The 137,663-nt window shown below is 55.5% G+C and overlaps 4 protein-coding genes across 7 annotated transcripts; 3 read left to right on the top strand and 1 right to left on the bottom strand.

Moving 5' to 3' along the window:
* Positions 1–13,515: 13,515 nt before the first annotated feature.
* Positions 13,516–32,643, bottom strand: SH3TC2 (SH3 domain and tetratricopeptide repeats 2). Of its 3 annotated transcripts, XM_086759180.1 has the most exons (19): positions 32,505–32,643; positions 30,827–31,055; positions 28,516–28,635; positions 27,251–27,355; positions 26,853–26,980; positions 26,142–26,247; positions 25,647–25,790; positions 25,319–25,520; positions 24,609–24,682; positions 23,614–23,809; positions 22,463–22,599; positions 21,446–21,487; positions 19,639–21,342; positions 19,344–19,524; positions 17,687–17,837; positions 16,058–16,180; positions 15,364–15,514; positions 14,537–14,733; positions 13,516–14,176 (listed from the first exon to the last, which is right to left on the bottom strand). In XM_086759180.1, the coding sequence occupies exons 3-19, from the start codon at positions 28,523–28,525 to the stop codon at positions 13,985–13,987; spliced, it is 3,843 nt and encodes a 1,280-aa protein (XP_086615306.1). In that variant the 5' UTR covers positions 28,526–28,635; positions 30,827–31,055; positions 32,505–32,643; the 3' UTR covers positions 13,516–13,984. The 3 variants fall into 3 exon arrangements, with proteins under 3 accessions (XP_086615306.1, XP_086615305.1, XP_086615304.1); XM_086759179.1 differs by lacking the exon at positions 30,827–31,055; XM_086759178.1 differs by lacking the exons at positions 30,827–31,055; positions 32,505–32,643 and adding an exon at positions 29,608–29,718.
* Positions 32,644–43,512: 10,869 nt separating this feature from the next.
* ABLIM3 (actin binding LIM protein family member 3) lies at positions 43,513–96,390 on the top strand. Its single transcript, XM_086758911.1, has 23 exons — positions 43,513–43,997; positions 73,874–74,014; positions 76,483–76,666; positions 77,067–77,179; positions 79,605–79,731; positions 79,870–79,963; positions 84,345–84,432; positions 85,570–85,628; positions 86,201–86,272; positions 86,667–86,822; positions 87,909–87,938; positions 88,510–88,639; positions 89,494–89,592; positions 90,964–91,014; positions 92,104–92,238; positions 92,479–92,543; positions 92,898–93,045; positions 93,732–93,761; positions 94,214–94,272; positions 94,788–94,848; positions 95,076–95,083; positions 95,613–95,693; positions 96,137–96,390. Exons 1-23 carry the CDS (start codon positions 43,985–43,987, stop codon positions 96,248–96,250), a joined length of 2,058 nt encoding a protein of 685 aa, XP_086615037.1. The 5' UTR covers positions 43,513–43,984; the 3' UTR covers positions 96,251–96,390.
* A 3,103-nt stretch (positions 96,391–99,493) lies between these two features.
* AFAP1L1 (actin filament associated protein 1 like 1) lies at positions 99,494–121,239 on the top strand. Of its 2 annotated transcripts, none has more exons than XM_086758671.1 (19): positions 99,494–99,564; positions 113,003–113,131; positions 113,673–113,756; positions 114,133–114,230; positions 114,384–114,495; positions 114,872–114,967; positions 115,602–115,813; positions 116,002–116,181; positions 116,891–116,977; positions 117,161–117,254; positions 117,397–117,549; positions 118,007–118,218; positions 118,636–118,781; positions 119,126–119,204; positions 119,338–119,452; positions 119,666–119,830; positions 120,066–120,244; positions 120,521–120,649; positions 121,058–121,239. In XM_086758671.1, exons 1-19 carry the CDS (start codon positions 99,549–99,551, stop codon positions 121,079–121,081), a joined length of 2,310 nt encoding a protein of 769 aa, XP_086614797.1. In that variant the 5' UTR covers positions 99,494–99,548; the 3' UTR covers positions 121,082–121,239. The 2 variants fall into 2 exon arrangements, with proteins under 2 accessions (XP_086614797.1, XP_086614796.1); XM_086758670.1 differs by lacking the exon at positions 99,494–99,564 and adding an exon at positions 109,910–110,022.
* An 82-nt stretch (positions 121,240–121,321) lies between these two features.
* On the top strand, positions 121,322–136,132 carry GRPEL2 (GrpE like 2, mitochondrial). The gene is made up of 4 exons (XM_086758963.1): positions 121,322–123,479; positions 128,791–128,959; positions 129,833–129,914; positions 131,631–136,132. The coding sequence occupies exons 1-4, from the start codon at positions 123,421–123,423 to the stop codon at positions 131,984–131,986; spliced, it is 666 nt and encodes a 221-aa protein (XP_086615089.1). The 5' UTR covers positions 121,322–123,420; the 3' UTR covers positions 131,987–136,132.
* The last annotated feature ends 1,531 nt before the right edge of the window (positions 136,133–137,663 follow it).

Genomic DNA, 137,663 nt, shown 5'->3' with positions numbered 1-137,663 from the left:
CTGGTAAGCAATCAGGCACGAGAAGGGGATGGAGAGAATGAGCACGGAGAATAGGGATGTATGCGGTGGGGAGAAGGAGCAGGGAGCCTGAGTGACCTCCCAGAGATGAGGGACCAAGCCCACTTCCAGTTTTTTTCTGATTTCCCTTGGTTTCTCATCAACCACCCACTCCCACCCTCTCCAGCGTCTTGCACACCCAGAGAGGTGCCAGGGCTGGGAAGCACAAGGGCATCTCTGGCAACGAGCACCCAGGGAGCTGGGGCTGCCAGTCTGGGGGAGGCCAGCGGTGCCCAAAAGCCTCTCGCCTGCACACAGCAGACAGCAGATAAGCAGGATACTGCATTCAGTAGGTCCTGCCTGAAGATCAAGTGCTTGTTAGTTTGCACTGTAATCTGCCCCTTGTTTCGAGGCTGGTCTGACCGCTGGTCTGACCGCCCTGTTCCTGCTGCCCTCCCTTGCTATACTTGCTGGTTAAATAAATGTCTGTTTTTGTGCTCAGCTTCTGCTTGTTGACCATGTACTTGCAGGAAAGTGAAGAGCTGTGTTTATACAAAATGGGTTTATTGAAGTATCAGAAAGCACAAATCAATTTACAAACGAAATTATGTGGTACCCCAGGAATCAAAACTGACGAACACAGAGATTTGCTATTAAATTAATAGGAAGCCAAGATAAAAGGCAATGCAGACCATAAAATTAGTCAGGTACAATATACTCCCTAAAATTTAGAGCTTACAGGCACAGTGCTCCATTTTAGAACCTAATAACCAGAGAAGAGTTTTAAAAATCAATATTGCAGGCAAAGCAAATTCCAAAAGCACTGTATGCATTTTGCAATGGAGGACTTACTCCTGCCTTCCCAAGTCCCCCATGAGCCTGGGACAGCGCTGGCATCCGCACTGCCCATGGCATGCTCTGCAGAAGGAGAGCACTGGAAGAACTTCTGCAGCAAGATCTTTCACTTTTCAAATTGATTTGGGCAGAGGCAAATTCAGCGCTGCCTGCTCTGCCTCATGGTCAGAGGCTGAGGACCTCCTCGTGTCCTCTTCTGGCGCTGGTGGGACCAAGAGTTGGTGCTTCTCTGGCTGGTTGTGGTACTGGGCTGAGAGCATGCATTGCTGCAGCACTGGGGAAATGATGTTTGTTCAGTAAATAAATTAAGAGAAGAGATCAGGCTGGCAGAGAGGGCTCAGCGAAACAGGAGCAGAGCAGTCATCACCAACCGTATGACTAACAGGCATCCCAGCTTCCCCAGGGCAGTGTAACCCAGCTCCAGTGCCATGAAAATGATGCAATGCTGGAAGCCACCCTCAAAAGCCAGAGGATAGCCCCCGGGCAGAGCAAGTGTTACCAGCATGGGCGCCTCTCTGGAGATGCCCCCTTCGCCCTGCTCTGCAGTGAGGGTGGTCCCTGCTGAAAGCCAGGGCTATGGCACGCTGCTGATGGTCACCCTCGGGCAGGAGGTGCCCTCTGGGCACGGTGCAGCAGTGAGGTGCTGAGCTAAGTGTGTTTTTCCGCTAATAGAGCTGTCCTGGCACGGCACAAGCATCCGCCTGCGGTCCGTGTTCATCCTGAACGACAGGAACAAGATGCCCAAAGTGTGGCTTTCACAAAGGGCAGCACCTTGGGCTTTGCTTGCTGAGCTCATTTGACATTTTCACACATGTTTTGTAGGGCTTCTCTGATTCCTGCTGCTTGCTATTCTGTCCTCTAATTAGCTAACGAGACATAGGATGAAGCCATGATGTGCACAAGAAATGACAGGGCCACCGAGCGCTTCGGTGTAGCATTCCCCTCGGGCACGCTGCGAAGCAGCAGGCGTGGGGCAAGCTTTCTAAGATAATCTGCTAATATACATGGAAATATGAGCACTTTTAAAAGTGAGAGTAATGTGTGCCTCGTTAAAGACTCAAGGCACTCGGACCCCGGGTGTCCCACCTCCCTGAGCACCCAGCGCTGCAGACGTCGGCAGGAGGGGTGGGAGAGGCAGGGTGATACATACTTTGTCAAAGCCACCGAAGAGCTATCATAAGCGCTTATATCTCGGGGATGTGGGCTAAAACTCTCCTGGAATGTTCCAGGCTTTGAGCTAATAAAGCTATTATACGGAAATTAAGTTATAGGTATCTAATGTTAATCTCTCTGGTTTTCATTGCCTTTTGTTTATGAAACTAAATACAATGATGCATAATGATAATTAAAGATTGGCTGATGAGTAGGAAATCAATCCACGTCTCCTGGGCAGTCACTGAATATCAGTAATTTTTAAAAAGTCTGGGTTTTTTTACAAACATGCAATTACTGTCGTACTAAAATTGAATTAGCCAAGTTCAGCTGATGTATGCCTGTATGTAAAGCACCTCTGGTGAATGGCGATGATTTCTACAGGCACTGGCCTGGGTTTCTCTCTGGAAGAGGTCCAGGGTGCCCCAGCATGGCCCTGCTTTGGAGCAGCCGCTGCTCCTTGCCATGGTAACCCCTTTCTGCCTGGCCACGTGCAGTCTTTCCACCTGCCAGCGTCGGCTCGTGTTTTTCTCAGGCAGCCTCTGAGTTTTAGACGCTGTCCCTCACAATCCCACCCTCTGGGCCAACCCACTGGCTGCAGACCCCAGTCTTCCTGTGACAGCCTGCCATCACCCTAAAAAATTTCAGAAAATGCAGAATAGTGTCTTCAGAGCAAAGCTTTCTGTACTAATCCCGCAGAAGAGAAGAAATTAAGCAGAGGGTTATCCCAAGAGCTACCTGTCCAAAATGTTTAGTTTCACGATGAGCTAAGTGAGCCAATGCCCCAGTATTGGTCTCACTGCCCCCCCAGCCCTCGTCCAGCGCGGCGAGAAGCAGCTCCGGGCAGAGGTGACTCTGGCACGAACACCCCGGCACAGCTCTGACGGCAGACGGACTGGCTGAAAGGCTGTGGGAAATCTTCTCCTGCAGGCTCGAACTTCCCAGGTTGGGTTTAAAATCTCTTTCATGCTTTCTTTGGCAGTCTCAAACCGCTGAGAGCTGACGAATGTGTGGGGGCGGGAGGTAGAGTCGTGGCCAGGCTCGTTCACGGGTCACTGCGCGATGATAACGAGTTTGTGGCTCCCCATGGCATGGCCCCGGGAGCTGCGGTCGCAGCCCTGCGAGCCTGGTGTGGCCAATCTGTCACAGAACAACAGCCAAGTAACTGGTGTCCGGACTGTCCTTCGCTCTCTGAAACCATTGCTGTGCACATCCCCATCAGCAATTCTCTCTCCGTTCCTCCTCCGCTGCCACCCCCGTACTCCCAGCCCGCCAGCCTCGGCCCGCTCTCCCCAGCACACCCAGCAGCTCTCCTACCCACGGGGCGCAGCTGAAGGGGATGCTGGCCGCCCGCCCTGAGAGACCCAGGCTGGACTCCCACACAGCCACAGTTGGATGCTCAGATTCACCCTCTGCGCCCAGACTTGTGCTGCTCCTTGGCTCCTGAATGTGCTGGGGCTGGTGCCTCCCTTGTGTCAGCACTTATTTCTGTTCTTCCGAAAACACGGAATGGCTTTAATCATCTTTGCGAGCACAAAGCAGGCGTTTGCACCCAGGAATCTATCTCGTTGCTTCGCCTGGTGCTCTTTCATCTGCCCTTGTAGATGACTTCCCTTGTTGTACCTTGTCTTACAAGAGATTATAAAAGCTTCAAGACAGAGGCAGAGTTTTGCAGTACAAACACATCATCTGGCCTAAATAAAGGCAGTTGGAAAAGGGTCGTGTTTATTAACCCATGGAACTGAACATTAAACACACTTCTTCAGAGATGGGAACAGTATCAAAACTGGTGTGATGCCAATCTGAACTGCAAAATGCAGCCAGTTTTGGAGAGAACCTCCAAAAAGCTCCTGCAGCATATATATGACACCTACAACTCTTGCTGCGGTGCACTCTATGCGTAAGAAAATATAAAATGTCCGGCAACTTGGACTTGCGGTGACAGATTAAAGAAATTAAAAAACTTTGAAAATGAGAAGGCAGATGGGTAACTTGATTACAGACTGTATACGCCAGCTTGGAAAAAGCTTTGTGATGATGAGGTCTTCAACTGAGTAGCGGAAGGCACAGGCAGATCCAGAGCCTGGAAATCGAAATTAGACAAATTCAGATTAGGAAGCAGAGTGAGTAATTAAACAGCAGAACGGCATGCTCGGGGATGGAGTGATCGACTATTACTTGCAGGCTTTGAGAAGCAGGAGTAGATGTCTTTCTAAAAGGCAACTCTGGCTAAACGAGGGGATCCAGGGCCAATAGGGGAAAATCTGCTAGTGTTCTGGGGAGCCCAGAATGATAACTGTGAGAATTAATGTTGATATAAACTTGAACAATGAGGAAAGACCCGGGATTTTAAAAGACAATACAGGGAAAATAGCTAGACTGTAATCCAGGGGCACGGACAGAAGTGTCCAGGCACGATGGGAGTGGAGGAGCTCCCTGAGCCTGGCCAGATGAGCTTTTTGAGGTCCAGAAGGGTAATTTAAGTGTTTACAAAATCTCAGTGTCAGAACCTGATAATGATTATCATTTATTGCAGCCTAATTGTACGAGAAGCAATGCATAAACAGTTGCCCTGGACATGTCTTGACTCGAGGTGTCCTTAGCTGAGTAAATCCAGCTTAATTAATGCTTCTCAGAAGAGAAAGGGACAAGGCTGGCTGCCTGCCACGTTCCCAAGCAATTTGAGTGCTAGCCCATCTCCACATCTACAGGCCACTCTGGGCTGAGATCAGCCGATTTGCCTCATTACAAGAAGCCCAGGGTGATGAGGTGGTCACCTACAGCTCTGTCCCCTGTCATTTACCCTGCTGCCTCTCGTAGGGGTGACACTGGGTGACACTGGGTGGCAGGGTGACACGGAGGGCAGTTACCGGCAGCCTTCTGGAAGAAGCTTGTGCTGCATCTTTTCTCCACTGAAGCACCACTGGAGAGCTGATCAAGGGATCCTCCACCCCAAAGGAGGGCTGCAAAGCATCTCCCCACTAAAGATGTTCCGTCTTGCTTGCACTTGATTTTGGGCCAGCATCTCTCTCCGTGTGCCACCCCTTCCTCCTCTTCCGCCGCTTATGAGCAAGATGGGACAGAGCAGTGATATCACCTGCTCCAAAGCACCGTGCAAATGGGACACCAGTGAGCAGAGCAGCTCAGTGTCTGCCTCCCAGGCAGCTCCCTGTGACAACAGGTACGGGTGTGCTTTGCTCCCAGGCCTGGGGAGTGGGAAGTCCAGGAAGGGCTGTGGTGGCAGACGGATGGACGCCAGAGCAATACTTCAAATCCCTACAGCTCCCAGAAGTGAAGAGTGACGCCAGTCGCCCTTCTCTGCTGCCTTCATCCTCTTCCTCTTGCACAGATACTGGACAGCACTAGTCTGCACATCAGCCCAACTGTGAGCTTTTCGGAAAATGACACCCAAAAGAAGGCAGGGAAGCCAGCTGCAGGGAGAAGAGCCAGGCTAGCAGGGTCTGGAGGAGACCTCCAGGAAAGCCTGGTGTCTGGGGAGGGGAGGAAAGGCACTGTTTACAACAGCAGCTGGCCCAGCGACTCGCCTTTGTCCTGATCATGGTTCATGTTTATTTTTTGCATCAGCCAAGGCCTTTCACCCTTGTTTGAAGGCAAGGGAAAGGAAAGGGCTTGTTTCCCTCAATCACACAGGAATGGCAGCTGTGGTTTGGCAGTGGATGGGTTCAGGATGCCTGTGAGAGCGGAACTGTGTCTGTGAGGCTGCTTGAGGTAATGGCCTTTAGCCTAGAGAGCAGGAAATATTAATGAGCTGTGAATTATTCCTCAGCTCTCATATGCACCACCTGCACACATACACTCACAGGCGGATGGGTGAGGGGGTGTTAGCAACATCTCAGCTATGCAAAAATGTATGTTTCTCTGCTGTTTTCTTTCTCCCCTGTGGTCCAAATCTCCCAGACCCACTTCCCATCATTTCCCACATGTTCACCTGCCATCTGAGCATCTTCATCTCCTTGTTCTCTGCAGACAAGCTATGAATGCTTCCATTTCCCTGTAGTTCAGGCAGTGCAATTCCCTTGGAGAAACACCATGTCCAGGGAATGGGTATTTACACAGAGCCCTTTGCTTTGGACACTTGTTCCAAAATGCCAGGAGGCTGGTGCGGAGCCAGGGCAGGGCTACCCAGCTCAGGCAGTCCTTCACTCTGCTCTTGGCTGAGGACATCCAGCACCATAACCTGCAAGCCTCCTGTGGCCCTGGGAAAACTCAGATATTGGCTGTTTCAGATTGCCAAACCAAGCAAATTCAGGCCTTTGCAGTAGCATACCCATGGTAGATATGTGACTGCGGAATAGGAAACAGCACCTGCAGCTTCCTCGGTGCTGTGCCTTGGACCGAGCACTGAAGCTTGCCAAAGGTGTGCTAACAGCTACACCATGGTCCATCAGGATGCTCATGCAATAAAGGCAAAGCCTGGGACTGTAGAGACTGCCAGGGACTCATACGAGAAGGGAAATGTTTAGCAATTGGGCATTCTTCAGAGTACAATGAGGAGAGAGCCGAACTGCAGCAAGGTGGACTGGGAGAAGGTCACAAAGCCAGAGCAGCAGGGTTCCAAGCAGGAACGGGCAAAGGCTGCATGTGCCTATGCTTCTAGCAGCTCTGGAAAGGCCCTGCAGCATCCCACCTGCAGAAGTGGCAGGTAGGCATGGGAAGGGCTTCGTGTCTGCTAGAAATCAGCATCAGTGAGCAGCATCAACAGTTGTGATCCAGGAAAACAGCATCCAGTTGTGAGCCTGGAAAACAACAGATTTGTTTATGGCTGAAGTTCACCAAGCACCTGACCTGTAAGACAATCCAGCCTTCAGAGCGGTGTTTGTTCACTGCAGAATGGGAAGAGGGAGCTTGTCTGAGAAAGCGCACCGAGAGGCAGGCTCGCTGGGGGACTGGAACAGGCTGAGCAATACTCCACAGGCTGGCAGAGGAAATGAGAGAGAAAAAAGCAAAACACATCCAGGAGAATATGCAGAGATGAAAGGCAGAAGAGAAAGATAACTGCAAAGAAAGGTCTGGGGGTGGTGCTGAGAAAAACATGGCAATGGGAAATGATATGCATATGGTTTCTGTACAGTCACCATGACAAGAGAAATCGTTATCCTAAAGCTTGCAGAGCAGAAAAGCAAGGGAAAGAGCCACCCTGTCAAAGCCATGACTGAGGGTTTCAGATTATGCCCATGGGTGACACTGCAAGTAGTGCAAATTTGCAGAGAAATGAGTGTCCAGACCAGCTCGGTGGAAGCAAGGCAGGTGCGTGTAGATCAACCTCAAACTCGATGTCAAAGTGGTACCAGGTCATCAGAGGATCTGTGAGCAAACAAGAACAGGACAGCCAGCAGCAAGCCAGGCTGATGGGACAGTGTCACAGTCAATGGCATTCTGGGGTAAGGCACTGAAACGCCACCATCACAGCCCTGCCTTAGGTCTCCAAGGAATGCAGGAGCAGGTTTCATCTTGAACAAAAGCAAGATGAAACTTTCAGCAATGGTGGCACCCTCAAAGGGACACTTGCTGACCTCCAAAGGCAACGACCTTCCTGCCAAAAAGCAAACGCAAATTACCAGACGTCCTTTCAGAGACTGTTAGGATTTGTAAAGTATCTAGCAGACCCTCTTGCCTAAGTGTCTCTATCCATTGTATCCTGCATGAAAATACAACAGGTAAACAAAATCAAGAGATTTCCAATCTGAGATGAATACTGAGAGCACAGACGGACATGGCATCAAAAAAGTAGTTACTTGCCAGTTTCCAAGGCAGGTTTGGAAAGAATCTGAGAACAAACCATACTGCTCATGCTCATGTCTACTCATTTATCAGGACAGCATCAAGAAGATTTAAGAAGAATGTCATAAAGATGTCAATACCAGACAATGGTGCATTAAGGAGGAGTTCAGCAGGACACAGAAGGAAAGGACTGACAGAAGCCAGAACCAACTCACAAACCCTACTCTGCAGAAGAAGCCAGGTACAAAGCAGGTCCAGTCATTCCCAAAGACTGGAGCTTCTGGAGTATCAAGTAGCTTCCAAAATAGACATAAGATGATGCAGACTCAGAGGACAGAGAGAGAACTCAGAAGAGTTATCCTACTTTTTTTAACCTGCTTAATATTGTATTAATACTTTGGGATCAAGCATGGCTTAAATCTTGGACAGCGGAAAGAAAAAGTCATGCTGCAATTCAAAAACCAGCTGCAGGGAACTGAAGGTGTCCCAGGCAGAATTAAACCTTAGAGTCAGGACATAAATGCTGCAGCCGTTGTTCCCTATGCATCGATCTATGTTTATGCATTCTTGTGTGGCCCCAACACCACTGTCAGAGCAGGTGCAAAAGAAAGAAAAAGCCAAAACAAAATAGCAAAATAAAACAACCACCCCATGAGCAGTGCACAAAGGGAATTTGGTTATGTAAGAATTTATTCTTCCTTTCTCAAAAACTGTCTGGTGCTCCAGGGCTCATTTCATTGTATTCATCCCAATTCCTGGACTGTGTCCCGACAGCCTTCATGACAGCCAAATACAGAGCCTTTTTAAAATTTTTTTCCCTCTCCAGTAGTGTAACAGGAATTGCTGGCACTCGTGCTGTTTCCTACACTTGTCTCCAGTGCTGCCCTGGGAGGAGCCTCTGGCTGCCAGGTTTCCTGCCTCTGTTTCCCTCTCAGAGGAGCAGTAGCTGTTGGGACAGCAGGCAAGGGGGCTGGGGAGCCAGAAGAAGCTTAGCTGAGACCCTTGGTGTGCACTGGCACCATCGTGTCTGCCTGCAGAGCTGGGACAAGACAGGAACACAGAGCTCTTTGCCCATCAACTGGTACCCAGGAGAGCCAGTTGCCCTTCCCTGTGTGCCTGTCACTAGCACACGATTTCTACCAGCTGTATGCTTGGAAGGGACAATGTTTTCTGCACCACATTTACCAGTTCACTCTCTCTGCCCTCTCCAGACCCAGAGAGATGTTTTCACTGGCAAATCCCAGCACAGCATCCAGCCCTGCTCTCCCATCAGCCCTACTGAATGCGAATTGCCCAGGAGAGCAGAAAGCAACTCTGCAGATGAGTGCTGGTGAGTCCTGGTGACACCTGGGTGCCCTGTGGCCGGTGACAGCAGGTATGACAGCTCCAGGGCTGACCCATGCTTGATACCATCTCAGCACAAGAACTATTTAATTTCGGCTGGGAATTCTTTTACATCTGGCCTCACTATTCCCTGGCCACAGTCAGTGGCCACTTGCCAGCTGCCATGTCCTTCCTCTCTTCTTGATTTTGCTTCTCCCCTCTTCCAGGGCCATGGCAAGCTCCCAGCGCAGGGACACCAGCGGTGCAGACATAGCCCCCCCATCTCAGCCCACCCAGACCGGTTGCACTGCACTGCTGCCCACCTCACCACAGCGCAGGGAAGGTTTATTTCAGCACATGCGGCTACAGTCAGTGACTCTTGGCTGTTGCTCAGCCTCCCAGCATCAACCTCTGATATGCCTCCTGGCATACATATTTATGATCCCAATTATCACTAAACAAAAACCCAAGTTGCTGTGAAAATAAATGATTTTTAATCTAAATTGCCCAGTTTACATACTTCACCCTCTTCTGCTTAGCAGAACAGCTGGTGTTTACCAACTTCTCATTACTGTTCCAAGCAACACAGGAAGATGCTGGCTGGAGAGGACCAGCCACCTCCGAGAGAAAACGAGCTCAGGTTTACCTCCGCCTCAGACTCTCTGCTCCTCCACATCACCGATGAGCCTCCAGCAAAGGCAGGCTGGGCCACAGGCCAGCCCCTTCTGCCAAAGTCCAAGGTTGACGGAGATGGAGAAATGATGTAACATCCATGGACAACATCTCCAGCTATAAAACCTAGGCACCAACCTCCGGAACAGCTCTGCACAGCCACGGTGTGCTTTCAGCAGGGGCGGTGCAGCAGCACCAGCTGGGGTTGGTTACTCTGGTTAAGGAGAGGCCAGGTTCAGGTCCTTTGGGTGGGAGAGGCAGCTCACACCCACATCCTGGATCTGCACAGCACACCAACATTCAGACTTCCCTTCCAAGCAGCACGCGCTTTCCCTGCCCAACTGCCAGGCTTTGACAGTACTCAGAGAGGGTTTCTAGCCCTCATTTAACCCGCAGGATCTGAGGCATGGGGTGGAAAAAGGCTGGGTCGGAGCTGAATGGTACAGATGGGAATAGGAAGGTCTCTCCATCCAGCCCAGCTTCCACCCAGCACAGGTCCAGTGAACATTTGCAGCACTGTACAGTGAAGGAATGATGAAAGATGTCCGATGATGACAATTATTATTGTTGGATGTTGTATTTCTGCAGGAAAGAGTAGTTTCCGTGTAAACCCAAATAAATATAGCTATCTGTACACTTCTGTCCATATCTGTGTTTACAGTTATCAGCACTTCCTTTTTCCTAACACCTCGAGAGGCTCACACCGGAGCTAAGATGATCCAAGAATTATTCTTGTCACGGTATTTCCACTGTCCAAGAATGAGCATATGTTAAAGAAATCCAGTTCCTTTTTATTCCAGGCCTTAAGTGGCCCCCTGAGGGATTAAACAAAAATGGGGTCAGAGTGAGTGCCAGTGTTGGCTCTTAGGTGGGCTTATGTCAGGACTGGTAGCACTGGTGCCCAGAAGGTTGCACTGGTGAAGACCAATTGGCACGAGGTCCAGACACCAGTGTGCAGAAGCACCAAAGCCAAAGCAAGGAGGTTCCTACAGCACCCTTTACCCTTTGGAAGTGCTGGAAAGGAAGGTGCTGCTTTTAGCAGCCGTGTGAAGGCACGTGCTGCCACACGTGTTCCCGGTCAATGTTATTGCCAGCTCGGCCAGCTGAGGGGACTGAAGGAAGGAAAACTCCTGAGACTGGGCATGGAGCAGTCACATGCAGCTCAGAAATAAGTCACAAGCCACAGCAAGATAATGACACCTGGTGTAAGAGGAGACTTGATCCACCCTTTCCCTTTCCCCTATTTCTTTTTCTGTTTGGGCTGACACTAGTGCTGGTGAGAGATGGATGGACATTGGTGGCCATTGCCTACCATAGGATAAATACCTCAAGGACTTGGAGAAACATCACAGCTCTGGCCAGGTTCTGCACCCTGCAGCACCCCTTACATGATCCCTGTGCTCCCTCCCTGTGTATACACATGAGTGCTCCCTGCTGTGTCTAAAAGACAGACAGCTCCCAGTCACCATGCCCTGGGAATGATGGACAATTTCCCAGGAAGGGGTGGAGGTTGATAAACCCTGGTCTGACTGCCCCAGGACCTGAGCCATTACCTGGTGACCTCCTTTGGTCATAGTCCCCAAAGCATGTTTCTCAGCCCACAAAACTGCACTGGTGGCTGGAGGGATGTGGTACCCTCACCCTCCCTCAGGCATAGGCCCAGGAGCTGGTATGACTGACGACTCAAAGTTTCACTCTACTTCCAAGTATTATTATGGAGTTCAATGGGCCCAGTTTTGTCACAGTGCGTGGGAGTGTGCAGGCGGACCAGGGAGAGGGGAAATGATGTTTTATGGAGCCTTCCCAATGAGTAAATCTCTTTTTTTTCCTCCAGGCACCACAAATTTGTCTGCTGTGATTTAAAGAGGACATATTTGGCTAAACACCATGGGCCAGATCCACAGTCCCCGCAAATCAGAACATCTCTGTTTGACTTCATGGAGCTTAGCTGATTTAGACCAGCTCAGACGCTGACCCTCTATGTTTAAACAAAGCCCATTTTTTCTCACTGCTGCTAGGCAGAATGGCCTCAGGTTTTGGCTCTGGAAGGGATATTTTAGCATGGATGGTCTTTGCATGATTCATCCTCCACTGGGCTGAACTTTGACAAGAACAACAGCCACTGGCCACTGGTATGGATCTGGGGGCCCTGTCACAGATAGAGGCACAGCCATCCACATCCCGGTCCCCAAGTGCAGAACTTGGCCAGCAGCGCAGCACCGGCCACTATGACCACTGTTAACAAAATCCTCACTGGGATGCCTGGGAACAGGCCTCTTGTAACCTCAGGCTTCATCTCAGGGACCCAAAGGGCACTGCTGGGGACCAGACAGTCTGGGTGCAGGCAAGCTACCATGGGGCTGGGCAGCATCCCCCGTGGATGGCAGGAGATATGAGTGGAGATCTTGATGCCAGGGCAGGGCACTTCTTCACCACGTGGACCCTCAGGTCTTCCAGAGCCGTCAAAGCTTCCCTCTCCCCCCTCCCCTTGATAGCCTGTTGTCCAATTGTCAGCCTGCCTTCTGGTACGAAGATCTGGGGCTGTTCTTTTCCCTGTTTATGGAAAGAAAAAGAGGAATTGACCTGAAAACAGCTAAAAAGATCCTGCCCGAGCAGGGTGACCACCGGCTACCTGAACCAAGCATCCCCGTGCAGGAATGGGAAGCTGATGGAGCGAGACAGGAAGGTTTTGGGGACGGACTCCCCTCTGAGCCTGCTGTATTTCAAATGGGATGAAGATTTACTTCCTCTGAGCGCAGGGCTGAGGCTCCCTAAATGGCATTGCAGACATGCTTGGTAAACAAGCAGTAAACTATTCGCTGCCCCAATGATGGATGCCACGCAGGGATTAGAAGAGGAAAAGGAACTCAGTGTTTGCAAAGAGCTGTGAGGAAATAAACGTCCTGCCTTTAGCATTTCCGAGCAGTGGAGCACCTAAAGGAGGTGGAAGGACTTGGACCAGGGTCTCCCTGTGAAGCCCCAGTTGGGTGTCCGGCCTCTGGTTGTCAGAGCAGAGAGATAAACCAGAAAAACTGCTCGTTCCTCGCTCTGCACCAGTGCAGACGGAAAACCCCGGTCGGTGACAGCCGGGAAGCAGCACTCGCCTGGTGCAGCGGCAAACGTGGGCGCTCATTGCTCTCTGGCGGTGAGTGGGGCCCCGTGCTGCTCCGCCACCTCTCCGAGTGTCTCCCGCTCCCCAGCTCGCTCAGCGGAGGAGTTTTTCCTTCTCCAGCCCACGCAGCTGGGGGCACTTGGTGGCTTCTCCTCCGGCTGCCCAGGCAAAGGCAGCATAGCCGCCTCTCCCTGCCAAAAGACCCCCTGCCCCCTGCCAGCACCCTGAGTTGTGCCACATCCAGCGTGTGCCCAGCCACGGCATCCACGCCCCCGCTCTCCTGCATCCTGCAGGATCTGCAGGAGAAGAGAAGCTGGGGTTGGGTGCTGGGCTGCAAAGCCTGGGCCAGGGTGGGACTGACAGACCTACAGCCTGTTCAGGCTTTAGGTGCTGAAAGCACACGTGTGCCAGGCCGCCCCGGCAGCTGCAGGGCCCAAGCAGAGGCTGAAGGAGCAGGGCTGGGGTGCGGGTGGGCTCTGCCTCCCCCTCCAGCAGCTGTCCACCTGCATACTGGGCTCGTCCGGCCACTTTCATTTCTCCTCCTTTCCCTAATTCTGCCTCTCACTGCCAAAAGCTTTGGTGGTGCTTTGTACCAAAGAGGCCCCGGGCTCTACAGAGGTGTGGGTCGCAGACCCCGCAGAGCAGACAGGACAGACACCAGATAGGAATAAATAAAGGAGTTGCTATTCAAGTTAAAACACATTTGGATCAGGTTGTGCTGTGCCATGGGACCTGAGGTGTGAGGAGCAGCTGGGGGTCACAGGCAGGCACATGGCAGCACTCTCCTGGCCCTGTCCCAGGCATGGCAGCTGCACTGCCAAAATGCCATCAGCCCCACTGCACCACACACCCCAGCACTGCCACCGGGGCCTCATCCTGCACGGATGCCCAGCCTTGCTGTGCCACCTTGGCCATGGTGCACAGCCCTGCTCCAGAAAAATGAGGGCAGGGTCCTAAGTGCTTGGTCCCTTGCCTGTTGGTGACAAGAAGAACAAACACTGCCAGCTCCTTAGGACACGGCGCAAGACCTCTCCTGGGCTGGCTGTTCTGGAGAGCACGTGGATCCGTGCCAGCAGTGTGGTATGACGCTGTTTGATGGTTCGCACTGGAGTCCCTGGGGTGGTGGGTCGGTCAGACGACGTGGCCGCCTTCGCTCAGCCACCTGGGCCGGTACGCGGCACAGCCCGGCGTGCCCTCGGGCTCCCGCGGAGCACTGGGAATGTCACTCAGCTTGGCACGAATGAGGCCTTGCAGGTCCTGGTCTCCCAGCTCGGTCGCTGCGGCGAGGGCCAGGAGGAAGTAGACTGCTGCATCCTGTTCATCCTAACCGTAAAGGACAGGGCAGACATTAGGAAGTGGTTTAATTGAAGGTCACAGGGCATAAGGAACCTGGAGCAGAGCCCAGTGGTTCCAGGCAGAACCCAGTGACGCCTGACTTCGTTGAAATGCGTCGACTTAGTTGCTGCTAAGTGCCAGCGCTTCTTTCCAAATTGCCTTTCCCCCTTCAAAACCTGGTTGTGCCAGCATTGTGCACATTTATTCTAAAGCTGCAGACAGGATGGACAGTCACAGGATGCAGCCATCTACGTGTGTGGCTGCTCTGCCAGTAGATGTGATATGCCACCTCCGTATCTCCATCAAGACCATAACGCTCAACGCAGCATCATGGCAAGAGGTTCCTACCTTCAGTTTGTGCAGGGTCAGGTTGCCAAGGTGGCAATACACCTTGCAGTAGTACAGGGCCTCTCCAGAGCACTGCAGCAAGGGGGGACGCAAGGCAAGCGTCTTTAGGTAGCAATCTTCTGCCATCTCATACATGTGCAGAAAATAGTAGACAGCAGCCAGGCGGTGGAATGCAACCAGCTCTTGCAATTGATCTCCTAGAAAAGAGTTGCTCATACAGTCAGCCTGCAGCGTGCTCGCAATACATCCCCAGCCCGGCATGCTGAGGTGCTCAGGGATGCATTTACTCAATAGCCTGGGGGCACGGATATCTTCATAATGAGACACAATAAATAGAGCCATGGGCAGGGTTGCTGATACCAAGGTTGGACAGATTGCTCAGGGAGTATGTCCTTCAACCAGGGGACTTCTTGGGTGCTGGAAAGGGCCATTACAAGACTGGTTCCATCTCAGACATTTATGCTGGTATTTTGCCCATTCAAACTATTTCTGTAATGGGAAGGGATGAGTTTATCAGAAGCACCAGGGCCAAGAGGAACTGTTCAGTCCTGTGCCTTCATCAGATTTCCTGTACTTTGGTGTAGCAACAACCCTCTGCTCAGCTGGTCCCACCACCGCTGCAGCAGAGCACTGCCATGTGGCTGTCACATAGCTTAAAAAGGGAAGCAGCCTTAAAAAAAACGTTACCCCTTAGGATAAAAAAAGGTCCAGAGGTCTTATGAAAGCAGGAGATCCCCCCTTCATGTGCATGCTGTGCTCATCGGGAAAGGTAACTCCTTCCAGAGAAGCCAGGAACTCCCCATACCCCGTGGGTGTGCATCACTCACCAACCCTGATGCTCAGCCTGGCTGCCAGCGTGGCAAACTCCAGCGCCTTCTCATAGCCCTGCAGCCCAATCTGCAGCTCTGTCAGCTTATTGAACAGCCGTAGCTCTGTCTTACTGGCCTTTAGTTTCCTGGCCAAGGGCACAGCACCTCCCTGAGGAGAGAGAACAGTGAGTCCAGGCTGTTGCTGGAGGAACTGGTACAGCACTGCCCACGGAGGGGTGACAGAGAAGGAGGTATTGCAGGCATTGCAAGCAGACGATGGGGTGGCTGAGTGCTGTGAGTTCAGGTTCTAGCCTCTTCTTTCCCTCAAAAAATGACTTTCATATCCCAGAAATCCTGTGGTTCTCAAAACCTGAGCCTCATGTCTCCATCCTTCCTTGGGTGCCTGAAATCCTAGCTCTGAGCATGTCCCCAGGAGCGACCAACTCACACCTAACACTGCCAGGATTTGTAATGTCAGGACCCTGTTCCCACCTCCCAAATGAGCTGCAGCCATTGCAAAATATGTCTGTGCTCCAGGCTCCCCCTCTGCAGCAGTGTTTGCACTCTGGCACTCTCAGAACCACCCCATCCCTTTCCACCCTCCATCCCTCCAGCCTGGCCACGCAGTGCTGCAGCCAGCCCTGGGGCAAAGCTCCCCGCAGCCATCACCTTGTGGAGACACAAGGTCAGAAATGCTCAGAGGGATCAGTACCCTGTAAAACTCCACGGCTCGATCTCTGCTTCGGCTGCCATTAAAAAAGGTATCACCTGCTTTTTCATAAAGATCCATGGCCAAGGGGAAGTTCTCGGATTTCAGAGCAGTCTGAATGGCGGCCTAGAAGGAAAAGGAACTGGAGTGAGACTTGGAAAGAGACATTTGCACATAGACGGTGGTGTGATTCAACAAACTCAAATCACCGCAAACACGAGCCCCAGTGCTCCAAACAGCACGGACACAGGTTGGCCAGCAGATGCCTGGGGCTGTTGTGCAGCAAGTGATGGGAGTAAGGACAGAGCCAGGAACCAGAGAAGCCATCCCTGTGCAGGGTCAGTGCACTGCACTGGTCAGCTGGGATATCCAATGGTATAAGGATTTAGAGTTAAGACGGTGCAGCCAGCAGCTGCCATGACCCTGGTCTGTCATTATGGTGCGATGCAGCCAACGTGAAGATTGACAAGAGGAATGGACAACTCAGAGGAAGGGCAGAGCCAGCAGGAGGGAGGGCAGGTATGCTAACTTCTGGGAAGATCAACTATTTATGCCAATTACTTCCTTGACCCTGGTGCCACCTTCCAGCCAGAACACGTTATTCCTTACACCATTACAGTTTATCATTGCCAGTGCCCTTGCCTGGGAAGGGGCCCTTCAAAGACTTAGACATGCCTTGCTGAGATCCAGCATTGACTCGCCCTTCTTAACGGGAAGTCACCCCTCCTTTAGCCCCTGCGTCCCTGCCGAAACCATGAGCGAGGGAGGTAGTAATGGCTCTTCGTTATGGGCCTCAGATCTCCCTTGTGAGCACTAAGAAACAGGATGATGCCAAAGCCACCTATTCATTTCACCCAGGTCACTGAGCAGCCACCCCATACCCTGCCTCTACCACCCTGATTTAGGGGCAGGCTGGTGTGGCTGATGGGGAAGGCTCCTCTCCTTGTTCCCACCACCGTGTACCTCGGTCACCCAGCCCCACCAGTTCAGAAGTCCTTCTGGGTAACAGGGTGAGGACTAAAACATCCTTTACGTGTGTACAGGCTGGTGCTTTGCTGAATACCCCAGCTCAGTGCAATCCCAGCAGACACAACCAATCTTCTGCTCTGTTTACTCTGGACACGTGCAAGGATTTTCCATCTTTTAACAGAAGCTGCTCCCTGAATGAGGGAGTTCTAAAGTTTTATCAGCTGCTCTTCCTCTCTGCAACTCAGCTGATAAAATAATGCTAGAGGTGGAAAGAAGCCAGTAAGCTTCTACTCCAAGAGGTCTCCAAGCACTTCCCTGGCACCTTACCCCTTATCTATGTGTATTTCAATGGGAGCTGGTCATCTGGCACCTCCAGCTTCTTTTGGCACTCCTACATCACTTTCTTATTCAATAAATTCACTTACTTTGACAATAGAATCCTCTAAACCCTGTGTATGGAAGGAAAGATAGGAAATTTAGTGCCAGATAGTGCACGAGTGTAAGGCAACAGCTCCTCCTTCCAGCAGCAGGTGTACACTGCTCATAAGAACTTTCCCTTCCAGATCTTCCAGCCTCAAAAGGCTCCTACCAAGCTGCACAGCTGTGATGCGAATGCAGCTAGCCAGGATGAGAATGGGACTGGTCCAGCCACCTCCTCCATACCTGAAAGTACATTTCCACCAGCTCATCTTCCTGCATAAGATAGTAGAGCCTTCCTGCCTGCAGCCAGGCCTCTGCTGCTTTCACAGTCTCCTTAAGGTCAATGAAGATCCTCAGACTCTGTTTGGTGCAGTCCAGGGACTGTCTCAAAGCCCTGTGATGGTAACAGGTAAAAAGCCATTACAGGGAAATCACAGGACACCCCAGCAATCAGCCACAAAGCTACCACAACACTTCCCTGTTGGCAATCCTGTCGTCTCCTCCTACAATTGCCAAAGGTTAGAGACAAATGGACAGCCACAGCTCTGAGCAATGCGTCCTGGTTAAACTGTGAAAGTCTCCATGCTTTAGTACATGTTTGTGTATCATCTGGCAGCCTTAGACCAGCCCGGGGCCCCAGTGCTCAGCACAGCCCCAAAGCAGCCCGCTCCCAAAGGGGCAGCTCCCCATACCTGCTTGTTTCAGCTGATAAAGAGGGCTTTGTCCAGGTCATCTGCAAACCCTATCTGCCTCCCTACACCAAGCCCCAAAGTCACTCCCATGGGAGCATAGGCAGGGAGTGCTCGCACCTTAATTTTTCAGATACCACCTGGCACCCCAAACCACATCTACTGACAGTTTGTGCCTCAGTGCAGCCAAAGAGGCAGATCTGTGGCCACATGTGCGAGACCTTATAGCCTCTTTTGAAGCCCCTGGTCACTAGAGGACAAAGGGACAAGCAGCAGGACAACCCAGAGGGTTGGACACGATGCCTGCAAAAGGCAGCTGTGGCGAAGGGTGCATGGGACAGTGCCCAGGGCATGTTTGTTTGCTTGGTGTCTCGCCCGCTGGCAATTGGGCTCCAGCTGCCCTTCGAGGCCAGGGAATGGGGTGCTTTGTGATCTTAAATAGCACTGTTCACATGACGGGCATCTGCTTCCTAAATTCCTTCCCTCTGAACTCACTGCAACCTAGCATGGGAAGGTTACCAGCCAAGTCAATGACAGCCTCTGCCCATTTGTCCTTCTGGGACACAGGAGCTACCTCTCCACTGTCTGACACATTTGCCTTCAAAGGCTGAAGAAAGTCTGGGGTCTGTCCAGGTCTCTTTCTCTCCCCTCTCGCCTAATCTAATCAGTCACCTGCATGTATCAAGCAGGAGACTGAAAGGCAAGCTGATATGGGGTCTTAAGTACCTCCCTGGGGAAAATATTCCAGCAGAGATAGGAAGGGCAGACTCGGCAGCTGGAGGCTGAAGCCAGACTTATTCAAATAACAGATAAGGAACCTATTTTTACTGGCGAATGGTGATTAATCACTGGAATAAGCCTCCAAAGTAAGTGATGAATTCCCTCTCACTGGGTCCCCTCTGGTCAAGGCTGGATGTCTCCCTGGAAAATGGTGTTTGGCCAGACACCAGTTCTGTCCCAGCTAACAGCCTGGTGTTTGCCCGGCTGCCATGGCACTCTGGTTGACATTGAACTCTTCCCCTCTTCAGCACGCAGCGACAGCTCGCAGATCTCCGCAGCGCACTAACCAGCAGCCTGCCTGTGCGGCAGCTAGAGCTACCACACATCTTCCCCACCTCTTTCTCGGGACACCCCAGCAAAGCCACTGCTCTTGCTTTGGGTGAGCAGAGACCCCACTCTAACAGCATCCAACAGCCACAGACAGGACTTACTCGGATGTGCCCAAAGCCTGGTAGAGCTGGCTAAGGGTCTGCCGGACATTGCCTTCCATCTCTCTATCCTGGAGCTGCTGTGCCAGTGATACCCAGTGCTCATGGTACGTAATGCAGGCCTGGAGACTGGGGGACACTTTGCTGTAGAAATGGCAGAGAGACTCAGTGATGTGAAGCTGACCTGCATGGTACAGGGAAGTGAAAAGGACAGGTCAGGGGGCTGCAGTAGGGACCTGACAGGGTGCTGCGCAGAGGTGAACGCTGCCTTGGTTCCCACCGGCAAAGTTGTACTCACTCCTCACATTATGCCACTTCAGGGCAAAAACCAATGCCAGTTCATAACAGAGTTTGCCGTCTTCCATCCTCTGCCTGTTCACCATGGCCTGCGCTAGCCACAGCAGCACCCGCACCAACTCCATCTCCAGGTCTTCACTGCCCTGGAGCTCAGCGTAGAGCTGAACCGACTGGAGCAGGTAGAGCTCCGCCAGCTGGCTTGCCCCACGTGAGAGGCTCAGCTGCCCCATGTTAGCCAGGGCGATAGCCTGGTTCCTCTTGTTCCCGGTCTCCTTGGCTTTGTGTAGGGCCCAGAGGTAGTTCTCTGCAGCCTTTTGCACCTGCCCTTCTCCTTTGAGGGCAATGGCCAGGAGATTGTGGACGGCTCCCCTCTGATTGACACTGTCTGTCCTGTGCAGAGAGCGCAAGAGCTGTCGCATGATGTCTGCAGCTGGCCCTGGTTGGCTGTTCAGGAGATACATCCACCCCAAAGAGAGGGAAGACTCAAAAGCCTCCTCCTCACCCATCAGTCTGCTGAGGGTTACGGCTGTGGCTGCGTAACAAACTGCCCCGTCCAACACGCCGTGCTGGAGGTACATCCGGGACAAGATGGCGCACAGCATCCTCTGGGTGGGCACAGCTCTGCTCTGGCAGGAGAAATGCAGTGCTTGCTTGAGATAGAAACAAGCCAGTGCTGGGATGCTGCTCCTCTCCGGTTGGCTTCCCAGGAGTTTGGAAGTATTTTGGAGGATGAAGCCAGCTCTCCAGATGGGTGTTGGTGCCCCCTTAACACCACTGGGAACAAACAACCTGGCAGAAGCTAGGGCGATATTTGGCAAGTACTTCTTGTCATACAGGTAGCTCAGGACGGGGGTGGCATCCAGTGGCACAGAAGTAGTGTCCGGGCTGAGTAAAGTGGTGTAGAGACATTGAAGATGCTCCGTAAAGGGCAGCACTTCATCGGTTTTGCCCAGTTGTAGGAAGAGCTTGACAATAAGGAAGCAGACCCGTGCCTCCAAGGGAGCATTACCCACAGCAATGGCTTCCCTCAGGACATACATCATGACCTCCAGCTCATTCTCAGAGCTGAAAAAATGGCCAGGCAAGCAGACAAGCAAGGCCACCATTTTTCCCAGCAGGGAGCAGAACTTGTGCCTCATGTTCTGTTTCAAGTAGATGGAGGCAAGGTTCACATGCAATGCAGACAGCAGTGGCAGGTCCCCAAAACCCCTGTCCAGGATACTCATTGCTTCCTCAAAGTAGACTCGAGCCTGGGAGAACTTGACCTTTTTCATGCAGAGTTTACCCAAGAGGAAACAGAGCCTGACATGAGCCCAAACTGAATGAGTCCTCTTGGCCCAGTTCCTGGACGTCTCAAGGTACAAGACCAGTTCATCCTCGTCAGAGAAACCATAAAAAGTAGAACAGAGAAAGGAAAAACTGAGATCATACAGGCTTTGAAAACTGGGCACATAGCTGTCTTGGTTAAGGAAGGTCAATATGGGGTCAAAGACATCAGCATCTTCCACGTGTCCAGCATTCAGGTCAATAAAAAACTTGGGATCATCAAAATCATCTGGCTTCTCCAGGAGAAAGTCTTCCAACGTAACAGGGGATGATTCACTCCCTGGGCTAGACAGCTGGGAGGCGCTAGTCGTAGCCAAGCCATTTATTTCCTCCCAAGACTGGAGCAGCTGGATATCTTTACAGCCACGGAGAACAGCCTCTGGAAGGGACAGGTAAACCATAGTGAGATGTTTCCCCATGTCAAAATTCACCCTCAGAATTCATAATTCAAGCATCCCATACTGTCCCTTCCACGTACTCACCTGATGGCATTTTCGGGAACACGGCTGTGGGTTCAAAACCATCTACACAAAGAGATAAACAGAAAATAAAAAGCCCGAAGCCTTGGTCAGTGTTACTGTGCAGACACAGTGCTCAAACCTCACTGAGATGTCCTGCTGCTCTGCTAAACCCCAGACCCATATGTGGGAGAGCTGGGTCACTTCTGGCCACGGACACCGCATGCAGCTGATGTTTCAGCCCCTCTGTCTGCTGGGGCTCGGCTCCATATAAGACCGTGGAGAACAGCTTTTAGCTGATGGAGAGGTGAGCACCGGTAACATTAGAGTTACCTGGGGATAAGCAGGTCTTATTTTTCACAGGTAAGGTTTTATCAGCTCTGTCCCTCTGAAGAGCCACGTCATGTCTATTTGGAGGTTTCAAATATGTGTGTATATCTCAGACAGGGTCTGCCCTGGGCTCATGGCACCTGAGCTGGCTGGTCTGGGAGACCCCGTGAACCCCAGGGGATCCCAGGTTCAGCCCCGCATGGCCACATTGTGCTTCTAGGTAGTGAGAAGGCAAGAAGCAGAGACAGAGAAATTAGTTGAGGTCCAAAAGCCACATAACAAGCATAGAGAAATTGAGAAGAGCACCCAGGAACCCTGACCTCTGAGCTCCTGCTGTGGGCGTGGAGACAATGTCAACAGCCACTTTAGTTGTGCTTCCCCCCGAAATACACCCAAAGATCAGACGGGGACTACAGCCAGGATCAGTTGAGAGGAGCGTCTGCCAGGGTGAACCACAGCTGAGGAGCTGCCCTGGAAGCAGAGAAGACCCATGCAAACTGCACTGTGGCGAGGCTCAGCTCATGAGGGTATCTACAACCTCCTCGACCAGGCTGAGCAGAGGGCCTGGAGGCTGTCTCCACCAGCAGTTATCTCCCCTGCAAAGCCCTGAGCAAGGAGCTCTCTAGACACTGCCCAGCATTGCTCTCCATGGGGAGCCATGGAGACCACGGAAGCCATGGGGCTGGGCACGTGAGGAGAGGGGAAACTCACCCAGCCGGTACACTGAGGTGATGTCAGTGTGTGCCAGGTCACCGAGGAGGGTGGCAAAGTGCTGCTCGCCACCATTGCAGGGGATGCGCAGGAGGGAGGATTTTTCTTCTTCATTCAGAAACACCAAGCCCTTTCCCCTAGGTTGAAGGGGAAAACAGTCAGTGTCTCCCCATCCCTTGACACTACAGCTGTCCTGTGAGATGGAGGTGGGCTTTCACATCCCTCCTCTCCCTCCCACCAGAAAAGCTCTGCTGCAGACGAAAACAAGACTCTGGACACCTTCCCCAGCAGGGCTCTCAGAGCCAGCTTCTCCATGGAGGAACTGATGGGTGCCAGAGAGAGGGACCTATTGGTCTTTTTTTTTTGTCTCCAGAAGCCATTACTGAGGCCAGGGCATCATCTGATCTCTGTTCTCGGTAGTGTCAGAGAAAAGTGCCTAAGACTTATCTCGAGCAAGCCTGATCCAGGAAAGCCCAACAGACCTAGCAACAGGTTAAGACCTCATTCTCCCACACACACTCTTGGAGGAGAAGCCTTTTTGGATAGGTATTGAACTGAAGCTATGTCTTTAAGCCACCAACTAGGACAACTGCCAGGGTCATCAGAGTGGGGTTGTGTCACCTCCCTCCCCAAACAACTCCTGTCTGTGTCCTTGGGAGGGTGTTTAATTCTGCTCAGTGAGGAACTGTGCCAGTTCTGCCTCGACATCCCACAGAAAGTAAAGGGGCAGAAGGAGGCAAAGCAGGACTTTGTTTCTTCTACCCACTCTTGCCAGACTCACAGCCCCTCAGACAACGCTACAATGTCAAGAACATTTTTAGGTGGAACTGTGAAGCCAGACTGTCTGGTACACAGATGTCCTGGGCTGCCTTAGCATAGACAGGTTTAGCCCAGGGCCAGAGCTGTTCCTCTCCAAGAATCACCTGAGGCAAGTGAAATATGACTGCTTTGTCTGGGCAGAGACTCTGGCAGCCAGCTGGCAGCAGAGACTGGCCACGGCTTCTGGACAGACCTCAAATGGATCCTCTATGAAGGCCTTGCAATGCAAATTACCTGCCCTGGACTCTCACATCGCCTTGAGTTGGGACTTGGAATCCTCCCTTAATTTTTTCCTGAGTTTAAATCAAACTAGATGGTAGCAATAAACTTACAGAGGTTTGCAAGCATCGGGATTTATGCATCGGGTTGGGACAAAGCCGATGGTCCCACTGCTGAGGGATTTGCCCACAAACCATGGGAGTCCTGGAATGAGGAAGCCGATGACTTCTACGCTGTCTCCTTTGGAGAAACTCAGTTCATCCCATGCTGCTCCTCTGTGGTCCTCTGTGGCTGTGCACCTGCCTTTGACTGGGAAACCAAGGTAAAGAAGGGCATTTCAGCGTGAAGCTGCAGTTAAAACCTACTCGCTGGAAAAGACTTGGGCACAGAGAGACCATGATTTCAGCTTGAGAAGGCTGCCTCTCTGTCCCCTGTGATTTATTGTGCTCTCAGACTCAGATCTCTGCAGTTCCTTCTTGAGAAGAGGATTATAATAGCAATAGAGGCATGGATAGATGCCATGCAGCCAAAGACTGACATCTCTGAGAGCTGCAGTATGGAAGGTGGCTGGAAACACGGAGCTTCACAGAAGCTGCACCATCTTAACTCTCTGCCAAGAGTGAAACCTTTACGAGTGCAGACGTCCATCACACTACATGCCCAGTTCACAGCTGCAGTGACTTCCCATGTCCAGCGTGCTCTGAACAGTGCCCATGTCCAGGCAGGATCAGCCTGGGATTAATGAGTGAACAGTGGACACAGGTTTGACATGCACACTGGTGGGAGCCAAATTGTTTAAAACTTCAGTGCTGAAAGAACTAAAGGAGAAATAAAATTGCAGGAGAATAGAAAAACTCAGTGGCAGAAGGATGCCACCAGCAGCCCTCTATATTCTCTATACTCTGTGTTCTTCAGATTGCCCTCTAAGTACATGCAATTTGCAAGCCCTGTTCTCCATTCAAGAGAGTCCAAAGATGCAATATTCCCTTAGAGCACCTTGCATTGCCAGAACGAGAGATGGGCTCTTTGCATTTGAGGCCAAACCCAAGTCTGCAAGAGCTGTCCCGTTCCCTGGGAAGGGCAGCTGCGTTACGCAGGTATCACTCACCAATTGGCTGCAAGGTCGTCCCACTGATCTCCTGGGAGATGCCAAAACTCACAGCATAGTTCTTCAGGAACCATCTGCAAGGCAAAAGGGGAACCACACTGGTCCTCTCTGAGCAGTCCTGCCCTCAGGCCACCACCAGGGATGGTCTCACACACGCAGGACAGATGCTCTGGGAGCACCAGCAGAGCCAGTCCAGTAACTCCTTGTAATGGTGTTACTGGGCACAGAGGGCAGTTTGCACCTCACGCCCACAGCCTCACACCACATGGTGTGGTTTTGCACAGCAGGATGATTTTGCCAGCCTGTAAGGAAGATTTCACTGTGTGAGTATAAGAAGAGCTGCGGGTGTCTTTGAGGCTCAGCCAGGTGTCCAACGTGAGGCCACACTTTGACTGGCATTACCTAAGCCTTGGGCTATGCTTTTTCTCCCAGTTACTCACCTGTAAATCACAAATAATCTCATGTATGACCTAAATCAATATCATACAAGATTGATATCTGAAGTATGTCCTTGCTCTGTCCCATTAACAGGATCTGAATGGGTTCTAGTGGTTGTCTTTATCCATAATGTATATCCTCACAAAATTATATAGCTCTTGTCCATTGCCAGAGGCAAAAGCAGTTTCTCACTTCAAGCTTGGTGCTAGCTCATGCATCAGGGTCAGGAAAGAATCTTGGCTTGAGCACTATTAATTGTCCAGTCTACTTACTGGTAAAATGGATGAGGTATTGGCTCTAGAGCTGTCACAGGTATCAGGCGTCGCTGACCCGTCAGTAAGGACATCCCTTCCCACTTGGACTCCTCTCCAATGTTCTTCACATGGATCAACTCGTTCTCACAGAGCTGCAGGCCTTCCTCCCCCTCCTGCTTTGTCTGCCAGACACCGGGCACTGCTCTGGAAAAAAAGTTACCTGCAGATAGAAAGAGTCACGCCCAGGTCAATGGCATCAGTGCAAGACATAGCCCAGCACAGGGCTACAACGCAGTCCTGGTGAGATGCTTCTGAGGAAGTCCCTACACAAGCAGTCCCTTCTCACCTTCCTGGAGTAGCAGACCCATATGTATGGTGGCCAAGCGATCTTCATCCACAGTAACTCTGATCTCTGTGTCCTCCATCAGAGCACAGTTTAGCCAGTACTCCTGGTCAAAGAGAAGCTGCTCCAAGCAGCTGCCCACATACCCTACAAAACCAAGAGGGAAAGCAGTGTTAGCACTTCTGTGCAGGATGAAGTGATCTTTAGATGTCTCCCAGTCTGCCGTCTGCAACCACGCCGTAAGGCAACAGCCTCTAATTCTGTCTCCATCGTCAAAATGCAATAGAGGCATTACCCAAAAGGCATCCTCCTGGGTCTCTTTCACTGATCCAGACAGTGGTTTCATAAATCTGTAGATGGACACCAAGGTCTTCTAATCCGTATTCTTTATCTGCCCACCCTGTTACATCACTGGTTTTTTTGTGTCAAAAATGCTTCTCCAAAAATGCTTCTCATACTGTTTGTTTAGATCTCTCACACCTTGAAAACGTACATTACCTAAAGTCAGATATGTGGAAAACTTCCAGACTTCTTCCAGGGTTTTGAAGGTGAGGAGGAACCGATCCTCCTGTGCTTGCATACAGACCAGCCTGGCTGACAGCTCCTACACACAGAAGACAAAGCAAGATTAAGGGACTGTCCTGGGACTCTGACAGGGGCCTCCTTGAGGCCTGAAAACTGTAGTTGTGCCTGGAGGGAGAAGCTTTCCTTTCACTGTCGCTGGCACTATGTCTGTACCACTCCAGGTCTTCTGCAGGGAAGGAGCGTTCAGACCAGGAAATGTCTCTATTCCTGCAGTGATTCTTCTGTATGAAGCCTAATATTCTGAGAACCCCTGTGCATATCCAGAGACGTCACCTCCACTGGGGACTGAGTCTGGCACACAGCTTTGGTGATCCCAGCCCTGTGAAATGCCAGCAATTCAGACTCACCCCAGGGCTATCTGCATAATCCCTCAGGCAGCTCAGAGACTCCAACATGAGGCTCCTGACATGAGGCTCAGCTTTGCATACACCTCTCACCTGTGACCAGTTCATTTCCCCCATCATTCCAGTCCCCTAGAGAGTCCTCGTGTGCAGAAGCACACGCTACAGCAGCCTTGGAGGAACTTCTCTTTCTCAGCTGGATTTGGTGTCCCGTCACACATCCCATCATGCCAGGAGCCTGCTGGTGCCTGTGTGCTCTGCCCCACCAGACTAGGGCTCCTACCTTGAACAAGGCACAGACGTCTCTATCATCACTCTCCAGGGCCCACAGCTTCCTTCTGGCTGCTTCCTGGAGCTGAGAATTGAGGCACCGGGAGGAGCGGCTCTCAATGGAGAAGAGGAGTGAAATCTCTTGAAAAGGAAATGTGCAGGGTTAAGGGGGAGAAGGAGTTCCATACCACACAGAGCTGCCTCCGCCACACTACCTCACTACAGCCAGCCCCACCAGTGCCTCCAGCCCTTGCCTGGTTGCAATGCTCAAACACAAACCCAGCCTTTCATCCACCTCCAGCAACAAAGATGAGAAACTCAAGGGATCACAGGGGGTCAGTTAGCTGTGGTGCCAGACCTTGCTACATTCAACCGCTGGAAAGCTGGGTGATGCCAAAGGCAGCATCTTACCTGGTGGAAAGCCCTCCCCAACATCCAGCAGCACTGAGGAGGTGTCTGGTGACCCTTCTGCTGCCTCGGTAGCGGGGTCGCTTGGCTCCGATGCCCCAGCCTTACCTAGCAAGGACAGGGAGACACAGAAGAGCTGCTGTCAAGTTTTGTGGCAGAGATCTATGATATTCTGCCTGTGGGTTGCACTGCAGATCTGGCTGAGGAATGTGTGAATCTGGTATCACCCTACAATCACGCTCAAGGGTGGAGGCAAGATCCATGTGTTCTAACTACATGATACCCTCAACGGCTGTCTTCTTTTTGGTGCTGGAGTGGCTTTGATGTGAGGGAACTTTCCCTCCTTGTTCTTGGGACAGACCCTCACTGAGCAGATCTGATGATAGAAGGGGGACCCCACAATACAGAGATTTTTTTGGAGGAGATCTCCGAGAGAGAGCACTTCCTCAGCACAGGAGAGTCAAGGGCTTGCAAAACTCTTTACTCATCAATTTGACAGTCAAAATGAGATTTTCTCCCCTGCCTGCTCTGGTTGGTGTCTGAAATCCAAGCTGCATTCTCTCTGCTTCACACATCGTCAACTATTGCCATAAAGGATTCAGGGAACTGAAACTTTAGCTGGTAATTATGTTAATGAAGGCTGAGGCACATAAAAATCCAGCTTGCTCGTCCACAGCTGCATTAGCTGGGAGGAATAACAAGATTAAAAAACAATTTTTGTCAGTTATCAGATTGGAGTTGTGAGACAAACATGTACCCAGAGATCCGGAGCTGGAACGTGCAGCGGCTTTTGTAAGGCACTTCTGCGACCATAACGATACTCTACAGTTCTTTTTATCAAGCCAGCTTTGCTAGTCAGTCAAATAAACTGCTATTTGCACTCAGAATTACAACCCTTATTTATAGTTAGCAGTAGAAAAGAATGGCCCAAGGCTGGACGTGTAATGAATTCTTTTTTCTTTAAAAGAAAAGGTTCTACATTTCTCAACAGCTGATTTGAACACTCTTCACAAAGGACTCCATCCAGCAACTCCTTCCTCTTCCACACATGGGGGACACGGAGACAGGGAAGTGAAACACGCCAGCAGCAGAGCTAAACCCGAGCTGGCTCCTGCCTGGGCAGGGCTTGCCCGCCAGTTGCTTCACTCCTCCCTCCCTTCCTCTCCTCCCTGCATCCCGGCAGACCCCAGCAGACCCCAGCGAGCTCCATGGGGTTCGGTAGGGTCTGGTGGGCAGGGGTGGGGTCCCCCTTCCCCAGGGACGGGTACCTGATGCCATGGTCTTCTCTCGCCACCATTTTCCCTGGCAGTCAGCTGTGATGCGCTGCGGGCAGTCCCAGCAGGGCAGGAGAACCGGTGAGCGGGGGCAGCAGGAGTCACACTCTTCACCTGGGGATGACGGATGGTGGGGAGAGGTGTTCGGATCCCCGGCAGGATGCTCCCTGCCCAAGAGGTCTCCATATGATGTGCTGAAGGAGGTGGCAAGTCGGACACTGCTTGTGCCACCTCTGCCAGCGACATGACAAAGCATGCTGATGGGGCTCCGCAGAGCTAGGCTGGGGCCAGGGCTCGCTCAGGAGAGAGGAGAAATGGGTTTGCCCCCCGTGACACTTGCCAATTCCGTGTTTATTTTTGTTTGGGCCAGGCTCAGAAAGGGAACTGGAAGCTATTTCAAGAGACCAATTGAAACTGCTGGTGGAGAGTTGTTCCCAGTCATGCCAGTGACTCATTTATTTCACCGGTGCTGAAATATTTTGAAACAGTGGCCCCAGCCCAGAGCTGAGAGCAGATCCCGGTGCTCAGGGCTGCACTCCCGGCAGCCAGGGCTGAGGCGCTCATGGCACCCACTGGCACCGGCTCTCCCAGGGGACACGTGGCCACAGCCGCTGGCCCTGAGCCACCTCCCTCCTCCAGCCCATTAGCACAGCCCTGTTAGCTCATCCAGGCACGCGGGTATGGCAATTGCACCTTGGGGGCTGGCAGCACCCCATCGCAAGTTTTGTGATGCTTGGGGTGCTCCTGGGCAGCAGGGACAGTGAGACAGGGGTGGCAAGGGGGCTCCTGAAAAGCCAATAGCATGGGAATAAACCAACCCTCTAAGTCATCTTCTCCCCTCCCTGCCCAAAATGCCCTGCCTCGTTCCCCATGCATCCAAATCTAAAGACACAACAAGTGTCCAGCAAGAGTTGGGGACACCAGCAGCCATCTCAGGAAGAGCAGGCAAGTAGCCAAAGCAAGCCACTGCTCAGCGCCAGAGACTCCCCAGCAGCGCCGGCAGCGGGGCGAGCTCTGCAGCCACAGGTCTCATAGCCCCACTCAGACAGAACAGGGCCGTGGTATCCATCCCCACAGACAGCTTACCTGGGCACCCCAGGGACAGGTCCTGGTGGCAGGGGGTCTCCAAGCAGCAGCCCATGTGCCCAGCAACACCACCAGCCCCGACCCGGCAGGCTGCTGCTGCGCTGGCAGGGGGGAGCGTGCCGCTCGCTGCCCTGCCGGCACCGCGGCTTGGCCCCAGCCACAATGCACAATGCGCCTTTTGACCGGGCACTGTCTGCCGGCAAGGCGGGGGCGATGGGCACAGAGTCAGAGACCAGTTTGCGTTAGAATCACAGAAACATAGAATCACAGAATGGTTTGGGTTGGAAGGGACCGTTAAAGCCCATCCAGTCCAACCCCCCTGCAAGGAGCAGGGACATCTCCAACCAGATCAGGTTGCTCAGAGCCTCATCCAACCCGGCCTTGAACACGTCCAGGGATGGAGCATCCACAGCTTTTCTGGGCAACCTGTTCCAGTATCTCACCACCCTCGTAGTAAAGAATTTCTTCCTTGTATCTAATCTAAATCTATGCTCTTTCAGTCTAAAACCATTGCCCTTTGTCCGGTCACTAAAAGCCCTAGTAAAAAGTCTCTCTCCATCCTCATAAGCCCTCTTTAGGTATTGAAAGGCTGCAATAAGGTCTCCTCGGAGCCTTCTCTTCTCAGCCTTTCTTCCTAGGAGAGGGGTTCCAGCCCTCCCATAATTTTCATGTCCCTCCTCTGGATCGTTTCTCACAGGTCTGGGGGTCGCAGAGCTGGATGCAGCACTCCGGGGGCTCTTGTCCCACCCTGCGCTGGCCCCACAGTTGCCCCGGGCTCCGCTCTCGCCCTTGCCTTTGTGAGTGTGTCGCCCAGCCCACGTGGCACATTCCTCTCATTCCTCCCACCAGCCACAGCACCAGGAGCCTCACGGTCTGCCGAGCCCACCCGAGCTTCCAGCTGGCTTCTCTGGAGAGCTTCATTGCTGATCTCCCCACACTTCCAAAGGCAACCCTGTTCCTGATGCCCCTGCACACCTGCCTCACCTGCAGGGATGCCCCACTGGGGCTTGTCCAGCGTCCTCCGTTCGGGGCTGGCTGTGCAGCCCTTCCTGGACCATCTTCTCGCCCAGCCAAGCCAGCACTCTGCTCAGTTCACAGCGAGCTGGCAGCACCGCTCACTCCACACTGGCCTCAGCGGAGCAGAGCTACATCCAGGTAAGCCAGAGCAGCAGGTAACCTGCAAGCACAGGTACTGTGGGGCTAGCAGGGCTCATCTCACCTCTGGAATCAGAACTGTCTGAACCTCAGATGTGAACACCAGGAGGGACCAATTTGGTTGCTGTGCGGGATTCCTTGGGCTGCCCAGGATGGAGTCTCATTCCCTCTTCACTCACACGCTCTGACTTCCCCAGCCTCCAGGACCAGGACTCAGGACCGGCTGTGAGGTCTCACTGTGCTACGGGTGGCAGATGTCTGCAGAGCATCTCTGGGGAAGAGCAACACAGCCCCTACAAAATAAAAAGAGTGGGGATTTCTAGTCCTCATCAGGAGAAACCAAATGTCAAAATGTTGGGGTTGCCTGGAGAAGGGACCATCCTCCTCATCCTCCTCGCTGCAGCTGACCCTACCACCTGAGCTCCAGATGTAGGGTGCAAAGCGCAGCGGCTCTCTCCTGGCACGCTAAACTCGGGCTGACGTTTCCCAGGCAAAACTGCGTGGCTGCGGGGACCTGCACGAAGGTGAGCTGCTGGGACAGGCCGGTGCTGCTCTCCCTGTGGCAAGGACACTGTCTGTTCTTGTTGCACACTGGCCCTGGAAAGCTCCGCATTTAGAAAACTCCCCCAGACGATCTAGGGATGCTCTGAAGGTGCGGGAACCAGAGGGGGATTCAGATCCAGGCACGGGTTTCATGCTGCCTGCCTGCGCTCAGAGTACACTTCCTGAGTTTCTGTGATGAAGCCAGGCACATCTTTACACAAAAGATGTTGCTGGTTTGGGCCCACATTGTCAAAGTGGTCAGTGCCCGTACAGGGCAGGTGTTTTCAGACAAAGCTCTTTGCTTCATTCAGAACACTGTTGCTTTTAGCAATACCTGCTCACCAATTGGTGTCAAATTCTTCTACCCAGGGGAAAATAATATTTTTCTTTTTTAAATCAATACAACATTGTTTCATTTTGTGGTTTTGAAATTTCTTTTTGCTTTTAAGTTTACCTAGATAACTTAGTGACCAAACCCACCCCTCTACAAGCAAAGGCATCAACCTCCTGTTTGACCTGAAACATAATTTTCCTTTTGGCCAGCAACCCAAAAACCTCCCCCTCCACTCCCTACCCTGCTGCTTACTACCCCCTGCATCTCCCCTGGAGAGCCCAACTGCAGCAGCTGAAGCCCTCAGCCTGGCCTCCCTGGAAAAGCCTGGCCCTAACAAGCACAGAAGCAATTTCCCGGGGGTCTCAGCCTGCGCTGGCGGGGGGTCTCTGCCCATGCCAGCTTTCCAGAGCCTCTGTTCCCTGTGCAAACCCGGAGCAGCCACGCCAGCCCAGGGGACATAGCCACTGCAGACACTGTCAGTCTCCAGGGCTGTCACGCAGCAGCGCCCTTCTCTGGCACAAAATCCACATTCTTAAAACCAGCGTGTCTGCTGGGATTTCTCCTGTCATTCTCCCACCAGTTCTGGGTGCCAAGGACCCAAACCAAACCTAATCCTTCCCTGCTATGCTCATCGCCACTGCATTTGAGCCTCAAATTCAGCTGGGACCAAAAACGCAAACTCTCTGTCCTGACCTGGATTTACGCAGCCATATCCCTGCGCTGGACGGCTCCAGCCACCTGCAGCCGCTGCGTCCCAGCTGTGTTTGCTCAGCTGGGGACGAAGGGCGCAGGCACCCGACCGGCACCCAGCGAGGGACCCGCAGGGCGGCTGCGAGGGCAGAGTGGTGCCAGCGGCTGTACTGACCTGCTCCTCCACACGCGCCCGCGCGGGGCCCCTCGCTCTGCTCCCCAGCACTGCTTTCCTCCCGAACAACTCTTGGTCACGAAGCTCAGACCTCTCCAAGCCAGTTCCCCCCCGGGAACGCTGCCGGTGTCGGGACGTGGCGCGCACCCGTGCGCGTGCATGGGGCTGTGTACGTGTTTGCAAGGCGGGTGAGCGTGCCCAGCACCGCCACTCCCTCGCACAAGGAAAGGAATTTCTTCCAAGAGTGCCTTATCATCTTGGGAACCTCCGCTTCCCAGCAGAGCTGCCAGCGCGGAGGTCAATGAGTTACCCGGAGTTATACTATAAACAGCCCGGCACACGGGCAGACCGTCGGCTCCCGAGGGGAAGCACGAATGCCCGGGCACCACCTTCGCTCTGCAGTAAACAAGGGCCAGAGAGGCTGCCCACGGGGAGAAGCTGGGGGCTCTGCTCAGCCCAAACGTGGCCGCACCGGCCGCAGCTCCCTCCTGTTGCGAGTGGCTGGTTTGTGTGAGCTGCCTCTCCCGGACTCACCCATCCCCTGCTCGCGGCCCCCGCGCTGCGTCCTTGGGGCTCAGGATTTTCCATCCTTGCTGTGCGCCGACCTCTCTGCTACGGCAAAGCACCAGGGAAAGGCTCTACCCGCGCCACGGTTTGGGCGTCCCGGGGAGGTGGCAGAAGCACTCAGCTCCCAAACCCCCGCTTCCCCGACAAAGTGCAAATACCAACACACAGAACAAGAGATCTGTGGACCCAGCAGTATTTGTGCGCCGTGGCTAAACGCCACGACAGGGCTCGCTGAGGAAAATACAGGGTTTTTTTTTTTTCTTTGGAAAACAATGGAAAAGTTAATATCAAGGTTTTCTAATATTCCTGTTTCCTTCTGGGAGAGCTCAGAAGCTGACCATTCCTTGGCAGGTTAAAAAACGCAGCCTCATTGCTTTTTGCTTTGTTATTAAAAATGAACCTGAAAGAAAAAGGAAGTCAGCCTAAATCTGACTTCAGTGGGGGAAAAAAAGCAAACAAACAAGATGAAACGTTTTGTTTCAGGTCAAACAAACTCCTGTTTCATGGTCTTGCACTTCTCTGTCTGTGCTTTCACCCTCTGCAAATGGGTGCAGAGCAGTGACAAGCACCTGCCCGCAACACGCCCCCCACCGCAACCCTGGACCCTTCAGTGCCCGCCTGCTCGGGTGGGGGGACAGGAGCGTGGGGGAGACGGATCGGCCCCCGTGTACCTCCGTCCACGCCTTTGCGTGCCCAGCATGGGGTGGCCTTAGGACAGCGTCTTTCCCGCTGTGCTGGGGGGCAGCTGGGGAAGGAGGGGTTCACGCACGGCTGCAGGACGTGAGGGAATCGCAATGGTTTTGCAGCAAAACCGGCGTGGCAAGTCACTGAAGTGCAACCACTCAGGCCTGGCTTCAAGATATTTCTTTTCACTGATGGCCTTCACTCAAGATTTTTCTTCCACCCAAGACCTTTCTTACTTTTCTCTGTTCTGTTCAGCACATGGCAATCCAAAGCTGCTGCCTGCGCCAGGAAATCTGCTCCATCCCACACCTAAAGGGTTAAGCGGGCTCTGGGGATGAACTAAGCTGAACTCAGCGCTTAATTTTCAGAAATGCTGAGGCCTGCTCCTCTCACATTGTTTTCAGCCAGAGGCAGAGGAAGTAAGCGCTCTTGGAAAACAGACCGTGTGTGTCGGCCGTGCCGGCGCAGGTCAGGCGGCTGGGACCACCCTTGCCATACGGCGGCCGCTGCGGCACGGGAGGGAGCCATGCAGGGAGCGTCCCGGGCTGCTGCTTTGAGGTCTCCTCCCTGGCACTGGTGTGAACCCCAAGCATCCTCCCTTGCAGCTCTCCGAACGTGACTGCTGCTTCAAAGGCAGCGGCGCAGCGTCACCGCCCAGGGGAGCCTCCAGACTGCATGGAGACAGGGCCAGGGAAGTGGAGGCCACAGATAAGGCATGGGAAGGAAGAAGGAAGGACCACAGCCAGCCAACCGGGCTCCAGGGTTTGAAGATCACTGCAGCTCCTGCCTGGGACTGTGTTGCTGCAAGGAGCCTTTTAGTTCACCCCTGAGCACGGGTTTTTCCAGCTCAGCTTGCAGGAAGGTTGGGAGGTGTCGGGGAAAGCCCCATGATGCTGCTCCATGCGCAGGTGTCTCACAGGCACCGGTTTTGCTGTAAAGCGCTTAATGATAAGATATAGGACAGCAGCAAGGAATGGGAAAGTGTACAGCCCCATGGTGCTGCCTCTTAGAGCCTCTTCAAGCTCTTTTGGTGACTGCATCCCTTCCTCAGCCACCCGCCTGCAGCAGTCACTGCTCTAGGGCACTGCCTTGCTCAGGCAGCCTCGCCCAGGCGTGGGCAGAGCTACAGCACTTTCCAGCACGGCCATCGCTTTGACACCAGTCGCGGGGGGAACAGCCACAACATCACACATCGCAGCAGTTTTTAGGCACAGGGCTGTCAGAGAAAACCTCTTTCTGCCTGTAGAACAGCTTCTTCCAAGGTCAAAGAGGTAGCCTGGACCTCAGGTCCTCTGCAAGATCTGAGCTAACAGCTCCTGAAACCGCTGTGCACCCTGGGGATACTCCTCCCAGATCCCTCTGACTCCTGTCAGGTCTCTCCTGCCTGTGCTATGACAAGGTTGCAGGGACAAGGGGTGGGGTGCCAGGCTCTCCATCCCAGAGCAACTCCATCCTGCACAAGGACACCTGTGTTCCCCAGAGGGCACAGGACATGAGGACATGTGTGTCATGAGCTACTGATATTCCCGGCTTGTCCCACATCCCCAGGCAGCTCCCTCCCAGGCTCCCACTCTGCTGGGATGGAGCAGGGGCTACTCTCTGAGGAAGAGGAGCCCTTCCCACCACCCCTCTAACTGGCATCTCTCCTGGAGCTGTTGTGCCCCCTCTCACCCCCATCACTGCTTCATCAGCTCTCCCATGGCCTTCAAGCCCAGCACTGCCATGCACCCCAAGGACCAGCCCTACTAGGACAGACTCACAGCTGGCAGCCAGCTCCACCTGGTCTTCAGCAGAAGAGGGTCCCCAGGTGATGAAAAGTCTCTCAGACATGGAAAAGCTACTGAAACGAGGTCCCACACCCTTCCTGCTGCCCCATCCAGTCCACAGCTTCTCTCCGTGGCCCCTCACCCCTGCTCTTCTGCCAGGCTGGAAGTAACTCTGCTCAGCACCGGCCAGAACATTAAATGGCCTTAACCCTGTCAATAATGGGGGAGAATTGGTGGCAGGTAGCTGGTAGACAGCTGCCAGCTGGGGAGCTGTTGCCAAGCCCAGAGGCTGTGCTATTCCCGTACAATAAACTGGGAAAACGTGGCACTGCGCCTTTCTTTACAAAGGTGCTCAGAAAGCCATTGCATCGGGGCTACATGTCCAAGAGAGGCGAATCTGAGCTGGTTTCCTGCAAGCTCTGGACTGGTCTGGGAGCCACTGGCGTGCAGCTGCTGCCTGTGAGACAGAAGCCAGGGGCTGCTCTTACACCCGGGGTGCGCGGGGCCCGTGTCACGGCACCACAGCCGGCACTGGGCCACCCTTGTCAGCAGAGTGGAGATATGGGAGCACATGAGGGTTCTGCCATATGGGAGGCGAGGGTTCTGCTGTCCCGGGACACGCAGCACCAGGCACAGCTGGTGTTCGGAGCACAGCCTCTCCCAGGACTCTGCATCGCCCAGCTCCCTGAAGCAAAAGGGGAAATCAACTGAGGGGTGCTGCTGGCATCTCCTGAGGTGAGTTTGGGATGCAGACCTGCAGCATGTAAATCCTGTTGTTTCCATGAGTTTGCAGGCGGCAGGGTGTGATGGTGCGTTCAACCTCCCCCAGGAAGGGATGAGCTGCTGGGACCAGCAAGCTTCACCTCTAAGGATCACATCCTAGGCTTTCAAATAGCAAAGCCCAACTTCTACCTTCCCCTCTGTGCTCAGTGTCACCTTACGGGACGTGACGCTGCTTTTGGGGCTCGGCGTGCCCCCAGCAGCCCCAAGGAGAGCTCATTAGCTACAGCTCCCAGGCTGGCAGAGGTGCACAGTGCAGCCGGGCTCTCCCACTGCCGCATATTAATTGTCAGAGCCATTAGATGGCAGCAACTGCCGTGCCACCACGTCCCACTCCCCGCGCAGTCCGAGCCCTGCAAAAACAATTGTGCAGCCAGGCCCCAGCCCTGCTGCCCACAGCCCCTGGGCACCAGCAGCCTGCACCTGGTCCACAGGACGGACCCTGGGATGGGGAAATAACCCTAGGATGGGGTCCGCTGTGGGACTGTGGAACGGGGCTTGCAAGGAAAAACAAGGGAACACTCCGAAATAGGGGGCTGGCTTCCCAAGCAGCAACGTTGGGCTCAGCAGGGACACGAGTGTGACCAGCCAGGTCTAGAAGACATCTCTGGGGACGATGACTCTCTGGAGCCCGTCTGCAAGGGACTGCAGGGAACAGCCACTTGCTGACTTGCAAAAGCGAGCCTCCGTGCACCGCACTAATGAGCAGGCAGTGAAGCCACGCTGATTTCCAGCGGTGATTTTATTGTCTCTGTGTTAAAGACACTGTGGGTCAGGTAACACGCCAGGCAAACCCTGCCTGGGATGTGCAGCCAAGGTTTGTTCGGGTGTTGCGCTGGATGAAGCTGACCGAAAATCCAAAAGGAAAATTGTTCACAATGTCAGAGTTGTTCTCCTTGGAGAGGTTTCCAAAGGAAATATATTTCATTTAGAAATATATTTAGAAAATCAAACTTTCAAAATATTTCATTTTAAAGTCTCAATTCCCTGTATTTCTCCCTTCCAGTCTCTCTTCCTTTATTATTCGCCTCTGCTTTTACACTGTTGCTGTTTTGCCATTGAAACAGAAATGAACAGGACAAGGAAGGAGAACAAAAAATGACAAAGTGAGTGCAGCCCTCCAGATCTTCAATTTTTCATTTTTCAATTTCACCCACAGTAGGAAAATGGTCACAAAAATACATGTTGTTCATCCTTAGACTACAAGCCTATAAAATCCCAACTTCCATATTGCTTTTCCTTCCAACATCCACAATACGAGTTGCAAGGGGCTGAATAGCCATCTCCTAGCTTTCCACGCCACCAGCCCAGCAAGCGTTGGCACGAGCAGTGCCCATCATGGAGCCTGAGCGCAGACGTATGAACCCCCCCATCTCATTCACACAGCTCAAGCTTAACTATAAAGGGAACATATCTAAAGAAATCTTTTGATAATTTGGAGGAAATCAATATTTTTAGACTTCCCCCTGTAAGAAAAAGAGAAAAACTGGTGAGGATATTAATTGCTTATGCTGATCTAGGGGTTTTTTTGAAGCTCTTAATGATCCAAGCTGCTTGCAAAGGTTTTGGTCTTGATGCCATTTCCTTTTAGAAAGCAACAAAGCAGCTCAGTGAGGCTAAGCATCTTGTTTTGATATTTTCAGGGTGGAACATTTTGATTTTTCAACTTACAAAGCTTTGCTGCGTTAATTTTTTGTACATAAAGCCGAGGCTGAAATCAGAGTGAAAGCTTTCAGTTCAAGCTAATTAATCCAAACACTTTGATTCAAATCCTGTGGTGTTTTCTCAGTTTTGTTCTCCGGGAATTTATTTTAAGTGTCTGCATTCCATTTTTAGATCGGAGAGAAAAAAAAAAAGTGAGATTTCCTAGAAAAGAGATAACCCGCTGCTTACTCAGGGCTGGCCATTCTGCAGTGTTTCATACGCTTAGAAGTGTAAAAATAAATTATCTTTTCTTAGGTACATTGTTTGGTCTCCTACTGAACTGCATGGGCAGCATGGTCCAGAGAGGTGGATGCTCCATCCTGAAAGTCCCCCAAATTCTCCTGGAATCACCCTGATTCTCAGTTTCCCCATGGAACAATATGAGGAACAAAAGGAAAACGAAGTTATTGTGATAACGCCACTCCAGCAATAAGAAAAAAAAAGCAGCATTTGCCAAGCCTAAATGGCTTTTTCTGAGAAGGTGGTGCTCCCCAGGGAGCTCTGGGAAGACGGGAAGTGTGCCAGCCAGCTTCCATGAGCGGAGAGGTCCAAGGGCTGGGCTTCTCATGGGCGGCTCGTGTTGGCCATGGCTGTCCATTAACAACATCTCGGGATCCTGACCCAACGGCCGGTGGGAGGGAGGATGTTTCTTCCATCAGTCCTCGCTGCTTCGGGGCAACTTAAAAGGGAAAACTAAAAATAAAACGCAACTTCCGATGACCTTTAATGAGTTGAAACATAGTTGGCGATGGGAAAGCAGGTCAGGTACCTCAGGGGCCGAAGCTGCAGCTGGTATGAATCTGCCATTGCATCGCTTTGCTGGTGCTGCTCAGCAGGAGCCGCTGGCCAGGCTTTGCGGGACAGCTGTCCCCAGTGGGTCCCCACACGCCCTGCAGCGGGGCCAGGAGCAGGGGCTGCACACACAAACTCAGCTACACATGCAGAGGGGGAAACGGAGCAGCCCCAAGATGCCTGACCTCAGGCAATAACCCCTGATACCGCCCGGGAGCCACAGCCTTGCTGCGTGCCACAAAAACCTGCTCCTTGGCTTTTCTGGCGCTGCTGCAGCAGAGGTCTGTGCAGGGATGTCTCCATCCCAGATGGATGGAGAGAGACAGACTCTTGCTGGTTTTAGGACAAACACTGGTTTCCAGTGCCCTAAAGCCTTTGCCATCGCCCCTCCCTCAGGCAGGTCATGCAGCACCTTTCCTCTCCTGGTGCCCTGATCTTTGAGGAGGGGAGATGAAGGCCCATTGCTCCCAACATGCAGGATGAGTCGCTCTGGAGCGTCTGCAGCACACGTTTTCACTCATCTGCTTTTGATTTGTTGCACTTGACGGAGGGATTCAGCCCCCATGATAATAAGATGAGGACCTGTAGCTCCTCCGGTGCACGTGTAGGCATCCCTTCCTGGCTTTGCAAGGTGGCAACAGGTTACAGATGGGTTTTGGTGCACACCAGCATCGCCGGCAGCAGATCCAGCTCACAACCATTCTCCACTGTCTGGGTATTTTTTTTTTTTTTTGCTGAAACCATTTGCACAGCACTAAAATTAATGACTGAAGATGTGAGTTTGCTTGAAAATAATCTATCATTTGATTATCACTTTAATGCAGGCAGCCTGGGGAACATCTGCCTCTGCCGGTCTGTCTCCTCCTGCCGATACGGGGAATTGCTGGGAAGGGCTGTTGTGCTGCTGTGTAAACTGGAAGAAAGCCAAACCACTGGCGAATGACTTGGTGGTTGCTGTAACTGAGGAAGAGGAGCGGGGTCCTGTGTGGGATGAGGCACCGACTGTACCATCAGGTGGCACCACAGCCTTCCAGGGCCTCCCGTTAAAGTACCCGCTGCCCAATTTACCGCCTCTGGTCCTAGTTGCTGTGTTTTCCAGGGACTCCCAAAGCAAAATGCTGATCTACATAATCTGAAAAGTAATTCTGGCATCACTAGAAGAGCGAGTCTGGCTTTGCACTGGGGCAGCGGGCAGCAGCATCTGACCACTCCTGACTTTACCTCTGCCAGATCCCACCTCACAGAGGAGGCAGGAGACGAGAGAAAAATGGGTGGGGAACTGCCCAGTGCTGCAAAATTTCCTCCATCCCGTGACACAGAGCATGTGCTGTGGTATAATGGGGTTTCCAGACCCCTGAGGCTTCTCTGCTGCCTTTTGGGAACATTACAGCCCTGGACTTACAGGCTTTTTTGGGAAAATGTCACCAGCTTCCGATGAGTCAGAGTCCTGCTTCTCCGCAGCCTGCCCAGTGCTCCACGCGAGGCGTCGGGCTGTGCTGCGCTGGGCTTCCCGCGGGCATCTCGCTGCCGTTGTTTGGACTTAAATATTCTTGCTGAGAAAGGAGAGCCTTTCGCTGTCAGTGCCATCTCTGGCCAAGGCATTCCCACTCCTCGTGCAACTGTGATTCCCAGGGCCCAGCAGTGAAGGTTGTTCACCAAAATGACTACCAGGCGAAAGGGAAAGTAAGTGGGTGGAAAGCCTGGGGCTCCTACAGAGAGATCTCCCAAATCTCTTCCATGTGACTGTATGTGTGTGTGTTTGCAAACGTGTGTACGCACGTGTCTGTATCTAGATGTGCTGAAAGGGGTGCTACGGCTTCCAGTAAAACAGAAACACCAGAGCTAAGGCTGCTGCTGAACCATCCCTCCATGCGCTTTGAGGACAGAGCTGATCTTTCAACTCTCTGACCTCTCCTAACCCTGTCTCTCCTGGCCTTGGGACCTGCTCTCTCCCTTGCATTCCCCTCACCATTCCTCACGTGGCCAAGTCACGCAGGAGTGAGAAGGGATCGCAGGCAGCAGGACGGGGCTGCACCTCCAGCCCCAAGGACCAACGTCCCTTCCCAGGGACAGTGGCTGAGAGCAGCCTCAAACCAAAATGTGCAGGTGATGGCTTCCCAGGTCCTCTGCTGCAGAGGTGGTGAGCCTGCTTTCTTCCAGATCCTGGTGTTGGTATAGCACAAGATACACTTTGAGCCCAGCTCCCAGTGATTCCACATGTAGCCAGCAAATTCCAGTTCTTCCAGTAATTAGCCAGTCAGTGTTTGAGCCAGGCATCGGGAAAGAAGAAACACAATTATCGACCAGGTGGGGAAAGTTTGGTTCAGGTGACACTCTCAGCATCTCACAAGGCCAAGGACGCAGGCATAAGAAACCCAGCATCCAGGGAAGACATCAGTAAAATTAAATGAAATTAGCACCTTTTTTTTTCTTCTGTGCTCTCACCCCCATCACTGCCGTGTCCCTTTTCACTGAGCGATGTAGGGTCCTGCAGGCAGCAGCTTCCTCTGCACAGCCTGAGCTGGGTGGTACATGCTGGGTACTGAAGGAGGCAGGCGCCTTATGGGAAAAATACGCATCTAATAATTGCCGTGAAAGACCGTGTTGCAATGCACAGACACAAAGGGATGAAAGGAGCCTGCGTTAACATCCTGACATTTCCTCATTTCTGACTCCTTGTCTCAGGCATCCCTAACACCCTTTTATGGCAGCTTTTGCAGCCAGTTTCCTGAGTCAAAGAAAAGGAAATGGGATTTCCAAAATACCCTGGGACGAGGCTGATGGTGAGGGGCTCTGACCAGCAGACCCTGCACCACAGACCCCTGTCGCAGCCTGGCTCGGGGCCAGGTCCCTGTGTGGGAGCCACTGGCCAAGGTGGGGGGTGGCGGGGGTTTGAGCTCCCTGCTCTCAGCTCACCAGTGCCAGAAGCTGAAAATCCCATGGTGGGCGCACCCGATGCCCTGCCCACCTGCCCCGCTGTCAGCGCCCACTGCCCCTTCACGTGGAGCAGCTCCTCAGTGCTGGGACCGTTCAGCTGGGAGGGGACAAAGGGGAAGAGGTTCTGTGCTGGTGCCCCCTGAGCTCCACCAAAGCACCCCGTCCTCCTCCGCAGCCCTCTGCAGTCCCAGCCTGTCTGTGCTGGAAATTTCAAGTTGTTCTGAAGGCAGCAAGTTAACAAGATTTGGAAACCAGGTCAGCGGAAGAAGCTTAATTAGCTCACTGAACCATGGGGACTAGCTCACATCGTGTCTGCTTTATTGACCCTCCAAACGGACATTATTGATACCTTAGGTGTGAGCCTCGCTGCGCTGGGGTCCTGTGCTCTTCCTTCGAGGAGGGGACACCCCAGGCACTTGTCAGGCACCGGGAAACTTCACGAAGGGCCTCAAATCAGCACCACGGGACAGCCCGAGCCACCCTGCTGTGCTGTGTCGGCAGCGCTACTTTCCCCTTGCCTGTTGCCCCTTAGCCTGGACCCCCAATCCTGCTGCTGGTTCTGTTCTTCCCACCCACCCGATGCCCCTGGGGAGGGGACAGGGTTGACGGGGACAAGCCGCAGGGCTTGCAGCGAGTTGAGCTGGCTGCGTCACCGGCAGCATGGGTGTAGCTCACACGACCTGCTACCTGTCTTGTCATGTCACCGCAAACATCTGCCGCCGCAAATAAAACAGCATGAGAAAGGGAAAGCAAAAGGCCCTCTCTGGGCGGCACTCCAGCCCCAGGAGCGGGAGAGACGCAATGCCTGTCATGCTGCGTGAAAAACTCCTTTCATTAGAGGCACCATGGTAGCTCGCCCCTTTGAATGGCAGCACAGCTTCTCAGGGGCTCCGCGGGCAGGGTGGGCACAGCCCTGTTTCCGCTCTGGGTAAGGCTTTATTCTGACAGATAGCGTCTCACAAACAAAATAAGGAGCTAATGGCTTCAAAGCCCTTCCAGGAATCCTGACGTGCTGCCGACACAGAAGGCTGCTTTCTGCTTGCAAGGGAAGAGCCTCCTCTCCATCGTGCAGCCAGGTGCTGTGCAGAGACCCACAGCCTGCTCCCCGCTCCCGGCGTGGGACAGACACCCGGGCTGCCTGGCACAGGACTGCCAGGACAGGCCAGCCTGGAGAGCTGCCGGAGGGGAATCTTGGCGCTAGAGAAAATCCAGTTTTTCAGCATAAACTCTGTCCCTCCCCACCATGCCTGTGTCCTGGGACAGCATTCCTCTGCACGCTCAGCCACCACAGGACCAAGCCGGAGAGCAAGTGGTGAGGGATGGGCAGCTGGTGGGAGCCCCGTATGTGCGTGGTTTCTCTGTGGCAAGGAGGGACCAGCCTGGGGGCCACAGGAGCTGGTGGCAGGGCTGGTGGCAGTGAGTAGGTGACCAGGCAGGGCAGCGTGCAGGATTGAAGATAGGGCAGCAGGCAGGGTAGGGGGCAGAGTGGCAGCCAGGGCTGGACTGGAGGCAGGGCAGTGGGCAGCGCAGCAGGCAGTGCAGGGCATCAGGCGGGGCTGGACCGGAGGGAGGGCATCAGGCAGGGCTGGTGGCAGGGCATCATGTAGGGCCGGACGGGAGGCAGGGCAGCGGGCAGTGCAGGGCATCATGCAGGGCCGGACGGGAGGCAGGGCAGCGGGCAGCAGATGGCGGCGGTGCCGAGGCGGCGCAGCCCGCAGCCGCCCCCCGGGGCCGAGCCAGGCCGCCGCCGCCCCCCGCACACCGCCCCGCGCTCCCGTGCACCGCTCCGCGCTGCCCCGCGCTGCCCCGCCCGGCGCGGCCGTCCGCGGGCTGAGCCGCCGGGGCGGGGCGGGGCGCTGCGCGGCGCGGCGCGTCCCCCGCCGCGGTTCCACACGCCGCTATAAGAGGAGCGGCCGCGGCCGCGCTCCGCAGTGCATGGCAGAGCCCGGGCCGGGACGGCGCGGCCCCGCCGGGACCCTCCCCCGGGCCGGTGCCGGGCGTTCCCCCTCCCGCCTCGCCCCCTCTCAGCCGCCGGCACCCTTGACCTTGCCATCCGGGAGCGAGAGCCGCGGGGACCGCCGCGCTGGGTCGCGGGGCTGCCTTGGGATGCGCTAGCCGGCGGGTGGCACAGAAATATTTACCCTAGGAAGGAGAGAGGGGCAACCCCTTCCCGCTGAAGGGGGGAAAGAGGATTTAAAGAGCATCTTTGCCGCCTTTGTTGGATGAGAAGGACAGAGGAGGACCAGCAAGATGAGCACTAGCAGTAAGTATGGTTTTCCCTTGCCTTTGCTATAGGAATGGTGCTGATATTGTGCTGATCTGGCTGGGAGGAATTGGAAAGAGAATGTCACAACAGGGTTGACAAGCCTAATGGGATGGTTCCTTTTTTTTTTTATTTTCCTGCCTGCCTTTTGCTTTCTGACAGGGTCTGGCTTTGCTGGCCCTTCTTTCATATGGGCTAAGCCACGGTGCTTATCTCCACTTCTTGGCTTGTATTTTCGAGGTTTGGAGGGCAGATCATGGACTAAAATGTCGATGTGCAACATGGTGAGGGGGAGCCAGCTCTGATGGGCAGCAGGCTCACTTGCTGATGCTACTGCCTATGTATAAATGGACATGGGGGGAACAGCTGATGGGGAACAGGAGTAGGGTAAGGAGAGACCCAGAAACCAGGGACCCGGGCAAAGCACAGGTGCTGTACAGAAAAACATGTATCTTCTGCAGCTGGGGTGGATGTGGGTGTTTCTATTGTGTGTGTGTATGAGAGACAGGGACAGAGGCACTCATGCACTATGTATGAATTTCTAAAGAAGCAGAGCTTGGAAATGTGCTGCGTAAGATGAGGACTGGCACCTGGTACTAGGCTGGTTACTTCTGGTTTTGTGTCCTTGTTGCAAAGTCTGAAAAGATTGATCAGGTTTGATCAAGTCACAATCAATTCCTTTTTCCTCGCTGACATGATGTGTGACAGCTGTACCCACTTCCCTAGCACAGCTTTGGTCCATTCCTTTAAAAGCAGTGAGCCCCCAGCAAAAGGAGTTGATGCTGATGGCCACCTGAGGGTTTTCCTCCTGGGATAACCTGCCCAAGGAGGGTGTCCTCCCTGCTGTGGGTCTTAGAGGCTGTGTGAAGTGAGGGGGGGGGGCTCCCCTGGGCAAAAAGTGGCAGAGCAGTGATTTCTCCATTTCACTGGCATGTTGAGGTTTCTCAATCTGAGGGCTTGGGGTGGTGCCCAAGCAAAACACCGTGAAAAATTCCTTGGCATGCTGCAAGGCAACAGAACAGGTGATTCCAGCTCTGTTGGGCTGTGTCAGAGAGGAGAAAACTTTCCAGGTGCCCTCTGCTCAAGCCACACCTGGGACAGGAGGTAGCCCCTCTCCCAGGAGCGTGGGGCTGGCAGTGCCCGGGTAGGAAACAATAGGGACTGATTCCTTCTGAGCCTGCTGGCTGCCTGGTAACAAAGGGTCCTCCCTCTGCCTCGCTGGGTGATGAGCTCAGGTCCGGTGCAGAGGGCTGGGATGGTGCATGGTGCCCGCTGGGGTCAATGACCACAGTGGTCAGGTGGGGCTATGCAGCTTCCTCTAAGCCAATTTTGACAAATGTGTGTTGGTTCCTTTTGGGATTCTTTTCCAGCTCTTAATAGCTAGCTTGGCTGCTGATGGTTATAAGGGCTGTTTATACTCCTGGTGTGGCATAACCATCTGATTGCACCACAAAACTCCTTTATCGAGTCTTCCCCCACACAGAGAGGTGCCAGCAAACCCAAATGTGCTGCCTGCCTGTTGCTCTGGCATGACTCACGGGAGGAGGCCACTGGGCAGGCAGCAAGTGCAGGGCTGGGAGGTGCTCCTTCTGCCAGTGCCTTGCTCTGTGACCTTGGGCACATCACTTGGCCATGCTTCAGCTTCTGGATTTGGCAGCAGCAGGCTGCCACTGTGGCTGTTGCCCAGCCCTTTGGATGGCTTTGCAATCTTTACCTTAATATTGCCATTACGTGTTCCTAAGTAGGCATGTGTTTTAGTGAAGGTTTGGGAACTTTGTAACATCTGGTGATCATTTCCTGTGCTGTAGGTTGATTACTTCTGGATTACTTGTGGTTCCTTTGGGACCATATCTGGTGCAAGGGTGATGGAAACACTGCAGGGCAGTGGGCTCTGCCCTGTTAGGCTTCCAGGCTTTTTCCCAGTAACCAAGGGGCTCAAAGCAGGGCTTGCCATACCCAAATGCTGGTTCATGTCTGTTGTCAGCAATGGCATGATCCTCTCCTAGCTGGTTCTGTGAGCAAGGCACAGCATGAGGAGCCACCTCTTCCATCAGTGTGTTCTGTAGCTGGTGTGAATGTTGCCAAAAGCTGTCTCCCCTCTTGCTGCTGCCTCGCCCAGTACTGTGCATCCCTACACAGCCTGTATCCCTCAGGTCTGTGTGCCTGCGAGGCAAAAAGGAGCCCAGGGGCCTTGTGTCAGTGCCCTCTGTGCCATCCTGATTTCACCCCACCAACGCTACCTGGCAGTGACCTGCAATGGCTTTGGCAGCCCTTTGCTAGCAGCTCGGTGCCACTTGTTGGTCAGTGAGGTGCCCCAGCCCTGCTTGCAGCTCTGCCTCCCAGGCATGGCCAGCTCTGCTGCTCTCTGCATTGATTGTTTTGCTGGTTGGTTGTGTGTTTTTCTTCTGCCCAGCACCTGTAGTGACTGAGGGCTCAGATGCAATGGGGTCCAGTCAGCAGGCTCAGATGCACTCCAGCCTCCCAAATCTGATCTCTTCTGGTGCCCAGGACCCTGCCTGTGTGGGTGTGAGGACAGGAGGAGATGCAGGCAGTGGAGAAGGATGGATGATGAAGCCAAATTGGGCATAGGGTGATGACCTACAGGCATACCTGTGGGTGCAGTAGTAAAGTTTGGGGCTGGCAAATGAATGAATGATGGCATTTTATCCTCAGCTGTACATCTCATCTGTGAATTCCCACATTCCTTTCCATTTTAGTCGGTGCATTTTGATAACCCTTCTGTCCTGTCTGAAGCTGATGTGAGACAGGAAACCTGGGGCTGTGGGCCACTGCTGGCCTCAAGCCATGCTCTTGTGCAGTACTACTGGTGAGACCTCTGGGGAGCTCTGTGCAGGATTTGCAGGTGCTCTTCATGCACAGCACGAAGGAGTCTCACCTGCCCTTGCTGAGGGGACAGGGGTTTGCTTTTCAACCTGATGTGGGTCCCAGGGCTGGAGGCCCTGTGTCATCTCCTCTCCTGTGATGCGGGGAAGGCAAAGCCATATGGAAATCTTGCTTTTAAGAGGAAGAGGAAAAGGCCCTCGATCTTGGGTGTAAACTCATATCCTGAGGCTGCAGAGCAGATTGGGTGGCCCTGAGGGTGTGAGGGTTATGCTGGCTGAGAAGCCAGCCCCTCCTCCCGGGCTCACCAGGTGTGCAGCGAGCACACACATTTGGAGGGCACGATGTTTATATTTACATTAGCTATGCTATTTATACCTCCCACTCCGGCTAGCACTGCTAATTGGTTGCAAATAGATTCATACATTCATAAACAGGTCTATTAGTACTGTGCTGTGTTTCTGTTGAAGCTGGATCCTGTAGTACAAACCCTTGCTCAGGAGAACATCCCTTAAAGTCACCCTCTGAAATACCCTGGGCTCACCCCCTCCCTCAGGAACTGGCCTGGTGCTGGGAGGCTAACGTGGCCAACGCTGGGCTTGTGCTCATTGAAAGGCAAAAGGTTGAGGCTGTCAGCTGCCCTGGGGATTTAAGACTCTGAAATGAGTGTGAATGATACCTTCTGCTGCTGGGAAGGCAGCCACTAGGTTTGGGTGCTGCAGGTCCACGCAGTGAGTATGGGCTGTGAGTAGAATTGTAGAATGGTTTGGGTTGGAAGGCCATCTAGTCCAACCCCCCTGCAAGGACCAAGGACATCTCCGAGCAGATCAGGTTGCTCAGAGCCTCATCCATCCTGGCCTTAAATGTTTCCAGGGATGAGGCATCCACCACCTCTCTGGGCAACCTGTGCCAGTGTTCCACCACATTCAGTGTAAAAAAAAAAAAAAAATTCCTAATATCTAATCTGAATCTACCTCTGTCTGTTTTGAAACCATTGCCCCTTGTCCCAGCCCCTTGAGTAGGGTCACCCTTGTGGGACCCATGGGAGGTGGCATTTATATGTTTTCTCTTCTGGTCCAGCTCTATTGGGGTGTGAGGGGGTATGCTGAAAGTCTTGGCACTGGTCTTGTCAGGAACAAGATGTTATAGGCCATCCTGGTCTGAGCAAAGACACTCGCAGCTCCTGGAGGAGGTTAAACCCTGGTTGAACTCCTGGGTTGAATCTGGTTTGGCTGGATCTGGGTTGCAACAGGTGACTGAAACTGGTTTGCAAACTAGAGATCCTCCAGACACCCTTCTGTCTCCAACAGGCATCCTGCAGACAGAAACCAGAATCTGTCCCCATGCAAGTTAATTTAGAGCACGGGCAAAACCAGTGCCATTTATCCCCATCCTCTTCCCTGGAAGCAGCTGACAGCCTGTTGGAGCACAGAGAGCTCTGGCAGAGGGCTTGGTGTGCGAGGTGGAAAGTTTCCCCAGACTATCCCAACCCCTGGCACCTCTCAAATTCCTGCTCAGAGGCTCCACTAGGCTCAGAAATCTGGGGAAGGAGACATGAGGAAAGGCTGGCCGGCTAAGCATTTGGGCAGGAAGGCTTCATGACAGATACTGATGAATGCAGCATGCTTGCTTGGTTATTTTTTGTCTTTCCTAAATCATGCTCCCTGTTACACAGTGATCCACTAAGCATAATTACCCAGTAATCTCTAGGCACGTGTGGTTACAAGGTGTTTACCAGCAAACTCTGTTAAGCCCCTGTGTAATTAAGGAGGAATCACGTGGTGCCGCACACCTCCGGGAGCTCCAGCCCTGCCCTGTTCAGCTCATCAGGCAGGGTGATTCACCGGGTCTCCCCACCCAGTGGGGCAGGACCTGCTGAGGACAACACGGTGTTGCTGCTGTGTTCAGGAGTTCAGAGAGCCCAGAGGGATCAGTCCATCAGTGTGATGAGCAGTGTTAGTGTCTTCACTGTGAAGTGACTCTAGTTTTTGCAGGAGCGGCACCAGGCCTGGGGTGTTATGGTACAGATGAACCTTTTCAGTCATAGCACTCATGGTTCTTGGTCAATGCTGGTTCCTGTTTTGTCTTTGCAATGCTGGAGGCTGCCACAGGCATACAGTGGATGGAGGACAAAGCACAGCTCCAGTGAGGGAGGACCCAGCAGAGTGGGACGGTGCCCAGATCAATGGTGTTGCTGCCTTGGCCCTGGGGACTTGGTGAGATGGGCTCTGGCTCTGGATGAGCCCCTGTGTTCCTCATCCCTGCTCTCCCCCAAGAGCTGGTGGACAGGGTCTTCACATGCAGTTGGGAAAGAGGCAGGTCTCCAAGCAGAGCTCTTCCTTCTTGATCAGGTTATCATGGAGGTGGCTTGTAGAAGGGGGGGAGGTCTCAGGAAGGCTGAAGTAGACTTGGAGTTCAAAGCATGGGTGCAGGTGGGACAGAGAAGAAAGGAGGGACATAAATGCAGGACAGAGTCTTGCAAGAGATGAAAAGCTACCTTCTTAGTATGTTCTCCAAAACCAGCCATGAATATTACCTAGTGTCCATGCCTCTCCAAGGAGGGCTCTAGCACTTAGTTTTGCAGAGCTGGGGCACCAAAGGGTACTCCGGGCTCTCCACCCACATCTTGGTCCTCTCGATTCACACCCAAGCCTGACTCTGCTGCCGCAAACAACCTGATACAAATTGTCCCCTCTGTTCTCTGGGCAGCCTAGGGAAGGGACAGTCATTCATTGCTTTCACTTTGGTGCCAGAAAATTCAGAGCCCAGGCAGCTTCTCTCTGTCCTCAGGCTGGTAGATGGACTCTGTCCTCTCCCTGAGCTTTGTTCGGGCTCCCCTGCAAACCATCTTTCTTGGCAGCTTGCCCTTTGAAGAGCAGAAGCCATGGAAAGTGGCCCTGCAGGCTGATGAAGTGCATGCTGTAAAGTCAGTTGAAGCAATCGAATTATTTCAAAGGCCTGCCATACTCTTATAAAATAAATAGCAAGTTTTCTAATGACAAAGTGACGATCAGTTTAGCCAGATAATTGTATTTGTGATGCCAGAAGGCTGGACTAACGACAAGCTGTCCTATGAACAGCAAGGAGTCAGCATGGTGCTGCCTTTGCTCTCTGCAAAGCTGTGAAGGAGTGAAGGCAAACCCACAAAGTTCCTGCCAGACCCTGCAGTTCTGTCGTGATGGTGCCATAATGAAGTGGCTGGAACATCTAATTAGATATTTTTAGAGTAAATACATCAGTGCCTCTCAGTTGTGAGCACTGCAGCACCTCTGGAAAACATCCTGGGGGTAGACTGTTGATGGCAAGGACTCAGGTTGGAGAGTGGTGGGAGAAGGAGGGGGTTTTGCAGGACGAAAGGGGATTGGGAGTGACCACAGTAGCCGCAGCGAAGGCAGAGCCCAAGTCCAGATATTGCAGGTCCAGGAAGTTTGCTTGTGAGTAGTTCATGGCAGGGAAGGTGGCTCTTGCTTGGAGGACAACCTAGGCTGCCCCAAGATCTCCTGTGCCCAGCCTTTCTACCTCTTGAGTCTGTAGGTTCAGTAAATCACTGGGGAATTAGAAGAGCTTGAGTGGACTGATGTACAGCCCTGATGGACATGCCTTGCTTTCTAGAAGAAGGTGGTCTGAAGCTTAGGAGGACCAAACTGATCTAGCATGGCAGCAAACTTGGGTGCTCAGCTCCTGTGTATTTGATGGTGGCTTAGGTTTTTGGTAGGCCATAGTTTATACATGCGTTTTTCATCTAGTCAGTCTTCTGAATGCTTTATTAGTATTGGTCATAAGCCCTGGGCTGGGAATTTATGTGCCTTCTCTGCTGCCTGGGGCGGAGATCTGAAAGAAAAAAGGAGCTGGTACTATGGTTTCCTTATGCGGTCTTTCTGACCTTCCTTTCTTCTTACCTGTTTTACTGTGGCAAAGTCCTCTGACTCCCAAGCATCACTTGTTTTTTCTGTTTGTGGACATTTTTACTCCACTTCCATTTTGAAGCATCTTGTTTCTGAGACTTGGACAAGTGGGAAAGTCCTTGGTGGGGAAGGTTTCTCTGAGGAACAGGACAGTGTAAGAGTGGAGCATGTGTTTGAGGGTTTGAAGCAGTCCTGTTGGCTTCTGTGTTCTTTCTTGGCAACAAGTGGCACATTTTGGAGAGTACCATATTGCTGTGGGGCACGACAGGCTTTGCTGGTGCAATGCCAGCCCCAGAGCCCTTCCTCAACTTGAGTCCACTGCAATCTCAGTTCAAGTGTCAGGGTTTGACCTGTTCTCACAGGAGTACATTGTACAATAGTTTCTCAGATACTTGCAGCTGGGCTGCAGTTTGCAGCTGGATGAGACAAGCGTAAACTAGAACAGGATTCCAAGCGTGAGCTCCCAAAGAGCGTGTGCCAGGCTCTGCGGCCCAGCACCTCTCACGAACGCCCTTGTAGCACCTTGCTCATGAAAGCACGTTGCAAGGCCCTGCTCGTTCTTCCCAGCATCTGTGGTTTGTACCAACTGACTCTGAGAACCTTGCTGCTTTTCTCTTGGTGTCCATCCCCCTGCCAGCCTTGGAGACCCCTTTGTGCAGCGGTGTCCCAGGGAGGACTGCCCAGCCCAGCGACACTTGCTTGCGAAGGGGAGCTATTTTTAAAGCAGCTGGAGGACCGGGCGGGTTGTTCCCTGGCTCAGCGACACTTGCTGGGACATGTTGGGTGCTGTGGTGAGGATCTCCCTGTCACAGCTGCTCCCCAGCCCAGATTCTCAACAGAGGCAGGGAGCGTCCTGGCAGGGTGGCTGTGTTTTACCTCCTGCTCAAGGACCTCTCCCTGCTAAAGGCTTTAGAAGAGGGGAAGGGAGAGAAGTGCTGTTTGAAACCCATTTTTGTTGCATGTCAGGGGCTGCAGCCCATCCAAACCTCAGAGCTGGGGGAGGGGGGGGGCAGCTGCCTGGCTCAAGAAAATGGGAGATGGGGCAGGTGGAGGAGAGGTGCCAGAGCCCCTCCAGAGGTGGTGCAGAGTCAGCTTGCTCAAACAGACCAGCTCAAACACAGCCCAGGTAGGGCAGCAGCCTGCCTGGGGCCGTGGGAGCCAGGTCTGGGCTGGCTGGTGTGCTGTGCAGCTGGGCACCAGCCTTTCCTGCCATGTGAGCAGGCAGCTCTGCTCCGGATTTTCCGTCTCTCTGCTGGTATTGCAGCAGTCCTGAGAGTGTGATAGAGCACAGGCTTCCCCAGCTCTCCTCTGTGCTCGCACTGCCTCTCGCCTGCGCTCAGATCACAGCACAGTGCTGGTCCCTGCAGCCACCTCCCACCCTGTGCTGTGCTGGGGTGGTGGGGTGCCCCCTACGTCACACTGCTCCCCCTCTGCCTCAGCACCTTCTGCATCAGCTCCTGGTCCTTGGAGGATGAAGAAAGTGGCGCAAGGTAGGATGAGCTCCATCTAACCTCCTCCTGCTATAAATAGCTGCATCACCCAAGCGTTGTCTGAGTGATGTGACCGGGTTCAGGCTCCTGGAGACTTGCTGCCTCCCTTGCAGACAAACCCAACAATTGGTCATCAGAGCCAATGGAAAAGGGCTCCCATGGGTCCTGCTGGTGACGAGGAGCATGTCATTGCGTTAGCGCGTGGCAGGACACCTCTCAGGTTATGCACAGCCTAATCCCATCTGGCAGCTGCTGAGGCTGGTGTCTGGCAGCTGGCAGCAGCAGCCAGACAGCTGGCACAGGGAGCCTTCCCCCTCCAGTAAAGACTTGGCAACTTGTGTTCAGCCCTTGCCGAGCTGTGCTGGGGCACAGGTGGCATGGATGGTCCAGGGCAAGGGGGTATCTTTGGTACATCCGTCGGGTCTCCAGCCAGACCTTTGGGAGGAAAGGGGAAGGCAGCTCTTCTGGAGGGAATAACCAGACTGGGGAGAGAAGTGGTTTACATGGTGCTGGTGGAATGCCCGTGTGGTCCCTGAATGCTCCTTCACTCCTTCCATCCAGGCTGGGCTGGAGTTGATCAGGAAACCTTGGTCCTGTTTATCCAGACTGTTGCCAGAGAGATTCAGTTCTTGGGGCAGGCTGTGCCTTTGGAAGGTAATTTTGCTGGCAGCACCAAAATATCCCCCACCTCTTGACCACCAACCAGCATGGGAACCAAGCAGTACAGCAGCTTAAATGTGCATGGGCATGCAAGGATAAACACAGCCATCTTCTCAGCAAGGAAGCCCTCCTTCCTCTGACAGCAGATGCTAAGGCATGAAGCTGGATGATCCCCAGCTCAGAGCCTTTTATTCTGTGCACAAAACCATCCCTTCATACACCCACAAATGCTACTTGAGAGGACTTGCACTGTTGCCTCACCATCTGGCCCAGTTACTCTCTTGGGAGACGAGTGGGTTGGACCTGATCCTTCCCCTCTGGGACATGAGGTGCCTGGCAGTGCTGACCAGGGAGAGCCCAGGGACTGAGTTTGGATGTTCTCCCCTCCTCTGCTTTTGAAAAAAGAAAAGTCACTGCCAGCGTGGTGAGTTATGTGGTGATGACGGCTCGTGATGGGTTACATATAAAATCCCTCGCATCCCTGAGGATGCTACCAGTTGAAAGCTTTTATGGCATTTTAAAAATAGCCACAGAGGGGGAGAGAATGAGAAGATGGATAGGTAGGTGGATCCCTAATAAGGAGAGAAGAGGAAACAGCTAGAGAGGGAATGGAAAGACTTTAGTGAACGGCATGTGAGTGATTACTGAGGGAGGGGGTGGTGTGGTCATACCGAGCCGCTGAGCTGCATGCCCAGCGGGAACGGGAAATCCTATAAAAAGCCTGGCTGTGAGATGTGCCCCTTGCACGTGCTGGGGAGAGAGATGGGGTGAGCATCAGCTCAGGCTGTCTCTCCTACAGATGCTGGCTGCGTTCTACAAGTAGCCGTTAAAAATAATCCATGACTCTTGGATGGCTGGGCTGGGCTGGCTGCTGCTGCTTTTGCGTGATTCCCCGAACAGCTCCAGGCTCATCTGTGCACCTCTCCCTGCCTCCAGGCTCAGGCTGATGGCCTCTTCTGGAAGCTGATGGATGAGGTTGGTCCAGGTCCCGTCTTTCCCCAAGGTGGCCTTTCCCACCCAGGCTGTGCTCCAAGAAAGATGCTGAGAGCTACCTCTCCTCTTTCTGCTGCATGACAGCTTGCAGCACCCAGAGCCAGGACCTGGTGGGTCTGGGGCTGTGGCAGAGCTGTGGTGGCTGGGTGAGGGTGCACAGCCCCCATGCCTGGCTGGAGCAGCGGTCCCAGAGCTGCTGGCAGGAGGTCCCTTCAGCCGGGACAGCCCTGCTGTGCCTTGCATCACTGCCAGCACGGCGTCTCCTTGGTCCTGGGAAGCGGCTCCAGGCCCTTCCCTGTGCTTGTGGCAGCTCTCCCCATCTCTCAGGGAAGATTACACGGAGTGTCTCCAAGAAATGTTAATTGCTTTGGCTTGTGCTTGGCACAGCAGAGCCACTGGGCATTCAGAGCTCTTAGTCAGCTTAGAGATCTGCCAGATCCTTCCTCTCCTTCCCTTGGAGAGCTTGCAGAGGTCTGCTGTGGCGGTTGCTGATCCCCACATCCCCGGGCCCCAGCTGAGCTGCGGGCTTGCACCCAAGCTGGCCCAGACCCGTGGTCCCAAATACCCGGCGGCACGAGCGTGCTCTCGTTGGGGTGTTGGAGCCTTGGGGTGAAACACCCCAAGCTCAGCCTCCGGCAGGCACAGCACAGGGTCAGATGCTGTGCTGGAGGAAGGGTCGCTGGAGCGACAGCAGGGGTCTCCCATCCTGAGGGATGAGGATGGAGCTCGTGCTATGGCAGAAGCCATTGGCACTGCTCTGCTGTCTGTCCTCGCGGACCCCTCAGCTGCTGCGGCGTGCCCCTGCTCTGCCACTCGCAATTAAAGCTCTGCGCAGCCGGGCTTGTGTGGTGCAGGCTGATGGGCATTCCTTGGCTTTGCCCCTGCTCAAACTGCAGAGAAACAAAAATGCTTCTAACAAGACTTCTCTGTCAAACTTGCCAGCCTGTCACTTCCAGGCTGTCTCCCTCTTGCTTGGTTTCTTGTCCTTCTTTTTTTTTTTTTTTTTTTTCGTTGTTGTCAGCTAGGCAAGCACCCAGGGAAGCAGAGGCTGGTGATGGGTTCTCCCTGCCTGGCTCTGGGTTGGGGAACAGTGAAGCTGGAGAGCATGTGCCACCTGGTCCTTGCACTGGCCTCTAGCAAGGGGTTGCTGCTGATCTCGCTGTATTTCTTAGTGCCGGGTGCCTCCTGCCCTGGCTCATTTCTGCTGACTCTGCAGAGCTTCTCACCTGGTCTGAAACGAAACTTCTGGAGGAGCAGTGGGTGGTTCTGAGCCAGCAGCATGGTCCTTGCTAGCAAGCGCCTGTTACTCTCCCCAGGGCAGGGGGTACCCCCAGTCCCTGCTCCCACCTTGCCATCCTGTTGCTGGGCTGCTGCGAGAGCATCCCGCGGGCGTGTGGCAGAGCAGGGCTGGCCAAGAGAGGTCATCTGCGGCTGCCCCAGCCCTCGCTCCCCGCTTGCCTGGTCAGGTGGCATAAAGGGTCCAGTTTGGGCAATCATTTTGTTCCTTGGCAGGCAGTTTTTGGCTCATTTAAGCCAAAAGCATGCACAACAAAGCACATGTTCATTTTCCACCGTTGAAAGGCGACTTGTTCCCTGGAAAGTGCCAGCTCTGCTGGGCCCGTTGATTGCCTGTTAATTGCCTCTAATGAGGAGCTGGGAGATGTGGCTTCCAGAGGCTGTTGGGGACAGACTGTCGCTTCGGCTTGGGAGGGGCATCTCAGCGGGGAAGGGAACTGTGACCTCGGTGCGGGTGAATTGAGCTGCATGACTGGGTTTGTTACTGGAGAATGCCCCAGTTCCTGTGCCTATGGCATGGGGTGGCAGTGCTTAGCCCTGACTCCAGAGCAGAGAGCGTGGAGGGTTAAGAGGATCTCTGGTGCTTACTGTACACAGATGGATTTATTTACGTATATATAGCAGGGAGGTGGGATAGGGAGGGCTAAATCTCTGTGGCTGGCCCATGTTGGGAGGATGGGGCTGCCGGGCAGCAAGACCTGATGCCAGAGCTTGGCCGTTCGCCTCCAGCCTGACGGTTGAGGACTGTTTTTCCCCTGGCCCTGATGAAAGGCACCGAAGGCTTTTAGCAGGAGACAGCCACGTCTGCCTGCCTGCTGCTTCCCGCACTGGCAGCCCCCCCATCCTTTTGAAGTCAAGTTTCTGGGCGTACACAGGAGCTGAGGAGAGCGCGAGTGCGGGAAGGAGGAGGGGAGAGGATTACGTCTGTGCCAAAACCCCTGATACGCTCATGGGAGTTTATTGTTCTAGATGTGCCTTGTCCTGCCGTGTCCCTAGGCTGGTTTGTCCCTGCTCAGCACTGAGCCCTGCTTGGAGCCTCTTGGCCCCAGTGCCCCAGGCCACCCCATGTCCTGCCAGCGAAGGCTCAGGACATGACTGGGGGGGATATTAAGGTACAGGGGCATGTTTCAGCTGCCCAAGCAGCCCTGTGCCACAGTGGGGTTGGGCTCTTCTCTCCCACAGCAGCAGCTCTCCTGGTGCCCATCACCTGCTGCCCTACTCTGGTTGCTCCTGTAGCATCTGCGTTAATTACTTTGGTGGTTTCTCTCTTCTTCTCTTTGCTAAAATGGCTGTGCTGTGTCACCCCCTCCTTTTTCTAGGAGTTTTCTCAGGTTTTCTCCCATTCCTGCCAGGCTCTTGTGTACAGCCAGCCCCACCGAGCACCTCCTGCTCCCTGGGTACCCGCTCTCGTCCCTGTGATGGGTGGGCTGAGGCACCACCCTGGCACTCGCTCTGCAAAAGGCTGTTGCTGTGTTTACCATTCAGCTGTCATGAGGGCGGCTCAGCAGAGGGGAGCTTCCCTATGGGATTTGTTATTTCATTAGAATAAACAGCCAAGTGGGATGTTATTTTTCCATTCCAGCTGAGATGTTGTAGTTGCTGCTTTTTGACCCAAACCCTGATGTCTATGTTTTTTAATTCTCTGCCTTTAATGAAGTGGGACAGAGAGGTGAGAGCGGAGCATGCTTTGGCAGTGGATGCAGCTCATTCCTGCAGTACAAGGGCTTATGTCAGAGTATTTGTCGTTGTGCCTCTGCCTCCTGCTCTGGCCTCGGGTCAGGGTTCAGGTGAGCCCTGAGCCATATGACAAATTATACTTTGTACCCCGCTGCCTCCATGCTCCTTCCACAATCAGCCGTGGAGATGGCCCATCATTGTGGGGCTGGGGCTGGCTATTGCTGTGATGAGTCCTGTCCTCCATGTGAGGGTCTTGGCAATGTGGCCTCCAAAATGCCTTCTTGAGGGTTCAGAGGATGCAGGCAGCCCTGCTCTGGGTGGGAAGGAGCAGGACAAGGGAAACAGCTAGTGGCAGAAGGAAGGTGCTGAATAACCTGGCCCCAGACCCCCATGTATCCATCACCTTAAGGCTCACTTCAGTTTGGGGTGTGAGAGCCGCTTCAGGGTGTGGCAGGGCTCCTTGCAGCCTCCTGGGTCTCTAGCAGGGTGCTGCCTGCCTGCGCCACAGCAGGACGTCCCGCAGCACAGCCCCGGGCTGCCTGCCTGGGAACTGGTGAGGGGACGTGCTGTGTGCTGGAGGGACCCTTTGCTGGGACAGCCACAGTGGCGCTGACGGACAAGGTCTTGGTGGTGCACGCCCTGCGTCACCTTGCTGAAGGTCTTCCCAAGGTGAGCAGCCTAAAAGCAGCTCTTCTTTCTTTTCCACAATGCCTGTGCTTTCCCAGCCCATTGCTCCCTCCTGCCCCAGCCTTCGCTCCGTTACTTTAGACTGTTTCCATTCCCTTTTTGGCTCCCTCCCCCTTCCTTTCTTCTCTCTTTCCTTTTTCTCTCTGTTTCTCTCCTATCAGCTTTGTTCACCCTGGCTGTGTACTGAGGTTGCCATGGTGACTGCCAGAGCATCTCTGCATCCTGGAGTAGTGGTCCTGTGCCTGCTCTGGCCATGGGGAGTGGCAAGGCACCCTTCAGCCCTCTCAAAGGGGACACCTACCACCTCTTCCCAGGGATGGAAGTCTGTGGAGACATCCCAGCAACACCTCCTGGTGTCCAGGGAGGGGACAGGTCAGGGCATGGGGTATGCCTTGCCAGCCCATGATTAGGCCACGCAGCACCTTGTGCTGGGGGAGGCGCTGGCAAGGCTGGCTGTGTGGCACAGCTTTATTCTCCTCTCGCTACCAGAACTGTTCATCTTCAATAAATATGTTTTTAATGAGCAAGTGCTACTTAAGGAAAATATAGGAGCTGCTGCAGCCCGAGCAGTCCCTTTAGATTTCATGGGGCACCACCACATTCCAGCGGAGAGGAATGTAAAACTGTATTTATACAGAGCTGTACCCCATTGTAGGACATGTGCCTTTCTTCTTGCTCTTGGGAATAAGCGTTCTTTTCCCATTATGGAAGCTGTGCTATTGCTCCTCTTGATAATGTCACCTGTTGCCACGCAAGTGACTGCAGTGACTTGGCCTTGCCTTGGCCGGACTCAGGACTGCGGGCTGCAAACCTCCCCATGTTTTTGGGCAAAGTGTCGTCTAAGATCCCAGATCCAGTCTTTGGGTATGACGTGTGGAGGACCAAGGCTGGCAGCAGGGACTGGATGCATCCTGTGGCTTCGGAAGGCGTCTCCCATGAGTTGTGCTCTGGTATTGGAGGACATGAGCAGAGCCATGGTTTGGAGGCAGAGTGCAGCTTGTGGCTTTCTGGTGCTGCTCTGCAGACAACAATATATCTTTTCAGTGTTCGTCAGAGCTTCTGTGCCCCTTTCATGAGATAATTAGGATGACCTGTTATTAGCTGATTACTGGGGAAACATATATTTACTGAAGATTTATTCTGGAAACAACATTAATCTCCTGTATAGTTGCTAAACCCCCATAAATAATCTGATTTTGATAATCAATTGCTATTGCAATCCCCTCCTAAATCTCAATTAAATGCACATTTAATTCACATAAAGTTACCAAATTTGCTTGTACATTGCTGTCCTGCTGCTTGCCTTAGGCAGATGTCTGTGTATGTGCCAGCTCAAGTTTGTTTATCAGACAGCCTGAAACCAGAATATGGTTTGCCAAGGTGGAGCAGTCAGAATAACAGCGACACGCCTCTCCCTCCATCCTGTGTGGCAAACCCAGTGCATCCCAGCTTCCTGCTGCCAGAGCTGCCCAAACACAAGTGTGTCACAAACGTCCCTGTGCACGGCCCTTCCCTGGCTGTTGTCTTTGTGCTGGGGTTTGCGGTGAGGGGAACAGGGGTGGTTATAGGAGATGGCACATCTGGAGCGACCTGGGCTTGCCCTGGGTTCTGGGGTGTGGGTATGCTCGGGGAGGGGGAGGGAGGAGAGATGCAGTTGCTGAAACCCATGCAGATGCTTTCAACAATGCTAGTCTGGGGTGGAAACTGAGGTCTTGGGCTTCATTGTACCGGCCCCGTGGCCACAAGGACTGGTGCACTTTGGAGCGCAGCCTCCCCATCCTTGCTGCCTCTGCCTGAGTGCTGGGAACGCCAGCTTGGGCTGTGATGGCCTCGGTGATGGGGACTGCACTAGAGGATCTGTAAAAGAAACGATGAAGCTGTTCAAATTGCTTGGAAGACATTTACTAAGATCTCCTCCTGAGCCTGGCTGGAGCCCAGCCTGCTAATTATGGTGGTAGGGGAAATACACAAACATACAGATGGCAAGAAGAACAAAACCTGCTGTCTTCTAATATCAAAAGCTTAGTTTACGGCCAACTGAAACTGACACATGGCAGAACTAAACGCTGACAGCTTTGGGTGAGACCGGAGCACCTCACCAGCCTGTGCAGGAGCTCTTGGAGCCTTGCAGGGCCCGGAGTGGGATCTGCCTCTCCCAGGGCAGCGGGATGGACCTGAGACCGCAGCAGCCGGCAGTGGAGGAGCGGGGAGGCCAGGCTGCGGTGGTGGCTGGCCATGCATGCCCGTGTGAGCGCACACCTACGTGTGCTAGGAGACAGCGGTGGGCAAGGCTTGCAGCTGCCAAGAGCCCCACGCTGGCTCTGAACACACCTTTTGCTTCTGCTGGGTGGGTTGGGGCAGGGGCTCAAGGGGAGGCCTTGGATGCTGCCATCGGGTGCTTGTCACCGCTGTTGGCCAGCCCCTCATCACTGTGCTCAGAGGTGCTGAAGGTAGGGGAGCATCCTGTCCAAGGTATCTTTCTGCTGACCCTTGCGGTGCAGAGGGGCTGTGCTCTTCACAGCTTGTAAAAGATGCTCTGTCCCGCGGGGTGTTACCCTGAGCGCAGGCACTAAGGATGGGACTGGTGAGATGGAGTTTTCTCACACCATCCGGAGGTGCCCGTGGGTCAGTGTGCCTGTCTGATGTCTCGTGCTGTCCTACAGTGCTTGTGGTGCCTGAAACCTGTTGGTGGCTGTGGGCTCTCCCTGGGACGATGCTGTCCCCCACTGCACCCCACCACCCGCACAGCCCTGCCACCTGCCCTGCTGCGCTTCCCTCTCCCACCCATATGCGTGGCCAGGTGTCTCAAATAACCTCCGTGGGGGGTGGGTACAATCTTTTTATGACCACTTAAAGGCTCCATTTGCTACCTTTAACAGAATTAGAGTGGGGATCACAGCAGATTAAGAAAAGCAGTAAACACCCTCTGTGCCGCTTGGCTCCTGGCTGCAAGGACCCTGCTGGGGCTGGGAGGGCTGGGGCTCTGCTAAGCCCTTCTCCAAAACAGGGTTTGCACAGATTTTGGGGGACAGTCTGTATGGATTGACTGCAGATATATGTTTTGTCCCTTCCGACCCCATGGTTTGCAGGCAGTTTGATGGTTTAGCAGGGCTCCAGGGGGATATGGCAGCGCCCTTTGTGCTGCAGCCTGGGCTGTGTTGCCCCCCTTCCACAAGCACAGCTGATGAGCTCCCAGTTGTTTTAGAAAGCACCTTCCCAGGATATAAGAGTGGATAGAGGAATTTGGAGCCTGCTGGGGAAGCTCCCGATGGTGCTTTGTTGCCAGCCTTGAGCTGTAATTCATCCCCTGGAATGGGACCGGCTTGGGGGCGGCTGGTCTCGAACCTGCTGTCTCTCTGAGCACGCACTGATGGCATTGAGATTGCTCTGTAATATACACCCCTTCCACGCATCCTATTTTTGGGGAGATTGTCCCCTCTGTGACGCCAGGGCTCGCTTTGCCAGCTGTCACCTAGTCCAAATTCCCGTTTCATTGCATTAATATCTATACAGTCTCTCGATAGAGATCTGATTGCAGCTCCCTCCCTGGAGTAGAAGGAGTTAAAAATAGCAAATCCAACACCCCTCATTCCCTGGCTATGACGCAGTCTCCCAGGTTGGAGTTACAATGCCAGCGTGAATGTGGTTTAAAATAAGACAAGCGAGTGTACTGTGCTCTGCAGAATAGGGGAACAAGCTCCAGCCTCCAGAAATGGCATGGAGGAGCCTCTGGTCTTCTAACCTGTGCCTGCAGAAGGCAAGAATTTCTCTTCCTTGCAGTGCTTGTATTGGCCAGATAAATGATGCTACGCACAGAGCGATTAGCGGAGTAATACAGGAGGTATACAGCCCATCAGGGAATCAACTGATGGCAGAAGAAACCAGGAAGAAATGAGCTCAGTGCGTGATGGTTTGGGGCTGGCTGGCTGGAGCATCACGTGCAGCCCGCCTTGCCAGGTATCGGCTGGATGCTGAACTGAGCGATCGGGACGGAGAGGAGCCGGGCTCGGCAGCAGCGTGGTCCCTCTGAAATAGCAGGGTGCAGACGTGTGGGATAAGAGGGTGGGTCCTCTCCCAGAACCGGGTACCAGACTATGTGAGCAACAGTCTGCTGCAAGGTGGCGGGTTGCCAGCCTGGCTCTGTCTTGTCTAACGGGGCTGTTTCTCTGATCTGGTGCAGAAAATCCTAAATCCTCACATTTTTCACTCTCGTACACTGCCCTAGTTTAAAAAATGCTGGCTCCTGGCTTGCTTTGTAATATTTTAAATATAGCATCCTTTATGTTTTTGATGTATGCACCATATGTTTCAAAAAATGCAGCAAAATCCATTGGGCTTGTGGGTGGAGGTTAAAGGGAAAAAGCATTTCCATACGGGAAGCCACAAATACAAAACACAGCAGCAAACAGAAAATCCCTCCGTGCATCAGCCAGAAATAAGCTCCTTTCTGTCCCGGCTGTCTCCGGCGCGTTCGTGTGCGTGCGAGGAACCGGTCTGAATGTTTCCATTGTGTCAAGTCCTGACCCGGACACCCTGGCACTGACTCCGCAGCCCCCTCCAAGGCCCAGAGGGAGATGCCACTGTGTTGGGGACCATCTGACAGCTCCTTTGCCCTTTCCCTTCCTCAAAAAAAGTCCCTTTGCTGCTTTCTGGGTTGTGTTTTTTGGGATTTTTTTTTTTTTCTTTTTCTGCTGGGCTGGATCCTTGTCCAGGCTGCTGCATCCTTGGCTGGCAGCGGCGAGTGGGCTTTGGCAGCGGAGGGGAGAGTTTTCCCCCGGGCTCACTGCACTCCCGTGCAGCACGAACTGCCTCCAAGCATTGAACACAGACGCTATTTAGCAGGAAACTTGGCCTCAGCAAAATGACGAGCTAACGGTTTTCATCTTTTGGCGAGGACCTCGAGTTTAGTCACTCCTACCCACGCACATCTGGCACCCTTTGGCTCTAGGACCCAAGGGCATCTCCCCGCATGGAGCCCCCAGACCTGTCCAGCCCAGTTGGAGTGCAGAATAGCATTGTGTGGACTGGGGCTGGGGCCAGCCCCCCGCTGAGGCGTGCGCCTCCTGCGTTCTCGCTGTCTGAGGCTGCTGGGTGGGCTGTTTGGCTGGCTGTAGCTCACCCACTTGTCACGCCTCATGAATAAAATCCGGGGGAGGAGACAGGCCCAGGCCAGCACCCGGCTGCCAAGAGGGCTGTATCCCTCGAGACCACCCTGCCAGATCTCCTCCCCAGCCAGCATCACCCCGGGTGGGCAGGAGAGGGGCTGGGGTGGCCAAGGGCAGCGGCGAGGAGGAGGCTGGTGGGTCCCTGTGGCCATCAGGTGGCCTGAAGCTCCTGCCACCTCTTGCTGTGGGTGGCAGCTCTGGTTTGGTCCTGCACCCAGAGGGTGGGTGGGATGCAGTGGCCACAGGCACTGAGGGTGGGGGACGTCATGGGATGGCCTATATGGAGAAGGGGACATGGGGAAGGTTTTTGTATTTGCTCTTGCTCTGCAGCATCCCATTGCACTGGAGATTCGGGGCTGGGGCTGTGTGTCACCCCGTAGGGCACACGTGCCCTGGGACAGCCGGGTCCAGCAGCAGGGCAGAGGGAGGCTGCTACCAAGGGTTTGGCTGTGTGCTGCAGCGTTGTGTCCTCCAGAGAATGTGGCCTTGGGTCGTCCTCCTGCCATCCACAGAGGGCCGTCAAGAGCAGCCGTGTGTCTCATTGACCACTTGGGTGGGTTTGTGCTCGCCCACATCCCTGTCCCAGTCCCAACCCCAGCCCTGCTTTGGGACCCGGGCGGAGCTCGAGCCATGGAGGTGCGATGTGTCTGTGTGCAGGATGTGCTCCTCCACCTCACGCCCCCTTGCTCATACACAATTTATTTGTATCTAGCAGCTCGGGCAAGATTTTTTTAAGCTGAACCAGATGTAAGGATGAAATCCCATCTTCAGCCTCTCAGCAGGGATCCCTCCTCACCCGCCTCAAATAAACCTTTCTGCAGCCCAAAATGCTGATCTCGGAGAATGCTGCACATCTGCCGGGAGGCGGTGGCCGGTGGGAGCGGTGGCGGACGGCAGGAGCGGGAGCAACCCCGGCACCGTGCCCGGGCTGCACACAGCGGGCAGGGAATGCCTTTGGCTGTGGATCGGAGCTGGGACACTGCAGAGAGATGATGTGCGTGGGGGCAAGAGGGCAGGAACGTGTTTGTCGGCTCTCCTTGTGTCCCTGGCCGGATCATTGTTGGTTTTGTGCATAAAAGGGTGGGGTTGTGCAGCGCTGTAGGAGCCCGGTCTCGCCTCTCCCCGCAGGTGCCGCAGGGGCTCTGGACCTGAAGGGCTGTGGCTCCCCAGGGCAGGGCTGGGATGCTCAGCACGGGGCTGGCAGCTCTCGGCAGCTCCCCGCTAGCTCCTGCATCTCTGCATCACCCTGGGTTTCGCCCCTGCTGCTTATTGCTTCATCAGACCTCCTAAATTGTGGCTGACCCTCTGAATCGAGAGGCAGTCCCTCAAGAGGGACCTGCTCTGGCTTTCTGGGCCCGGATCCAGCATCTTAGCAGCCTCTCGAGTGAAGAGCTGCTGTGCGTGCGTGCAGGCATCTGCTCAGGGCGTCCCAGTGTGCATGTGCGTCCCGCGGTGGTGGGGCACCTCCGTCATCTGCTGGGGCGAAGGGGAGAAAGAAGAGCTCTGGGCAGTGCATGTGCTCTGGATTCGGCCCTGAGGGACGCCTGTTTGCTGTCTGCATCTTCCGTCTCTCCTTCAGCTCACACACGTATGCCTCTCACCCTCTCTCCCACGTGGCTTCACTGCTCCGTTTTTCTTGAAAGCAAAGCAAATCGATAGTTGCCTGCGCTCCCAGGCAGCTCTGCGCAGCTCCTCAGCCCTGCACCAGCTTGAACCAGCCCAGCACTGCTGGTCCCAAGTTGCTGGTGGGGACTTCATACCATGCGGTGGATCTGGATAGCAGTTGCATAGCCAAATGCTGGGGAGCTGCACCAGCAAGGAGCAATCCTGCTCACTCCAAAAGCCTGCTTGAAACTGCTACTGTCCTCGATGGTGCCCTGCCCTAAGAGCCTTAGCCACCTCCAGGTGCTACAGCAGGGGCTGCCCATGCGGATGGCTGCTGCTCCCCTGCTTTACCATCAGGGCAGCACCCCCTTCACCAGGATATTTTGGAACGTCTTCATGAGTCTGACCTTGTGTCAGAGTGGGACGTGAGCTCCGGGGCTGTGACTAGCTAATGCCCTCACAAAGACGTTAAGAGGAAGAAGGAAAGTAGCCGCCTGGATTGCAGAGGTCCAGAGCATCCTTCTTCTGCCCGGGAACGGGGCAGAGGGGGCTGCTCCCACTTATCCTACCGGAGCCGTCCCGGGGCAGGATAACTCCAGAACACTGGGACTGCCGTGCTATCCTGTCCTGTTCGACATCACTCCCCGCTCCAGGCTCAGCACAGCTCCTGCCCTGGGCAGCCATGCATTTCAGCCATTATTAATTAAAATGCAATCTATCCTTTCTCTTCCTCTCCCCAAGATGCCAAGAGCTGCTAAAATATTCTCAGGGATAATAAGGAGGGGAATTAAATAGTTACTGTGAAATTTGAGCTGTGCCTTTTGGAGATTTATGGCCGCTCCTAGAGCCTGTGATTCCCTGTTGAGTGCTACATCTCCAGCCCTGCGCTCGGTGGAAATACCACGCCTGCCAGAGAGACTGGGCACGCCGTGTAAGACATACGGGCAGCTGCGGCGCGTTCAGCCTGCATGCGGATACGGTGCACCAGGTGCTGGGGGATCTCTTTTCTGGGAGCCTTTGGAGGGGCTGAACTCCTCATCTCTGACCTGCCTGGTTATTTGCAGCACTGGGTGTCAATTCTGGGATGAACCCCGGGGCCCTGATGGGCCAGGGGCTCTGGGTTTAGGATGTGAAGAGCAATATTGCCTGTGGAGAGCGGCTCCTGGAGCAGGTGTGGTGCTGGGAGCAGAGGCAGGCAGCAGCTGGGAGGATTTTGCCTGCAGCTCTGAGCACCGTGCCCAGGAGGGTGCCCGTGGGGGAGCAGCCCCAGCCCCTGTCCGCAGGAGGGGGCTGCTGGATGCGCAGCTTTCCTTCTCCAGTATCACCTGGTTCTTCCATTCCTCCTGCAAATCGCTGGACCAGCTGCAGGGTGGGGAGCAGCTGGTCCAGTACAGGGGGGGCTGAGCATCCTGCAGACCCTTCTTGGAGGGGCTGAAATGGGAGGAACTGCCTGGTGCTCTCTGTTAGTCATTGCAAAAAATCCCCCCAAACCCAGTTGCATCCTGATGAGGGGGGGCAGGCTGCCGCCCTCCCTCAGGGTCCTGCTGGCACCCAGTTTGGGGGTCTGTGGAGCCCAGGGCTCTGCTGGAAGAGGCTGCCATGATGTCTGCAGACAGGCAAACATGCTAGCACCAGGCGTCCCGGCTGCAATTGCAGTTCAAGGAGATCTCGTTGCCATGACAAGCTGTACAAGTATTATCTGGGAAAAAAAGACCCTGGCAGCGCTTGTTGGAGGTGGGAGAAAAGCAGCCAGTGCGAAGGGCACACACGTACTGCACCAGCCATACGCGAATGCAGCTGCAAACACGTGTGTTCAACGCACACGTTAAACTCCTGAAGCTCTCGAGAGACGCCGGCCCCATGCCACAGCACTTGCCAGGCAGCGGCGGCTTGCGCCCACCAAGCCCTCCGCTTCTTCATTTATTTAGTAGCAGGGGCTGGTGAGCACTGATTAAACTTTAAAGGGTGGTGCTGTGTTGGGAAGCAAACGCTGTTATAAATCTGGTGCCTCTGAGCAGGCGTTGTTACCAGGGTGCGAGCATCGGTAGCGCAGGGGGGCACCCACCCCACGGCACAGATCAGCGTGGGGCTGGGGGTGCTGTTTAGCCTGTGGCAGGGTGCTTGTCCTCCTCATCAGCCTGGTGAGTGGCGAAAGGAGCTCTTTCGCTGATCGAGGACATCGGTGGTGCTCGGGGTGTGACTGTCGCTGCAGCCCTGCGAGCGAGGATGCGTGCGTAGGGTTCTTCCCCGCGGTGCTCCCTGGCTGCTGCCGGGCTGGGTGGCTGGGGGGGTTGTTGGGACAGCAGCCCAGCTCCAGGCAGCCCACAGAACCCCGGTCAGGCTGGGGAAGCTCGGGAGGCTTTCCTACACAAGGCTTTCTGTTGTCACTCTGTGCTCTGCACAGAGGTCTTCCAGTTTCCCCCACAGCTGCACGAACTGGAAGAGCAACTTTTTCCTCTTTTTCTTGAGAATCTGGAAAAATCAACAATTGAAGCAGTCGGTGCTGTCAGCAAAGCGGGGGCATCCTGGGGCCCCTCGCCCAGCACACCCCATGGCCCCGCCGGAAGTGGGGCTGCGTGGCATCGGGGGGAACCCTCGTACCCCGGGTTCCCCAGGGGAAGGAGGAGGTAAAACCTGCTGCAGCCTCGGCCGGCAGCGGGGTCTTTGGGTTTCCCCAGCGCATTACTGGGGAAGTAAACATCCTGCAGGCAGGCATGGGCAACTGCCGGCAGCCGGGTCAGTGTGGGGAGACAATCGCTGGCTTCCTCAGCACTCGTGTTTGGAGAATAATTTCCATGAACGCAGCCAGAAACGAACTCTGCCACGTGGGCAGGGCCCTCACTGTTCACTGCTCCATCTTTTTTCCCTTTTTCCTTCTATCCTCTTTCTCCTTCTCTCTTCCTCTTTACCTTCTCTTTTATCTCCTCCAACAGGCTCGGGGGCTGGAGTGAGGCCAGAGCGTGCATTTGAGCTGGTGAGGAGCCTGTTGCAGTGGTTTTGCCCGGCTGCCAGCCCTCCCGGGAGGTGCTGACGGACTGAGCAGTGGCCCACGGACAGGGAGCAGTGAGGGTGCTGCAGGGCGGGAGCACGGGACTGGCACCCCTTCCCTGCATCCTCGACCTCTGCAAAGAAAGGACTTGCACAGAGCGTAGCTTGGAAGGACCGAGCTGCCGTGGCTCTGTGATGAGCCATGCTCATTCAGGTCCTCCCCATCATGCCCAGGTAAAGAGGACTCCCTCCCCTGTACGATGCCGGTGCTGGCCCAGTGTCCCTGTCCCAGCTCCATCCCGCTGCCGGCAGCAGCCTGCCCTTGCCCGTGCTGGCATCTGCCACTGCTGCTCCGCTGGCTGCCATCCCCGCAACACCCGTGTCTTGTTTGTGTCCTGTGTCACGCCGAGTGGTGACGCGGTGCGGGAGTGATGGTGGTGGGGGGCAAGGGGACAGCGTGAGGCAGGTGGAAGCAATAATTGGTCGTGATCTAATTAGGGAAGCCTAGGGCTGGATTAGGAGCTGTGACACGATGGAGGGTTTTTAGCCGTAAGCCGCAGATGGCTCTGCCTGCGAGCTGGGAGAGGAGAGGCTGGCGTGGAGTTGCTGAGGTTCAGAATCCCGCCTGCACGATGCTCCGTGCTGACTAACAGGACTGTTTTCCAATGGTTTGGAAATACCTCAGTGCCTGGTCTGTGTAAGGCAGGTGGTCCCTGTTGCTCCCAGCCCACACTCCCCGCATTTCCCCGCTCCCTGCCCACCTTCCCTGCCAGTGCCCATCACAGCCCACTCCTGCGCTGCGCGTGTGGGGACAGCAATGTTTGCAATGCAAACTTTAGGAAAAGCAGCCAGAGCTGCTCCAGACTCAAACTATCCCACAGGAGACCTGTGGTACCTGCCCTCAGCCTGTTCCTTTGTCAGGTGTACCTGGCCTGCCCTGGCCTAAAAACTTAAGTATTGAGTAGGGAATCATGCAACACTTCTGGGTTTTACTTAGGGGAAAGATCAGAAGATAAAATATTTTGACCAAAGTTAAATAAATAATTGTATCTGCAGAAGCTCGATGGAAGGCAGTGGCCAGCTGCCTGAGCACTGCAATGGCCATGCAGGTGTCACAGCAGGTGTCAGATTTGCCACCGGACCTGAGCACCCCAACTGCTGGCCCCTTCATTTTAAGGGGGGATTTGACTGATCTTTCAACTCAGCCATCGGCACCGCGGGGCGTGCATGCCGACGTCATGCCCCTTACCCAGCTCTCCGCTGCTGGCAGCCCCCAGCGCCTTTCCCCACCATCACCTTCTTGACAGGGAGCTGGGATGGGTGAGCAGCTGTGGTGGCCAGAGCAGGCTTGTTCCTGTGCACCGGGGTCCAAGGCAGCCCTGGCAGGACGGCCGGCTGTGGCTTTCCCCATGCCACCTGCAGCACCAGCATCGTTTGGCTCTGAGCCTGTCTTTCCCTTCCTCCCCAAAGGCGTTTTTACGGCCACAGCTGAGCTCTTTGCCCAATGCAGGATAGCATGCAGGAGCCCTGAGCCCTGCTGCTGATGAGAAACGCATATGCTGCAGCCGCTGGAGTCCCACCCTTCCTCCCCGGCCGCCTTCGGGATGCAGCACGGCTCCTGCTTCGAGGGGAAGTCCTCCCCCTCGCCCTTGCCTCCCACAAAGCTCAGAGCTGGCCAGGTCACCCAGCGTCCCTGCTGCAGCAAGAGGATTTGGGGTGCAGGCTTCCAGAGTGCAACCTCTTTCTCCCTACATCACAGCAGGGGCTTCATCTGCGCCCCCTCGCTCTCCGCCCCTACCCGGCACACTCTGTCCCATCGCCGGTGCTTCATCTCCGCCTCTCCCTCAGCCTCTAGCGCTTCCAGCAAAATTCCTTTCTGTCCAGTCATTGCCGCCCCTTGGTCTTGACGCCTCTGGGGCCAGCACGCTGGCAGGGCTGGGCTTCCTCTTCCTGAGCCACCACAGCCCTCGCCACACTCCCAGCCCCCTCCTCGCCTTCACCTAGCGCCTGGCATCGGCCCTCCTCTAGGGACATGAGGGGACGGGGTCTGCCAGTTGAGCCCACCTCAGGGTTTGGGTGCCCAGCGGGGCTGCCCAACTTCCCTCACCCTCCCTGGGGGAGCTGCATCCCCGTGCCATGCTGGTCCCACCATCCCCAGTGGAGTTTTGCAAGAGGATGATTTACAGCCCCAATTAGCAGAGGGAGCATGCAGAGGATGACTGCAGTGAATCGCTGCGGGCGAGGCAGTGGGGAGGAGTGGGAGGAAGGGGGCTCAGCCCCGTGGAGGCTTGAGGACTCCTGACAGCATCGTCTGCCCAGACACACTGCTGCTGCTCTCCCTTGCCTCCCAGCATCCACCCCAGCTCAGGTCTCACCCAGGCACACACCCAGCACCCCCCAGAGCTGGACCCCATGCTGACACCCACAGCACCCAACGGGGACATCTCCCCTGCACGCTTGCTCACACCTCACTGCACACACCAGCACACAACCCATCACCCACCCACCTCAGCTTCCCACAGTGGCACCACCTCTCTTTATTAATTAAAGGGTGAATGTTGCTTTTCCACAGTCCCCTTCACCTGTGGCTCCCTGAGCGTTGTGCAAATATTAACTACTGGTAATTAATTAAATTGGGCCTCCCCATCCCCCTGCAGAGATGCTGTCTCATAAACACGCTGATAGCAAACACGGTGCCAGGGCAGGCTCTCTGAGCTGGCTGGGAGCTCCCAATTACCTGTTGCTAATGATGCAAACTCCAACTGCAGCGGTTTCTACTTAATTGACCTTCCTGGAGGGCTGATGGGCTGGGAGGGGGAGGTGGGTGGGAAACTAGTGGGACCTGGTCTGGTCCCAGTAAGGGTTGATGGGTGCATCTTTATAAATGGCCCTGGGTGTCCTGTTCCTTGCAGTTTGTGCTCCTGGGGTATGTGGGGCTGCCTGGGTGGGGGTCCTGAGCAGCTGGTGGAGCTTGCTTTGTGTCAGCCCTGAGCCCACCCTGGGGGGCTGTGCCCTGATATCTGCATTGATGCTGAGCTGCTGTCCCTCCGAGGTGGATGGGGATCATCTCCCGTCAGCCTCCCTGCTCCTGAAGGGCTTAAAGCATTTCAGAGGCAGCATAAGGGTTCAGTGCTCCCTGTGCTGCTGCTGCTCCTCAGGGGAGGGCTGGGATGCTGTGCAGGAAGAGGACAGGAAGGCAAACAAGGTTGTTGACCCTCCTGAAGGAGAAGGTGGGCGCTCTGGGAAGGAAGGCGTGGGAATATCTGGGAATGCACAGCAGGAACCTGCAGGTTGCTCACTGCAGCGTGGCTTGGAGGCTCTCCTGGGCAAGGTTCCTCTGCCCTCCCAGGGGACAAAGCTCTTCTACGCAGCCTTGGGGATACTGTCTTTCCCCTCACCAGGTTGCAAGCTCCCTTGCTTGCATATGGTTGTGACCGTCCCTAAGACTGCGCGGGGCACTGATCCCTGACCGGAGGTGCCACCGTAATCTGGATCAGTGGGAAATCTGCTGCCTGCCCGCACAGCCCAGTGCGGCAGCTCGGCTGCAGCGGCTCCTCTGGCTCTGGGGATCAGGTGCCAGCCGGGTCGTGAGGGCAGCCCGCAGGAACCCGGCCCTGGGCAGCCTTTTGTGCCGCATTGTGGAGCAGAAATGCGTTAATCGCTGGGTGAAGCCAGCTTAATTTCCCGCTCTACCAGCAAAAAGTGGGAGCAAACTGGGGTGAGATTAAGGCATTCCTTGGGCAGCTCCCACCCCCTCACCCCCACCACTGTATCTCAGCCTGCGAGCCCGCTAATGCTACTTACATTATTACTGGATTATTTTGGTGTAATGAGCTTTGCCTTGCTCAGCTGTCCCTCTGCTCAGGGGTGTTGTGATGTGTAATACTTCCTGCGCAAGGCCACGGGACGGGCAGCTGCCTGCTCAAAAACAAGCAGAGTCCCAGCAAAACAATGCATTAATGTTCCTGGAGCGAAATTCCAGCATGGGCCGGAGGTTAATCACAAATCAGGGAGCTTTTGGCTTAGTGCTGAACAAAGCCGGCAGGCGGGAGGGTGATGGTGCCCTAAGCCGGGTCCTGACCCATCTCCATGGGTACAAACAGGAGTGACCGTATCGGTTTAATCTCTGCCAGCGGTGTAACACAGCTATAAGGATCTCTTCCACCCTTGACTCTTTTTCCTCTGCCTTCCCTCCCGTCAGACCTACCAGCGCAGGGCTTGGCGATGTGTTGCTATGGACACCGAGAAGTTTCCCCTAGAGACCAGAAGCCTGGAATAAGTGATGCATGCATTTTCTGCCATTGATTTTTTTTTTTCTTCCTCTTTTTGTATTATTAATGTTTGTTTAGGTGTTGATTAATTCCCAGCCTTTCACCCCACCTCCCTCCTGCTTTTTTCTCCGAGCTTTGTGGATTGCTGTGGCTGTGTCCCAGGGCTTGGCTTCTCCTTCATTCTCTGTGAGGGTGTGAGCACCAGGGTGTGTGGGAGGAAGTTTCAGGGCTGTAACTCTTGCTCTGCTGGAGACCCCTACAGAAGAGATCCCCCATTTATTCCAGCCTTGGGAGATCCTGTTGGGGTCAGGCCCAGGTCCCCCTCTGCAGAGTTCATGGGCGCCCACCAGCAGCTGCGACAGGAGGTCCTGGAGCCACTCTTCCCACACCTTGTGCCTCCCTGCGAAAGCGTGGATGGGGGCACCCTGCTCCTTTTACAGATGTCCTTCATTGCATTTGGGACCTCAGAGTGGTTTAGATGTAGACTAGTTAGTGTCTCTGCTGCTCTGAGCTCCAGCCCTGACTCCTGTTGTATGGCTCCTCTGTTGGCACTCCTGTGCCCTTTAGTACCTCAGGTACCTCTGTTGGCCTCTGAGAGCTCTGGGCCTGCAAGAGCAAGATCAGAAGGGAAGTGCCAGCAACTCTTGGAAGTTCACGTCCAGGCTGGAGCCTGAGCTTGGCAGGGGTCTGGGAGGCACTCACAGGAGGGCACCTCAGCTTTCCTTGCAACCCTCAGGTCGGACTTGGCAAGGCAGCCAGGTCGCAGCAGCTCCAGTCCCACAGGTTTATGGTCCAGGGGTCAGAGCAGCAGTCAGGGAGGGTCATCTCATTTTCCCAGGGATGAGCAGCGCTGCACGTCCGTAAAGCATGTCTCAAGGCGCTTGGCGTATGGGATGGGATTTTACTGTAAGACAGTCTCAATGTCATTTTGACTTCTCTTTCTTTGCTTTTTGAAGCCGATAATGGGCTGTTTCTGTTCCCCGTCACACGATCTGCCCCACGGTGAACGAGGAGCCTCTCTGATGAGTGATCTCCTCTGTTCTGTGCCCCTTCCTCCCTGCTCCGGAGGGAGTTCACGTGGAGGGTTTCAATCAGTCACTTCTCTTGTTCCTGGGAATGCAGTTCAGTGCTGGGTCAGAAAGCCTCGGGTCCATTGAAATCCTGCCCTTCACTGCTTGAGTTGCCCAAATTGCAACTCCCTCTCTGAAGTCTTACAGTAAACGAGTCCTTTGCTGCTTGGCCCCTGCCTGCAGCTTTAGTGTGGTGTCAGAGCTCCTGCAAGCAGCTCATGCCATGGCAGATGGGACAGAGAAAGCAGGAGCTGCTCTTTAAAATGTTTTCTGTGTGTGTTTGGGGATTGTGCTGAGGCAGCAGAATGACCTCCTGCTCCGTTTGGTTCCTCCCGTGGAGCGTGGGGCGAGGCTGCAGAGCATCAGCTCTTCGCGGTGGTCTGCGGAGTGGCTGGAGGGGGATGAGGAGCTGCGGTGAGTCCCAGGACCATCTGCAGCGGGAGAAGGTCGGCTCTTGCCTGTGGCTGCAGGGGAGCCGTGTTGCCCTCCCCTCCCCTGTGGCCCCGGCTCGGCACAGAGCCTGCACACGCCGCCGTGCCGCTCCGGAAGGAGCAGCGGGGCTGGGATGCTGCTCCTCGCTGAGGAGGCGAGAGTCCTACCCGGGCCAAACAGTCAATTGCTGTGATGTTTGAAAGCTCCATGAAAAATGACTTCTCCATCCAGTTCCTAGCCAAACAAGTGGAAGCTCCAAAAAACAACAGTTCCTTCCCACGCTGCTGCCAAATCAGTGCTTGCTGGCGTGTTTCTGAGTGGGTCAGCAGCAAGCCAGGGCTGCCCAGGGGCCAAGCAGAGCAGAGCAGTGAGTAGCTGGTCCCTGTGTCGTCCTTCTGCACCTGCTTGGGAGATAGGAGAGCATCCGGGGAGCTCTGCATGGCTTTGGGGCCATGCTGCGGGAGAGCTGGTTGTCCATGCAGGGAGGGAGCAGTGCCCGGGCACTTGCGTTGCGCAGCACGTGGAACCTGGGAGTCAAATATGGGGAGTGGCTGCTTTGTGGGGACAGGGAAATCCCGAATCCAGACAGGGATGTGCACCCAGCACAGAGTGGCTGGGCACCAGAATGGTCTCAGCTGTCCTTTGCCCTTAGCCAGATGTCCAGCTGCTGTGTTCCAGTCACTGAAGGGCTCTGTTGCAGCTTCCCCGCTGAAGTCCGTGCCGTGACACCCGTCTGTGTCCCGAATGCTAACAGACCCTTCCCCTTTCTCGCTTTTCCCTCCCTCCTTTCTGCCAGCAGTTCCCTATCAGCAGAACCCCTACACCCCTGGGAGCAGCTCCAGTGTCATCCAGTGCTACCGCTGCGGGGACACCTGCAAGGGCGAGGTGGTGCGTGTCCAGAGCAATCACTTCCACATTCGCTGCTTCACCTGCCAAGGTAGGACGGTGCTGACTGGAGAGCTGGTGGCCAGGTTGTCCCACAGCACCGGGTGCACTCTGGAGAGCAAAAGGCTGGGGGGACAGACCTGGTGGCCTGTTGAGATGTGGTCATGTCCCAGGGGGTGGCAGCTTCCCACAGGGATGGATGTGGCATGGTGCAGGCAGGGAGGGAGCGGCACGGGGTGGTGATGCTGCTGCGTGATGCCAACACCAGAGACTGTGAACAGGGTGGCTGAGACATGGGCACTGTCACTCCTCACGAGCTGCCTGAGTGCCACCAGCCTGCGCAGCACCGATCCCAAACATACCCACAGACCATCTGTGATCTAAGGGGGCCACCACATCCTTCATCCGCCTGCCCCCAAATCGAGAGGAGGAGGAGGTGTCGCCAGCCTGGCTGAGAGGTCGTGAGACACCCAGAGTGACTCCTGATGAGACTGGGGTGGGTGACAGATTGCTGCCACCCACGTGTGGGATGTGACCAAGGTGCCGTGGGAAGCCGTGTACTGCAGCTGGGGCTCGTTGGCCCCCGGGGGCTGGCAGAAATAGAGAGGTGGGGTTGCTTGAATCCTCCCTGAGCAGAAGAGGAGAGCTGCGGAGCTGTAAAAGCTGACAGCCCAGAGCCGACACTGAAGGGCTTCTTTAGCGTGTGTTAAAGCAGCTGCTCTCAACCAGGCCAGTGGCTGCTTTTGTAGGCTGTAAAGCATCCCATTACCAGGGATTTTTAAAGGTCTCTGCTCTCCCAAGCTCCCAGCACCTTGTGCTAAGCAGGACATAAATCCTCATCCCCTTGGCCATGCTTTGCTGTTCCTCCCCGGGGAACAGAGGGTTTGGCTGGGGGGGGCTCTCACCACCCCTACTGCAGCCCCGAACCCCATGGCATGGGCAGCCCCGGATCTCTGGAGGGGGATGTGGGTCCCGGGCTGGCCTACACGTGCGGGGTGCCATGCTGAGCCCCCTGCCCGTTCCCAGCTCGGACCTGTGGGATGGAGCGGGAGCTGCACATCCAGACGAGGAGCTCAGACAGCCAGCGGCTTCAAAGGGGCCGGGAGCCAGCAGGGAGAGCTTGGCAGTGCTCGCTGCCCGATTTCCAAGTGAAAGGGAATAAATAATGAGAGGAAATCCTCCTGTCTCACCTTCCCTCACAGCTCTTACCCCCTGCCAGCTCCCGCGCCAGCCCCACGGCTTGTCCCTGACGTGTCCCCGGGAGCCCGGCACGGCTGGTGCAGCCCCTGGGGATGTCCTGTGGGTCCCGCAGCAAACAGGGCACAGCCCTGCCTTGGTTTTTCTTGCCTCTACTTCATGATGCTGTCCCAGAGCTGGTGGCCTGTCCCTTGTCACTGACAAGTTAGTGCTGGCAGGCTGTTTTGGAGAGCAGTGGGTACCAGCCTGTACCCCCGGCTGTCTGCCCACAGCTCCAGGGAGCAGCTTTGCCAGGGATGCTCTGTGGGAGAGGAGCTGCGTCTCTGCCCCTCTGAGCCCTGCAGCCAGAGGGTCCAGCTGTGCCCCGGGGAGAGTGGCTGCTGTGTGGGCTTGCCCATGGGTGCAGGTGAGGTGTGTGAGGACGGAGGGGTGCTTTGGGGTGAAGGGTAAAGCAGAGATGAAGATGGGCTGTGTCAGCCCCCCTCCACCTCCTCACCTTGCAGGACAGGTGATGGGCATTTTGCAAAGGCCCCAGGACCTTGGCCGCTGTACCCCTCCTGAGGTGCCTTCCAGAGTCTGATGCTCTCAAGGTCTCTGAGGATGGAGAGGATGTAGGAGGGAAATGACACTAAGGGCCAGGGCTTGCCACGTCTCCTTGGATTACTCTGATGGGCTGTGCACCACCCACAGTTCCCATAGCAGGGAAGGAAGTGAGATTGGGCTGGACACCTATAGAAAAACAAGCCGTGAGAGCACCAATCCCAGTGTATCCCAGGACCTGTTCTCGTTAGGGCATGGCTTCGTGTCCTGGCCAGGGAGTGGAGGTGGCTCATCATTGAGAAGGCCATGTCCCAGGATGTGGAGACCTCTCCCCAACTGTCCCTAGGGCATGCCCAACTCTTTGCCAGTCCTGTTCTCAGATTCCTGACACCACAAGAGTGTCAAATGGAGGGGCTGAGCCCCATACAGGTGCCGTGGGTCCAGAATGGGATGCCACCGGCCCTCTCGGGCTGTCTCTGCATGGTGAGTAGGGGCTGCAGGAGTTCCCTGCCCAGCGCTGGGAGTGCCCAGCCCTGGCTGCTTGGGCACGGCCGTCCTGCACCCCACCACAGCCCAGTGCTGACACCTTGTGGTGCTGGGGGAAGGCCCCGGCATGTCTGGTGGGAAGGGAACGCTCTGAGATATCTACAGAAAGCTGTGTCTTCAGGGATGCTCTGGGACCACTGCTGGAGATCCTGGCGGAGCTTGGCTCAGATCCTGGCTGAGCCCTGGGGCTGGACCTGCCTGCTGCCCCCTTGACGGGTGCATGTCCTCCTCCTGCAGTGTGCGGCTGCGACCTCGCCCAGTCAGGCTTCTTCTTTAAGAACCAGGAGTATATCTGCACCCACGACTACCAGCAGCTTTACGGGACCCGCTGCGACAGCTGTGGGGACTTCATCACCGGAGAGGTCATCTCCGCCCTGGGGAGGACCTACCACCCCAAGTGCTTTGTCTGCAGCACCTGCAGGTGAGCTGAAGCCATCACTGAGGGTACATGGGTATGTGACCCCCCTGCAGAAGCCCTCTGCAGCCCTTGGCTTTGCACAAGGGAGAGGGCTCTGTTAGCAGCCCCTCATTCCCGGCTCAGCACCGCAGCAGGCACCTCCTCTGCGTTTTCCTCGTGGAAACCCTTGTCAGGCAATGAAGTGGCTCTGACCCTTCCCTTTGCAGCCTGGAGACCTACCTTAATGCCTGCCTTGGTCCTCCTGCTCCAGCACACACGCACACTCACTGCTTCCCCTCGTAGCCCTTCCCTGGAGCCCCTCTGCTCCCCAGCACCACGGGTCCCGCCGGCCCCTGGGGAAGGAACCCCAAGTGCGGCATGGAAGGGAGCGAGCAGCTCACACCTCGCCTCTCCTTGGCCGCAGGAAGCCATTCCCCATCGGAGACAAGGTCACGTTCAGCGGGAAGGACTGTGTCTGCCAAAACTGCTCCCACTCTCTCATCAGCACCAAACCCATCAAGATACACGGGCCCAGCCGTAAGTTGACTGCTCTTGTGGTGGCTGCAAGGACAGGGACCACGTGCCCCTGGACGTTGCTTGGGAGGGTGATGGGACAGGCTTTGGGACCAGCTGAAGCACTGTATGGAGCCATGGGTGTTTGCAGAGGTTTCAGAGGAGGAACAGGGTAGTCCTGTGGCTCCACCCGGGATTACAGGTCACCGCTGGTTTTGGAAACTCCCTTGGCCTGTTTGTGACCTGGGCAGGTGCCGCCACCCCAGCGGGTGCTGTCTGGGGCAGCAGGGAGGTTTTGGAGCTGAGTTTTCTCTGAGGCAGTGGCAGTGCTTTGTGTCCAGCTGCACCAAGGTCTATGTCCAAGTGACCAGTCCCGCCCCGGGACTGCTTGGCCGGCTTTCCCAATACTGGGGTTACTCCCTGCCTCTACAGGCACTGAGAGGCTTCTTGCACTCATCCCTTTGAACTGAATCCAAGCTAAAACTCAGCAAAAGCAATGGACAGGCTTGGCCTTGCTTTTGACCCCAGGTTGTTCCTTGGGATACCCTCCTTTCATGCCGTACTTTGACCCCACAGTTTTTCCTTGCTGCTGGCTCTCTGCCCCGGGCCGCTGCGGAGCATCCCATGGGTGCTGTGCTTGGAGGCTGGTGGAGCATCTCTGTGGCACAGAGCTGCTGCACGTGGGGTTCACTTCAGCCCACGTCCGGAGCAAGGGGACTGCAGCGTTAACATGTGGTCCATGCTTCATTGTCTCCTGTATGCCCCGTGTTTGCTGATGTCAAGTCCCAGGGGAGCTGTCTCAGCGCAGCATGTGAGCAGGTGGCAGAAGGCAGGGAGAGCCAGGAGCTGTGCCACACCGTGGTGCCCAAACCCTGCCACGTCAGCAGGCTGAGCTGGAGGGGGGGGGGTGGGGGGGTGTGGGGGCGCCCTTGCTGCTGCAGCTCAGCAAGCTCTGGAGCATCAGTGACTGGAGCAGAGACCTGCAGCCAGGGCTGGACCCAGGACCATAGTGTCACCCATGGTCCTTGTCACCTGGTCACCATGGTGGCACTGGTGGTGACTGAGTTACAAATTGGTGCTGATGGGTCACTGGAATCCCTGCCAAGCTGCTTCCCTCAGCTCTCGCCATGGTCTCAATGGAGTTAGGGGACATGGCAGTGTTTGAATAAGCCCCAGCCAGACGATAGGGCTTCCCCATCTTTCTCCATTGGCACCCTGAGCTGCCCAGAGGCAGACTGCGGCCAGCCCGCAGCACCTCACTGTCCCCTGTCACAGGGCCGGGGAAGGGCAGCCGCACGCTCTGCCTCTTGCCTGCCTTCCTCTGCCTTCCCATCCCCTTCCCACCCAGACTGCAGAGCAGAGTTACCCCAGGGCACCATGCTTTTCTCGCAGGCAGCTGCAGGCAGCAGCCAGATGTGGCCAGCTGCCTGCCTGTAGCCCTGCCAGTGCCACCCAGAAGGTGTGGCAGGGGCTGTGTGCCTGCTGGAGCCCGTGCTGCTGTGCTCTGCAGGGAGGACATCCCTGGAAGAAGGATGCTGAGCCTCTCCCTGCAGCCCCAGCCTTGCCAGCAACTCAAAAACCAGCAGGACCAGTGTGAGAGAGGGAGCGGATCCTGGCTGAGGCGAGCTGGCCAGCCTGCCTTTTGCCAAGGGTCAAAAATCCTCCCCACACCTTTGTCCAGCGGGCAGGGACTTGGTGCAGAGCTGGCTGGGGATGGGCTGCGTGGAAAATCCTGCTGTGGCAGGGAGGGGGTTAAGGAGAAACCCTGTCCAGGCAAACCTGCTGCCCAGGGGGAGAAGAGGACAAGGAGAAGTCAAGGTCAGGGGTCTGAGGCCCATGTGCTTCCTGCTCCCAGCCTTGACAGGAGCCAGGGGAAGCGGGAAAGGAAGGGAGTCTCGTAAATACCGCAGCGGGGCCGGACGCGGCTGCTGGAGAGCACAGCCCTTCCTCTGCTGCCCTGGTTGCCGGACACTTCCCACCTTTCCCACCCCAGAGGGAAGCCCCCCGGGACCTGCCAGGGCAGCATGGCCCCAACAGCGCTCGCGCTCGCCCCGGCTCAAGCTCGCCGCCCAGCCGGGAGACCCAGCTCTGTGCTGCAGTGGGTGCTTGGCCGGGGTGGCTGGGTGCCAGCAGTGCCGCAGGGGTTCCAGGTCCAGCAGCAGGCTTTCCTCCTGCCTCCTTTGCTGGGAACAAGCAGAGGTGCGTATTCCCATAAAGAAATGATTCCCAGTAAGGAAATTATCCCCAAGAGGCTGCTCCTGGAGCAGTCTCAGGAGCAGGGTGTTTATAACAGCAGCATCCCCTAGAAAAGGGGGTCCTCAGGCAGGGCCCTCCTCTGGGTGTGAGGGGTGTGCTGGGTTAAACGGCTGCCCCCCAGATGTGGGTGTTCCTGCTGTGCTGCTGGGGAGCTGCAGCGGTCCCACGCTGCTCCCCGCTTCTGTCCCCCCAGACTGTGCAGGCTGCAAGGAGGAGATCAAGCAAGGCCAGTCCCTCCTGGCCTTGGAGAAGCAGTGGCACGTCAGCTGCTTCAAGTGCCAAACGTGTGGGATCATCCTCACCGGCGAGTACATCAGCAAGTGAGTGTCACCGTCCTCGCAGCAGGCTTGGCTGCGCTGGCTGTTGCTGGGCTGCGCCCCCCGGGACTGGGGCTGCAGTAAGGGGGTGCCCAGCCCGGCTCACCCGCTGCTCACTCCCTTCTCCTCCCTCTCCCAAAGGGATGGTGTCCCATACTGCGAGTCTGACTACCATGCCCAGTTCGGCATCAAGTGTGAGACCTGCGACCGGTACATCAGCGGCAGGGTGCTGGAGGTGAGTCCTGGGGCCACGGCCACCGTCCCAATCTAATAGGGACCACGTGCATCCCACCCAGAGGTGCAGGCCTTGGGGAGGTGTGGGAGTTTCATCATGATGCGCACTTGTCATGTGGCCCTCGGTCTCTTGGGTCCATGGCTCTTCCTGCAACGGGTGTGTGGACACAGTCTGACCACCTTCTCTGGAGGGTGGGACTGGGAGAAGGAGCACCACAGTGCTGCAGACCTTCGGAGAGGCAGCTTGGGTACTGGAGCTCCAGAAGCAGATAGAGCATGCGGTGGCCTGGGTGTGCTGGGACATGTCTGGAGCCCAAGATGAGGGGACACTAGCCTTAACCAGCTGCTACCATGCCCAGCTTTGGAGTATCCCCACCATGCTCACCCCAGCCTGCCTCCTGAGTGCGTCCCTGTGCAGGCAGCCTGCCTGTTGCCTTGGAAACACATCCAGCACAAATGTGGAGCCCAGACGAGAGGCTGCAGCATTGCCCATGGGCAGCTGTCCACATCGTGGACCCCTTTGTAGGGCAGCAACCAGAGCAGGGGGTCCCCTTCCCTGGGCCAAATCCGGAGGGGACTTTGCTCCTCATGTTGGTGGTCAGCAGGAGTTGCTCTGGCAGAGCCACCGAGGGATGCAGGGATCCCATGGGAAGGCATGTGTGCATGTGGTCGTGGAGCATGTTTTGGGTGATGGTGGAGCTGCACAGCCTGTGAGGGGAGTGGGAGTTGCTGCTGGGGAGGGACAGAGAGGTCCGTCAGGACCCTGCTCCTGGAGGTGAGGTGTCCTGTCATGCTTTCTGTTTCTACCCCAGTCTTTGCAGGGGAAATTTTAAAAAGTGTGAAGATCCAGTCTGAGGGTAAGCTAAAGGCTCAGGAGGAATAGAGAAAAATGTCAGAGTGAAGCCTGTTGTGATTTTTAGACTCCCTGGCGATACCATGGAGCTGGGCTGTGGTGGTGCAGAGAGGCAGCAATGCTGAAAACGTGCTCAGTCGCTCCTGAGACCTTCCTTTCTGCGCGGCTGCGTGGGAGGGAAGCGCTCCCGGGGCAGCACTGGCACTCGCATCTCTGCCATCCCCAGACAGTAGCCATAGGAAGCTGTATCTCAAAATCAGAGGTACAGTGGCTCCACAGCGAGCCAGACTGCAGTTGCTGTGGGCTGGAGTGGCAGTGGCTGTGTAGGTCTCCATCCTGCTGAGAGTTATTCCAGGACTGTTATCTCCAGCCTGTTTCACGCAGTCTAACAAGTGGTCACCCCGTCCGGTCCTGCTGGCTGGGCTGGCCTGAGAGCACCCAGCCTGGCCAGGAAACCTCTCCTGAAGCTGGAGCCAGGTCCCAGCAGCCCTCCAGCATCTTCCCCCCTCTTCAGGGAGCTGCCCCTGCCTGGGAAGGGTTTCCGCTGACTCCAGGCTTCGGCAGCAGTCCCAGTGCTGGCTGCTGTGAGCATGAGCTCAGCACTGCAGCGGCTGCCGTGGGCTGGCTGCCCATCATGGGGCCACTTCATGAGCAAACATCTGAATGGAGCAGGGCGAACCCAGAGGCTCCCCTGACATCGAACCTCTGCCGCTGCTCCCCTGGGCCGTCCGGTCCCCAGTAACCCCATGCTGGGGTCAGGGCATCCTCAGCCACCCCAACAGGGCAAGTGGGCTGGGTGCTACGTGGTAGGGGATGTTCAGGGTCTGAGGGTGGGGGAGAGGAGCCAGAGGGGACCTGGGAGCCCTGCCCCAGGCTCAGAGGCCGTGCTGCCAGCCTGGCTGGCACCATCGGGCACTGCTGCCCTCTGAGCCACTTGTTGCACTGCTCTCGGGGTTTTCCTCGCTCGGTGCAAGCACAGCAGAGTCAGGATGAGCATAGGATGTTCCTGCTGCTGTGTCTGAGGGAGTGGACAGAGAGCAGCCCTGGGGGGCATGGCAGCTGTGGGGGTAGCAGCAGCCCTCCTGCAAGCTGGAGAGGGCACTGGGGCGGTGACGAGGGGACAGCCCTCCCTGCTGTCTCTCACCTCCCTCTCTCCTGGCTCTTCTCCTGGCAGTAGCTCTAGTTCTCTCCACCTCTCCCTGTGCCCTCCATCCCCAGCTCTGCTCCCAGCATCCACTCTTCTTGGATGGAGGTGCAGCCAACTCTGCTTGCCCATGCCGGGCTGTGGGAAGAAGCTGGCTGAGTCCTAACGATGCCCCAGGCAGCAGCCGTCTCGCATTAGCACCTTGTCTGCTGCACCCACACCCGGGTGTGGGAGCCCTCCTTGTGCAATGGGACTTCATGAGCTGGAAGTAACATGCCTTGGTGCCAGGGTCCCCACGGGCAGAGGTGAGGTGCCACCTCCTCATAGGTGCTGTCATGGAGCAGAGAGGAGCATTGGGTTTGGGTGCCAGAGAGCATTGCAGAGCCTGTGGGCATGACCAGGGCTGAGCCTGTGCTCCCCGCCCTCCCTGGGTCTGTGCCTGTTCACAGTATTGGATGATCTGTAAAACCACAGGCTTTAATTGTCTTCTCCGGCAGAGCGTGAAATGGAAAGGGCGCCTTTAAATAATTTTAGACCTTAAGGAGTCTTCTCGTGCTATCCCGGCAGCCTCCGGGCTTTCCCAACTGCTCCGAGCTGCGCAGCCAGGCTTGGATGATTAATGAGTCTTTGAGGGACCCCAAGTGATAACGAGCAGGTCTCTTCCCTCACAGCCTCCACCAGCTTTTCTATGAACTGTCATATTAACCAGTATAAAAGGAGGGAGGTTTAGAGAGTTGCTCCTCGAGGAGGAGTGGTGGGTGTTGAGATGTTGGGTGGGTTTTGGAGAAGGTCTGCATTGAAATGAAGGTGGGACTGGGCTGGTATGTACTGCTGGTACATAGTGGTATGGAGCAGCCAGCCTTTCTCCACGTTCACACCCTGATCTGCAACGCATCCCCTCTTGGCATGGTCCTCCCTGGAGCAGCGTGTGTGAGGCACGATGAGCGCACTGGCATGTTGTCAGTGACACTGGGGGCTCCAGATGAGGGTTTTAGGGGTAAAACCAGTTTATAATCTCTAAGAATCTAAGCCTGGAACCAACCAGTGTGTTTGCTCGGTGCAAGCCCCTGCCGCTGTGTGGGCTGGGGCTCAGGCTGGCTGCTCGCTGGGGCTGCCGTGGGGACCTCTTGCATCCCACCGGAGAGCCTGGGTGACCGGGGCTGGCACCTTCCTTGCTGCTGACTGGCGCTCACGGTGGGTCTGTCTCTGCAGCCCTCCCACCAGTAACTTTCCTGCTGTGTTATCAAGCTTTTGGGTGTGAACTGGGGGTATTTTGCCCAGGAATACATTGTGCCAGCTGGCCCAGGGAGGTGACTGGGGCACAGGGCTGTCCCCTCGCTGGATTGGGGTGCACTGCAGTGAAAGGAAGAGGGGTCCAAACACTCCCACTCATCTCCCCTGCCTGCCCTAAAACCGTCCACTTGTTTTTTGGCGTAAACTGGAGGGAAAAAGCCACTGGCTGCTGTCTGCACCCCAAGGACATTGAGTTCCAGGTTGATTTTTATGGGCAGTCAACTGACAGATTCTCAGTTATGCTCACAGCAAATTTTCCTGTTGATCCTCCCTGCTTCAAACTGGCTCCAGCCCCCTTGGTCATAACCCTCCCCTTTGTCAGCCAGAGCCTCGTCTTCCTTCTGCTGCCTTAAATTATCCTTCCTCTTCTCTCGGATTATTATGGGAGTAAAATGTCCTTTGGGGTCGAGCTCAGCCTGGATTCCTCCTGCCCTGAGCCAGCTCCTGCCTCCCAGCTCCCGGCCCAGAAAATGAGCCTATAATTGAAATGCTAGCAGACACTTTGAGTAGAAACAAGCTACCAATTAAAACCATTATCCCTGTCAAAGAGCAAAGGGAGCAGCCCAGCTCCTGCTCAGCTGGGGAACAGCGTGTTGCTGGGGCTGAAGTTTGGGCATGGCTTCACAGAAGGAGAAGAGTTGGTTTAAGGGAGAGAGAGAGAGAGGCTGGCAACGGCAGCCAGTGAGGGTCTGACAGCAAGAGGAGCCTGTGCTTTGCAAGGTTATTTCCTTGTGGGCTCTCAGTTATTTCCAGAGTGCAGGGACAATTTATTAGGGGTGAGGTTTGTAGGGGTACCTTCCTTGGGAGTTTGGAACAGCCTGGCTTTGCTTTGCTGGGTGTTGGACAAGGGGAGCACAATGTTCCCAGTCGGACTCGTAGTCCAGCAGATCAGAAGCATTAGTGATGAAGCAGCCCCTGGTTGTCTCCATGTGTTGTGGTAGTCTCTGAGGCCACCCTGGGTGGTTTTGCCCCATTCACCTTGTCATCATCTGCAGCAGCGAGTGATGCCTGGGCCACTTGCCCTCAGGGACATGAGCAGGTCACCATGTCCTGCCTTGCTCAAGGGCCCCTCTCCTTTGCTCGCCCTCGCAGGCAGGAGGGAAGCACTACCACCCCACCTGTGCCAGATGTGTCCGCTGCCACCAGATGTTCACAGAAGGAGAGGAGATGTACCTCACAGGTAGGGATCCTGCTGTGGGGAGGTGGGGCTCCCCTGCCCCGCATCGGGGCATGGACCAGCATGACTGTGCAGGGGTGTGCTGGTCATGGCGACGTTTGGGATTCGGGTCCTTATAATGATCGGTGCCGAAAGGGTCTCTCTGTGCAGCAATGCCAGAGACCCCTTTTCTGCTGCTTCCTAGCCCCTGAACTGTTCCTGGGTCATGCAACAATCATTTATTTCCATGAAACCTTCCCTGCCGCTGAGCTGGAGGAGACTTTGTTCCTTGTCAGCAGCTTTTTGCTCCCTGCTGGTCTCCCTGCGCTGCTGGACATGCCTGGATGTGTCCCTGGCCCGTGCCCAGCGATTAGAGGCTGGGATGGGCACAAGGTGCCTGGCTCCCTGCTCTCCCGAGCCCCAGGGGAGAGTGGTCCAGGACCCTTTCCCTACTGCCTCCATCCAGGTTACCCTCTGAGCAGCACTGGAGGGGTAAGGCTTTCGCTCAGCACAGCTGGGTGGTTTGGGTTTTGTTTCGGCAGGAGCTCAGCCCTACCTGGAGCTGCCTTAGGGGCTATTTCCAGCATGCAGGGAGGGTTTGTTTTCTCTCAGTAACCTGTGCTTGCTTGTCACCCTGAGTCACTAATGATTCCATGGGTGCCAAAGGGGGAACTGTGCACTGAGAGAGCTGGAGTGGGGGTCCTAGCAAGGCATCGTTGTGGGCAGCAGGATGGGTGTGCTCAGCTCAGTGGCTTTGCTGGTACTAGTCCAAGCGTGCAGGGGGCTGTGGGTGCCCCGGGCTCAGTGTTACCCCGAGTTTCACCAGCACGAGCTGCCTGGCTGAGCACTGGGCTGTGCCAAAAACACGCCTGGGTTTGCTGTCACAGCTTAGTAACTCTTGGTCACCACATCTTGGTGCTGGAACTCCGGTTCCTGACCCTGCAGGGGTTGCACTCCTGGAACACCAGTTGCTCAATGCAGCTGCTGTTAGGGAGAGCACCAACATGTCCCTTCCGGGAACCGTGGACCATCATCCTGGTCGGTGATGGAGGCAGCAGGCACAGGATGGGACTCCTCCATGGCAGAGGGAGCTGGAAAATCCCTAGCAGCGGGGGTGAGCTGTGCGTGGAGCTGAAACGCTTTCCCTTTGCTGCGTTGCAGGCTCCGAAGTATGGCACCCCATCTGCAAGCAGGCGGCCAGAGCAGAGAAGAAGCTAAAGGTAGGCAGCAGGTTACGGGACATCTCTGAGAGGTGGCACATCCCAGGCGATGTTGCCCCCGAGTCCCTGCCGGAGGTGAGCGGTTGTGGCAGCGTCCAAGCCCGGGGTGGTTTCTGGAGGCTGGCACGAGCTCTGTCCCCACTGCCCAGAGGATGGTGGGCGGCGGTGGCCGAGGCCGTTAGCCAGGACCTGCCTGCTGGCTGGCACCGGCCCATGCCACAGCCAGGGAGGGGGCACAGCCATCCCCTCTCCAACCCCCCGCACCGCTCGAGCTGTTGCTCCCTCTCTGTGCCAACATGGCCACAGGGACAGTTACCCACTGGGTCTTACCAGGCCACGTCCCTGACTCCAGATCTGGCCTCGAAAGAAGCCAGGGTGCAAAGCTGGACGGCAGGGCAGCCTGCAGAGGCCGTGGGCTCCAGCAGCAAGTGGATGAAAGGGCAGAGGAACTGAACCTTGAGTGAAATTCAGCCGCAGACCCAATGATTTGCTTGCTGCACCCAGCGTTGTGTCTGCTCAGAGGTCCCTCCTCGCCGTGCTCTCACCTCTCCTCTGCTTTTCTGCCTCCACAGCACAGAAGGACGTCAGAAACCTCCATCTCACCCCCCGGGTCCAGCATCGGCTCCCCGAACCGTGTCATCTGCGTAAGTACAGCTTTGCCCCTCGTCTGCATGGGGCAGGACAGATGCTTTGGCTCCAGGGAAGGGAGCAGCAGTTCCCAGCACTGCTCTGTAGTGTGAGGTGTCCCCTGGGAACAAGCCCAGCTTTTGGGGACAGCATGGACAATCCGTGTCCCCTCGCCCCAGCGGCATGCTGTGCTGCCAGTGGTATTGATATTCAGAGGGGCACAGTCCCACCCTCCCAGCTCCTCTGCCCCTTCCCGCTGCTGCCTCTCGGACATCTCCTCTTACCTCTTCCTGCTGCTGAGGTGACGGTGGGCTCTGTTTGCTCTGTGTTGGCTCCACACTGTGCACTCCAGCCTCTCCTTCCTTCTCTCCTCCTCTTCCTTTCCGTCTCTCTGTCTCTCCTTCTCCCTAGGCTAAAGTGGATAATGAGATCCTTAATTACAAAGACCTGGCAGCTCTTCCCAAGATTAAATCCATCTATGAAGTGCAGCGTCCTGACCTCATTTCCTACGAGCCCTATCACAGATACACGTCGGATGAGACGCTGGAGAGATATAGCTATGGGGAGGTACTGAGTGTTGATGCACCCAATGCACAGGGAGCCGGGCCCCTATTTGGGCGATGGGGGAAACTGCATGTGGGTTCACTCACTCCGGTGGGAATACTGCAGGGAGGCAGGAGTCGGGATAAGACCTCTCCTGGAGGCTCCCCATCACTGGGAAGAGGGCCTGGGCTGGAAGGGAAATCTTGGTGCTACTGCTGTAGAGTAAGGAAGAAACCAGTGACCTTATCAGCTGATGGCAGCTCCCTGCCCATGCTGTGCTGCAGACCTGGTGTGCTGGGACATCTGGCACAGTGTGAGAGGAAATGTCACCCTCAGGAGTGATGGGGCAGGGAGCTCATCCATCCTAGCCCGCAGCGAGGGAGGAGGGGCACACAACATGTGTGCATCCCTCTGGGGTGGATGGAGAGACGGCCAGCAGGCTCAGACCAAGGCCTGGACCCTGGCAAGCAATTCCCCTGGCCACCCAGCCTCGCGAGGCATCACCCGTTGGGTGCTGGCAGAGAAAGAGGGCTTGGTCAGTGCGTTTTATCAAACGTGTGATGAGGTGGTGCCCAGGGAGCACGTGGCACTGGCCTGCCCTGCCCGGCTCCCCCAGGCAGGCTGAGGCTGCTGGATGATTTCAGTAGGTCCACGCAGAGATGGGGGACCTGAGGTGGGCCTGGAAGAGGACTTCGTCATGGCCAGCAGCAGCATTTCTCACGTCTCCAGTCCCAAGGCTTGTCACAAGCCTGCTTTCCTCCAGCCTGACCGGTGATGGCGCAGGCAGCACGGCCACAGCTGTGGGCACTGCGGGGCCAGCAGCCACTTTTCCCCCTTGCAGCCACTCCACCGAGGTCTCTGAGAAGGGGTGCAGGCTGCCAATTCGGGAGGTGCTGTCCTCTTGCCAGCTCCCCTCCCAGCCAGGGGCTCCCTGCCCGGCCTCCTGCCACAGTTGGGCTCTGTGCCACCCGCCGCCCTCGCTGCCTGGCAGCTGTGGTGTGGCTGCAACAGGGGGACAGCGAGCTGCTATGGGACCTCAATCTGTCACTGCTCCCCTTAACTGTGTGCTGTCTGTCTCTCTCTCCCCTCTTTGCCTCCTGCTGCCTCCAGTCCCTGGGGACCCTCTCCCCGTACTCGCAGGTAATGTCCCCACTGGGCACTGGGGGTCTGTCACCTACTGCCGCTGCAGGGCGTCCCTTCACCCAGGGACTGCTGAATGACCCCCCGCGCGGGTGCTGCCCCGAGTTGGAGGTGACAGGGGGGACCCTGTCCCAGGAGGGTCCTGTCCTTCCGGCCCCGGTGAAAGCAGCATGCAAGACCTCCCTGACAGAGCAGACCCAGGGTGCAGCTTCTGCCCTGTGGAGGGAGACACCAATATTTGGGAACAAGCACAGGGGAAGGGGACGATCTCCAGGCAAGGGGGTGAAAGCCTGTGGCCAGACACCGTCATCTGGTCCCAAACCCTGGGCTTTGCTGCCTGCGTTTCGGTGGCAGGGAGGCGGAGCAGCTTGGGGACTCCCTCCAGTTGCAGAGGAGATGCACGCTATCCGGCATGTCACGCCGTGGAGCATGTGCCCTCCCGGGCTGCCACGAGCGTGGGGACCCCTGTCCATGGGACACCTCCCCACAGGGCTGCCAGGCACTGACCTGCCTCGTCCCTCATCCCTCCAGCTCTAACCCTGCTTCTCTCCACACCTTTCCCCATCCCCAGGACATCTACGAGAGCTTCGACACGCGGCAGAGGCGAGCCTCCAGCCCTGGCTACATCGACTCCCCCACCTACAGCCGCCAGGGCATGTCCCCCACCATCCCGAGGTCCCCCCACCATTTCTACCGCTCAGGTGAGGACTTCAGTTGCAACCCCAGACGGGGCTAAGCTCAGACCTCCGAGTGGAGCAGGGATCACCAAACTGTCCCTTGCTTCTCCCAGGGGACCTCGGTGGTCCCTCCTCTGGCAAGCAGGCAGAAGGCTTGGGGGGGTCTATGGGGGGCAGTGACCAACTCTGCTGTGTGCATCCTCTGGCTCCCCTGACTCTTGTCTTGTGAGCAGCGAGGAAAGGCCAAGGGGGCTTTGTCCTGGGTCAGACATGAGCTGGGGCTCATGGAGGGTGGGGTGGGAAGAGAGGTGACCCCCAGGTCCAGTGAAGACGCCTCAGCTGGCTTGGTAGCTCTGGAAGAGGCGTGAGAGTGCTTGTGTCCAGCCAGTGCTGCAAGGAGGGGGTCCTTACACCTACACGTGTGCACGCCCTGGAGCGTGTTGGGGGGGAAGCAGAGTGTGTCTGTGCTGCTGTCCTTCGGAGCCGGGGAGGAACAACTGGTAAAATCGGAGGTCAGTAAGTCCGGGGGTCCTGCATTCCCCGAGCTGCCCCTGCACTGCACTTGCAAGGGCCCATCACCGTTTGCCTCAGCAGCACGCTCGCCTTTCCTCCCACCAGCAGCAGGGCAAACTGCTGCCCTGTAACAGCACCTGCACACAGGGTTTCCTCTGCATCCCGCCTTCCTCCGGAGGTGCAGGAAATCTCCCCCAGCTCCATCACACCCCGTCCTGGACCACAGCCCGGTGCACATCGCCATCACCCCTGCCACGTGGGTCACCCCCTGCTCTTCTAACGCCGCTGCATTTAACACCCATTTTCTTCTGCCTCTTGTTCTCTCTCTCGGTCACTTACGGCTGCTTCTGCTCGGCACCGCGTAGGCACCGAGAGCGGGCGCAGCTCCCCCTACTATAGCCAGTTAGATGTGAGGTCCTCCACTCCAACCTCATACCAAGCACCCAAGCATTTCCACATCCCAGGTAGGCTCTGGAGCGCCCCGGTCCCCGGGGAAGCGCCGTGTCTGTGGCATGCCCGCATGTGCCGTTCCCCCTGTGTCGCATGCGTAGCTCCACCGCCTGCCTAGAGCCAGCTGGCAGCAGGATCTACCCCTGGTAGAGGCCATCCATAAACAGGACCTGCAGCTTGAACCCTCCTCCCCGTCACCACCTGGATGTCCCAGAGCCACCCAGAGTCTGCTTGACCCTTGCAACGTCCCTTTTCTCCCTCTTCCCCAACCTTCCTCCACCCCTCACACGAAGACGAGACCCCTGCGGAGAGCCTGCCCCCCACCTCCCCCCTAGGATCACGAGCTGCAGTGTGTCTGCCGGGGGCCTTTCCGCACCCACCCGCTACAGATGACTATTTTATACTCCCCCTAGGGCCCGCTGCTCCCTCCCCCCAGAGTCTTCTGGGCTTGCCAGATGCCTGCTCCCCTTCTGCAGGGATTGCAGGGGGCCACCAGGTAAGGGCCACCACCCGCTCCCGGCCATGCAGAGCCCACGGGGACGGGGACGGAGCGGGCAGAAAGGGAGACTGGGGAGGGAAGCAGGCAGAGCTGCTCATCCATCCTTCAGCACGCACATTAGGGGCAGAGCCCCGGACCACCCTGCTCAGCAGTGGGCATCTCCTGCTGCCCTTGGCCTCCTCCAAAGCGTGGCACCCTCTGTAGTGTAGAGCTGATGCTCTGGGACAGCACCCTGAGGACACACAGGGGCTCTCCACCACGGTCCCCTGCTCCCATCCCATCCCTGCTGACGGTCGGTGGTTTATGGATGGCCCCCTCCCTGCTCCGCCAGCTCTGCTGCCTGGCCTCTACGCGGGGGCTGTAGCTCTCAGCACCAGGCTCTGGTTTGCTTTCCCTCCCAGCTCGCTCTTTTCTCTCTCTCTGCTGCGGAAAGAGGCTTTGGCTGATGTTGTGTTGCCCCAGGTAGCTCGCAGGCAGTTCTTTCAGGCGCTGGCACCCCCGAGAAGTAGCACCAGCGCGAGCCGTGGTGCATGGCTGGCAGGGACGGCCGGTGGTTCCCGGCTGTGCAGCTCCCTCCCGGGGCCTGGCGCACCCACCACCCCGCCGTGCATGCTGATGCTGGGGTGCTCACTGCATGTCCTCTGTGCGCACCGCTGCCCAAGAGCGACCCCGGGACCGCATCCCTGCTGCCTGTCCTGGAGCCCACCTGGCCCTGGCTGCGCTCCCGTGGGACGCGTGGGCCCGGAGGTGGTTGTGTGATGGAAAAGTGGTGTGGGGATAGCGTCTCCTCCAGGACCTCTGTCCTGCCCACTCTCAGCACATCCACACTGACCTTCCCTTCCTTCTTTCCTTCTTTCTTCCCTTTCTTTCTTCATTCTTCCACCAGCTGCCGGCGAGAGTAACATCTACCGGAAGCCCCCCATCTACAAGCGACACGGTACGGTCTGCCGGCTGCGCGCCGGGCTCTGCTCCGCAGGGACAGCTGGGCAGGGTACCAGCGCGGGGTTTGGTCCGTCTGAGTTGCGTGTAGGGTCAGGGTGGGAGATGGGAGCAGGCATCAGGGTAAGATGTTGGGGTGCTGGGCTTTGGTGGGCTGATGCTCCTGCTTCCCCTCTGGGTAGCAGAGTGCAATTCAGTAATTTGCAGTTTCATGAGGAGCCCTGGAGAAAAATCACAGCCTGTCCTGGGTGGATGCTCCAGGATGCTGCTGGGGGTGGTGTTGAAGGCTGGGGAGGAGGCACGGGGGTGTTTGGTGTTTCTCAGTGGGGCTGGCTTGTGCTGTCCCTGCTTGCTTCCACGCGTAGGGGGACGGCAGCTCCCCTCGAGCGGTAACTGTGTCTCCTCTCTCTCCCTGGGCTCTCCCTTCCCTCCTGCCCAACTCCCACCGCCTCGCTGCTGCCTGTGCCCGCTGCTGTAAGTAGCTGCCGCTGGCAGGGTCCCCTGCGCCCGCTTGGGGTGGTGGGATGGCTCTGCCACACAGCTGGTCCTTGGTGCTCCAACCCCTACCAGTCTCCTGGTCCCTGGGGGAAAGGAGCAGCACTCACCCTTGGGTTTCTTACGTGCCACAGCTGGAGCTCTGGGATCACCCCTTGTCCCCCCTCGCTGCACAGCCCACCACTGCCTTGCTTGACAGTAACCCATCCAGAGCCTTTTCCCTGGCGGGACTGAGCCTTCCTCCATCCCCTCCGGGAGATGGGACAGCCTGGGCTGGGGGTGAGCTCTTTGCAGGAGCCAGAGCTTGCTGTGGGCTGTGAGCCATTTGGGTCCCTCCCCAGCCACACCAGTGACAGCCCTCTGCTTATGCCTGTCCCCACTGTCTGCCTCTGCACCCTTGTCTGCAGGAGGTGTCGGCCACTTCAAAATGGATTATTTCCAGCTCTGCTCCATGCTGTTCCGGACATAGATCACTGGCAGCCACTGGGGAGAGGGGAGGGAAGAGGATTTGCCTTCATCCCAGAGTCAATCTTTGCAAGTCTGCTGGGAGCACTTGGGGTCCTCGTTACAGCTCTCCTTGCTCCTTTTACAGACAACATCCCTGCAGCCACGAAAAGCAAAACCAGCGAAGACATCGCACAGTCATCCAAGTACAGCCCTGCCTACTCCCCAGACCCGTACTACCATTCCGAGTCAGAGTACTGGTCCTTCCAAGGCTCCCCCAAAGGTAACAGCCCCCCATGGTGCTGGGAGAATGGGAAACCCATTCTTGCTCTCAAATCCAACCATTCCCTGGGAGAGACCCCCCTACTCCCTCCCCGAGCTAGGTCTGGACCTGAAGATGGGGTTGAGCAGACATACCTGCCCAAGTGACCCCAAAATCCTAGCAGCCCTTGGGACTTGGCTGTCCCCATGCAGTTGGGGACTGTCTCCTCCCTATCTGACCCCCCCACATGTCTCCTTGCAGCCCCCCGAGCCCGGAGGTTCTCGTCAGGAGGCGAGGAGGACGGGTACGACCGGGGCATGCACAAGGTGAGTGATCTCCCTGCCCGCAGCCTGGCAGGGCAGGGCTGGCAGCAAGCCACCCATGGTGGGTGGCTTTGGGAGGAGGCCCAGCTCAGCTCTGCCATCCGAGAAGGGGCAACCACCATCCCTCCTGCCCTCCTCCGACCTTGGCCACCCCCAGCATGGGGCCTGAAAGAGGAAGGAATGCACCTCTCCTTGCCAAGCACCCCACCCCAGCACCTCATCCCTGGGGACGAGGGAGCAGATGGAAGATGCTGAGCCTGTGCCGGGAGGTCCTGTGCCCTACCGCAATGTGCCAGTGGTTGGGGAGGGCCGGGCAAGGAAAGGAGGGGTGCGAAGTGGCTTTTACCCCCTGCCCAGATCCAGAGCGGCATCGGCAGGCTGATCCTGCGGGAGGAGATGAAGGCTCGGTCCAACTCCTACGCAGACCCCTGGACACCCCCTCGCAGCTCGGCCAGCAGCAGAGAAGCCCTGCACACGGCTGGCTACGAGGGCTCCCTCAACGGCTGTAAGGACAGCCCTGTCCCTCTGTCCCACCCGGCATGGCCCCACAGCTGTGGGAGGTTTGCTGGCATGGAGAGGGAAGGACAAGAGGACGGGGATGGGGTGGTGGGAGAGGTGCTGGTGCCAGAGTTGGACCTGGGAGACTCTTTTCCTCTCTGGAGGGCTCCATCCATTCCCTGCGCCGTGGCTGGGATGGGGCATCGCCCGGCGGGTGTTGGCATTCTGTCCAGGCAGCCTGAAGTGCCTCGCCAGGGGGTTGAAGGTTCCCTTGGGAATCCCACAGCACAGCCACGCTGGCTTTGCTCTGGCCTGGTTTGGGCTCGCTGCCCGTGTGCCTCCTCATTAATAGCATGTCTGGGACCTCCTGGCACCCCAGACCTGCTGGCTGACCCCAGGGTTGCCTTCCTTGCTTGTGCTGCTCTCACTGCACAGCACCCAGGGTGCCCAGCCCCTCTCCCCTCGGGGCTACAGGGGGCTCTGGGGACACTGGGGAGCCTGGGGAATGTCCTTGCCCACTCCATGCTCTCCTTCCTCGTGGCACATCTGCCCTCACAGAGCTGTGGATGCTCAGGGAGCCCCTCAGCCGCACTGGGCCCCCAGGAGCCCCAAGAAGGATCCGCGGGGCTGGCAGCGGGGCAGCTCTGCGTGGTGCGGGGTGCTCCCTGACACCCAGCTCTGCTCTCCTTGCAGCTCCCCGGATGCACTACCTGGCTGACAGCGGTGAGCGTGCGAGCCTGCAGCCCTCCGCGGCCCGTCCCCCGTGGCTGTGGGGTCCTGAGCCAGAGCTGGAGGAGATGCTGGGACTGGGGAGGGAAGATGGGGAGAGAAGAAGGAGCCCATGAAAGGCTGGTCCAGGGTAGAGCTGAACCAGAGCAGAGCTGGTGGCAGTGCTGGGACAGGACGAGTCAGAGAAACTGAGAGAGAAAATTCTGTGGCACTGAAGGGTGAGGCAGGAGGGCTGCCATGGGAAAGGGATTTTGGAGAGAGGAATATCAGCACGGGAGGAAGCCAGGCTGGAAATTAGTTGGAGCTGGAAGGAGACAGAGCAGGGTGACTGTGGAGCTGGGTAGCGACGTGGGAGCACAGGAGTAGGGTGGCCCAGTGGGTGCTGTCCTGGAGTGTGGGGCTCAACACTTCACTTTGCCTGATGAACCTTGGTGGCTTCTTTGCAGATCCCCTCATCTCTAAGTCGGCCTCCCTTCCTGCCTACAGGAGGAACGGGCTGCACAGGGTAAGTGCCTCCTGCCTGCATCCTGCTGCTGCCAGGCATCTTTGCACCCTTCATCATTCTCCTCAAAGCCTCAGTGCTCCCCTTTCATAACTAGGGTCTCCTGCTCCCCCCTTCTCTGCACCCCTGCTGTCACTGCTGGGCTGTGCCAGTCCAAAATGACCCTTATCAGGGACCAAAGTGTCCTGTCCCGGCACTGCAGGACAGAGGTGCCTGCCCTGAACATCCTGCAGGACACATTTCAGAGCGATGCTGGTGTTGCTTCCCAACAGAAGAGTTTTGCTTTACGCCCTGGGGCAGCGATTGCTGGGGGTCAGGAGACCTGGTCCTGCCTCAGTGTGACCTGGGCTCATCACTTCACCTCCGTGTGCCTCAGTTTCCGCACTGCCAGGTGTGGGGAGGGGGGTCCTGCTTTGGGATGGGTGGATGCCTTCTCCCCTGGGGACACGGGAGGTGCCATGCTGAGCGTCTGGAGGGGACCCCCTCTTACTCCTTCTCTCCCTATATCCCTCCTGCAGCCTCCCAGTGCCGAGCTTTTCCACTACGACAGCACGAACGCCGTCAACTGGGGGATGCGAGGTAAGGCACCGCAGGGCTGGGGAGCAGCGAGGGCAGGGGACCCTGTAGGCAGGGAGTCAGATGCCATGGGGGTGCCTACCCCACTGCCAGCAGCTCCAGAAAATGAGGTCCAGGCTGGAGGGAGAAGGGGGAGACAAGTGGGGGCCCCGCAGCCCTGGGGGACAGATCCTGGCAGCAGAGGGGTCAGCGTGGCTCATGTCTCTCTTGTCTTTTCTCTCTCCCCGCAGAGTACAAGGTAAGATGCTCCCGCTCCAAGGAGTGGCAGCCAGCCGATGTGAGTACCACCGAGAGGGAGTCCCGTGTGTTCCCAGACCCTTCAGGAGGAAGCTTTCCCCTCTGCCCGCAATGCCCTATCTTCATCCCTCTCCATCCCCTACAGGACAGCCCTATCCTGGGACTGTGGGGCTCGGACCAGAGTCCGTCCCCTCCTGACAGGGTCCCAAGCCCTTGGCCAAGCAGAAGTGTCTCCTGGGTGAGGAACAGGGAAGGGTGGTTGTGCTGGTGATTCCTTACTTGCACTCATCCCTGGGTCACTCCTGGTTTCGCAGAGTGAGCAGGCTATTCCAGAGCCACCAAAGTGATTCAAGGTGGATAGGGGTCACCCTGAGAGCACGTTCCCTTTCTGCTTTGTCCCATCCAAGCCTTGGAGGCAGCTGTGCCACCCAAACCCTGCAAACATGGCCCCAAGGCCCCATTCCTGGTTGTGCCCCAACTGTCTTCTTCTGGCTGTGGAGCTATCCCATGGTCTTCCTATCCCCGTGCAGATATACCCCTACGAGCTGCTCCTGGTGAAGACAAGGGGGAGGAACCAGCTGCCCAAAGATGTGGACAGGACTCGATTAGAGGTGAGGGGACCCTTTTCCACCGGGGACAATCTTCTCAGGGTCGGAGGTACCCAGTCCTGCGGGATGTCCCCTTAGCTGGCAGGCAGCGTGGGGCTGTGAGGGGCTCGTGGACGTGTGAGGAGCATCTCCACAGCTCCCCAGGAGCACACGTGTACCAGCACACTGTCATGGTGGTTCTGCTGCTCCGCTGGCCAAGCAAAGCTGTTCCCCATGCCCACAGCATGAGTGCGTTTGGCAGGAGCAGGAGGGAGCTGGGTCCTCCCCCTTTCCTGAGTGAGCACTGCTGGGGGTTACAGCACCCCATTGCACCCAGCTGGGCAGGGGATGCCGTCAGACCCCCTCGCATGCCCTGCCCACCTCGCTGCAGCCATACAGCCCATGTGGTGGCCGTTGGCCCCAGGTGGTGGCCATGGTCCCCAGCCCAGCATCCCCTCTCTCCCCAGCGCCACCTGTCCCAGGAGGAGTTCTACCAGATCTTTGGCATGACCATCGCCGAGTTCGACCGCCTGGCCCTCTGGAAGAGGAATGAGCTGAAGAAGCAGGCCCGGCTGTTTTAAATACAGTGCACTATAAATATATACATACCTATAAATATATACATAGAGAGATCTCTATATTGCAGCTCTGTATGACTCTTGGTGCTGTACGTGGCAGAGGCGCCCTCTGCACCTCTGAGAGTGAATTGGAGTCTCGCAGATCATGGTCGTTGTTTCCTCTTCTTTTCCAACCCTGTTTCTGTATCCGTCCTCGGGTTTTCCTAGGGGCTAAAGCCAGGTGAGCCCCGAAGCCCTTGGCATCTGTCACTACTGACGCAAGGGGGTATGGGGGGGCGGATTTTCCTGCTGCAGCCACGGCACCCTGGGCTGTGTCCTTGGGCTGGGGAGGAGGAGGGCTGTGGGATAGGAGGGTGGGATGGGGGTGTTCTGTCCCCCTCTGCTCAGCTGCTCTGTGTATTTACTGACGGGTTGGAAAAGGCCCTGGGTACATTTGCAGGCGGGTGGGATCCCACCGTGGGCTCCTTATTGCCCTCCCCGCCTTTAACAGGGCCAGGCACTGGGAGCACCTTCATCCTCACCCTCGGGATCAGAAATACAGAGCTTGGGGACAAGGAGTAGCAGCGGTGGGGACCCCACGGGGACCAGGGTTCACCCCTACAGGTCGTGGTGCAAGCCTGAGCCCCGATGCGTCCTGAGCTGTTGGCTTTCCCTGCAAACCCCATATTGCCACAGAGCCAGTTCCTCCTCTCAAAGTGCCGGAACGACAGCTTTCCAGGCCATCCCTAAACCAAGCTCTTCTGAAATGAAACAGCCAAAGCCACCTCCTCCCTTGTGCAGTTTCTTGCCGCTCTTCAGGTTTGTCCAGGGCTGGCAAGCCCCAAAAGCGGACAAGCTGCGATGCCGCCCAGTCCTGGGCCACCGCACATCGGGCTCTAGCAGAGGCGGTGTGAGCACCCGGCGGGGTCTTGGCACCTGCGTGAGCAGCGATGGGAGCAGGCTGGCCAGGAGCTGCGGGCAAGGCCAGAGTAGAGGGGCTGGCAGGACCAGTCCCACTAACTGCTGGGCCTTTTCGTGGGGGTTTTCCTGAATTACCTCATCATGGATGTCTGTGTCCCAGAAGAATCCTTCTGCAAGCCTCCAGGAATGAAGGCCGTTACCAGGGCCATTCAGCATTCACTACACTGCAAACTGTTGGGATTTTTTTTTTTTTTTGCTTTTGCATATTTTTTTTTCTTACAACTAACAGGGTTATTTCCACACAAACATCTTTCCTGGTGTCTGTGGTGCTCTGGTTTCCTGTTTGCTTGTCTGGCACAATTTTCAGGCGTACCACAGGATGGAGCAGTCCCAAACAGGCCAGCAAGCCACCGGGCACCTCTGCAAGAGCTGAGTCAGCAGGGTTCCTCCAAGGGGACAGCGAGGGTCTTCCCTTCACTGTACCACCAGCCAGATCCGCTTCTGCCTGTTCTGGTCCTCTCTGAAACCCTCCTGTCCTGGCGTCTGCCATGAGGCGGGTTGAATGCCCTCTTTGCCATCAGCACCACCACAGTTGGGTGCCAAGCCTGCCCATCTTGTTGCCAAAAAAAACCATCACCGGGTTCCTGTGCGAGGCAGGAGAGACGCGCAGGGTGCTCGGTGCAGGAGGTCTTCCCCCAGCAGCAGCCCCAGCTCCGGGAGGTTTACCCTGGTGTGGAAGGGACTGGGGCCTGAGGTGGAGATGGCAATATTGCACTGGTAATTGCTCCTGTCCACTTTAGTGCGGCAGTAAGTGAACCAGCTGTTTTTATAATGATTTCGTTCATATAAACTACGGCTCCCTAAACCAAGCTCAGCCGTTTGTGGCTATAAGAAACTTCCATCTCCAGCAGCAGTTTCAGTGATAAAAGCCTGGAGGATATTATTATTATTAATAATAATAATAATAATAATAATCATAATGCAACAGTATTTTAATTTTCAAAGCATTTCATGGACAGTAACTAACTGTTCCCTGCAACCACCTGCATAGCAAAGGTGGGGAAACCGAGGCAGGGTCAGTGCTCTCTCTCAGAGCTGAGGAAGCCTCTCTGGCCTGTGCTGTTCAGGGGCAGCAGACACCCGTGGGACCCTCATGGGCTCCCGTTGCCCTGGGGTGTGCAGGGAGCACCCGTCTGCACCCCGGAGAGCAGCAGCGGGGACGTTAGGCTTCCAGCCCCTGCCTGAGCCCGCTCCCATTTGGCAGCTTTGCAAGTCCCAGCCACAAAGCAGCATTGGCGGCTTCGGCTTGCAAGCGCCCCGTGCCTCGGCCACAGCCCCAGAGGTGACCCCGCGTTAGGAGAGAAAATGGGTCTGGATCCAAAAGGGAGGGAGCAGCAAACACCGGCCAAGGCAGGGAGCGGTGTCTGGGCAGGGGCTGGCTCCCAGCTGGGCACAGGGGTGCGGGATGGGGCGGTCACTGCCTCTGGTCTGCCCTGGGCTACGAGTGCCCCAAATGGGGAAGCCCTGGAGGCCGGTTGCTAATGCACACCTAATATTTCAATTATTGCTCTCCCAAGTGACAAGGGTGTGAAACTGAATCACATTTCTGTCCCAGCCTGCTCCCCAGAAGAGGGCTCAGCTGCAGTCCTGAGGCCGGGAGAAATTGTCCTGGAGGTGCCAGGAGCCACTGCCCCTTCTGCCACCCCACCTCCACGCGTGGGATGCTCCCACGAGTCTCCCAAGCTCAGGTCTCCCCTGGAGTCTTTGTTGGGGAGGAGGAACAGTGATGGTGGCATAAGGGCCATGGCCAGGCAGAGGCAGGACACCAGGAAGGAGCAGATTTGGAGGGGTTTGGAGTGCGGAGCAGGAGGTACGGGTGAAGTAAGAAGTGAAGTAAGGAGTGAGGGAATATGGGGGCACTATGCTTGGTCATTGGGGGTGCCTTTGAATTCGGGGGGGGGGGTTACTTCTGGGTCTTTGTCCAAAATGAAGTTGCCCAAACCGACAACCGCAGCGGGCAGGTGAAGGTGGTCTGCTCCGGACCCCCACCCTCCATTGGGGGGATCTGGGGATGCTCGATGCCCTCGGAGGGAGATGCACGGGGGGGGGGGGGGGGGCAACCCCGGCTGTGGAAGAGGGGGTGGAGGGAGGTGGGGGCTGCAAGACGGGGTCACCAGCCATGGGGACAAACCGTGCTGCCGCCGGGGGACGCCTCCAGGAGGTCTCTCGGTGCCGTGCCGGGCCGGGCCGGTGCTGGGCGCTGCCGTGCACCGAGGGAGGGGCGGACGAAGCGATTGGTCGCTCCCAAGCTCAGACCCGGCCCAACCGGGCGGTTGCTACCGGTGCCATTCGCCCACCCGCGCCTCCCGGGGCGGCCGGTGCTGCCCGAGGCTCCAGGACCATGGATCGTCTCAGCGGTAAGAGGGGGACGGGACCGGACCGGGACGGGCATCCCCCTCGGCCCGACGTGCCGGCCCCGGCACGTCGGGGCGAGGGGGATGCCCGTCCCAGTCCCCAGAGGTCTGGGGGTTGTGCATCCCTTCCCAACCGAACCCACCGGATCGATGTGGGACCCTGTCCCCAAAGTACCTTTGCCTCCACAAACTGGTACCAGTTTCCCTTTGCTGGTCAGATGGGTGAAAAGCTCGTGGCATTGGGCGCACATAGCTGTTTGGCTTTGATCTGGGGTACGAATAAACCCACCAGGGCTTCGGGCCAACTTTGTGGAGAAGGTCCTGGCTTTCTGCTGGGGCTGGCAGGTCCCTGGGTGGGAGCAGAGGGGAGGCTTTCAGGGGGATTGCTGCTTGCTGCTGCAGAATGGTGGCCTAGGGCTGCAAAGGAGAAGCAGGTGGCAACATGGGGTCCTGGCACTTGACCGCTCCTTGCAGCCAAAAATGATAATGGGGGGCCAGGGGCATTGCTCTGGCTCTGCGGGCTGGGACCACGCTGAAGTCCCAAGGGTGGTTCAGGCAGTGCTGCAGCTGCAGCTTTGGGTCAGCACCAGAAAGACCCGAGGGTCAAGAGTTTCCCTTTCCCGATGTAAAAGGATGGGGTGGTGTTTCCGCAGTGGAAACACGGTACGAGGAGTTTGACTCTTGGGCTGCAGCTTGTGGTGTCAGTGCTCAGAGAGCAGCGTCAGTGCCCAGCAGCCCGGGAGGGGACAGGGACGGTGACAGGGACAGCCTTCCCCCAGGGCTGCGGCTCGCCCTGCCTGCCAGCCAGCCAGGGTGGCTTTGCCAGCTCTGATGGAGGGTGCTGTTGCCAGAGGGCGAGTGTTGTCAAATGACACAGGATGCCAGAACTGTCCTTCAAGGTCCCAGAGGACCTCAGTGATGGGGAGAGGGGCAAGCAGAGGGTCTTGGCTTCCCCGTTCTCTTGCTGTGCAAGCTGGTGGTAGGCTACCCAGCCCACCCCAGAAATGAAACCTGGGATCTCACCACAGGAAAAGGCAGCACACTGTGGCAACATCGTGGAGACAGGCCTGGGCATGGTGCTGCTGCTCAACGGGCTGGCCCAGCCGGGGGAGAGCTGCTCTGCTCTTTTATCCCCCCCGCTGGTGCCTTCTATGGTAGCAGCAGCAGTGCCTGCCTGCTTCGCTTTGAGTGCTGGTAATGAATTGCCTTTGGCACCTGGATGGCTCTTTGCTAATGTAAACCTCCCCCAGACCCTCCTGTTCATCACCCAGAGCCGCTGGACCCCTTTGGGGGCTTTGGCTCGTGGAGGAAGGTGTGGGGGGTTCTCTCCAGGCTCCCTTCCCTAGCACAAGGGGTGATGGGTCTGGTGCTGGGTAGGAGCTCTGTGCCCTGTTCCCAGCCTCCGCTTCAATCTCTGGCAGCCCCTTTCTTCACCCGGAGCTCCGCTCAGCCCCATGTCTATCCTGACTTGCTCTTGCTTTATGATCTGCTGGCTTCTTCGTGCTTTTCCGTGCTCCAGCTGCGCCTGCCACCTTCCCTGGCTGCGAGCTCTACACCAGTGGCTAACTGGGGGAATTGGTGCTGTGGGCTGTTTGTGGAGTTGTTTCTGGTTGTGCTGATGGAGGAGTGCGTGCATGATCTGGGAGGTGATCTCTGCCGAGAGCCTTTACTCTTGCACACAGCTCCTTGTTAGTGACTCTTCCCTGACCTTTTGTGCCACCAGAATATAGGTCCTGCACCAAACTTATCTGGGGTCTAAATCCAGAAAAGCCGGCGGAGATGTGTCAGGGATAAACTTGGCTCCAGCTCACCCACAGGAATGGGGAGGCAGCGGGGTGGGTGGGAGGGAGCGCGGATCATTCCTGACCTGCTCCCTGCAAGCTGGCGGCAGGAATCCCGCCTGCCCCGCGCACGTAGCCTGGTGGAAGGGGGCGTGGAGCGGGTGCGAAACACAGATCGGGCCAGCTGTTAGCACGCCAGGCAAGTGCCGAGCTCTCCCCCACATTGCAGCCATTCCTTCCGCTGGAAACTCAGCTGCCCGCAGCCACCGCCTGTTTATAGCCGGGGAGAGTGCGGGGAAGGGGGCTGAGCCCACCTTGGGCTGCCCCACCGTGTGGGGGCGAAACAGGGTTGGGGGTGGCCCCAGGGATGCTGATGCTGAGCGGAGCAGGGAGGCACTGGAGTTATTTGCCCCTCTGCATCTTCCGATGCCCTTTTGTGTGCAGCCCTGCCCTTAACTGGGGGAAGCGTGTCTCGCTGTAGGTACTGGGTCCCGGTTGAGGCCAGCTTGGCTGCGCCGAGGGGCACGGACCTGCCTGAGCGTCGCGGGTGCCCACTGCGGCAGGGGAGGCCGGAGAGGGGAAGGAGTGGGCTGGTGCCCTTAGTGACTGCTGCGGGGGTAACGTCCTCCAGCCTGGGACCCTGGGGACCGTCCTATCTGCCTGCGCCATCTGGAAAACCTGCCTCTTTCCCGCGTTTGCTCTTGACCTGGAAGTGCTGTTTTCCGGTGCGAATGTGCCGAGCTGCGAGGCTGATGTGCCCGTTGCTGTGGAGCAGCGCTGAGCCCCGCTGTGCCTGCGGCTGGCGGGCAGTTCTCATCCCAGCCCAGGAAAACTGTTTGAGGTTTTGAAGTGGTCTCATCCCAAACAGTGGGAAGGCTTTTCAGAGGAGGACAGGGAGCGAAAACTGGACTAGGCCCAAGGTTTGCCTGTTGTTCAGTAGCCAAGTAACTTGCTGGGGACAGGAGATAAAGAGTCAGCAGAGTGGAGGCTTGAAGTGGTTTCTGGCATCCCAGACTCATGTCCTAACCCTTAACCCTTCCCTGCACCAGCTATCTGCACTGGCCCAGCTAAAGCTCTCTCCTGAGGAGCACCCATCTCCTCCTTCATGTAAGGAACCTTAAAATTAAGGGCACAGCTGTCAGTCCTGCAGAATATCTGTCAAATGCCACTCTTCCAGGGCAGCAGCGGGACAGTTGGGTTGGAAACCTCCCAAGGAGTTCTGCATCGCCTCTGCCGGGCCGCGCAAACACGGGGCTGGCATCCCCTGCCAGAGCACCCGCGGGTGAACAGAGCAGGTCCCGCCACCCCGCAGCCACCAGCAGCCTGCCTTTCATCACCCCGAGGCGCCGAAAGCGGCGGCATTTGGGGAGCTCGGGTCCCTCTGCAGACGCCGGGCTGCCCATCTGCAGCCTCCGCAGTGGGGAAGGATGAAAATAACTCTTCTGGCCCTCCCTCCCCCAGGGACCCCCACAGCACGGCCGCTGCAGCCCCTTCCATTTTTGCTCCTGATATGCCCCCTGTCTCATCAAAGGCAGGCTCTTTGGCAGGCAAGGGAAAACACTGACATTTCGTAACAGTCCAGAGCGAAAACAGATCTTTGCTGCGAGGGGTTTCCATGCTCAAAGTACTTTTTTTTTTTTTTTTTGAAGTGAGTTTCATGTGCATGCGATCCTGGAAGCGATAGGAGAGAGCTCTGGGAGACACTGGTATGCTCTGATTGCTGGCAATTAGCAGATGTGTAAGGAGCAGCTTGAAGAATGGCTTTGGGTTTTTTTGAGCATTAAACCTACCCAACTTGGTGATGGGTGAGCAGAGCCTTTTGGCTCCTTGTCCAGTGGGCTCAGCCTCCCATTTCCATGTGGTCCCAGTGTCGTCTTATGCTTTGGGAAACCGAGGTTGTAAAGGACAGAGCCAGGAACAGAAGTTACATTGGAACAGGTTTGATAGCTGGCTTTTGTGTCCTGGAGTTAAAAGCAGATACGGTGAACCAGTCCCGGCACTGGCAGAGCCATCGGCAATAACCAGAGCAGGCGCATCTTCCCCCGTGCTCAAGCGTTTCGGCTTTCCCACCGGGATAAACTGGTTTTCCTGCCTCTCTGCCTTTGCTTCGCAGGGGTTAAGCGGGTAGGAAATGCTGTGGGCCGGTGGCCTTGCTGCTGCACCTGATGCTCCCGGCAGAGCTGGGCAAGGGAAGGAAACGGAAGGGCTGTTCTCAGCTGAGAAAATACGCTTATCCTGCGCTTATCCTGCCTTCCGAGCGTCCTCCGGGCCAGCACGGCCCCAGCCCCCAAACACAGAGACGCTCTGCTCCGGCCCAGGAACATCGCTTTCCTGCAGGGACAGGGCTGAGGTGGCCACTGAGCAGGTTCTGATCCCCTCGCCGGGCAGGGGGGACTCCTGCCCAGCACAGCTCCCAAGCTCCTGGGCATTGCCGGCGTTGGGGCAGGGGTCCTAGCACAGGAGGGTGGGTGCTGGGCACTTGTCTCCTTCTCCCAGACTCTGTGGGGATATTTCCCCAGCAGAGGTTCTGTAATTTCTCCTCCCATCACCTCTGAAAAGAGGGGTCCATGTTGTGCAACGTGGCTGAAAGCATTGGGGAAAGTGGAGCTGGCTGGCGGCTAATCCACCAGGTCCTTCCTGCAAATCCCATGCCCTCCTAGGTGAGGGTCCTGTACCCTCCTCTGCTTCCGAGGGTCCGAGCACAGCCACCTTGTGTGACTCTTCCTCCTAGAAACACGTATCAGCCCTGCCAGCCTCCCCACACCCCACTCCTGTGTGTTGGGTGTTACATCCGAGATGTTTTGGATCTCGGCTTGGAGGAGGGGGGATATCCGGAACACGGAGAGCAGCCTTTTGGGATGCAAAGAGCTTCCCACTCCCATCAGTGAGGCTGAGGTGTCCATTTTGGAGATCTGGGGGCTGGAGGACCCACCCGGCCCTGGGTGGTAACTTGGCCATTCTTGACTGGGTGCAGGGTGCTGAGTCAGTGGGTTTGCCAGCACCGTGCCTGCAATGAGCTGTAATTCCTGCTGTCCTGAGCTGAGGTTTGGTGGAGACGAAGAGCTACAGAGAGGTGAGAGCTTCAGGTCTCCCCAACTCCGAGACAGCAGCAGGGAGGAAGGTGTGAGCCAGGGCAGCTTCCCAGTGCTCTGCCCACCATGGAGGGTGGTCACGGTGGTGGGCACACGGCTGTGGCACCGGTCCTGGGGCCTCTCCTGGTGTCGTCGTGGAGCCCAAGCCAACCTGCTGCTCCCTGTGCTGCGGGGTTTGTTTGGAAAAGGCTGACGCCAAAATTTTGGTTGGATAAAACACAGTTTATTCTGCGTTCTGACTAATCCTAACATTTCCCCTCTGCCTGAAGCTTGTTTTTTATACGTTACTCAGCAGGTCTCACCCCTGCCTGACTATTCCTTTAAAGGGCATCTCAAACCTCTTTTTTTCATTCATTATTTAAGCATGTTCTCCAGCCAGGAGCCTCCAAGTCCCGCTCCCAGGCTGGCCTGGTGGAGCATCCCACCATCGCGCCCGCTGAGGCTGGCACCGAGTTTTGAAACACAGCCTGGAAGTACTGAACCTGGTCCACGCGTGTTTGCAGAGCTAATTGTGTTAATTGGGCTGAGCTGTGGCTGGAAATAACTCGTACCTGGGGTTGGGAGCCCCTCGGAGTTCAGGAGTCCGGGGCTCTGCTTGGGGACACGAGCAGGGTCACCACCCAGTGATATCGCACCCGGGTGCTTTTATTGGCTTGGCTTCTTGCTGCGCTCAGCTGCAGCCTCTTCAGATTAGAGGGGTAAAGTTTGCTTTTGGTGAGCTAAAGCAAACCCCCACAGCCTTCTCCAGGAGGTGCAGAAGGGGCCGCTGGAGCTGTCAGCGGAGCGGGAACGGCCCCTGGAGAAGGGAGTCCTGCTGCAGCATGAGGCACCGGAGGGTCGTTATCTGCCTGGAGATGTTTGTGGGTGATTTAATCAGCCTGTTAATTATTACCTGCACCGCTTGTGAAGCTGCTCTGCTTTGGTGCAAGCTGCTGCGAGGAAGGATGTGCCCTGCAGCCCAACAAGGGCTGCCCGGGTGTTTACCTTCCAGCATCCACGCCAGTGCAGAGAGCCTTGGCCCTCCCGACGGCCCGGGGCTCTGTTGGGGGCTCCCTGGGGAGGTGACCCCCCCTCCGTGAGCTGCTGCCCAAGGGGACCGGGGTGCTGAGGGGAGCACGCAGGGCGAGGGTGCTGCAGCCCTGCGCGTGCGGTTGCTGCTGCCAAGGGGGAGATTTTGCACCCACAGCCGTGCTCTGAGTGTGGGCATCACCAGCAGAGCCTTGAGCAGCCTGGGGCTTCGCTGCGGGGCAGCACCCCTCCCTCCGGGCCACGCTGCCAGGGGTGCGCTGCCGGCACGCGGCGGGGTGGGAAGGGAACCCTCGTTCTCCAGTTTCTCCTTTAATCCAGTTACATAGAGGCACGACTGGCCCCACAGCAGTGAGTGATGGCTTCTGCAGCGCGTGAGCTGGCAGGGGCCTGAACACGGGTGATAATCTTTGCCCTTTGCGAGCTCTGTCAGCCTGTAATTACACTTCTCTCTCCTCAGGACTGCCGTTTCCATGTGTGAGGCTGTGGGTGGAATGTGAAACTGTCCTCCAGAAAAGAGTGCATTGGGATGGGGATGTTTGGGGTCTTGCTCCCACAGCCGATTCCCTCGTGCCTGGGCTCTCTGGGTGGACCGGGCAGAGCCCCAGCTGCAGCTGCCCTTGCTCTTCTCTGCTTTTTGCGAGGTGGCAAGGACTCCGAGAAGCTGCTTTGACACAGAGGGCCAGGGTGAAGCGGGAGGGCTTGGGGAGAGCATGGCGGAGAGTGTGGCTTTGCCCCGGGTCGGATTTGCGGCTCGGCTGGTCTCCGCCGAGGTGGCGAGCGGCTGGGAGCAGGGCTGTGCGATAAGGCTGTCTGTAGAGCTATTTATACTGGGGAGAGGAGCTGCTGCTGGCAAAGGCACTGGGCCAGACGCAGGACCCTTCACGTGCTAGGAAAGGGATCCCCCCCCTGAGCTGCTGTGAGCGGCGGGGTGCGTCTGGAGCAGATGGGGCCACGGACGGAGGTGGCTTAGCAGGCACAGCCAGGGCAGCGTTCTTGCTTTTAACCTCTCTCCGGTTGCTCATCTCCCCTCTCCCAGGGCTGGAACGGGACGGAGGGGCCCTGTGAACCCTGCGGGCTCCTTCTTGTAAGAAGAGAAGCCAGAGGGCAACTGTGCCAGGTGGGAGAGCTGGCATGGGACCTTCAGCCCCCTTCAGCAAGCAGGTTTCACGTTCATCTCCCAGGATTGATTTTCCAGGGTTATCAGCTAAGGATATTAGTTACTGTAAGGTCACGACGAGGAGGTCCCCAGGAGGTGCACGTCCTTGCCCTGCTGGCTGCAGCCTGGCTTGGCAGGATGTGGGGTGTGCTGTGGGGCAGCGGAGAGGTGGCAGAGAGGTGCCAGGAGTTTGGGGGACGGGTCAAAAAGTTTGAGCTCACCTTGTGCTCCACGGTGCCCAGGGATGTTGTGGCATGCAAGCTGGGGGAGCAGGGACGGCTGGTGGGCTCCTGGGGCTAACAGTAAGCAGGTTAATCCCAGCGAGGGGTAGGAAGAGGCACCGGCTGGGGCAGTTGGAGAGCCGGGGAGGGTGGAAGGCTCCTGTTCACGATGGAGCCAGCCCCAAGGGCTTGGGCTTCTGCTGGCGTTGTTGGATGCTGAGTCGGAGACGCTCCCCTCATCTGCCTCACTCAAGGGGCCCTTGTTTCCAGGGAGGAGATGATTCATGTGCATTGAGTGGCCCCTTAGCAAATCTTCCACTGTTAGGGGTTGTTGCCAGAGCTCAAGTGTGATCATTAATGGTTGGCTTTTCTCTAAAAACCCTCCGGGCTGGAACACGCCACGTTGCTCCGAAGCTTTACAGCCAGCCATACTGAGAGGAGGAGGTACTTTCCAGGCTGGCGTTCCTGGCCCCATCAGCCCTTCCCAGTCATCCCAGTTTGCCCCACACCCAGCCGGTGATGGCTGCCTGCTTGGCAGGGAGCTCCTCCTGCCTGCACCGGAGGAGCGGTGGCCTCAGGCAGGGTGCAAGCGGGCAGTGGTCTGTCCTCCTGTCTTCTGCACAAAGGAACAATTCTGGGAGCACTGTGCCACCCCGCCAAGGCACTTCCTTGCCGGCTGCATGCCTGCCTCCTCTCCATCGGAAGGAAACCTCCTTGGGAATGGGAACAGGAACTGCCCTGGAGCTCTGCAGAGAGCTCAGGAGGCCGTGGTCTTCCTCAAGGAGCAGCAGTGGGGGAAGCTGGCCCTGACTGGGTGGAATGCAGGGCGCTGGGGCTGGACGGGGCTGTCAAAACCCACTTCAGGCATCACCCCTGCGGAGATGCCCACAGCCCACGCTGGGGGAGGAGGCTGGGGCAGGCAGCAAGGTGTGGAGGCACGTTCCAGTGCCAAGGTGTCTCTTGCCATTGGCTCACCATCAGCCTGTGCAGAGGGCAGAACGGTTTGTGTGCTGCAAGCAGCTCCTCTGGCAGTGCTGGGTCTGTCCCACAGGGCAGGCGACCTCCCTGCAGGGTTCCTCCTGGGGCTGGGGCGTCTCCACTGCTGTCACTGGGTGCTGGGGTAGCCCCCAGCTCTGCCCCCTTCCCTGGCTCACACCCCACCTCTTTACAGCATCCCAGGAGCTATAAATGTTTGTTTACTGCCGGTGGTGGCTCTAAGCAGCCCCGCACAGGCAGGCAGGCACAGCATCCCAGGGCGCTACCCACGCCAACAGGAAGGATTTATTTTTGCTTGGTTTTTATTTTAGCTACAAACAATGGCCGTCACTCCCAGCATCCGATTTCCCACCCCGGTCCCCCTCACCCCCAGCCATCACCTGGTGCAGGAGGAAGCGTGGCCGTGGGCAGGCGGAGGACGGGAGAGCCGCGGCTGCAGGATGGGGGTCCCTGTGCACCTCCCACCACAGCAGCCTCACAGCGTTAGGGTGCTGTGAAACACCCTCTCCCCAGGGCTCTTTCCTGTGGCAGATAGGCTCTGCTTGAGGTGACAACTCCACACGTGTTGTCTTATCTCTCCCCTGCAAAAGCTGGGTCTATACACCAGGAAACTCCTGCTTTGGCTTGGCTGGAGCCTCTTCCTCCTCCTCCTCTTCCTCCTCTCTGCAGGTTGCTGGAGGAAGACCTGACTCTTGCTCCTGTGACAGAGCAGAGGCCGGGGAGGGGGAGATGGGCTCTGCAGCTGCAGGCTCTGCCCAGACCCTTATCTCCACACCGTGGAAGCGAGTCCCCAAAGAGGGTCTAAAAATAGAGCTGGCCTGGGTGCGAGGTGGAGAGAGACAGTGGGGTGCTGGAGGGGACGCGGCTCCTCTGCTAGCATCATGCTTGGTGCTGCTTCTTCAGCAGCAGAGGAAATACTGTCCCGCTGTCCTGCACAGCAGCGGGGTCCCGGTGCTGGTCCCCTGTCCCAGCCTGTCCCAGCAGAGCTGCCCTGGCCGCCCCCAGACCAAGTTAGCTAATGCTAAAGCCATCTTCTGCCCCAGCTCCTGGCCTTCCCAGGCTCGGAGTCCCCGCTGACCTCTCCCCATCCCACTGTGACAGCAGGACAGGCTGCAAACGTGGAGAGGGGTGAGTTTCTGGGAGGTGTCACTCCCTGTCCTGAGATGTGTATCCAAAGCGATGCAATCCTGCAGGATTTGGTTGCCAGAGAAGCCCCAGAAGAAAGCAACAGGTGGGAGCCATTTGTCAGCATCAGAGGCAGGTGCAAGGCCGGAGGTGCCCTGTGAGCGAGGCGGTGGCTCGGCAGTCGGGGGACGCAAGGTCCCTTTTTGGCTGCATCACCGGCTCAGCGCCTGTGGCCGCTCTGATGTCGTGCCGCCTTCCCCTGAGGAGCCCTTTGATGTTCTGCCACCACCTCCGTACCGGGCTCTGCAGTTTCACGCCGCGGTTGCCAGAGCCCCCAAGGGCAGGGCTGCGCACCGACCCCAGCACCCATGCAACCATCCCTGGCACGTGAGCCCGGTCCCCTGCCCGCTGCAGCGGGGTCTGTGCTCGCTCCCGCCAGCCATTGCAGGAGGGACGTGCCACTCCGTGCTCGCCAGGTGACCCTGGGTCAGTCACATCAGCCCTGCTGCCCTCCACACAGCAACCCTGGAGCAATCTCCACTCACTTCCTGCAGCCACCTCATTAACCTTATTTAGGCTGGGAGCCTAGTGAGCAAAGGAAATTAATTCCTTCCCTTCCTCCACAACCCCAGGCAGAGGCTCGGCTCTGCGGGCATGCTCCCTCCTGGGATAACAGCCCTCTTTGCCCCCCTTCGCCCTGTATTTCGAAGGATGTTTAACAAGGGAGACGGAGGGGACGGCTCAGCTTGGGGGAAACAAAGGCGCCTTCAGTGCTCGCCCGCTGCCATGTTCGTGCGCCCCGGCTCAGAGCTGGTGCTTGGGGCGTTGCCGATGAGCTCACCCGCCTGCCGTGCTGGGTGACAAATCTTGCTTATCCGGGTGCTCTCGCTTCTTGTGCTCAGGGGGATCTCCTCGGCCCCCTCACCACGCGTGCCGCCTGCTTTGTCGCTATTCATAGAAACCCGCTTGTCCTTTTGTGCTCCGCTGGTGCCAAGCCCTGACGCGGGAGCTGGTGGCTGTGATGGAAGATGTCCTGCACACGGCAGGGGATTGCGATGCTGGTGAGCGCTGTGGCCTGGGCTTTGGCGTGCAGTGGGAAGCTGATGTAGGGAGTGTCTGTGGTCCCCATCTCCTCTGTGAGAGCTCACGGCCAGCTGAGAGCCTGCTGAGCTGGGGCGGCAGGAAGGTGGGTAAGTGTCTCCCTAGATGCTTGCAGGTGCTGGGTGGACAAAGGGGCATCTTGCGTTTTGTCCCAGCTGCTTCCTTACTAGCCCCCTGCCCCGCCAAGCCCTGCAGGCAAGGATGTCTCACCTGGCCTGGAGACCACCACTGCGTCGCTGAGCAGGAGCCTGCTCCCACCCTGCCTGTGCAGCACTCGGCAAACATCCCAGGGAAGATCTGCCCCTCTTCCCTCCCTCCCTGCTCCTGCGGAGGAGCAAGGAGAGGGCTGTGGGAACGAACACTTACCCTCGCCCATCACATGCATGAGGCTCTCGCGTGGCCGGAGCAGGTCCCCACCCCAGGAGGTGCGTGCTGGAGGGGAGCAGCAAGCAGAGCATCACCAGGACCTAGGTCCTGTGGCTGGCTAGCTGCTATGGGGTTTTTTTGCAGCTCAAGGAGCAGGAGGCCCACTCCCCCTGTGGTTGCCCTCTCCTTCCCCATGGGCTACCAGCTCCCCAGGCCTGCTCGCTCCTTCTGGAGCTGTGCTGAGGCTTCTCCCCCTGCCTGGGGGCTACCTGTCCTGGCTTGGCCTGCCCACGGGAGATGGGCACTGGCAAAGCCACTCTTGCCGAAAGGGCTGAGGCTGCTGTTTAGCTTGGCGCTGGAGAGGGAGGAGGAAGCAGAAGGTCTGCGGAGATAGAAGGCCATCGGCCAAGGCGGCAGGAAGAGACTTGTGAGCCGCATCCTGCCTCATGTCCTGGGGAGGCAGCGATTTGGGGCCGGGCATGCTGTCTCCTTGCCTGGGGGCTCATCTTGGCTGGGCACCGATCCTCATCAGCCTGCTTGTGTCGGGCTCCTCTTCAGCCAAAAAACTTTGAAACAGCAGTTGGTTTTACTGCGCTGTCCCTGCTTTGGGCAGCAGTGCCAGCCTGCTTCCCGCCGGTCCTGGGAGACTCGCTCTATGCGCCAGGCCGTGGCTCACAGGGGTGGAAGGTGGGCACCCAAAACTTGGGTCAAGCCAGTAGCAGCCCAGTTTTTGGTAGATGTTGGCCAGAGTGGATGTGGCATTTGGACAGGGCCTAGCAAAAGCTCGTTAAAGAACATGAGTAACGAGGACTCCATCAGCTGTAGCAGCACAGCATCCTGCCCTTCCCCTGGGAAATATGTCCCATGCCAGCCCCCACTGCTGCACGGCTCTGCTCTGCCAGGGCCCTTCCCCTGGCAGAGCCCGGAAGGACAGTGGTGGGGACGGATACAGCCCAGGCACGGTGTCCCCGATGCTCCGTGCTGCTGGGGCACAAGCTCTCCCCTCCTTGAAAACCATCCCCATCAGTCAGCACATCCGAGCTGCCTCTGCGATCACCTCTGGCCTCTCCTCCTGTCCCTGGAGACCCAAAGCCAGCTGCATGCCACCCCAGCTGCACCGCTATGATTTTTGCTTGCTGCCAAGAGAAGGGATTCTGCTTACACTTGCACTGGAAGAAATTGCAGAGGTTTTTTTTTTTTCCTCCCCTTGCAGCCTCCAGAGCTGCAGGTTTGGTGGTGTCCCTAATCCTGGCCTCTCCCCTAGATGCCAGTGGAGCTGGGCAGGTGCACAGTCCTGGGTAAAACAGGAGCTCGGCCTTGGGTCCAGCTCAGTTTTGTCTTGTTCAATTCCTCCTCATCCTTCCTATCCCTGGCCAACACGTTTTCCCAAAGCTGTCGCTCAGCTGCTGCCAGCACGGTAAATCCTGCTGTCCGTGATGCATTTTTTCTGTAGCCCTGCTCTGATGTGCAAACACCCACGTGGAGCCTCGCTGTGTGGGTAACCCCACAGCTGCAGCGTGCTTTTGCTTTGTGAAAACTAGCCATGAATCACCACATCACAGAGGAGACCCAGGTTTTCACGTGTCGTGCCTGTGATGGTGATTTGTGGTGACTTCTCTTTTCTGGCTTTTTGCTGGGCTCTCCCTCTCTCCCCTGCCCGATTCTGTCTGCTGGGCTGATGCTGTCTTCAAGTGCAGCAGCAGCCCAGGAGCTGGTCGGTACTGGGATCCCACACACCAGAAAGCAGATGAACAGTGGCTTCTGGTGCGGTTCCTCTTTGCCAAGATTTCAGCTGCTCTGACCCCCTCGACTGCCTCCGGGCTGTGTGTGTTGGACTGGGGCTCAGATGCCGGGTGGAGAGAGGCCCTCCTGTGCTGCAGTCCCCATCCCCTCCCCAGGGACCTTTCTGGTGCCTGTGTGGGGCAGGGACTGTCCCTCGGGGCGGTGCCTCCATGCCTGGAGGGAAGAGTGGGGTGGCCTTGGAGCGGTGTGGATGAGCTGGGAGTGAGAGCAGGGCAGAGGAGCTGCTGGTGGTGAGCGTGGGGAGGAAGGCTCTAGCCTGTGTCTGGGGACTCTGGAGGTGGCACTGGGCTGGGAGGTCACGGATGGTCTGAGCACAGCAGGGGAATGTCAATGTCCCTCAGCAGGCGAGCGGTGGGAGGACATCTCCCTGGGGCATTGCCCGATGGCATCTGGGTTTCTTTTCCTTCCTTCCTTCCCTCCGTCACCACCCAGCGCCCGTCACAGCGAGGGAGCACCAGCAGCAACGATACACTGTTGGGCGGACAGAGGTGTAGTTTTATCTGCCTGGAAAAATATGTGTGCTCAGCTCTTAGATAGCGGTCCAGTAGCCCTGCAGAGCCAGTGTTTCCGTTCGTGGGCTCAGCAGGCCGCATTCCCATGTCTGCGAGCTTGTGCATGGGAGGAGCACGTGTGCACGTAACAAACGCTGCCTGAGCCATGCTGGGAAAGACCCCCATCCTGAGGATTTCCCCACATTCCAGCCCCTTCTTGTCTGAACCGCAGCACCCCGACACCACCCTGGCTGACAGGCTTTTTCCTGCCTCCCCTCAGTGCTGGACCAGCTCCTGCCAGAGCTCAGTGTCTTGCTCAAGCTGCTGGACCACGAGTACCTGAGTGCCACCACACAGGAGAAGAAGCTGGCTGTCTCCAGCATCCTGCAGAAGCTGCAGCCGCCCACAGGTCTGTGTCCCACTCCCGCTGTGCCCGGTGGTTGTCCCCAGCAGCTGCCCCCAGCCAAAACCCCAGTGGGGCAGGGAAAACCATCTGCAGGGCAGGGATGAGCTGCCTCCATGCCCAGTGCCCAGCACCCGCTCAGCCCCCTCGGGGTGCTTTGCTCCCCGGCTTCTCCCCGCGCCGGGCGCATGGGCTGGTGTCAGCTCTGCCGCGGCTGCGGGAGCGCTGCTCCCTGCGGAAACGCCGCTTTGCAGAGGTCTTCCTGCCACCGGTTTCTGCTGAGCGCAGGGGTTTCCGAGGGAAGGCCAGGAGGGCCCTGCACCTGGGGCTCCACAGCTTTCCCACCTTCCTGTCCTCCTGGGGACACAGCGGCATCTCTGGGGGCTCCTCTGCTGCCCCGGCGCCTGCTCCGGAGGAGTGCCCCATGGCACGGTGGGGTGGGCTGGCCTGTGTCCTTGGGTTGGTGTTTGCGGGGAGGAGGGGTGCTGGTGCTCGCTCCGGCCACCCTGCGCACCTACCCGGGCTGACAACATCCCCTCGCTCCCAGGGAAGGACGGGGACTTCATGTACGTCAACACGGCATCCCTGAGCAATGGCACCAGCTTCGTGGAGTCTCTCTTTGAGGAGTTCGGTACGTGTGGGCGACCTCGAGTGACACATCAGGGGTCACGCTGGGTGGGTGCAGTGCTGACCCTGGGGTCCCTGCTGACAGCGGGGACTCTTGGGGTGCCCCAGAGAAGAAGGGTGAAAACTGCATCCTTGTGCCTGGGGTGGGCACTGTCGCCCTGGGCGCTTGCTCCCACTCCCCTGAACCTGCTCAGGGGCTGGCCGTGGAGGGGTCCATGCACACCCTGGCCCAGCTGTGTTTACCAGTGGTGCCCATCTCCCAGCACCTTCCCAGTGAAGGGCCATGGGCTCTTGCCTTGGGGGTCCCTGGAGGGCATGGCTGGAGGGGCCAGCTCTGGGCTTTCCTGCTCCCTTCACCCTCTTCGCTTACCCCTGGGCAGACTGTGACCTGCGGGATCTCCAGGACATGCAGGAGGAAGAGGGGGACACCGGTGATGGTGTTGGCTTGGACCTGGCGAGGAGCCAGACGACAAAAACCGTGAGTCCCTGAATGCCTGCGAGGTCTGCTCTGCGCCTGCCCGGGGAGGTGGCGGTGGCCGGGGCTGGGATCCCTTCCTGTCCTTTGCCACCACGGTAGCTACTGGTGACCCTCTGCGCTCCCTGGCTAATGCTGGTGGTGTTTCTGCTGTAGGTTCCTGCAGACCCTGCTCCGCCGCTGCCTACCACTCCCCCGCCTGAGGATTACTATGAGGAAGCCCTGCCCCTGGGTCCCGGCAAGGCTCCCGAGTACATCACCTCCCGCAGTGAGTCCCACTCTGAGGGGAGCCCCGAAAGCTGCCTGCCGCATGCCCCCACCTGCCTGCCTGCCTGCCTGCCAAAGCAGGCAGCCCTTGCTGAGCATGACGGCTCGTCCGGGGAAGGAAAGGCCACTGCTCCCAGTGGCATCGCTCCTGTCCTGCTCCCTTCCCATCCCGCTGCGCTATTATTGCAAGGACTTGTTTGCTCTGGCTCGACTGGGAAGGGGGTGAGAGGGAGAGGTCGGAGCCACAGGGGCACCGATGCTGAGATGCCGTGGGAGGGTGTGCTCCGCTCTGCCCTGGCTCGCAGCCTCGCTGCTCGGAGCGTCCTTGGGGGGAAACCAGGTGTAACAGCCCCAGCTGCCCTCTGCTTCCTCCGCAGACAGCTCCAGCCCTCCCAACTCCATCGATGGCTACTACGAGGATGCAGACAGCAACTACCCTGTCACCAGGATGAACGGGGAGCAAAAAAACTCCTGTAAGTATCCAGGTGCCCCAAGATGGGGTCTTGAGCGCTGGGCTGGCGGCCGGTGGGGTTGAGGCTGGAGGACCTGTCGCGTGCCAGAGGCTGCTGGGCAAAGAGCAAGGAGCCTGGAGTGCTGTTTGTCATGCAAGCCAGAGCCCTCATGCTGCAGAAGGGTCATGGTGCTGTGTCTGTCACCAGCGTGAGGAAGGGATGTCCCTGCCTATGCAGTTCTCTCTGCGTGAGCTGCCTCTGCCACAGCAGAGGAGGGCCAGGGGAGAGCCCTGCTCCTCCATGGCACACGTGGGAGGTGTGGGGCAGAGGGTCAGCACGTGAACCTCTGTGGTGGGTAGAAGGTTTAATCCAGGCTTTCAAAGAAATAAGCCAGCCCAGGGCTGGCTTGGATAGATGCACCTGGGACTGGCGTTTGGCCCACAAGCATCCTGCCTGGTTTGGAAGGGAAGTGGAGACAGCTGGGGTCAAAACGCTGCTGTTTTCAGATGATGACAGGGAGTCCATCCATCCTGGCACCCAGCCCAGGTTCTGTGCTGGAGCCTGCTGGGCATGGGGAGCCCTAGCAGTGTGTGAGCGTGTCGAGCAGGTTGGGCCTTGGGGTTCCGTGCGGGGTGACTCGCCTGCTTCCTTCCAGACAATGACTCGGATGCAATGAGCAGCTCTTACGAGTCGTATGATGAGGAGGAGGAGGAAGGGAAAGGCCAGCAGCTAACACACCAGTGGCCGTCAGAGGAAGCCTCCATGAATCTGGTGAAGGATTGCAGGATTTGTGCTTTCCTGTTGCGCAAGAAGCGCTTCGGACAGTGGGCCAAGCAGCTCACCATCATACGGGACGGCAAACTGCTGGTGAGCCCAGAGCTGGTGGGGGACAGAAACTCGCTGGTGGGTTATGAGGGTGGCCTCCACCACCGAGGCTGTTGCAGAGACTGAGCCACCTGTGAGGGTCCCTAAGAGGGACCCCAGCCCTGCCTGGCACAGCAGCAGGACGGGCAGCTTTTGGCTGAGCCCTGAGCAGTTCCCTTTTCTTCCCCTAGTGCTACAAAAGCTCCAAGGACCGGCAGCCGCACGTGGAGGTGCCCCTGGGCACCTGCAGTGTCATCTACGTCCCCAAGGACGGGCGGCGCAAGAAGCACGAGCTGCGGTTCTCGTTGCCGGGGGCCGAGGCGCTGGTGCTGGCTGTGCAGAGCAAGGAACAGGCTGAGGAGTGGCTGAAGGTACAGGGGGCACAGACTCCCCTTGGCACCCTCCCTGGCTGAGGAGGGGAGAGGGCTGCCCCGGGAAAGGTCTTTACCCCCTGGAAGGGGAAGGGGGCTTTGCTCCTGTCTCTTACCGGCTGGTGGGAGGCTGGCCAGCCGCTTCCCAGGGCCTGGGCGTCTCCGGAGCTGATAGCCCCTGCGGGGTGGAGATGTTTGCTCTCCCCATCCTCTTCCCCGTGGCCCTTTCCTGCCTTTGTTCAGGGGTGGGAGGCGGGGTCCGCAGGGAAGGGGCTGCTGGTGGGAAAGGATCCTCTGCGCACACCACAAATGCGGCTGTTACCCCAAACGTGGGAGAACAGGGTCATTTTATGTGGCGTGAGCAAGCCACGCTCTGCCTGCCTGTAAAATGGTGGGTGATGGGGTGTCCTGTGCTGGCAGGATGACCATGCAGCTTGGCACCCAAGTCTCTCACCTCTGAGATTTCCAAAACCTCTGGCAAAATCTGCAAAGCTGGTTGCAGTTTTGAAGGGGGTGAAGGTGTATGCAACCTCTCATGCAAGCCGGGCTTGTGCCCTCAGTAGGGCTCGCTGTCCGTCCTGCAGAGACCAGGACCTCTCTCCCCGTGGTCCAGCCCAGCTCTGGCAGCGAGACAGGAGCGTGCGGAGCCAGGGAAAGTAGCCCTGGCCCTGGGTCCATTTTGAGCGGCTGCTGTGGGCTGTGTCCACAGGTGATAAAGGAAGCCAGTGGTCCAGCAGCGGGTGGGATGGAAGCCCCCACCTCCCCGGTGATGCCATGCAAGATGGACCTGGATAAGGTGACGGTTTCTAACCACCCTGCCAAGGTGCTGTGTGGGGCTGCTGCGGCCAAGCCTGGGCAAAGGGGCTCCCCCAGCACCGGGGGGACATCCCAGCCCCGGGCGGGAGGGATGAAGGGGCTGTCGCTGGGGGCTGTACAGGGGGACGCTGCTGACAGGGTGCCTGCTCTGCTCCCTCTGCAGCGGTTGTCGCAGGAGAAGCACACCTCTGACTCGGACAGCGTGGCGACAGGTGAAACCAGCTCCCCGGCAGGGCGCAGAGAGCCCAGTGAGCACGGTATGGCCCTTGTCCCCAGCCAGGCTGGCTGTCCCCCCGTCCAGCTGGGTCGGCTGTGTGCATCACAGCTGGGGAGCATCCTCTCGGGGTGAGGAGGGATGTTGTGACACAGGAGCACACAGCTACCCTGCTCTCCTTCCAGGGAAAGGCAAAAAGAGCGGCTTGGCTGACCTGAAGGGCTCGATGAGCCGAGCGGCGGGGAAGAAGATCACCAGGATCATCAGCTTCTCCAAGAAGAAGCCTTCCCCCGAGGACACGCAGACCTCCTCCACTGAGGAGGACATCCCCTGCTGCGGTTCGTGGGGGCTGGGGGCAGAGACGGGGCTCAGCTCATGTGGGGCCAGGAATGGTGGGAAGCTGGCATCCTTCCCCCCAGCCTGGCTGTATGGGGGGCTGGCGGGGGGGAAGGGGGTGGCAGGGTGGGGGCAAGCTCACCGAGCTGCTGGAGGGCTGTGACGCTGCCTCAGGATACAAAATGGTGCACGGTCCCAGCTCTGCAAATTCCTGTGGTGCATGGGGAAGGGGAGAGGGTTCACTCATGTCCCCGAAAACAGGCTTGGGTGATTGTGTGGCACTGAGCTGGCATTTCACCTGGGCCCAGGGTGACCCAGCTGGGGAAACTGAGGCACAGAAGGACCAAATGAGTAGGGAGCCACGGTGTAGTCTCTGGGCAGCCATGTCTCGCTAAAGCCTGCCTGAGGTCTGGCCGAGCAGTCGCTGAGACCCTTCCCCTGGCCCTGCCGCCCCCCCAGGCTACCTCAGCGTCCTGGTTAACCAGTGCTGGAAGGAGCGCTGGTGTCGTCTGAAGGGCAACACCCTCTACTTCCACAAGGACCGCACCGACCTGCGGACCCACGTGAACGCCATCGTCCTGCGGGGCTGTGAGGTGGTCCCAGGGCTGGGCCCCAAACACCCCTTCGCCTTCCGCATCCTTCGCAGCGGGCAGGAGGTGGCTGCGCTGGAGGTGAGCGGGCAGGGTGTGCCCATCCCATGAGGAGGGTGTTGCCAAGGTGAGGGCGCATCTCCTGTGGCGTTCAACACTTGTATGCCAGCAGTGCCTTGTTTTCCCCTCTCCTGCACATTAAGGAAGCCCAGGGCATCATTTGGGTGAGGTGGGGGCAGCCGCGCATGTATTTGCAGGCTGGAAGGCAGGGAAGAGGCTGGCAGGGCTGAAGCAGGCAGGTTGCAGGGAGTGGCTGGGGTTTGGGAGTGGGACCTCCTACATGTGCCTGTGCGCTTTGCAAGACTTAGGAGGGTCCAAGACACATACACTTCATGTCCGAGGGCTCTTCTCCACAGCAGGGCTTTGTGTCAGGATGACGGAGCAAGGGCAAGGGGCAGAGAGCTGGGCATGCACCCCAACCCCTTCTCTCTCTTGCAGGCAAGCTGCTCCGAAGACCTGGGCCGCTGGCTGGGTCTCCTCTTGGTGGAGACGGGCTCACAGACAACACCAGAGGCCTTGCACTACGACTACGTGGATGTGGAGACAATTGCCAACATCGTGACAGCTGTGAGGCACTCCTACCTGTAAGGCCGTCCTCCTGGGAAGGGGCTGTGCTTGGGGCAGAGCACTGGGCTGGGGGTGGTGACTGTCAGCCCTGTGGGCTCCCTAGAAAAGGCGTAGGCTGGGACACGGATTGCGCTGTGATCTTGGGGTTGGGATGCCCAAAACAGGGCAGTTTCCCTCAGGCAGGATGGAAAGTGGAAGGTGTTTCATCAACGCTGATGAAGGACTTAACAGGGTAGAGTAGGGTAGAGCACTCGTGAGTGAAGCTGAGAGAGCAATGCAGGAAGCCCCCCAGGATGGAAGGGCTCACTGAGGGGCTGGCAAGGATGTCCTGGAAAGGAAGACCCCATCCCTCCTCCTGCAGGTGGGCCAGCTCCTCCCAGGACCACCGGCCAGACTCCTCCCGTGTGGTGTATGATGATGTCCCCTACGAGAAGTTTCAGGTGAGCGTGGCTCCATGGCTTGCCCTCTCCCCCTGCTGTGGCCGGGCTACAGAAGATGCCCTGGGGAACCCTAGCTGGGCTGCAATGGCCCCACGGGTGTTTCAGCCCACTCTCCATCCTGTCGCCGCTGCAGACCGAGGAGGAGCCAGCACGGCCGGCAGGAGCCCAGGTGAAGCGCCATGCCTCCTCCTGCAGCGAGAAGTCACGGCGCGTGGACCCGCAAGTCAAAGTGAAGAGGCACGCGTCGAGTGAGTGGTGGCTCTCAGCTGCAAACCTCCAACAGGGGACCCTGGCCAGCGCGGGAGGCTGCTGTTTGCCCCAGGGGTTCTGCAGCCAGGCTGGGGCTGGCCGGCGCCGGCACACGGGTGATGGGTTGTGCCACGCCAGCTCAGCTGGATTGCAGGTGGCATCAGTGCAGCCGGGGCCACAGCCTTCATGACGGGCTCTCCTTGTGCATGCAGATGCCAACCAGTACAGGTACGGGAAGAATCGGGCTGAGGAGGATGCCAGGCGATTTCTGACGGAGAAGGAGAAGCTGGAGAAGGAGAAAGCATCGATCCGCAGTGAGCTGGTGTTGCTGCGGAAAGAGAAGCGAGAGCTGCGGGAAGCCATGAAGGGCAGCACGGGTGCGTTGGTGCCATCTGAGTGCTGCAACTGTGGCTGCTTGAACACACTTGGGTACTGGGGGGAGGCTGCAGAGCTGGAGTGGGATGGAGATGCTGGGCAGGTGGTGGCATTGTGGCCATCAGCCAGGCTGGCAGCCCCATCTAGTGTCGCCATCCAGAAGGATGGGTGGCTTCTCTGTGCCTGCGGCCTCATCCCCGGGCAAAGGTGCTGAGCTGGATGCGCTTGTCCAAGCAGGGACGAAGCAGCAGGACCTGGAGCAGCGGGTGACAGTGCTGGAGGAGCAGTGCCGGCAGAAGGAGGAGCGCCGCGTCGACCTGGAGCTCAAGCTAACCGAAGTGAAGGAGCGGCTGAAGCAGTCGCTGGCGGGAGGGCCGGCCCTGGGGCTGGCTGTCACCAGCAAGACTGAGAATGGGGTACGCACCCCTTCTTCCTCGCTCTCGCGGCTCCAGCTTCCCTCAGCAATGGTACTTGGGGTGGTGGGGGGAGCAGCACGTGGGGAAGAGGGAGCATTCCTGCTGCTTTGTGGACAGAGGTGGGAAGCAGAGCGTGAAGTAGGTTTTGCCACATCAGTTTTGACCTCAGTTTGTGTTTTGTGGTTTTTTTTTTTTTTTTTTTTTTTTTTTTCCTCCCTGGCTGTCCCTGTGCCTCCGGTCCCCTAAATCATCCTTCTTGCTCCCCCTTTTCCACAGGAAGCTACAAACAAGCCGAATGGGAGCCCTCCTGAGCACATGGTCCCCGTTAATTGTGCAGCCGAACTGAGGAAGAGAAGTCCCTCCATCCTCCCTACCAACAAGGGAAATGTGCTGCGGAAGGCCAAGGTCCTACTGCGCTCCCCCTCTCCTCCCCAGCCCCACAGGGAATCTCTCTCTTTGTCCCATCCCCCTTCCTCGACCTTGAAATCTGGGGACCAGAGATGCTCTCTACCCCAAAAGCAAGGGGTACAGCCAGTGTGCCATGCAGCCAAGCTGGGCCAGCTCAGCGGCACTTGCTGCTGGCGTGAGCCCAGCTTGCAGGGAGATTTGGGAGGTGCAGGGCTGGGTGGGCAGGGGGAAGAGCATCGCCCCTACAATGCTGGGGGCAGCAGTGACCCCAGCCTTTGAAGATGCTCCAAAGTGGTCCAAGGTGGTCCAAAGCCCCCAGTAGGGAGGGAGGCCCTCAAAGAGCTCAGTGCTCGCTTCTCCAGCGATGTCTCCTCATCCCCTGCTTTTTCTTTCCTTTCTCTGCAGGAATGGGAAAAGAAGCAGACTTAAGCCGGGCTGCGGGAACGCCCGCCAAGCCCCCGCCAGACACTGGGGCTCACAGAGGACCTACAAGCCCCCTTTCTCCAAGGCGCCGCGAGGGTGCTGGGAAGGCATGGGGGGAGAGATGCCCTCCCACACCCCATCCTTGCAGCACCATCTGCCCCGTGGGCAACACTATGAACCGTGGGGAAGGGAGCGGGAGGGGGATTGGGGAGGTGGGTGGGGAAGGGGAGTCCTTCATGGCTCAGGGTCACATCCTGCTGGGAAACCCATCCCTGGTGGGAGCCTCCCTGGGCACAAGGTGTATGTGCCCGCGGTTGTGCAACGGAAGGAGGGGAGAGCTTGGGGGCTGGCGGCCAGCGCTGCCTGGCAGGCACTCCAATTTCTCAGGATCCGCGTGGGCCACCCTGGGGATGCTGGAGGCCAGGCTAACATTTTCCGAAGTGACCACAGACTTGTTGGGGATTTTTGGCTGCCTAAGTGTTGGGGTTCATGAGCTGCTCAGGACCGGACATTTCAGAGACGCCGACCATTCACGCTGCTCGCTGTTCCCAGCTCCGCAGGGTCTCATCTCAGGGTTCCTCGTGTCTTGAGCTCGCTGTGCCTCAACCAAGTGCCCTTGTCCAATATTTCCTTATCCTCCAGGCAGTAAGGGTGATGGCATGCTGGCTTCCCTTGGGAATGAACAAAGCTCAAGTGTCAGCCAGCGTTTGAAAGCAAATTAACAGCGGACACCCTTCAACCTTGCTAAAGAGCTTAGAAGTACTGCAAAGGGCTGAGGCTGGAGGCAGCCCAGCTCTCTCTGCCCTAGCCCCATGCCAGCTTTCTGGGGAGCAGGGAAAGGGATGGGGTTGTCTCCTGGCCAACAGTGCATTCACAATATTGCTGCTACAGTCAGACACAGTTTGCCAAGGCATGTGGTCAAAATGGAGTAAAGGGAAGTTTAAAAATTAAAAAAAAAAATAAAAAGGTGCTTTCAAATGAGGGGAGTGGAACAGAAAAGAGATAAAGGAAGGTCATTTAGCACAGGCAGAAACAAGGGACAGGAATAAAAACGAAAGGCCCAGGCTTTTGTGCTGGGAACAAGGGAGCAGGCCAGTCACCCACTCATGCTAACAACTGCCACAATTAACCTTTGCAGCTCGCTCTTTCAAAGCCCTCTTGTTCGTAACTAGGTAAGCAGCTTTAAATAAAAACGCTGGCACTGGTCCGCCCCTTCCCCTGGCTGTAGGGAGCACTGTGGGTAGACTGCTCCTGCGTGTAGTGAAATGAGTCAGGATGGGTCTGGGGTGGGCTCGGCATCCCTGCGGCAGCGGCTGCCGGGACCGGCAGGCTGGGTGCATCTTGTACCTGCGCTAACGTGACTGCAGTTAGCTCAGAGCTGTGAGTTTAGCTGCGCATTGCCCAGGCTGGAGGAGCTCCCCAGCTCCCAGGAATGAGGTGCAAGAAAGCCCTGTTCCTGACAGTGCTTGTCCTCTTCTCAGCAGCAGCTTCCCTGTGCTGATTGACTCTGGTCCTGTCCCCTGTGGGACCTGGATCTGCGCTGTCCCATTTCACTTTGGAAAAGGGTAAAAACCCTCTCCTCAAAGCATCACCTGTCCTGCTGAAGAAATGAGGAGCCTGTGCCCGCAGTGAAGAGAAATGGAGCTTGACCACCACAGCCTGTGAAAGCACATCATCGAACCACAGAATGGTTTGGGTTGGAAGGGACCTTAAAGATCCTGTAGTTCCAACCCCCCTGCCCTGGGCAGGGACACCTTCCACCAGACCAGGTCACTCAGAGCCCTGTCCAACCTGGCCTTGAGCACTTCCAGGGATGGGGCATCCACAGCTTGTCTGGGCAGCCTATGCCAGGCCTCACCACCCTCAGATTGAAGAATTTCTCCCTTAGAGCTAATCTAAACCTATCCTTTTCCAGTTTAAAGCCATTACCTCTGCCTACCACTGCACTCCCTGCTAAAGAGCCCCTCCCCATCTCTCCTGCAGGCCCTCCGTGGAGGCCGTCTTGAGTTGCAAGCACATTTGGCCAAGGTTTTGGGGTTTTTTTTAAATATTTATTTACCATGAGATAAGAAACACTGTTTCTTCCACCTCAGATCAGCCTATGGCACAAGCCTCAGTCTTTACCGAACAAGAGGTGAAACCTACCGCGTTATTACCCCGCCGAAGCCCGCTTGTCCCGGTCCCCGCCGCACCAAGCCGGGCCGCCATTGCGGGCGCTGCCCGCGCAGCCGCACTGCCTGCCGGGCTTCGTAGTCTGCGCAAAGGCTTCTGGGAGTTGTAGTTGGCGGGCGGCGCCGGCGCGTCGCTGCCCCCTCCGTCAGTTTTGTCTGTCGGTCTGCGGGGCCATGGCCGCCCGCTCCCTCCGGCGCTTCGCAACCGTCCTCGGCGCGCCGGGGCGCGGCAGGTAGGTGAGGCGGGTGGCGGGCTGCGTCGTCCTGCTCCCTCCGCCGTTAACGGTGGCGGCGGTGACCCCTCCTCTCGTGGCGGGCTGGCTGCGAGACGTGGCAGCGCCCCGGGCCCGGGCCCGCCGCGGAGCCTCGTCGGGCCCGGGGCGCCCACGGGAGCGTGGGTCGGCCACGATTACCTCGTCAGGAGGCCTAGGGCAAAAACAGACTCTACGTAAGCAAACTCTTTCCTGAAAAAGCGACATTTTGAGGAAGAACTCATTCTGATTTTTAGGGAAAAAGCGTTTCTGTGGTCAGTAAGTGACGTTGGGAGGTCGTTTCCCGGCGTTGGGCGATTTCTGCGTCTCTTCTTGCCTGCCTGGACCGTTTAGTCGCAAACAGTACGTTTGATGTGCTCCTCAGGTTTATTTTCAGCAGTGATGCGGCACCTGTACTTTCAGCGTGTTTTGGATGGTCGAGGGAAGAGGGAACATTTAATTGTGTCACTATTTAGACAGAAAAACAGTATCCAGTCATATTTTTTGACACTGTGGAATGCGGCTTTATAAAGGTGAAATCCATAACAGGTGCTTTGGTTATTTGAGTGAAATGCGGGCAGGTGAAGAGAAAGAAAGTCAAAATGCATGCTAGTTTATCCTAGAGTTTTTTCTCTGAAAAAAAAAAAGCCAAAAGGCCATTTCATTGTAATAAAATAATTCTGCAGCATGGAATAGAAGCATCTGTGTAGCCAGGTGAAAGGAAAAAAAGTCAAAAATGCACATTATCTTCTAGAGTTTTTTTTTTCTTTGCAATAAAACTGAAAAGATCATTTAAATGCAATGAAACAATTGTGCAGCACATAACAGAAGCAACTGTGTCTGGAACTAAATGTAAAGATGAGTGTCTGAAAGTCCTTCCGCTTTCGTGTGCTCTTATATGTGTGAAAACTGCTTTCTCCTCTCAAAATGGGTACCAGCTTTGAAATAGGTGGCTGCCCGATGGGAGCTGAGCAGGCTTCCGCGGTGGAGGATCGCCAGAACCTGCCATCGGTGTGAAACTCCTCTTTGTGCACAAGTTCTCTGCAGCCAACAGCAGCGGCTGTGTACAGCAAAGCCGTGGGTGGTGGGGCCCAGACACCCTGGCTGCGCGCATCCTGGGGACGTTTTACCCTTTGCATACCCTGTACGTATGCTGTAGTCTGGGAGTGTACTGCGCAGTTGACAGCCATCTCGCGTCAAGGTGCACTGCGCAAGCTTGTTCTCCAGCTGCATCAAAGAGGAATCCACATGGGATTGATCTCTGGTACCACTCCCTGATGAAACAGAGTGCAGTAACTGGGAGTAATTAGGAGATTTCCTTCCAAAGAACACTCATCTGATGTAAAACACTAATGCAGATGTTTCTGTGTGTCGTAGCACTTGCGTGCTTTGTCATCCTGATCTAGGCGGAGGAGGAGGGAGTGTTTGAGGAGAGATGAGGTGAGACCCTTGTGTTCAGAGGGCACGTGACAGAGGCAGTTTGGGCTGTTTGAATATTGTACCTGTGCTCCAGAAAGAGGTCATGTTATTGTTCTGACCAGAGAGACCTGTTCTCATCATTTTAAATTCAAATCTTTAAGGACAACTGGCTTAAACCATATGGCTACAATCAACTTCTCTGCCACATCTGTCTGTTTGGTTTTCTGTGACATCAGTTTGTAAATCTTTTTGTGTCACCAGCTTACTCGTATAATCCCTTCACACGCTCTCGGACTTCCACGTGTCTGTCACTTCGGGATGTGTCAACTTCCTCCAGTGGGATTTCTGCCTATTTTTAGGGCAGCTGTGATCATGACTGTGTTTAGAAGATGAAGCACGGTGCAGTGGACAGACTGTAAATAGCACTTGCCCTTTTTAGTGGAGTATTTCTTTCATCCTCGAGGAAGAAGTAAATTGAGCGGCATTTTCAACTCTGCATAATAGTCCTTCCTAAGAATTCCCTTTGAAGTCAGTCTGCGGTTCTTGTTTCTTGCCTGCAACTTTTTAAGGCAGGCTTGTCTGAACAGCACGTGATACCCGGGGCATTTCATTGCACGGAGGAGTGTTCTGTGACTTGATTTCACAAGCTGGAGAAAGGAGTCCATGCAGGCAGCTCTCTGCTTCACGTAGGCACGTCCCTGCGGCTGAGGCACCAGCTCATTCGCGCCCCTCTCTTACACACCTAAACACACCCGTTCGTGTCGTGTAAATCACTTGCAGAGGGAAATGACCTACTAACCTTTGCTTCTTGGATGTGAAAGAGTTAAAAAAGCTCTACAAATTAGTTAAGACACAGGAGTCTAACCTGAGGAGCCTAGCAAGGCTGCTTTCTCAGCAGCATTTCAGGTTCTTCGGTTGGTCTGTAGCATGGCTAATTTCCATCCCCAGAGCTCTTTAAATTAAATGTGAGGTGGTAAAGGGCAGAGCTTGTAGTTGCTGCTTACCACGGACACACCTTTTATTTACAAATAAAGTTTTGCAGTTGTTTAAAGCTTCGCAGATTGATTTTGAAGGCTTGGTGAAGGGGGTCCTTCCCTGTCCCCACCTCGGGTTTAGTCTACTTTCTGTAACTTTGAAAAGGTGCCGTGTTAACCAGTCAACAAAATGAATGTGACAAGCATCTTAAAAATCATTGAAGATGCGGTATCGTGCTCCAAACAGATCTCTCTGCAGCAGGGTTAAAATGTGGGGGTTTCTGGAACGACAGTGGCTGGGCAGCTTTGGTAACAGCCCTCATCGGGTTCTTTAAAGATCAATGCGAGGAACATCCTGTTCCAGGGCAAGTGTATGTAGCACAAGCACTTTCAGAGCTGTAGTTGGCATCTAATCTATTGAAAAGGCATTGCTTGACATACAGATCCTGTTTTAAGTGCCTACTTAATTAAAAAATTGCATATGCAAATGTGTTCAGGTGAGAAAAGGAAGTTTGCCATTAGTGTTGCGGGATGTTTAGCAACCTTATGTTAAAGATAAAATGAGGGAACATCTGGGCTGCTAAGCAGGGAGTGGTGGGACATGCTTGGTGGTCTTTGGGCAGATACAAATATCTTAAACTGTGCTTTTGTCATAGAGCTGACCCAGTCTAAGCCCTGGCTGCCACCCAAAGGGGGACACCGCTTCCCCTCCCCATATTTTCCCTCCCACATCTCACCAAGCTTTCCATGTGTCTTCTCTTTTATACTGGCACTTGTGCTCAGCAAACCTATTCAGGTACACAGACACAAAAGTCTTTTTTGTTTTGTAGGATTAGTTTGCAGCTGGCTTAACTCCCTGAACCGCGTTGTTCTGCAGTTTCAGTACTGGTATAAGGGGAGCAAACCTGTCCCTTCCAGTTGCTGCTGTAAGCTTAGCTTAGCTGGATGCTGAACAACACTTAGATGGCATGACCGATTTGATAGACCCAGAAACAAAAGCTGTGCACTTCTGTGACATTGTACCCGAGCAATACAGTCTTGCTGAAAAGTAAGAAAGCTTAATGGTGCAGGTCTGGTAACATGAACTTCGCTACATCAGTTCTGCGGCCTAAATTAGCATCTCTGTGCAGTGTTGAATTGTGCTGTATCAACACAGAAGTTTGAGTGGGTGCCAGTGCAGAGATTTCTGTGCCATGCTGCGTTTCACTTGGTAGAGGTGCACTTAGTATATGCAAAACCTCTCTGTTAAGGGGGATGTTGAAAGCCCTGCTCAGAGGAAGAGCCCAGGTCTTCCCAAAAAAAAGGAGACATTCTTCTTTGTTAAGCATATACTAAAATGTTTCCTGAATGGAACTGGTTTGGGAGTAAATTAAACTTTCTTCTGCAGACTCTGCTCCTGGTGTAAGGCATGAGAGGGAGGTGGGCTGAGGCTTTGACCCCGTGCTGGCAGGAATGGGTCCTGGCTAGGTCAGTTTGTAAAAGCGAGGGAGTGAAAACTCTTGGTTTCGTTCTCAGAGTGACACCATTGTTACCACAGGTGATGGACTTTCTGGAAAAGAACAGAGTGAAGTGAAAAATATTTTCTTTATTTTTCAAAATGTCTAGCATGCTGGTTTTGATCATCTTCTGACCAAACTGTTTTCAGCCAGGCTTCTATTATCTAGTTTTTGGGAAACCTGTGAGATTGTTACAGCATAGAATAGGCTGCTAAGCACCTAGGCAGTGTTTTTACAGCTCAGTCCAATTATCTGACTCTTTGGTTGTTTCGTCATTTCATCTGCAAGTTGTGGAGTCAGCCTCCTGGGCAAGCTCCACCTGCTGTACCAACACAAACCACTGACAAGCACGCTTTTTAGTTGAAAAGCATATTTAGGATGAAAAAGTAACTGGAAATATGGTAGGCTTGAGGCTTGGGCTTATTTTATGGGTTTTTTTTTTTTGCCTTTGTGACTCTTTCATTGCCACTAGAGATAAAAACAGTTGAAGTGCTTAGAATTGTCAGCGAATATTAGGGATGATTTTCAGTTGGCATGTTCAGGCCTTTTTCCAAACACCGCTAACGGTGGAAGGCCTCAGAATATTTGGGCTGCACACAACTTGGTCGTGTCTCTGATAATTCTTCTTGGTTTCTCAACTGTTCTTTGTGGAGTGGACATGAAAGCTTGGTACAGTCTAGTGATTGCTACTTTGTAAGAACAACTGATTAGCAAAAGGTTCAAACTTTCCTCCTCTTCATTCAATAGGAGGAAAACTGAACACACCAAGCACTATCTCTCTCTCAGCACCCAGGAGAACAAATAGGTCAGAGCATCTGAGAGCTGAATCTTCCGTTAGCCAGCAGTTTGAGATGTGCATGTGTTTCCTTGCTTGTTGAATTGCTCCACAGAAATCCACAGTCATGCCACTGGTGTGACTTGTCCTTTTGCAGTCACTGTACCGTTTTAGGTAGCAGGCTAAGCTCTGCCTGCCCATCTTATTCACTGTCATAGGTTTGCAGATCTTGCTGAATTTTGCTCAGAAGATTTGGGGTTTTTTAAATAACTGTAAAAACAGCTTTATACTACCAGCCTCCTTTTCAAGACTACCTTGGAAAAAATTTTCTCAAGTTTGTCATTCCTTATTGATCACCTGTACTCAGAGTTCAGTAAAAATGCAACATACAACTTGCTTTTCTGTGAAAATGTGACACTTCAAGGTACGTGAAAGAAGTGGCATGCAGCCTCTGTAGTGACACATGAGTCTAAAATAGTTTCTGAGCTGGTTGTCCATATTTTCTGAAAAGAGCTAAAATTTTATCTAGAGTCCTAGGAACCTTATTAAGAGAGCCTGCTTTCAGTAATGACACTAAACTAGAATTCTTTTTGATCCTATGTTACTTAATTTTCTTTCTTTGTCATTAGTTTGTATTTCAGGGAGTCCCTGTGTGCTTTCAGCACTGCAGCACAGCAGAGAAGTACAGGAGACGAGTGTGGCCCAGAAGATCCCCGTGACGAGCCCAAGCATCCCCTTTCTGACTGTGCCTTAGAGCACAAAGCCATCAAATTGGAAGAACAAGTCCGGGATTTAACTGTGAGTACGCTGCTGGTGGTATCATGGGGTCTTTTGTTCAGCCCCTTGACTTGATCTGCCTTCCAGCCCTAGCTTTTTCCGTAAGCCCCATAACACACACACACAACACCAGTGTGCTGTGGCAGCCTTCAAAACAGCTGTGCTCAAGATGTGAGCGTACAGTCTGCCTTCCCCAGAAACGCCACCTGTCTGTAGTACCTAGGAGCAAGACACTGATGGTATGATCCCGGCAGGCAAAACTGTCGGTTGGAGATGGGCTGGTCAGTTCTTTCACAGTGTTATACAGAGGGAGTGGCAGGAGCTTCGTCCTGATCAGCATCACATACTGTGTCACACCAGATCCAGATTGTCCAAGAAGGAAAGTCCTCTTCAGTGACAGTGCTGTGGTGGAGATGGTATCAATCATGTTGTAGGGACTTTGAAGAGCAGATGTGACTAAGGAGAGGATTAAATACCACAGCACTGGGCAGGCAGTTCTGGAGATCATCTCCCTGAGTGTACTCCTGCACCAGGCGATAAATCAGCTTGCTGCAGATCTGTTACCGAGACCGCCAACCTGCCTGCCAGAGAAAGGAGTGTCTCAATAGCCGCAGTGAGTCATGCAAAAAGCAGCAGCCTGACAATTCCGTGTTCAACTGAGCTGCGCCCTGAATGCTCCTGACCTTCACTTGGGTCTTTTGAGGGAGTAGCAGTTGTGCTGATTAATCCCTAGGGGAGGGATTTGGGTTTGCATGTAATGAAAACGCATGAGCCCAGCACAACCTTCTGATGTGAAGTGGGCTCTTTTTACATTGTTTCTAAGGGATTGCCAACTTGTCAGGAAATTGGTTTTACCTCCTTGTTCGATGTCTCCCCTTGCTGTTGTGGTTACAGGAGCGATACCGGAAAGCTTTGGCAGATTCTGAGAATGTCCGGAGGAGAACGCAGAAATTTGTGGAAGATGCCAAGCTCTTTGGTAAGCAGACTGAGGCAGAGCTGTGTTTACTGTGGTGTCCTGCCTGCCTGAGCATAAAATGCTGATCAACAGCTTTTTTTCTCCCCTCTGTCCTGCCCTTATTCATTGTAAAGTCTGGCATCATCTTTGGCCTCGACTGTTGGTGTCAGGGCTTACTTGCTCTTTTTTCTGTAGGTACAGCTGTGTCCTGGCAGGTTTATCTCAGTGACTGTTTTGTGATCTTTTTCTAATAAAATAGGCCTGGTGCAATTGAGTGTAGCTCTGCTGCTTTGGATGAAATTACAAGTTCTGTATGCTGAGAGCTGGCTCTGGCAGGGTATATTGCATACTCTCACCTGTGTCATCAGGTTGTGATTTCCTTTACTATATTTACAGCCTCTTCTCTTCTGCTGTAGCTTTTAGGAGGTAGATCCTGCCTGGGACAAAGGTTGTCAGTTCCTATATCAGATGTTCTTTAAAACTTCTGTAATAAATATTTTAGCATCAGTGAAACGAGCTGGATTTGTAGCTTTGGCAAGTGAAGGGCAAAGAAACTGCTGTTTAATCATTGCGCTCTGCCAGCACCATCTCCGAGAATGAGAAACTGTTATTCTTCATAATGCATGAATCTCGGGAGTTTTTTGTTAGTTAATTCCAGGAGCTTTGATATTAGAGCTGCTGTGTTTTTCTTACTGGTCTACCCATTGTGTTATTAAATGGCTGCTGAGTTTTGGGTTAATCAGCGCCGTTGGTTTTCAGGATTTGGGGTTTTTTTCCCTAGCTCTTTGAACTTTAGATGCCTTATGCTTCAGATTTGGAGAAAAATTAGGTTCTTTATTAGAAGTTACTCAGGCAGTAAGGTGTAGGGGGTGGTCTGTAGAGCATTAAACCAGACTCTGGTGCAAGAGGAAATGGTAATCAAGTCTGTTTCTGTCTGTTCCTTTATTGCTTCTCCTTCATACTTTTTTGTTCTGTGCATGTTTATATATGTATATACAGGTATAGACAGCACCAAGGTATTGTTTCTTTATTTTCCTAATTTATCACTCTAGTTAAGTTAGATATGGCTTCTATATAACTAAGCCTGATTTTTCTGAATTTTCTGCACAGTGTAATACACCACTTTTGGAAATACATGCAGTCTAAACCCATTTTTCTAAATGAAAAAGACTGCATGACTTTTTCATGCCGAACCCAAGGACCATTTTGTCCAGTCCTTTCACTGGAGTTTTAACTTAGAATAAAATTGTGGATGTACTTTTGAATGGTCATGTATTATTTTTCCTTCCCCCCATTGTGTTTGTCCCCGTGTGTATGGGGGAACATACACATCCGCATTTGTGTGAGCTGTTTGGTGAAACATTTATGTCTGTGGGGCTGTATGACAGTGTGTGGAACAACGTCCTAAAGGGTGACTCTTAGTTGCAAGAACTTTTTGGAGTGAAATACTTATGCTCTGCTTTGTCAGGGGTACTCTCTCTCTCTCTCTCTCTCTCTCTCTCTCTCTCTTTTACCTTTCCTGCATACACCTTGATTCAAGGACTCTTTAGGTTGCTAAAGCTTTGGCTACAGGATACAGAAGGCACTGTCTGCTGTCACTAAAGTAACAGTTCAAATAAATTAGCAGCTTTAAAGGTGCTTTCAAACTGCTGTGACTTTGTGCCTGTCGTTGGTACTGTAGCTCTGTATGTTTTGTAAACTGCCCTTCGTTTACTTCTTGCTTCTTTGTGCCTGTAGGGATCCAGAGTTTCTGCAGGGACCTTGTGGAGGTAGCGGATATCTTGGAGAAGACTGCCGAGAGTGCCGCAGAAGAAACGGAGCCTAGTAATCCAAATCCAACCCTGAAGAAAATCTATGAAGGCCTCTCTCTCATAGAGGCCAAATTACAAAGTGTATTTGCCAAACACGGCCTTCAGAAGATGAACCCTGTTGGTGGCAAATATGATCCATATGACCATGAAATAGTCTGCCATGTACCGGCCGAGGGAATGCAGCCGGGCACGGTGGCACTGGTGACTCAGGATGGCTATAAACTCCATGGTCGCACTATCAGACACGCGCTGGTTGGCGTGGCCGTAGAGTCGCAGGAATGACCTGGGCTTTACCCGCTGGCATCTGGGACCTTACTGAGCTGAGGACCGCTCAGCGCTCAGTCACAACTGCAGCTGCATGTCTTTACTTATTTATTAAGCTAGGTTTGTATTGTATGTTGGCTTCTTTATACTGTGTGCAGTCATTTTGCCATTAATTCTAAGGTACTTGTATATTTAAGAATCCTTTTTGGAGTATGTGGAGTAGTACTAAGAGTCCTGCTATTTGTCAGAAACGTGGCACTGTAGCCCCTTTCTCCGTTGCTCATTTCTCCATTAAGACTTGTATGGGGAAGAGGGGAGATACGGGAGAGAAAGGGAAATTCTCTGAGACCAAGGGATCTTGTCTCCCGGTTCCATCTCTGAGACAGACTCCGCCAGTGGCCTTCAGGAAAGTAACTTCTCTGCCTCAGTTTCCATATCTGTATTAAGGGAATATAATAATACTGACCTACCTCACAGAGATGTGGTGAGGCTTTTTCTTTGCAAAGCACTCGGAAGAGGAAAAGCCCAAGGGGCTGAGTATTATTATCAGACTGGTTTTGCTGTCTTCCCCTGTCCCCAGACCCCTCAGGTGGGGATGAAGATGATCACTTGAAATGACATTTAGGGGCAGCTTTTTCTTATGTCACTTCAGGAAAACAATCCCGAATTAATGAAATCTCTGTCATACTACAGTTGAATACTGATGAGATTTTAAAGAGCATTCAGTTGTTGGGTCAGACTAACATGTTAATATTTGTTCTCTAGGTAAAATTTCAGCTTGCCTCCTTGTTCCTAAGGGTGAAACAGGGAGTAGTGGTTCTTCGTGGAGGCAGAAGACTGTTCTCAAATCTCTTTTTCTCCAACCAAAAAGTCTATTTTAGATGAGAGTAATCTCTCTTCCCTGATGGGTATTTGTGCAGCTTTCAAGCATGATAAACTGTATGCTCATTGCTGCAGCTGCTGGCAAAATGGAGATGTGCCCTTAAGCAGGAAATCTGGACTGTTGTATTTTCTCAGCTCTCCAATAATGGTACTCGGATAACACTAACTTCCAGTTCACATTCAGATTCTACTTTTGCGTGGTCATAGTAAATATTAAACCACTGGGGTTTTGACTCAAGGAGAAAAATCTTTTCTACTAAAAGTCTCAAGTGCCCTTGAACCAATTTTAGCAGCAGTGACATGAAAGCAAGAGAAGCAGAAGGCTGAGGAAGTGAAAGCTGACCTCAAGCTGTCCTCCTAGTTGGAGGCATGTTGTTGTCACAGCATGGCATATGTATTTCCCAGTAGTCCTTTTGCCTGGGAGTCCATTTATCTCAGCTGAAAGGATGCAGTCACCCAGTAAGATCAGAATTTAACCCTTTGCAGAGCAGCAAGCAGTATAATGGCAGAAGAGTTATATAAACCAGCCGATGGTCTGCACTACACAAAGCCAAGGCAGGAATCGTTGTTTTCGGGTTGTTTCTTACTGATTCATTAATTCCTGCCTTTTTACTTTCTGCAATTGGATTTGTGGCCTGGCAGTTATTTGAGATCCACTTGCAAAAACTCTTTACTTGCAGCGGGTGCCATCACTGGTTTGCAAGAAAGCTTATTCTTCTCCTGTTCCTTTGCAGGCCTCAGTTGCATAACCCTTTTGTGGTGGACTTCAAGATTACTGCAGCCTTCAGTTAGCAGCTATCAACAGTCTTTCATCTGGGAAGACTATGTGCAGCTAGTTGGTTGTCATTCCAGAAGTGTAAGAAAGATGCACGTTTCTAATATGCTCCGTGCAAGCTGCTTCAGTGACAGCTGTATGTGGGAAACTTGGTAGCAGAGCTTGGTCCACTTGGTAGTGGACCTGGTGTAGTCAGGTTTTCAGGCAAGTACTTGGGATTTCAACCCTGGAACAGCGCTTCACGGTAGCATTAGATCACTTTGGGCAAACCTCTTGTTCAGCGCTCTTGTATCCCATTGTTGGAAATGTCAGAGATACACAGGACTTCCTGTGCATTGTTTTGCTGGTTTACATGCTGCCTGGGTCACTGGGTTACGCTGTTACTCGAGACAAAGAACAGGTAGAATATGAAGCGTGGCAATGCAAGTCTTGCTGTTCTGCCTCAAGACTGTCTGTACCTGTTCTGAGGAAACCATGTCTTCAGCGGGAAGGAGCGGTCGGGTTCTCTGCTACATCAGCTGAGTCTTTTTGCAATGTGCGGGGAGAGCTGGTTATAGAAACTAACTTTGAATGTGAAACTTTATTTTTAAGGAACTAAACAAAAGCAAATGCGTTTTACACAACAGGTAGTTTTGTGTCATAGAAAGGCTGCAGCTTACCTGAGCCAGACTTAAAAGTAGCATGTGACCAGAAGTGATGGGATCTGAATCCTCTTTAAACTGACCTACAGAGCCACTTGACTGTGAAAATATACTGCGGCTGCTTGGTCCACTGTCAGACTATTTGCCAGGCCTGCCTCTCTCCTCAGCTAGTATTCACCCATTTTTGCCTTAAAGACATACCCTAGAATGCACTCCAGACCGTCTGTCTGTAATACGAGGTTATTGATCCAGCTTGTGTATCTGGGATCCGCTTTCACTGAGGCACTGTCGACTGTTGTGTGGCCAGAGCAGGAATCTGAGGGATCCAGTTCCTCTGCAGTCTTTCTTACCCTCCCACGGGCCCTGTTTAATTTTGGGCAAGCTGTTTTCCCAGTTTATCCCGTTTTTTTTTCAATCTATGAAATTTCTACAGGATCTTACCGGGCTTTTACGTTGATTACTGTAAGGCATACCCATTGCTTAAAGACTCTTTTACAGAAGTTACCAAAGAGATAAATACTGTAGCTGTTGTTCTAGTTTCTGCTTCTGCTTTGAATGGTGAAGTGAAAATGAAATAACCAAACCTGGATTCTGTCACAGAATCCAGATTTCCTAGGCAAAATTTTATTCTCTTGCCTTTCAAGCACACTTAATGATCTCTTTTATCGTGGATGAGATTGCGTAAGGGTGGATTGAATTTCTCCTTTGTAGGTTCTCGCTGCCTTGCCTACCCGGTTTGTGCAAAGCTTGCACACTCAGCACAGTGGGGCGGAGTCCCCGCTGCTGCGGTTCTGTTGCACTCTGTAGAGTTACACCAGAGAGGAGACTGACCCAGGAGCTTTTTCTATCCAGTCGCTTTATTCAATGACTCTTAATAAAACACAGGAGTACGATAGAAGGGACGGAATAGCAGAGGAGAGGAAGTGTCACATACCTCTGGTCATTTCCACTCTGTTCGCCCAGCCGTGAACTGAAGAGCTTGAGCTGGGAACGCAGACAGCTAGATAAGATGTGTATGCAATGGTGATGTGTGGACCTGCGTTTCTGCTCTCACGAAGCGGGCAGCCCCGCTGTACGTGGGCATTTGCCTTGTTCAGTGACCCTGCCGTACCCCGACAGTGGGACGTATTTGAATTGAGCTCCTGGCCGAGTCTCCAGTGGCACTGTTTCATGAGCATGGCAGCGTCTTAACTCTGACCAGGAGCAGTGCAGAATATGAATGTCGCTTTGTGAATCTTAAATTCTCCGTGCTTCATCAGCAGAGCTTCTGTTGAAAGAGACAGCTGTGAGAAATCAATAGTTATTAGCAGTCCTTTAATTTTAAAAAAAAATGTATTTAAGTTTTATATTGTGAATATTGTAGTATTTTTTTATTTTAAAACTAAGATGTTTTGATATTACTTGCAAAGTCAAATGAACTAAGCGTTGCTAATCTCCAAAAATCTAAACCCATTTAGTTGGTGAGAAACATGTATATATTGTATTTTTTGTGTTTCTGTGTTCTTGGTTTATCCAAAGGTTCTGGCTGTTTGAAAGAGACAAAGACTGAAGTGTAGGAGTGTTGCAAGTAATTGACAATGACATTTGAGTTAATGTTGGAAAGGGCTGATTTCCTTTAGACGTCCAGAGACTATCCATTTGCTAATAAAAAAAAAAGAATTGCAGTTGCTTTTTCCTTTTTTTCCTTGTCCCAAACTGCTGCCTTAATCAAGTGGGACTGTGGATTGAAAGGTTTCTCGCTGTTCCTGATCTGGTTGTCTAAAACAAGGGCTGTAGTCCATGGCAGTGGAGAACTTTGTTGAACATGTTATTAACAATCCTTCAGGTGGACTCCCAAGAAATGCACACACGTGTGTGCGTGTCATCTTTCCTCACACACGTGTGTTGTTGGGGATTCCTGCACTGATAAACTGCCCAGGTGTGTGGTTCTCTGGTACTTCCACGCCTGCTCCCCTGTCTGTTCCTGGTAAGTACGCTCATGGACCATCGTGTAGAGAAACGCTGTCTGCCAGCCTTTGGTGGTGGTTCTTTCTGCAGAACTCTGCTAATAGTTGAAATGTTGACATCTGGTTTTATTTTTGCCACTCTTACCTCACAGCTTCGCTGTAGCAGGCGTCCTGTACAGCAGCTTGATTAAGGATGGTTTAATACACAGTGTGTATCAACGCGTGTGATATCTGCTTATGCTGTCAAGGACTTGTTGGAGAGAAGAACAGGCTTTCTGTGTAGAGGTGTAACAGATCCCATTCTCCCTTCACACGTGCTCTGGAAAAATAGCCAGGCCTCCGTTCCTGATTTTGCCTTAGTCTTGTAACACTTGGTGCCATGTTGGTGGGCCTTGCTTGCCTTCTCCTGAAGCTCTGCGTGCCCCTGGGCACTTCTCACTAGAAAAAAAAACCTTTACAAATGGCCTTTCTAGGGTGAGATATACATTTTTGTGCTAAAGATCTGCCAGCAAAGTCCCCTTGTGATCGCAGAGGCAACATCCCATTGTAAGGGCTCTTTCACGTTCTGCCTAAAAGCTGCTGTGATGGCATTGCTCGGCGTTCGCTAACCAGCCTAGCCCAGGAAAAGCTGCTGCCTGCTGCTGCGTTAGTAATTTCTGGCTCTGCTGGTCTTTCTCTACGGCAACAGTGAGAGTTAGGAGTTTTCAAACCACAGCCACCTCCCTCTGCTGAAAAGCATCGGAGCTGGTGAGCAAGGGGGAGAGCGTTTTCCTCATGGCACAGCATTGCACAATGCCTGCAAGCTGGGCATGGTGTGCTGTGAGAGGGAGGCGATGGGGAGCGGTACTGACCGGGACCCCTAGGAGCTTTGCTGCGTGTACGGCCAGATTTCTTCTTGTCCACAGCTGTGGTGAAACCAGGCTGGTTAATTAAGAGCTTGTTAAAACCTGAGGCGTGCTGCAAAGATGTGTGCTGTGCTTTAAGCTGCTTTGGGAGTGTTGTCTTCTCATCCTGGTGGGTTGATACTGCCTAGTGTAAGGATTTGGGTGGGCTGAGCAACAGTAGTTCTTGTTTGGGACACACACCCCAACCCCCACCCCGCAAATGTTCATGGCTGGGTTTCTGGGTTGTGTGTGCTCCCCTGTGCAGGAACTCTGAAGCAGCTCCTGGCTGGGGGAAAGGAGGGGGCCTGTGTTTGTGTTGTGTCTCTCCTGAGACAGTTCCCACGATGGATTCCCAAACTAAATTTTGTCATTTGGTACGGAGCCAGCCCTGTGCTACAGCAGGCTCTCGGCCTGTAATTACACGTCCTACCTGTTCCAGAGTTCTTGCTCAGTCTGTGCTGCTTTTTGGAATCTGAGTAGCAGCAGGCTCCCAGATGGGATCTCCATGGCACAAGCTCCTTGCTGACGGGCACCTTGTTTTGCCCAGGGCCGAAAGCGCAGGTGAGA

This window comes from Chlamydotis macqueenii, chromosome 14 (assembly GCF_036417535.1).
Source record: "Chlamydotis macqueenii isolate bChlMac1 chromosome 14, bChlMac1.mat, whole genome shotgun sequence".
In the NCBI taxonomy this organism is placed as follows: Eukaryota; Metazoa; Chordata; class Aves; order Otidiformes; family Otididae; genus Chlamydotis; species Chlamydotis macqueenii.
This window is presented reverse-complemented; position numbering and strand designations above follow the sequence as displayed.

Bases quoted from the DNA above. Each gene is read 5' to 3' on its own strand.
- SH3TC2 (XM_086759178.1), bottom strand. From the start codon at position 29,662: ATGGGCTGCTGCTTGGAGACCCCCTGCCACCAGGACCTGTCCCTGGGG. The intron at 26,248-26,852 runs GTAGGAGCCCTA...TTCTGTGTGTAG, and splicing joins ACGTCTGTGCCTTGTTCAAG to GAGCTGTCAGCCAGGCTGGT. The intron at 25,521-25,646 runs GTGAGAAGGGAC...TTCTATCTGCAG, and splicing joins GGGTCTGCTACTCCAGGAAG to GTAACTTTTTTTCCAGAGCA.
- ABLIM3 (XM_086758911.1), top strand. The intron at 88,640-89,493 runs GTGAGGACTTCA...GGCACCGCGTAG, and splicing joins CCACCATTTCTACCGCTCAG to GCACCGAGAGCGGGCGCAGC. The intron at 95,694-96,136 runs GTGAGGGGACCC...CTCTCTCCCCAG, and splicing joins TGGACAGGACTCGATTAGAG to CGCCACCTGTCCCAGGAGGA.
- AFAP1L1 (XM_086758670.1), top strand. From the start codon at position 109,983: ATGGAAGATGTCCTGCACACGGCAGGGGATTGCGATGCTG. The intron at 114,496-114,871 runs GTGAGTCCCACT...CTTCCTCCGCAG, and splicing joins CGAGTACATCACCTCCCGCA to ACAGCTCCAGCCCTCCCAAC. The intron at 118,782-119,125 runs GTAAGGCCGTCC...CTCCTCCTGCAG, and splicing joins GCTGTGAGGCACTCCTACCT to GTGGGCCAGCTCCTCCCAGG.
- GRPEL2 (XM_086758963.1), top strand. From the start codon at position 123,421: ATGGCCGCCCGCTCCCTCCGGCGCTTCGCAACCGTCCTCGGCGCGCCG. The intron at 128,960-129,832 runs GTGAGTACGCTG...TTGTGGTTACAG, and splicing joins AACAAGTCCGGGATTTAACT to GAGCGATACCGGAAAGCTTT. The intron at 129,915-131,630 runs GTAAGCAGACTG...TTGTGCCTGTAG, and splicing joins GGAAGATGCCAAGCTCTTTG to GGATCCAGAGTTTCTGCAGG.